We start from the raw sequence: 144,179 nt of genomic DNA on the forward strand, positions 1-144,179 counted from the left end.
CAACACTATTGGTATCACCTTCTTTTACCCTAATCTCTCATGCCAGTTATATTTTTAATTATTAAAGTTTAAAATATCTGATATTTTTGAAATTACACTTCTTTTTTGTTGCTCATGAGTGTGTGTGTGTGTGTGTGTGTGTGTGTGTGTGTGTGTGTGTGTGTGTGTGTGTGTGTGTGTGTGTGTGTGTGTGTGAAAGCCACAAACCCACTATAGATACCAGAGGATAATTTTCACAAGTTGGTTCTCTTTTTACCATATGGGTCAGGGATGTAACCCAGTTTATCAGAATTGGCACCATGAGCCTTTACCCAATGAGTATATCTCCATCTCAATTTCTTATAGACAGTGTAAAGCTATAGTTCTTAACAGTACTTTAAACAAACATTTTGAGACATCCTAAGAAAATGCATCAGCCCAAGATCATCAAAACAGCTTTTTTTCTTAAATATTATTTTGACATATGGCTTTTTGAACCTTGGTGTTCAAATAGGTCTAATGATGAGTTTCAATAATAAAGAACCACATAGTATCTACATCTATTCAATTCCTTGATTTCAGCAGATTTCAGAAATAAATTCACCCAAAACTACATTTATAGTTCCTCTTGCCAGAGTTCTACGTAGTTCTTAACCTTGTCTAACATTTGTGTTGGACAGCAATATCTTTCATAAAATAGAATTCTTTAACCATTATTTAAAAGATGAATCAATTTGTAAAGTAGAAAGTAAATTATTAAAAGTATGAAAATATCTAGAGATCATCCTAATTTCTCATGATTTTGAGGTAAATACATTGAATTCAATGTCAAAATTGAGAGGAAATCCCTTAGGGCTTCTGATGGACTTCATGGTATCGTTGATCACTTCAGGATGTTCTGTAAGGTAAATCAAAACCACAGCCAAGAAGTGGTACATTAAATATAAATCACTTTAACTTGAAACCAAAGGCATTTGTACCTGGAAAAATGAGCTTCTTCTCCTATATCAATCCTCGTGTTGGATATCAGGCATTTTTTTCTTACATGAATTAAGTGCTTATTCAATGAAATAAATTTACATTATTAAGCAACTAAATCAGCTAATCAGCTAATGTGTGAGCAGAAAATTTTACATGTGAACAAATGAGTGGATCAGTGAGAAGAAGAACAAAAGAGAGTTTATCAACAAGACTGCATCGTTCAAGCCCAGTACTGTAAAGCCGCTCCCATGGGTATGGACAACATGGGCTCCAAGGAAAGAACTACTATTGATGATTTGCTAAATGGCCGCATTGTCAGATTTCCTCCTAAATATATCTGTTTATATGGACTATTCTCAGCCTTGATTGGAGAAGCTTCTCTTCTTTTGCAGCAGGTTAGTGGTTAATAAAGAAACTCATAAGTGGTTGAAGTGCTGAGAATAAGTGACTGTGAATGTTTATTCATAGATGGGGCATGTATGTAAACATCTCCACAATGCCAAATGCCAGAGAACATTGTGGAAGTTGGAACATGAAGACAATAATAATCAGAGGATGGGAAGTTCTGGGAAATACTGTCTTATGGGCATAACGTGGACATCATACATATGGACATAAGGCATTTGTGGTTGTCTATGTAAAATCAAGCTAGTCAAGATCATACTTGTGACAGGGGCTCCTGAGCCTCCATCTCCAGTTCATCAGGTACTGATGGATGCTTTCTATTGACAATCTATCAGTAGGTGGTCCCAGACCCAGGGTAGCATTAACTGGATTCAGAAAATATTAAATGATAAAGTAGAGGGAAAATATGAAGTAGTGTGGCAAAAAGATTTGGTAGGTTTTAGGCAATTGAGTATGATGAAATTCGTTGTATTTGTGTATGATTATTCCAAAGAACCTTATAAAATACTATTTTTAAAATAATTATGAAATTTGTGACAAAATGCTGAAGTAGGTATTATTAAGCTGAGGGAAGTAACTTGGGCCAAGAAGATAAATTTCACATGTTCTCTTATATGTAGATGCTGGTTTTCTAGATATTTATATATTTTTGAATTAGCAAGATCTTTTATAATTGTATGAAAATGATATTTAGTTCCTTGTATATTTGTTTTTATTCTTGATTGTGACAATTGCAGTTCTCCATGGTACTGGGGAGTATGTCATTTAGCAAACAATTGGAGCTGTATTGAAGTTAAAGTCATCTGATGAACTAAATTTTGGGTAGAAAGAAAGCTTAGGGGATCAGGAGATCCCAGCTGAATGAAGAACAGAAAGGGAGAATGAGGAATAACAGACCATGATAAATGAAGACCACATGAGAACAGGAATAGGCAGAGTGCTGGAGAGGTCCCCAGAAATCCACAATGATACATCCTCTGTAGACTGCTGGCAATGGTCCAGAGAAAGCCTGATCTGACCTAGTCTGGTGATCAGATGGCCAAACACCCTAACAGTCGTGCTGGAACTCAAACCCAATAACTGATGGAAGTGGATGCAGAGATCCTCAGCCAGGCCCCAGGTGGAGCTCCAGGTATCCAATTGTCGAGATAGAGGAGGGACTGAAAGAGCGTGAATTGTTGAGATCAAAATTGGAGAGGCACAGGGACAAATAGCCAAACGAATGGAAGCACATGCATTATGAACCAACGGCTGTGGAGCCCCCAGATGGAGCAGGCTCTCTGGATAAGTGAGACAATTGAGTAGCTTGAACTGCTGGGGAGGCATTCAGGCTGTGGGACCTGGATCTGTCCTTAGTGTATGAGCTGGCTGTTTGGAACCTTGGGCTTACACAGGGACACTTTGCTCAGCCTGGAAGGAGGGGACTGGACCTGCCTGTACTGAATCCATCAGGTTTCAATGAATCCACAGAGGAGTCTTGGCCCTGGAGGAGATGGGAATGGAGGGGAGGGGATGTGGAGAAGGTGGGGGTAGGTGCGGGAGTGGGGAGGACAGGGAAACCCATGGCTGATGTGTAAAATTAAAACACAAATATAATAATAATAATAAAAAGAAAAAAGATGTTATATTGTTTTGCTTATGTGTCTATAATAAAATATAAAGAGATAGAAATTGTGTGAAGTCATGAATTGTAACAGAAGATAATGATTTGGAAGACTCCCTGAATGACTCTAAAAGAAGTAAAAAACTGAGGCTGTGGTTCAGCAAACGTTGGGAGAGAGTAGCAAGAACAAACACGTCAGGTGCTATTAATCAGGACAATGACCCTGCAGATACTGCAAAGATGTCAAGGATCTTCTTCCTATCAAAGGTCCAGGTACTTAGATCTTGAGATTACAGCAGTGGCCAGAGAGGAGCATAAGGCAAACCCTCAGTCTCTGCTTCTCTCTCCTGTTTCAATCCTTTCCCTCCTCAGCTGTGCTGTGCGGAGTGCTCAAGCAGGAATCTTCAGACCTGCCGGAAACAATGTTGATTCTAAACCACATGGTTCATGTTCTTTCTTTCTAGCAACATGAACGAGTTGTGTGATGACTGTCTGCTTACTTGCCTTTGAGTTTTCTGAACATTTCTCGAAATATTTGTTTTGTGGTCCCATCAAGATGTTTGGATATTCATTTCTTTATAGTGGTATTACCTAACATTTGATATTATCTTTCATTTTTATTTTGGCTACCCTATGTAGGTGATGTGCCATGTGATTATGCTTTTAGTTTGCATGTACCTAGTGCTTAAAGATATTGGCATTGGCCAGGCGGTGGTGGCACACACCTGTAATCCCAGCACTCAGGAGGCAGAGGCAGATGGATCTCTGTGAGTTCGAGGCCAGCCTGGTCTACACAGCGAGTTCCAGGACAGCCTCCAAAGCTGTCTGCCTCCAAAGAAACCCTGTCTCAAAAAGCCAAAAAAAAAAAAAAAAAGATATTGGCATTGCTTGATGTGCTTTATGTACATACGTATATGTGTCCTTTGGAGAAAGGTCTTCTTAGGTCTTTAGACATTTATGAACCATACTTTCATTACTATATCATTGATTTTTATCTACTATAAGATTTTCAGTGAGATAAAATCTATGACCTTGCCCAATACTTGGTATAAGTGCAAAACCCTTTAGTCTGAATCTTAACTATACACTAATATTGTTTATTTTAAAATATGCTGTTCCCACTGTTTTGATAAATGGGTTTCTTTATTCTGACCTTCTATTCTCCTTTGTCATTATAAGCATTATGCAAACAAATTTAGACACTTTCCTCTGTTGTGCTCACCAAAGTCAGGTTGAAGTCCAATGTGGGATCACAAACCCTTAGAGATCACCACCTACCTGGTACCCCTTCCCTTGAGACATAGGCAAAGCTTCCACCTCTGCCTTGATGTTTGCAAGGACACAAGCCCAGGTTCCATTCTGTATCAGCTCTTCACAGATAGGGGAGTATAGATTTCTATACTCAAGTCTATTTCACTCTGGAGAGATAGCAATTCTCAGAAGGTGACACCACATTCATAAATTTCTTCTATTTAGAACGTTGTTCAGGAGTAGAAGTGTAATGATGATAACACTCTTTGTAATTTCAGAGACCATAGATTATGGGATTATGTAACTTTCCTTAGGACCATCAATAGTTAGGCATTAGTATTGTCAAACGAACACAATGCAGTATCCAAGAATATATTAGATACATTATGTGAAGTAATATCTCCCATTACTTGCATACTTTTAAAACTATAGTGTCTTTTATGACTTGCAAAAAATTTACATATTATTTGTTATATACATGCAGATACAATAAGCAAATAAAAGGAATAGTAATTCTCATTTAGAATGCCCTTAAGGTAAAGCTACATCTTTTCTTACCTTAATATGTAAAAGTAAAGGAGTAAAACTTAAGACTCTAGATAAAGTATTTTTGGGCTTAAAAGGATACTTCATACTATAACCTATAAGTCATAGGCAGGTGTTACCTGATGCAACAAGAAGTGAAAACAACCAAACACATTAGGAAATACAGCTTGCTTGAGGGCACAGAATCCACAAGGAGAAGAAAATCTTCTTTATTCTCCTCCCAAAACAAATAATGCAGACTTCTGTGATGACAAAAGATGGAAAATCCCAGCCTACTTCAAAAAAATGAAGATATGGGAGGAAACCAAGTAAAATTCTCTTTAAGTTTTTGACATGCTTAAATACATCCTGATATCATTACATACAGGCTTCATAGATCAAGTAGAAAACAAAATGGCCCAAATTTTAAACTGAAGCATTCACTTAATAATGAGGCTTCATAATGATGAAGAAAGGCTGTATAGTCCTAGAGAAGCATTACAAGATACTAAACTATGTATAACTTGGTACAGATGTCAGAGACAGGAAATTCATTTTAGGGTTCTTTTCACCATGATTTTTCAAAGCATACACTTTATTTTCTCCTGAATAAATTTTGGTGCATAAAGAACCAAAGTGTGCATTGTGTTTGTATGAGTTTAGAAATGTAAATAAAAACATTGAGTTGAATTACTATAATAAATAATATCATATACCAGACAATTTGAAATGAGCCCTAAATATAAAGTTTCAAGGTCCATTTATACTACTCCCACATTAATAATCTCATACTACCTGCCCTAATAAGAATTTTATGCAGGATTTTTATAAAGAAATGATGCTATATCACAACCTTGATCATATTTCAAATTTTAGTATATTATCTAATCCTAGGAGCAAGTCATGATCATTCCCTGAGTTTGCTGGAGAATATTTCAAGGGAGAATGAATTTATTCATGTGAGATTAAGAGACACCCCAGTGCCTTATGTTTTCATCCCCCATCCCCTACCCTCCATTGCCCATCCCTCATCCCCAGTTTACTCATGGAGATCTCTTCTATTTCCCTTTGCCAGGGCTATCCATATGTCCCTCTTTTGATTTTTCTTGTTAGCTAGCTTCTTTGGGGTTGTGGGTTGTTGTCTGGTTATCCTTTGCTTTACATCTAGTATCCACTTATGAGTGGGTACATACCATTTTTGTCCCTCTGAGTCTGGGTTACCTCACTCAAGATGATATTTTCTAGGTCCATCCATTTGCCTGCAAATTTCATGATAATTTCAGGCTAATCAGACAATTATATATAATAGGGATTAGCTAGCTAACAAGGAAGACCCAAAGAGTGATGCATCCTGGTAAAAGGAAATAGATGAGATCTCCATTAGTAAACTGAGGATGGGGGTGGACAATGGAAGGTAGGGGATAGGGGATGAGAACATAAGGGAATGGGATGTTAGAGCTGGAACAGGGATGGACTGGGAAAGCAATGAATAAGATACCATGATAGAGGGAGATATGGGGATAGAAACCTGGAGCTAGGGAAGTTGCAAGGAATCCCCAAGGATGACCCCAGTTTGGACTACTTGAAATAGTGGAGAGGGTGCCTTAACTGAACTGGGTTACCCCAGTGACAAACTGGTGAATACTCTGTCATAACAGAGCTTTTCTCCAATGACTGGTGGAAGCAAATGTAGAGATCCACGTCCAATCACCAGACAGAACACCAGAATTCCAGTCAAAGAGAGAGAAGAGGGATTCTATGAGCAAGTGTTAATATGATATATAAATCCACCTTGTAACTTTGTTTACTAGGATATAACTCTTTAATGTTTAATCTTTTAACAAATCACATTTTAGGGTAGCACTGGAAAAAAGGAGGAAGTGTGTGTGTGTGTGTGTGTGTGTGTGTGTGTGTGTGTGTGTTAGCATAAAGTTGATTTTTAGAGATAAGACTTGTAAAAATACATGCACACACAAATATTTTAATATGACTCTTCTTTAAGAAACTCTCACTTCTCTTATCTAGATTCTGAACCCAAGGTTCATAGAGCACCTTCCATTCTGGTTTTAAAAGCTCTAACTGTGCCTCATATTTTCTCTTTAAAACATATTTCTCCATTAAACACAAATCCAATTTATCTTGGGTACAGATCTCTGGAAAATAATTAACTATTCAGGCAGATTCCAGTGTGTTAAGGAGCTGTGTCTTAAGGCTAGTGAAAGCTCCACCACAGGACTTGAGATCAGAAACACAATCAGTTCCTTAATTTTTCAATGAAATAACTCATTCATGCATTTTAGTTATGAAATATTTTACTGTATTATTTAAGTAAGTCAAAGGTGGGTTTAGATTGGAAGAACATTAAACTTCTCAAATTTAAAAAATATGGCTGTATAAGATGAGGACTATGCAAATTAAACTTACATAATGATGATTTAATCATGTATGTCTATATCATGTTATTTTATTGTACACTATATTTATATTAATATGTATTGGTATTATGTATTAAATTAAATTATGTATAAAGCAAATTAAATATATTCATTATGTATTATAAAATAAAATAAATGTGAAAAATTAAACCAAACTATATCTTTGGAGATAAAAATGAATATTCTCTTTACAAAATAAGTTAGAAGTAAAAGTTTATGTTGAGGTCATACCAAGACTTTTGTGACAAGCTATATATTAGAGAAGGGGAAAATATCATCAAATATATTTGAACTTGAAAACTGTTTTAAATAATGATAGATATAATAATGAATGCAAACAAAATTTCTATGATGTGTGCAAAGACTTCAATGAAGGTTTTTGTTATTTTTCTGCCTAACTTGGCTGTAGTCTGGCAGACCTGATAACTACAAGTTTTAGTCCCTGAACTTCTATTCCCTAACACCCAATACTCCCAGAAAAAATGCTAACAGTCCTCTGAAGTGTCTGTTTGAATAATAGGCCTCTACAGATATGAACTCTCATGGCACTGCTCCTCTAGATGTTTGCAAAGCATGCCACCTGTAATTTGCAATTTTTAAGCACAAGCCCAGATTCCCTTCCAAAGTAAAGTTTCAGATGTGAAAAAAGAATACACAAGAAGATGATTTCCTGAATGTGGACATTGGGTCAATGCTGTAGATGTGAAAGTTTTACCATATCCCATCTTTGCAGCCCTTCTTCTACTACTTGCCTGTTCCTAGGACTACAGTAAATATTTTAAAGGCACACATCCTAAACAAGACACTCATATAATCCTTTCTGTGGCTCAGGAAATATTTTAGAGGAAGTGGCAGAAAATACGCTGGAGCAGAAAGATGTGTTAAAGTAATACAAAATACCATACTGTAGACTCTATATAAAACTATTAAAATTGGTAACTCCCAAGAATTGTAGTTTTCTGCACTGGGACCAGAAAAAAACTACCAAAACTAAATCAATGAAGGGGAAGTTTTTCACAGGACACAAAACCTTACCTCTGAAATACTGGTTATTGATAGACCCTGGAAGAGGAGGGATGACTCTCTTTAGTTGTGTACATATCACTAGTCCACCAAACTTCAGATAACTACTAATCCACATTTGTACAAACATTACAATTTATCACAGTGGGTCATGAAACAAAATGAGGAGACATGAACATGAGAAAGAAATTTGTGTGTGGGGGGGGATGTAGGAAGGGTTCTGAGAATGAATGATACTCATGAAATTTGTGTGCAAAAGCCTCTAAAAATAAGTTTAAATAATAGAAAATCCCAAGTAATTATTCAAGGCACATTAGACTGGTAGTCAGGGACATAATTCCCAACCATTGAAAAATCACTAATGATAAAAACATGAAAAATAAAGTCCAGACATTTAAGCCCTTATAGAACAGACCACCATTTCTAGAAGTCTCCTCACTCTGGGTTCATTTTTCATTTCATTCAATATCACTACAGTACAAAATTCTCTAAGTTCAGATAATCAGGATACCTTTAGAAAAGGCTAAGATGATAGTTATGTTCAAAGGAAGATGAGGCAGCAGAACCTGCTTTGAGTAAGAAGGATGCTTAGCGCAGAGAATGAAGTAAGACTAACATCCCATAGTCAAATCTGTCTTCAGATTACAAAGGCTCTTTTCTACTGAAGTTACTGTAGTACAGCCATTTGTCACCTTATCCACTGTGGAGATGAATATAGCTAGATGTGCTATGAAATATGGCTTGGTTGTGAGCAGTAAAAATACAGGGAAGAGTAAGAGAAAATTTTCCATTTTATTGTTTTCATTCTTTAAAAACAAATCAAGTAAATAAAATGATGCTGTCTGGAAAAAGAAACATTATTCTGTAGGAACGGAAAAATTATATGAAGAGAAAGCAACAAATCTTGCTTCTGTCCTTTGGAAAATTCCTCCTTTATTTATTTGTTTTTAATTTGTCTCTGGGGATTGAACTCAGGATATTGTGCAAGTTGGCAAGCTCTCTACCACTTAGATCTCATTTGTTTGTTTTTACTTTTAATATATTTATTTGAGTGGTATTATTTTTTATTTTTAAAATATTTATTTGAGTGTGTATTGTGGTGCACAAACATGTCATAATGTATATTAAGAATCAGAGAACAATGCAAAAATCAATTCTTTCCTTTTACCAGGTGGTCCCAATTCCATATACTTACTATGCCATCCCATTGACCCTGTAAATTTACTTTGACATGTTTGAATATATCAATACTTAACTAAGACTTTATTCTATAGAATATACAGTTTCCTCAAGTTGCCAATATTTAAAGGAAATTATTCAACAAAGTCCTCATTAATTAAGGGAAAATTAATTAGATCCAACTGTCCCTAAAGAAAGATCACAGATCATTGGATATATTTAAGATGGTGAAGGTTATATTGGAGAGAGGAAATACATTTTCAAATTTGTCATACCGTAGCAAGTCTTGATGATCTGTTCTTCACAGTGTTTGCTGCTGGATAGATTTTCAATGTTTATCTTAAACAAGAATGTTTGTAGCTCTTAGAAATAGTTATAATGGATATTACACAGTTTAGTTTAGAACAGACTGTACTGTTCTAAACCCAGGCAAATGGAATTGAGCCCTTCATTTATGATATGGAACACCTATGTGGTGATTTATTGTGACCCCAGTATACTGTGTCCTCCAGTAAATCTTGCCTGGAGGTCAGAGGAAAAAGCCAGCCACTACATAGTAGTGGGGCAATGGTAGCACACACCCTTAACCCTACCATTTGGGAGGCAGGGATCTGTCTGGATCTCTGTGAGTTCAATGCCATATTGGGAACAGAGCCAGGCAGGGTGATACACACCTTTAATCCCTGCACTAACCATAGAGGTCTGGAGTCCTGTACAGAGAGACAAGAAGTGACAGACCTTGACCGGAAGAAGTGATGTAGCTGGGCTGAGAGAGCAAATGAGGGAGCAGAACAGAAAAGTATATAAGTGTGGGTATACAGGAAGTAGCTCTTTGGAAGCTGCAGAGTTGGTGAGGTGAAGTTAGCTTATGGCTCTTCCTATTTCCTTGATCTCTCAGGTATTCACCCCTATATCTGGCACAGTGTTTTTTATTTAATAAGACTATTTAACAATTCATCTACAATTGGTGCTCCAACAATTGTGGCAAGAATTCAATAAAAAGCCACTTGTGGCTTTACAGGCCCACCAGCTCAGGCAGGAGCTGCATGGCTCAGGCTGGAACTGCACATAGCCAGATATCTTTGGCTTTTTTTCTCCTGGTGGGTGGTGGGCTCTCTCTGGATCTCCATCTCAGACTGCTACCACACTAGGTAGCTGCATTGAAGTTCCCTCAAACTTCTACTGTTCTATGCAGTTGACAGACTTGGTATGTCATTTAAGATATACTAAAGGGAGGAATTCATTAGAAAATAATTTTTTCATACATTAAAAAAATGAGAAACATTTTTACAATGGAAAGAATTTGGTCTCTGTTTGATAACATATTAGGTGGTCTGAAAGTGTAACAATTAAATGAGAGGTTAATTAATCTTGGTAGGATGTATATAACATCATTTACAAATATTATTTGTTTGATCATTTTTATTTTAACATTAAAAATTGGTCAATTTGAATGCCAAGAAATTTTTTTTTTAGAAAAACCTGTTAAAATGAATTATAAAGAAATTCAGACCCAGACAAAATAATTTAAAGACAAACCTATCTCAGGATTGAATTATATGGTTACAGAGAAACAGCCTCAGGTTATCAGAAAGCAAACTCTAATCTACCTGGTAACTTTAGGAGAATTGCCAAATTGTCAAGGGTGTGTACAATCTAGCTGGACTCCAGTAGAAATGTTAGATTTAAGAAGATTTAAAGAAGCTACAGTATCATATGGCATGCATTCTCCATTTGTAAAGCAGATGGTAACTTGTGGTAAACTTGTAATAGAATTATCCCTCAGGACTGAAAAGAATTAGTTACAGTGGTGCTAGAGGTTGGACCACAATTACAGTAGAGAAAAAGGTGGAAAGAGGAGGCTAAAACAATAGAACAGGTAAGGATTAAACAGAATTTGCTATGAGGGTCTGCAAGAGGCCCCTCAGGGAATGTCTCGATGGCAAAGGCATAGGATTACCTTGTCTGTCCCTTACTGATCTATGTTCATTAGTCCAGTGTTCATCTTTACCACACCTTCTACATAATCCAGAAGGGAGGGACTTTCTGTTGCCATTGTTCCTTGAAGAAACATTGTTTCTAGGAATGCCCTATTTACATTCTCTTTCGAGGTGACTGTGTTTACTGCAATTAAAGCATCTGTCATTATTATTTTTCTTCAAACCTCTGGGCATCACCTTTCCTATCCAAGTATCATCATGATCATGAGAATTCAATATTAATTATATCTTAGATTCATTCCTCCAAGGGTGCTGATCTTGCCTTTAACAGCATAATTTTCCTTCTGCATTGTGCATTATAATTTTCAAAAGCCAGAGATTCCATAATTGTATGTCTAGCTTCTCAATTTGGTATCATTCTATTTACTGCCAAAGACAGCCTTTTTAAGAAATACATGAAGGTTTCTTTTGAGCCCTGTGTAACTTTTGTAAATGACTCAATTTTCTTTCCTACTTCTTCAATTCTGTACCAATTATTCAAGGTTGCTATGAGGCACAGAACTTGCTTGTTGTTATCATGTAAAGATTGTCTTTGTATATCAACATAATCACCTCCTCCAAGAAGTTGATCTTGGAAAATTTCCATACCCCTAGCCCTACATCATTGTTCTATAAGTTTTAGCTTCCTCTTTTCACCAGGTTAACAATTGTAGCTGTGGACCAGCCTCTAGAACAGCTGTAATCAAGTCATTCCAGTTTTGAGTGATACTTCTATTACAAGTTGACCACAAGTTTAACATCTGCTTTACAAAAGGATAATGCATACCATATGATACTTTAACCTCTTTGAATCTCCTCAAATCTAACATTTGCACAGGAGTCCAATCAACTCATGCACGGCCTTGAGAATTTGGCAGTTCTTGTAAGGTTGCCAGACAGATTAAGTTGTGATGTTTGAGAACCTTAGGCTATTTCTCTGTAACCATTTAATTCAGTGCTGAGATAGGTTCACTTTTAAATTCTTCTGTCTGGGTCTGAATATCTCTATGATCTGTTTTAACAAGTTTTTCTTAAACTTTTATCTTGACACTCAAATTAACCAATCTTCTAATTAAAAAACAAAAGTGACCAAACAAGTACTATTCATAATTGATGTTATGTAAATCCCCTAAATATTAATTATACTCTCATTTAATTGTTCCATTTTCAGACTGCCTAATGTATTATCAAACAGAGACAAAATTTCCTCAATTGTAAAAATGTTTCCCATTTTTTAATGTTGGAAAATATTTCTCTTTTAACTAATTTCTCCCTTTAAGATATCTTAATTTACTCGCCAAGTCTTCTGGCTGTGTAAAACAGTAGAAGTCTAAGGGAGTTTCAAGGCAGCTACCTAGTGTGGTTGCAGTCCAAGATAGAGATCCAGAGAGAGCCCACAACCCATCAGGAGAGAAGTAAAAGATCCATTCATCTGGATCCAGCTGATTAGGGACTCTGGCCCACACTGGGTGGAGACTCTGGCCACATACAGCTCAGACTTAAAGCCAGGGCCTGTAAGGACATAGGCAAGTGGCTTTTTTGTGAACTCATGCCACAAATTTTGGGGCACCAGATGTAAGACAAACTGCTAAATGTATATACATAGGTATATGTATATATGTATGTATGTATATATTCCAGAGCCAGAGGTTGGGGTGAAAGCTGAAAGATCAGAGAAGCAGAAAGAAGTCAGCCACATTCTTACTGCTAGGATATTCTCAGCCCAAGAGAGAGAGCTACTTCCTGTATACTCATTCCTATATACCTTTCTGTGTCCTGCCATCTGATTTCCTCTCTCTGCCCAGCTACATTACTTGCTCTTTCCACTTCCTGTCTGTCTGTACAGACCTCCCAGACCTCTGTGCTTAACCAGCATAGGTATGTGCCACCACACCTGGCTCTGTTATCAGTGTGGTCTTGAGCTCACAGAGATCTGGATGAATCTCTGCCTCCTGAATGCTAGGATTAAATGTGTGTGCAACCACTGCTTGGCCTCTATGTTTAATATAGTCATTGGCTTTTCCCTCTGATCGCCATGCAAGCTTTATTTATTGGGACACAAATAAAATATCTTAACATCTATTTTTAGATTGAAATCTATTCTAGAGTTAGATTGTCTTCTTTATTTAGATCAACCTTCTGTTTTTGCTTTTATTACTCAGGTAATTGTTCTCCTTAAGTTCTTTCTTCTTAACTTCATTTACCTGTTTCTCTGCATCTTCCTTAAACATCTTGAATTCTTGATGTTTCATATTATTGGTATATTGGCAATGATATATGGACATGTGGATTTATTTATTTAGCTCTAAGTCTGATATGGTAAGAACATAAATGAGCAGAATGTAGGATTTATGAGCAGTTTGAGCCTAGAAATTGGAAATATCTTGGGTAGAATGAGTTCATGTGGACAGAGGGGATTGAGATTGTCTTCAATATTTTCCTTATTGTCCTAACCTGGAGTATGAGGGTAGGTATGGTTTGGTGGAAGTTGGGCATGATGAAGGAAGTTCTTGTGGGCTATGGGATATCTAGAGTCCTGGTGAAAGACTTGAGATCTTTTATGATGCAGGCAAGCAGGCCAAACTATGCTAAACACAATGTGGGTAGAACTCAGGCTTGATCTGATGTTCTTTTGAAAAATGTGTGACTAGGTAGGTCAGGGAAAGTCACTTGGCTATCTCTGTTTAAGGAATTGAGAAGTTTGGTATGCAGAATTTACCTATGAGATGTTGCAGATAGGGTGGTTTCTGGTCCTGGTAGAAGTCTAGAGTTTAGCTGCAGTGCAGGTTTGTTGGCCAGAATAGACAGGGGCATTGGATGTGGAACCAAGGCTAGATATGTAGAGTTACAATGATAATCTCAACAGAGATGTTAGAGAGAATCTCATGATTAGACCCTGGAGGATACTATTGGATGCTTCAAATTTTTAAATGAAGAAGAAAAGCATATACCTAAGTGATGTAAAATTTACCAAGAAAAATAAAACTCTTCTTTACTACAAAGCTTAAAATGAAAGAATGTCCTTGGGCCATCTCTTAACTTTTGAGAAAATGTATCAGAACACTTTTATAAGTTTGTAAAGTTGCCTAAGTAGAAAATTTAATGAGGCTTTCAAGGCTTTTTTTGTTTGCTTGCTTGCTTTTGGTCAACCTGGTTATAGAAAAGTTGTAATTGATATCTGAAGGTTCTTCTATTCCTTCTACACCTCTATTCCCTAGTATCTTCAAAAGTGATATTAGTAAAAATGCAAACACTGACCTCTGTTGTCACTAGCAAGATCATGACAAAGAAAATGTGGGTTCATAAGTCTCAAGAGAAATCTGTTCACATGTACTGTTGCCCCTGAGATACATATACAGCTTGCTGTTTCTGCTGTGATATTGGCAATACTATAAGACCAGATTCCATTCCACAGCAGAGATCCACCTGTGGAAACAGAGAACAGCAAGATGCTTTTCAGGATATGGATGTTAGGTCAACCCTCTGGACATGACATATTTCACATCCATCATTTTTACTCTTGTTGTTCTGTTCCTAGCCTGAAGTAAGTATTAAAAATATTTTAGTATACTTATACTGAATTGTAAATGGTGATAAAATATCTAGTCCTTTTTTTTTTAGTTGCATAAATTAAAACAAAAAGGTGAAATTAATGTCTAGAAAAAAGAAGCCCCTGGGACACAGACTTACATTTTTATCAATGACGTTCTCACTCTTGAAACACCGCTCTTTTCACTACTATCCTACTCAAGAGCAGCCAGTCTTCCACTCTCAGGATCTTTGGATCTGGGAGTGATGGTTTCACTCCAGAGGTAGAACATGTTGTGATTTTCTAATATTTATAATGTTCTACAGGATTAGAAGTCCACCAATTATAGCTCATTTTTAATTTCAGAAGGTTGTATGACTTTCAACATCAATTTTAAAAATATCACTTGCTGGGTCCCTTTTCATGGAAGTATCAACCTCTAGACATTAATATCATGAACTGAACTGAACATTCTGAAGAAACCAAGAAAAGATGAGCAAGGGCATGGAAGGTAATGGTTATGATTTACACGATTTAACAATGTTAATTTCTTTTATAACTTGGAAGAATTTACACAATCCTTATAATGTAAGTGCAGATATATCCTGTGAAGATGGATGATTTTCACCTTGGTCATTAATAGGATAAGACTATTAGATCTGGTGCCTTGAATATAAAATGATATGCCCAAAATTCCAAAGTTAGAAGCCACTCTCAAGTTAAGAGGCAGGCTTATATGTAACCATAGTTGCATAATCAAGTGTCATCTGATCCACTATGCAAATGGTACAAGATACACCATGAAATATATCATGTTTGAGGTTACAAATTATGTAGTGAGAGCAAAAGTAACTCTTCTTTGGCATTTACCCTGTTCTTCCCCAAAACACAAATATAACAGACTTCTGTGATGGTAATAGAAAACACCATCCTCTGTGAAAACTAAGGCCTATTACATTTAAATAAAGAAATTAAAGTTGTTTCTTTATGAATTATGTCCTTGTAAAATTATTTCCTTAGATTTCCATGCACTGCAATATTTCTAAATATCACAAAGAAAAATGTCCCATACATCAAGCAGTGATGAAATGCTCCAGAGTTCAAAGGAAAAAATCTAAAGAAAGATCTTATCAAGTTAGATGTAAAACTGAGTATCCATGGAGAAGTACCCCAAATCAGTGCATAGACACAGCTAGGGCGTTGGACTTGGTACAAGTATCAACATGAGAAATGAATTAGATATGCTTTGTTGCTAACATAAACTAATTGCATTTTCCTACATTGTTAATGCTTCAAAGCAAGACTTTGATATTCCTTTTGGACAGGTATGTTTGTAAATTATGCAAATAAGAAGTCCTTTGTTGGTTACTCAAATAAGTATTATCATTTACATGAAAACTGAAATAAGACATAAACTTATAATAGAGAGTCCTATTGCGAGCAAAGAAATGGCAATTTCCATTTGCTATATTCCCAGATGATTCCAGATAAAAACTTTCCACCCATAATTCAGTATAGGCTCCTTCACACTGAACAGGATGATGACATGTGAGTAAGACAACTGATTATTCTTAAAACCTTATGTTGAGGTACAAATATAATGATCTTTCATTTCCTCTTTTCATATTAGGAGCCTGTCATAATTCCCAAATAACACTGATGCAGAATATTTCAGAAGTGGCTGAATTTATTCTAGTGGGATTAACAGAGGCCCCAGAGCTGCAAGTCCCTTTATTTGTCATCTTCACTTTCATTTATTTGATCACACTGGTTGGGAACCTTGGAATGCTGGTGTTGATTCTGCTGGACTCACGACTCCACACTCCCATGTACTTTTTCCTCAGTAACCTCTCCTTTGTGGACTGTGTTTATGCTTCAGCTGTCACTCCCAAGGTAATAGAAGGGTTTCTCACAGGAGATAAGATCATATCGTTCAATGCATGTGCTGCGCAGATGTTCTTCTTTGCAGCCTTTGCTACCATTGAAAGTTTCATCCTGGCCTCAATGGCCTTTGACCGTCATGCAGCAGTGTGCAAACCCTTGCATTACTATACCACTATGAGAACTACAATATGTGCCCTGCTTGTTGCTGGTTCTTACATTAATGGAATCTTGCAATCTTCCATCCATGTGTCCTTTACTTTTCACCTCTCCTTCTGTCATTCCAATGTGGTGAATCACTTTTTCTGTGATATTCCCCCACTACTCACTCTTTCCTGTTCTGATATCTATACAAATGAAATTGTGCTTTTCATGTTGGCAGCATTTAATGTTGCTTTTACTCTATTGGTTATCGTTACCTCTTACCTACTTATTTTTATTGCAATCCTGAGGATGCATTCTAAAGAGGGCCGAAAGAAGGCCATTTCTACCTGTGCATCCCACCTCACCACTGTTTCCATCTTCTATGGCACAATTATCTTCATGTACTTAAAACCTAGCTCCAGTCATTCCATGGACACTGACAAAATGGCATCTGTGTTCTACACCATGGTCATCCCCATGCTGAACCCTCTTGTTTATAGCCTTAGGAACAAAGAAGTCAAGAATGCATTCAAGAAAGTAGCTGGAAAAGCATTATCTTCACTGAGATTAGTCAATTTACTGTAAAGTGTTTGAAAATGATCTGTAACTTCAAGTTACTTTGTCTATAAATACTTTAAATGTAATTATTTATTGACTTTAATTTTTCTGAATATATATTTCATAGATCAGGCCTCTTCTATTCATTATTTTTGGATTCTAACTATAGACAGCAAATTTTGCATATTTTATTATAGAAATTAGGCACTTCAATTTTGATATTCAATACTTAATACTATACCACATCTGAACTACTGTTGTATAATTATTTCTTCTTAATTTAGACATTGGCTTCTTGAGAGAGGAAGGAGCTTATAAGTCTCAGGAAATAAATAAAAATTACAAAGCTCAGATGTCTCCTAAAATTTAAAGGATTCAGGATGTCTATGGAACATACCAGGCTCCAGAGCTCAGAAAGTTACAAGACTCCCAAGGGCTGGTCCACAGAACTCTAACAGTAAACTATTGATATCCAGATGAGACTGTCAAATTACACTTCTTGAAAGTTGTTTGTTGGGTTCTAGTAATTCATTTTTCCCCTGAGTGATCAGCCATGCTGGGTAGAGTTCATAATGATGCCTCTAGGTTAGATGCACACATGTTCCTTTAGGCAGCTCCTCACCCACACTCATGTAAGTCATCACTAGGCCTAAACTAATTGGTTCAGAAAGATAGACTTACAATGAATTGTTTATTTAATCTGCCATTTGGGAGCGTCTATGGGTTTTGTAGACATTTGTGTATATTTCAGAATAGTAACACAGGAACTTCTTTGATGACAAATCATGAATAGATATATAAATAAATCAAACACTAGCAGAGTTATAGTTTCAAACATATTTTACTAGTTTTTTGAGACATCAATACAATGTATTTTCATATTTATGCCTTCTCTCTCAACTTTTCCCCCTTCTCTACCCATCTGTCTTTATACACAGTGTTTTCTCTATTTAAGACCAAATTTTTCAACTAGTCTTTGATGTGTGGCCTTTCAGAGAAGTATGGCTACACTGTTAGAGAAAACAGTTTCTCTCTTCCAGCAGCTATCAATTGGCAATACCTTCATGGCTAGTGGCAGGATTATATGCCCAAGTCTCCTCTGTGGTTTCCAGTTTGGTTATTGAGTTTTTCAATTCCACCTTCACTTTACCTTCAGTTCTCTTTGACAGTCCTAATCCTTTATTGATATCAGTTCTCAAATCCTCATGTTATCTGACATTTTATTCTGCTGTATGATTGTGTTTTTTTCTTGGCTATCTCTCAGGTAGCTATTGTTATTCATGTTAACTTCACTAAGCTGCCTGTTAATGTCTTCTCCAATCACCTTGAGTCCTTTGATAAGTTTAGGATTATTCTTTTATTTTCTGTGTTGTTGATGTTTATACAGATCATTTTCCCTTGGAGACAATTCTTTAGGATATTGCATTTTAGGGAAGATATACAGCTTTGGCCTTACATATTGTATTTTTACAATGATTTCTAAGCATGTCAATTTCTTTTGTTGGCTATGTCTCTAATATGAGATTCTAGGCTGCCTTGGGCTTTGTGGCCTGGATAAGACTTGAGAGTTGGTGATAGCATAAAGCAGGTTCCAGAGACTCATCAAGATTTGTAGCCATACAGATGTGTAGCCAGGGCTAGGCATGGAGTTTGGATATAATGCAGGGGATCTGGGCCAAGGAGACTCATCAGCAGCCTGCAGAACACAAATAGAATTTGTCCAAGGCTTGGAGATTGAATGTTGCTTAAACAACTAAAATGGAAGAAGAAGAGAGAGGAACAGAAGCACATGTGCAGCTAAAGTTTCTCTGAAAGGAAATGGTGCTGGGATTAAGTGAGTTTCAAAGGCATGGAAAAGACTGAAGAAGGGGGGCACTCCCTGGCAAGCAGGCCCCAGATTAGGAGGGCTGGAGTGTAATTGAATGAAGGGAGAGTAATGTAGCCTACCTGGGTATGCCCCATTTCTTCCTTTTCTCAAATGTCTGGTTTGCTTTTTTTTTTTTTTTAAATATGAGTACATTTCACTTTTCATTATTTCTTTGAGAATTTCATGCATCAGTACTACCCTTTTACGCCTTTAATACCAACACTCGGAAGGCAGAGGCAGGCGTATCTCTGTGAGTTCGAGGCCAGACTCGGCTACCAAGCAAGTTCCAAGAAAGGCGCAAAGCTACACAGAGAAGTCCTGTCTCGAATAAAAAAGAAAAATACTGCCTTTTTATCATTTCTATCCCTCCATCTTTTCCTTTAACTTCTTCCTTGAACCCAATCCTTCAAAAATTCATAACTTCCTCTTCTTTAATTTAATTCAAATATGTATATAATATATATGTGTATGTATGTATAAACTATTGAGTTCATTTATTAGTGCATATATGTATACATATACAAATATATGTATATATATGTGTGTGTACAAATACATGTATATATATATATTTACATATATATATATATATATATTTAAGGCTAACCCAGATTGCATAAATATAGATTATGTATAATATAGTGTATCCATATAAATATAAACCTTTTACATGTAAATATAAATATATGAACATCTAGGACTGACCACTTGGCATTGGTGTAGCCAGATTTCTTGTATCCTGCTTCACCCTTGCTCAGGACAAATTTCTCACCTAAAATCTCACAGCCTTTTATAAAATAATCACTCAGAAGTTTATATTAATTACGACTGCTGGCCATTAGCTGAGGCTTACTATTAAATAGCTCTTACACTTAAACTCAGCCCATTTCTGTTCATCTGTATGTTGTCACATGTTCCATGGCTTTATCTGTGTGCCAGTACATGCTGCTCCCTGGATGGCGGAATGGCATCTCCTGACTCAGCCTTCCTCTTCCCAGAATTCTCCTTGTCTGTTTATCCCACCTATACTTCCTGCCTGGCTACAGGCCAGTTAGTGTTTTTTTGAACCAGTGTTCAAAAGCATTATAACAAAGCAGATTAGATAATCTATTTGGGGATTTGTCACAGAAGAAAACTGATTCTTCTCTCAGCAGCAATTTCCATTTCTTATTTGTAATTTATATAATAATTGCTACTGCAAATTTAATCTGACTAATAAGTAATAATACAAGTTTACCTTTCTGAAATAAGATACAGAAGTACAGAAAAAAGAAACCCAGACGCTTCATCTTTCAGAGAGCAGTCTGAGAAGCTTGAATTTCCATCATCATCTTGTTGTATCATGATTCTTGGTATTATTGAACCCAAATTGTATATATCATGGATGTGTTACAATTTTCCTGTTTTTTTTATTTCAGACATTTTTGTACTATACAATTTGTATGTCCTTCATTTTTTCAGTTAAGTTTATTCAATGTGTTTTATTGTTTTTATGTTATTTACTTCATTTCCTATGTGAATTATAATTTGTTAATAAAGAGAAAAACAGTTGAGCTTGTGTTCATTATTTTATCTTGCACATTTTCAGACTGTATTAGTTATAATGAATTATGTCAGTAGAGTTCTAGTACTTAATGTTTTAAGATAGTGCTAGAATGGCATGGAAATATTTATTATTGCCTTTTTGGCAATAGAAAATGCACACATGTATCAGAATATCACATTGTAACCTACAAATTGGTGCAAACACTATGTGCAGATATTTTTTAATGACATGAGAGAGGAAGTGTAGAGATGGCCCAGGAATTAATAGCACCTGCTACCAGGGTTTGTGATCTATCACCTACATGACAGCTCACCACTCTTTATAAATCTGGTTCAAAGGAATTCAGCATATTATTATGTCTGCAAGGGTACAAAACACAAAAGTAATGCCAGATATATGTGTAGGCAAACACTCAAAAGCAGAAAATAAAATAAATATTTTAAAATATATTTTAAAAGAAAGAGTAAGGCGGGAAATTATACTAAGGATGCTGTGGTGAGGTAAATAGTTTTGTTATTAATAGTAGTAAACAATGCCCTGAGATCATCTCACATCCTTTTGGACAAAGGAATCATTGTGTGAGGACTTAAGTTAAGTTGCCTTAACTTGAGGTATTAGCGGTATTTCTTTTTCTTTTCCTTTCTTTATTTTTTCTTTCCCGCATGACCCAGTAGTATTACTGAAGTTTTAATAATCAGAGGTTCTCTCATCTAAGTTTTTTTCTCTCAGGTCCTCATAAGCAGTCTCAAAAGTTTGGGATAAGGGACCAATATGGGATCACAAGAAAAAAAATAAACACATTTGTCATTATGTCAATGTGTCCCCTGAAATATGTGATAACCTTGCTCATCCTTGGTCCACTGCTACCTCTGCTCTGTGGGTAGCTTGACAGCCTCCATGTTCCATGTTTATTACCATTAGGTCCTGGAGTGAATGTTGTTAAAAGAGACAGGTGTTTTGAATGTTTTATAGAATTAGAAATGTGAAAATTATTGTTCCATCTTCGAATTTTAACCTTGGCTTTTGTTTAAGAGAAGGGGTATATCATCTCTCATATTGAATGTGAATTTAGAGTAGTACAGAGATATGAGCAGTTGTCAAGATTCTAGAACATAGCAATTTCTCTATCCATTTGATATGTTAACTGTTAGACTTTCTTCATGAATAGTTTAAAGTAAAGCCACAAATTTAATTTTAGTCAGTAGCCATGAAGATATGAGATATTATCTAGACAGAAATGGATCCAATGGACTTATTTATAAATATTAGCATTTTCTATAGTTTTGACCATATGTATATAGTCTATTAAGGGAGGAATAATTTTAACCTTGCTATTGTTTAAGAGAAGGATTACATCATCTCTTACACTGAATAGGAAGGGAGCCTATTTCAGAAAACTTAAAAATTCTCAAGATTCTATACTCAAGATTCTAAAATGTGAAGTTCTCTAAGGTTGAAAGATCCTATTCCTAATGCATCCTGAGCAACATTGTGAGAGGTCATCCTAGCCAGCATATAGGTGAGTATAAGAATATACAGTTATCACAGCCTGGCTGATGGTACAAAAACTGAGGAAAGTAAAAATGTAACTATTCTTTCTTCCCCTGTTCTCACAACTCCCATACATAAAATAGTAGCCAAAGTAAAGATTTCATGAAGTAAAAAGAGCTGAATCTTTACTACAACTCTTTGAAAATTCCCCTTTTAGTGTTTGAGGTAAACAAGGTATCATTAGTAAGAGTCTGATAAAGAGATTCTACATTCCAGCTCAACATTATTGAAAGGGAAGATTCTAGTGAACAGACTTCATTGAGAAAAAAGTGGGTCTCTAGGGAACAGACCAATCATTGTCAAGGTACAGGCAGTAAGGAAAAGAAAAGCTGGTGCTGTAGCTCAGTGGTACAGCATTTGTTTAATATGAGCACTTCCTGAGTTTGACCCTCAGCAACAGAAACATCAAAAAGGGGAAGAAAACACAAAACATATGCTTAGAGTGATTATTACATATGGAAAATGAACTGAACAGGTTTTGCCTGCACTATATACTGAAGTGTGACTGCATGTACCTACACTTAAGATTCTGCTGATTAAGCATTCAGTGGATGTTTTAAGAAGGAGTTTACCAGCTATTTCAAGTAGAATATAATAGTAATAATCAGATTACTATAATAAAGAATATCACAAACAAAGAAAGCTGAAATGAGTCCCAGAGTTGTAACTTTCTCAGACTTTTCCAGCTGTATTCAGCAATGAAGTTCTGATGTTCATCTATGTCTTCCTCACCATTCTCCTATGCTGAATTCAGGTGATGTTCTTTCTCAATAAACAAGGCACTGACAAATGATTAAGAGACTCTATCCATGGTTCAGAACTCATGGAAGTGTTCAGCCAGCATAACTTCTCATTTTCTAATCTCTTAGGTACCTGTCATGATCCCCAAGTGACATTGATGGAGAATATTTCAGAGGGAACTGAGTTTTTCTTGTGGGATTAACAGATGTCCCAGAACTGCAGATCCCTTTATTTATCATTTTCATTCTCATTTATTTGGTCATATTGGTTGGAAATTTGGGGATGGTCATGCTGATTCTGCTGGACTCTGAACTCCACACTCCCCTGTACTTTTTCCTCAGTAACCTCTCCCTAGTGGACTGTGTTTATGCCTCAGCAGTCACTCCCAAGGTAATGGAAGTGTTTCTCACAAGAAATAAGATCATATTCTGCAATGCATGTGCTGCCCAGATGTTCTTTTTTGTAGCCTTTTCTGTCACTGAAAATTTCATCCTGGTCTCAGTGACCCATGACTGTCATGCACGAGTATGTAAACCACTGTATTACATTACCACCATGACAAGTATCACATATGTCCAAATTGTATCTGTTTCCTAAATTTTTGCACTCCTGCAATCATCCATCCACATTGCCTTCACTTTCCACCTCTCCTCTTGTCATTCAAATGTAATTAATTCCACCATTGCTGGCTATTTCTTGTCCTGATAAGTATAAAAATAAGATAGTTCTCTTTACATTAGTATCATTTGATGTTGTTTCCAGTATCTTAGTTATCTTGAACACTTACCTACTTATTTCAATGGCAATCCTGAGGATGCACTTGACTGAGAGCATAAAGAAGGCCTTCTCTGCTTGTGCATCCCACCTCACCACTGTTTCCATTTTCTTTGGGACAGTCATCTTCATGTACTTACATCACAGCTCCAGTCATTCTATGGACACTGATAAGGTGGCATCTGTGTTCTACACTGTGATCATCCCCATGCTAAATCCTCTTGTCTATAGCCTGAGAAATAAAGAGGTCAAGGCTGTATTGAATAAGGTTTTGGGCAAAGCAAAGTCTTCACAGGTCTTGGACATATAATTATAAAGTCTTTGCATACTCCCTAAAATATGCATTCAAAACTCTCCCCTTTATGATATTTTCACTGTAATTATTTTGTCTTTAATATCTCAGAGCATATATTTCATCCATAAGACATCTCCTCATGCTTTTGGGATATGACGAAGTTAGAAGAATTTTTGGAGGTTTTGCATTAAGTTTGAGATCAAAATACTGATGGTAAATATTATAGGCTATCACACTGAAATTTGCTGGTGCCAGAGTTGTTTCTTTCAATGCTTAGAATTCAAAATAACTCCACGATTCTTTTATTAATTTAAAGAAACCATTCTCAGACATCAGTGTTCTTAAGTATCACCCTAAAGATTATCTAAACACAGAACCTAATTTAAGATAATCATACTCTCTATATTTATGACAGCATATAATAATCTATGGTATGGTTCATTGTAATCCATATTTTCTTAGCTCTTGGCTTTAAAATTTCTAAAACTGAGTCTGATAAAGAGTAGCATGTAATCAAAGTTTCCTTTGCCCTTGAATTGTAGAAATGTTACATATAGTTAGGGAAATAAGAATTCACCAAAAATTTGATCCATAGCTACTCCTTACTATATCTTAGACATATGATTAATAATGCCAACATCAATGTTCACAGATGCAGATCTTATCAAATATATTTTTTATTTTTAAATAAATATTACTAATGAATTCATAAGACTAGAAAATATTTCTGTATTACTTCTGGAAATAGAAATAATAGAGTTGAAAATGAACTCAAATTCTCCCTAATCTAATAACTTTAAATTTGATTTTTAAAAGTCTCTGAATACAAAATAAACAGTAAGCAGAGAGCCTATCAAAAATTCTTCATGGGAATGATATAATATTGTTGGCTAACCAGATTAAATTAATAAAGCATAATCAAAACCATAGCCAAGTTGGAGTTTTTAATAAGGTAAAATATTCTATGGCACTGCAATGTTATATTTGAATTCTTGTTCCATTTTCTATATCAGTACTGTTACCCACTACCAGGCTTAGTTTTTCATCAAAATCATCAAATGGTTATCCAATGAAATAAATTAAAATTATTAAATAACTTAGTAAATACATAAGAACTACATGAGTGGATCACTGCATAAGAAAATAAATAAATGAGTATTGTGTATGAGGAAATAAAAACATGCTTGCATGTTTAATCATCAGACTGGATCTCTAGTGGATGACCAGAAGAGTAAAAGGCTGGATAATGTATGTGCTTAGAAAAGTAGTATCTCTAAGTATACTCCATGGTGATTTCTATTCTCTTATTACACTGAAGTATAAACAGTGCACTTGTTCACTAACTACACCCACAACTCATTTCCCTGTCCATAGTTCACTTGATATTCTGTAGCTATCTGTGCTATTCTGAAATCTAAAAAATTTGAACTGAACAGATTAATATTTTAAAAATAATGATTCCCATCCTAAGGAAGGACATCTACCAGGAAATAGAGAAGAAAATGTCCACTGGCCACTCTCCACTGCCTGATGAGCTGAAAAGTAATTAGGGAGAATATAAATTGGTATCCATCTCAGATGCTCATCTGAATCAGGCACAGTTTTATTCCTTAAAAAAATCTCATATAGGGCTGGAGAGGTGGCTTAGAGGTTAAGAGCACTGGCTGTTCTTTCAGAGGTCTGGAGCTCAATCCCCAGCAACCATGTGGTGGCTCAAAACCATCTATAATAAGATCTGGTGCCCTCTTCTGGCATGTAGACAGAACACTGTATGTGTAATAAATAAATCTTTAAAAAAAATCTCATATATAAAATTATTGGTATTTGTCAATTCAAGACTTTCCTCATCCTTGGAATAGAGTTATCAATAACAAAATAAAGACCCACAAAATGAATAACAATAGCATTAAAATAAAAGAAAGATTTTTTTAAAAATTAATTTTAGACTCTGAAGACAAGTTTCTCTGAACTGTACAAATGCAAGAATCAATAAAATAGTTTCTAGCTTTAGAGAGTACAAATTCCAATTATCCACATTGATGTGTGCCTCCATTTTATGCTTCCAGAATGTGCATATGGATATCTACTTGATATAGTTTAGGTGGCATTTAATGAGATAATATGTTTGAGGTATTTAGTACAATATTTGGTCTGCTATAATGAGGTAAACATAAAATTATGAATATTATATCTTTAGGAGAAATAACAAATTGGACTATACCTTCTCTTTTGGGCTACTACATATTTTATTATTATTACTATATTTGTGTTTTAATTTTACACATCAGCCATGGGTTCCTCTGACCTCCCCCTTCCCAGGGCTGCCCCACCTTCCCCACACCCATCCACTCCATTCCCATCTCCTCCAGGGCCAAGACTCCTCTGGGGATTCATTGAAACCTGGTGGATTCAGTACAGGCAGGTCCAGTCCCTCCTTCCAGGCTGAGCAAAGTGTCCCTGTGTAAGCCCAAGTTTACAAACAGCCAGCTCATGCACTAAGGATAGGTCCTGGTCCCACAGCCACAATGCTTCCCAAACAGGTCAAGCTATTCAATTGTCTCACTTATATAGAGGGCCTTATCCAGTTGGGGGCTCTGCAGCCTTCGGTTCATAATTCATGTGTTTCCATTCATTTGGCTATTTGTCCCTGTGCTTTTTCCAGTCTTGGTCTTAACAATTCACACTCTTACAGTCCCTCTTCTTTCTCGACAATTGGACACCTGAAGCTGAGGATCTCTGCATCCACTTCCATCAGTTATGGGATGAGAGTTCCAGCTCGACTGTTAGGGTATTTGGCCATCGGATCACCAGACTAGGTCAGATCAGGCTTTTTCTAGACCATTTCAAGCAGTCTACAGAGGATGTATCATTGTGGATTTCTGGGGACCTCTCCAGCACTCTGCCTATTCCTGTTCTCATGTGGTCTTCATTTATCATGGTCTGTTATTCCTTGTTCTCCCATTCTGTTCTTGATCCAGCTGGGATCTCCTGCTCCCCTAAGCTCTCTTTCCCTTGAATCTTGCCCTTCATTACTCCCACTGTCTTCTAGGTTGTTCATGTATATCTCATCCATTTCTCTGTCATTGGGTGATCCCTGTGTCTTTCCTAGGGTTCCGTTTTCTAGGTAGCCTCCCTGGAGTTGTGTAGCAGTCTAGTCATCTTTGTTTTACATCTAGTATCCTCCTACAAGTGAATACATACCATGTTTGTCCTCTGGGTCTTGGTTAACACTCTCAGGATGATTTTTTTCTAGATCTATCCATTTGCCTGAAAACTTCATGATGTCATTGTTTTTCTCTGCAGAGTAGTACTCCATTGTGTATATGTACCATATTTTCTTTATCCATTCTTCAGTTGAAGAGCATCTAGGTTGTTTCCAGGTTCTGGCTATTACAAACAATGCTGATATGAACATAGCTGAGCAAATGCCCTTGTGGTATGATTGAGCATTCCTTGGGTATATGCCCAAAAGTGCTACAGCTGGGTCTTGGGGGAGATGGATTCCCAATTTTCTAAGAAAGTGCCATATTGATTTTCAAAGTGACTGTACAAGTTTCCACTCCCACCAATAGTGGAGGAGTGTTCCCCTTGTTCCATATCCTCTCCAACATAAGCTGTTTTCAGTGTTTTTGATCTTAGCTATTCTGATGGGTGTAAGATCATAGTTGTTTTGATTTACATTTCCTTGTTGACTAAGGATGTTGAACAATTCCTTAAATGTCTTTCAGTCATTTGAGATTCTTCTGCTGAGTATTTTTTGTTTAGCTCTGCAACTCACAACTCCAGGGAGGCTACCCAGTAAAGAGGACCCTAAGAATGACACAGGGATCATCCAGCAACAGAGAAATGGATGAGATCTCTATGAGCAAACTTGTGATGAGGGGGGTAAACAGAGGGTGAGGCATGGGTGAAAGCGAGCTTAGGGGAATGGAAGGTTCCATCTGGATCAGGAACAGAGAGGGAGAACATGGAAAGAGATACCATGATAAATGAAGACCCCATGGGAATAGGAAGAAGCAGAGTGCTAAAGAGGTCCCTGGGAATTCATAAAGATACCTCTACTGTAGACTACTGGCAATGGTCAAGAGAGTACCTGAGCTGACCTACTCTGGTGATTGGATGGTCGAACACCCTATCTGTCATGATAGAAATCTCATCCAGTGACTGGTGGAAGCAGATGCAGAGATCCATGCCCAAATCCCAGGTGGAGCTCCAGGAGTCCATTTGGTGAGACAGAGGAGGGATTATATGAGCAAGAGATATAGAGACCATGATTGGAAAAAGCTGAGGGACAAATAGCCAAACTAGTGGAAATACATGAACTATGAACCAATAGTTGAGGAGCCCCGATGAAACTGGACCAGGCCCTCTGGATAAATGAGACAATTGATTAGCTTGAACTATTAAGGAGGCCCCAAGGCAGTGGGCTGGGACCTGTCCTTGGTGCATGAGCTGGCTTTTTGGAACCTAGGACCTATGCTGAGACACTTTGCTCAGCCTTGGTGCAGGGAGGAGGGGGCTGAACCTGCCTCAACTGAATCTACCAGGCTGGGCTGAATCCCCAGGGGAGACCTTGCCTTGGAGGATGTGGGAATGGGGGGTCATTGGGGAGAGTGCTGGGAGGTGGGATGTGGGAAGACAGGGGATTTATTTTTCTTTTTTTGAAAATAGATTGTTTTTCTTTCAATATGTTTACAGTTTTCCCTCCCCTACTTCATCTGAAATCCTCTCCACTTCCTTGCCCATCTGAATCCACCCCTCTCTGTCTCCCCATTGATAAAAAATATGCATCTAAAGAATAATGATGAAATAAAAAACAAGCAAATAATAATACAAAACAACAATAACAACAAAATTTAAATAAGAAAGAAGAAAAATAGCCCCAAAAGCTACAAGAACCATCTATATAGGCATAAACACACAAATATCCACAGACAGGAATATTATAAAGCCACAAAACCAGTATCCATAATATCTTAACAGAGGACCTGTAATGAAAATAACAACAAACAAATAAACAAATGAACAAATGAAATAAAATAAATAAAGATACTCTTAGTAAACATTATCAGACAAGGAACCTTCAAAGATGCATTTTTTTTTTTAAAATTGGTTAGCTACCGCTGGGCATGGCACCTGCCCTTAAGAATGATTTGTATTACCAATTAAACTATATTAGTGAAAACTAATTTTTCATTTGTGAGTGGTTATCAACTGGAATAACCTTTGGGGTAGAGGTAAGGGCTTTGTCCACTTGTCCTTTTAGCATTGGGACCCCCATTTGGCACAGACTCAAGCAAGCCCTATTTATATTGCCTAAGTCTCTGTATGTTTCCATGGGTGATGGTCCTGCTGGGTGAAGGATTTGTTTCCTTGGTGTTCTCCACACATCTGGATTTTATACCCTTTCTGCCTTCTCTTCCACAGGGTTCCCTTAGCACTGCAGCGAAGGATTCAATGGAGACATACAATTTAGAACAGCCATCCAAGGCTTCTCACTCTGCACATTTTCTGGCTGTTTCTGTATTTGTTCCCATTTACTGTCAGAGGAAGCTTCTCTGATGATAGTTGAGCAAGGCATTGTCCTATGAGTATAGCAGAATGCCTTTGGGAGTCATTTTATTGTTAATCACTACAGTAATATTTGATTTTTCTCCTATGCCCCTGGCCTATCTAGTCTCAGGTTTATGGCCACCCAAACAGTGTGGGGATGGGTTCTATCTCATGGAGTGGGCCTTAAATCATATTGGATATTGGGTAGTTACTCCCATAAACCTTGCATAATTGAGGGTGGATCATCATTGTACACCTAAGTGTTTGTAGATGAGTTGCTGTTTACCATTCTCCTATAGTAGTTTGCAGAGTACCTTATAGTTCCATGAACACTACTTGGTAAGTGTAGACTGTAGTTAGACATCAGCTCAACTTCTCCATGTTCAATGAGTTGTATTGGTGTCATTGTCAGCAGCAGAGCAATACCCTCAGTTTTTTGTAAGCAACTAAGCATCTTGGCAAGGTGTTGGTTTAGGTGTTATTATGGAACCTCTTTGGCCAACATCTTGATTACATGTAACCCATTCATAGTTCTGGAGGCTTTATTTGAAGAGGAGAGACATCTAATTGGGGCTATATCTACCCTGTTATTTTGATATTTCATTTAGATTGATTTAACATGCATGTATTTTAGGAAGCTTCTACTATATTAGGTTTCCGTATGACTCCTCAAAAGGTCTTTAGTTTTAGGTGTTTCTTCCTGTTTTTCCACTCTGACCCTTCCATTTCCCACCCCCTCACCATTTGATTGTCCTACTGTAGTCTCTCCATCTGTAGTATCTGTTCTGGTTTCCCTTCTTAGGGAGATCCATCACTTACCTGTGGGCCCTTACTTTATACTTAACCCCTGTAGTTCTATGAATCTTAGCTTGCTTATTTCAGACTAAATAGCTAACATTGACATGTAAGTAAATATATATCATATTTGTCTTTGTTGGTCTGGCTTACCTCACAGGACATAAATTTTTCCTAGCTTCATCCATTTATTTTCATTACTGTTTTGAGTGGCTGAATAATATCCCATTGTGTAAATTTCCTACATTTTCTTTATTCATTTTTCTGTTGATGCACCTCTAGGCTGGTTCCTGTCTCTGGATATTATGATTATAGCAGCAATGAACATGGTAGAGCAAGTGTCTCTGGGGTATAATGAAGCATTCTTTGTATATATGCTTGAGTGGAATATTTATATCTTGAAATATATCTACTCCCAAATTTCTGAGGAACTGCCACACAGATTTCCAAAGTGGCTGTACAAGTTTGCACACCCACCAAAAATGAGTGGGTATTCCTCTCACTCCACAACCTAGCTAGCATGAGTTTTAAAGCATAGTATTCTGGAAGTACAGACTAATTGGTAAATGCTTATACTGTATGCTGGAGGACCAAAGTTAATCCCTAGAAAAGTGAACAAACAAATATACAATATACAAATATAAACAACACATTGAAGCTCTCTTGAAACTGTCCACTAGTCTATATGCACACTTATACATCCAACTGTGAATAGAATGTTATGGATACTTGTGTTAAACCTTGGATGTGTAATCAACTGGTAACATTTGCTATGAATGTACACTTAAATTGAGTTCTAATCTACTATTTTATTACTAGTAAGCATATTGACAAAAATAGATATAGAACAAAAATTTGGATGTTTATTTGTTTTAACAAAGAAAATAACATTTCAATATAGTCAACCAGAATGACTACAACAGATTCTGAGCAACAATCCATAAAAAATGTGCATTCTGCTGAGATAATTTTCTGTTATATCCATAATCTTTGTTATCTGAAAACTGCAACTATACAAAAATACTATTTTTGAAACAATAAGTTCATAGAAATTTCTTGTATTCAAGCTTAAAAAACATTTATCTTACATAGAGCATAAAAATCAGTTCAAATAGATTAACTATTACTTGTAAGATCTAAAATTGTAAAAATCTAGACTAAAGAATAAAGGAAAAGTTTATGATTTTGTCTTGACAAATATTTTTTTTGTATGAGACTAAAAAACCCACAAGCAACAGATGCAAAAATAGAGAGCTGCCCAAAACTAGAAATTCTCTACAAAATACAGGAAATAACAGACTAAAGAGTCAATATATGTAATGAGAATAAATATCTGCAAACCATCTTTCTATTAGGAGGCCCATACTCCAAATGGCTTACACAGTAACAGTCCAATCAATGATAAGTAAAAAGAATGAGGAGTGGTCCATGGGTGGTGGTGGGGGTGTTACCATTTGCTTATGAACTGTTGAGTATTGATAGATTCTGGGTGACATGAACACTCTTGTCTTTAGTTGTAACATTTACTACTGAGCCAACCAGGTTCCAAAAGATAGCTCCAAACTCATGTTCACACAAATAGTCCTTATTAAAATCAATGAGCCACATTCTGTAGGCTGTCGCTTTGTCTTGTTGACCGTGTCCTTTACTCTACAAAAGCTTCTCAGTTTCAACAGGTCCCATTGATTGTTTCTCTCAGTGTCTGTGCTACTGGTGTTATATTTAGAAAGTGATCTCTGGTGCCAATGCTTTCAAGACTACTTCCTACTTTCTCTTCTATCAAGTTCAGAGTAACTGGATTTATGTTGAGGTCTTTGATCCACTTGGACTTAAGTTTTGTGCACGGTGAAAGATATGGATCTATTTGTGGCCTTCTACATATTGACATCCAGTTATGCCAGCATCATTTATTGAAGATGCTTTCTTTTTCCATTGTACATTTTTGGCTTCTTTGTCAAAACTTACATGTTCATAGGTGTGTGGGTTAATTAATCCACATGTCAGTTGTTATGCCAGTACCAAGCTACTTTTATTACTATAGCTCTATAGTAGAGCTTGAGGTCACAGATCTTGATGCGTCCAGAGATTGTTTGATTGTATGGGATTCTTTTGGGTATCCTGGGTTTTTTGTTCTTCCATATGAAGTTGAGTATTATTCTTTCCAGGTCTCTGAAGAACTGTGTTGGTAATTTGATGTGGATTCCGTTGAATCTGTACATTGCTTTAGCTAAGATTGCCATTTTTACTATGTTAATCCTGCATATCCATGAGCATGGGAGATCTTTCCATTTTCTGACATCTTCTTCAATTTCTTTTTCCAAAGATTAGAGTTCTTGTCATATAAGTCCTTCACATGCTTAGTTAGAGTAACCGCAAGGTATTTTATATCATTTGTGGCTATTGTAAAGGGTGATGTATCTCTGATTTCCTTCTCAGCCTTTTTATCTATTGTATATAGGAGGGCTATTGATTTTTTTGAGTTGGTCTTGTATCCTGCTATGTTGCTGAAGGTGTTTATAAGCTGTATCAGTTCCTTGGTTGAATATTTGGGGTCACTCATATATACTATCATGTCATCTGCAAATAGGGAAAGCTTGACTTCTTCCTTTCCAATTTGTATGCACTTAATCTCCTTATAGCTCTGGCTAGAACTTCAAGTACTATATTAAGTATGGGGAGACGGGACAGCCTTGCCTTGTTCCTGATTTTAGTGGTATTGCTTTTAGTTTCTCTCCATTTAATTTGATGTTTGCTGTTGGCTTGCTGTAGATTGCCTTTATTACATTTAGGTATGTTTCCTTTATTCCTGATCGCTCCAAGACCTTTATCTTGAAGGGGCGTTGGATTTGGTTAAATGCCCTTTCTCCGTCTAGTGAGATGATCATGTGTTTTTTTTTTCTTTGTGTTTGCTTATATGATGTATTACATTGATGGACTTTCATATATTGAACCACCCTTGTGTCCCTGGGATGAAGCCTACCTGATCATGGTGGATAATTGTTTTGATGTGTTCTTGGAATCTGTTTGCCAGTATTTTATTGAGTATTTTTGCATCAATGTTCTTGAGGGAAATTGGTCTGTAGTACTCTTTCTTTGTTGCATCTTTGTTTGGTTTAGGAATCAGGGTAATTGTACCTCATAGAAGGAGATTGGTAATATACCTTCAGCCTCTAATGTGTGGAACAATTTAAACAGTATTGGTATTAAGTCTTCTTTGAAGATCTGGTAGAATTCTCCACTGAAACCATCTGGTCCTGGTTTTTTTTCCCTTGGGATACTTTTAATGACTGATTGTATTTCCTTAATGTTTATTGGACCATTTAGATGGTTTTTCTGGTCTTGATTTAACTTAGGTATGTGGTACCTATCCAGAAAACTATCCATTTCTTTTAGATTTTCCAGTTTTGTGGAGTAGAGGTTTTTGAAGTATGACCTGATGATTCTCTGGATTTCCTCATTGTCTTTTGTTATGTTCCCCTTTTCATTTCTGATTTTGTTCATTTGGATGCTCTCTTTCCGTCTTTTGGTTAGTTTGGATAAGAGCTTGTCTATATTGTTGATCTTCTCAAAAAACCAGCTCTTTGTTTCATTAATACTTTGTATTGTTCTCTTTATTTCTATTTTATTGATTTCAGCTCTCAATTTGATAATTTCCTGGCATCTGTTCCTCCTGTGAGACTTTGCTTCTTCCTGTTCAAGAACCTTCAGGTCTGCTGTCAAGTCACTAGTGTGGGATTTCTCCAGCTTCTTTATGTTGGCATTTAGTGCTATGAATTTCCCTCTTAGCACTGCTTTCATAGTGTCTCATAAGTTTGGTATGTGGTGTATTCATTTTCATTGATCTCTAGGAAGTCTTTAATTTCTTTCTTTATTTCTTCCTTAACCCATTGGTGATTCAGTTGAGACTTATTCAGTTTCCATGAGATTAGGGTTTCTGTAGTTTTTTTTTTTTTTTTTTTGTTGTTGTTGTTGAAATCTAGCTTTCAACCATGATGATCTGATAGAACACAGGTGGTTATTCCAATTGTTTTTTATCTGTTGAGATTTACTTTGTGGCCAAGTATGTGGTCACTTTTAGAAAAGTTTCCATGGGGTCCTGAGAAGGTATATTCTTTTTTGTTCAGGTGGAATGTTCTGTAGACATGGATTAAGTCCATTTTATTCATAACATCAGTTAAGTCCATTATTTTTCTGTTAAGTTTCAATTTGTCAGATCTGTCCAGAGGTGAAAGTGGGGTGTTCAAGCCTCCCACTATTAATGTGTGGGGTTTTATATGTGATTTAAGCTTTAGTAATGTTTCTTTTACATATGTTGGTGTCCTTGTGTTTGGGGCATAAATGTTCAGAATTGATACTTCATCTTGGTGGATCTTTCTTGCGATGAGTATGTAATGTCCTTCATCATCTCTTTTGATTGACTTTAGTTTGATTTTGCTGGATATTAGGATGGCTACACCAGCTTGCTTCTTAAGACCATTTGATTGGAAAGTCTTTTCCCAGCCTTTTATTCTTAGGATGTATCTATCTTTGAATTTGAGGTGTGTTTCTTGTATGCAGCAGAAAGATGGGTCCTGTTTTCATATCCATTCTGTTAGTCTGTGTCTTTTTATAGATGGATTAAGTCCATTGATTTTAAGGGATATTAATGACCAGTGATGGTTTGTTCCTGTTATTATTTTTATTTTTTGGTGGTAGTGTGTGTGTACTTCTCTTCTTTGGGGTTTACTGCTGTGGTGTTATCTATTGCCAGTGTCTTCATGGGTGTGTTTGCCTTCCTTAGGTTGGAATTTTCATTCCAGTGATTTCTGTAAGGCTGGGTTTGTGGATAAGTATTGTTTATATCTGGTTTTGTCTTGGAAGGGCTTGTTCACTCCATCTATGATGATTGAAAGTTTTACTGGGTGTATTAGTGAAGGTTGGCATCCATGGTCTCTTAGTGTCTGCACTATATCTGTCCAGGTCCTTCTGGCTTTCAAAGTCTTCATTGAGAAATCAGGTGTTATTCTGATGGGTTTACCTTTATAAGTCACTTGGCCTTTTTCCTTTGATGCCCTTAATATTCTTTCTTTATTCTGTATGTTTAGTTGTGTAATTATTATGTGGTGAGGGGACATTTTGGCGGGGGGATCTAGTCTGTTTGGTATTCTATATGCTTCTTGTATCTTCATAGGCATTTCCTACGTTTAGTTGGGAAAGTTTTCTTCTATGATCTTCTTAAATATATTTTTGTGCCTTTGAGTTGGTATTCTCCTTCCTCTATCCATATTATTTGTAGGTTTGGTCTTTTCATGGTGTCCCAAATTTCTTGGACATTTTGGCTGTTTTCTTTGACTAATGAATCTATTTCTTCTAAAGTTTCTTTAACACCAGTAATCCTCTCTTCCATCTCTTGCATTCTATACTTGCATCTGAAGTTCCTGTTTGTTTACTCAGATTTTCTATTTCCAGCATTCCTTCTGCTAGTGTCTTCTCCATTTTTTCTATTTCCCTCTTCAGGTCTTGGACTGTTTCCCTCATCTGTTTTGTTGCTTTTTCATGATTTTCTTCCAGTGACTTATTGTTTTCTTCTGCTTTTTTGTCATTTCCTCTAGTTTTTTATAGCATTCTTCCCACTTTTTGTTTGTCTGTTCCTCCACTTTATTTTTGATTTCTTCTATATAAGGCTCTAGCCTTACTTATAAGATTGTTTTCTTCTTTTTCTTCCATTCTGTGATGTTCAGGTCTAGCTGTTGGAGAAGGGCTAGGTTATGGTGATGCTGTATTGCTCTTTATTTTGTTGTATGTACTTCTTCCTTGAAGTCTGCCCATCTCCTTGTGGATTCATTCATGATTTTATCAGTGTACTTTGTTCAGACAGAGCTGACAGATTTACGGAGCCTCTCTCTGGTCCAAATGGGATCTCTGGGCCAGATGAGATTGCTGGCTGGACAGGAGCTAGGGTCTGGACTCTGAGTCTCAGGAAGTCCCTGGTGTCTCCTTATCTTGTCCAGATGGGAGCTCCTTTTGTCCAGATGGGAGTTCTGGGGCAGGATGGAAGCTCTGGTTCAGATGGGAGTTCAGGGGCAGATGGTAGTTGGGGGCTCTCTGGTCCAGATGGGAGTTCCAGGCAGTATGGAATGCTTCAGGCTATTTTCCAAGTCTCTGGAAGTGGCTGGGGTCTCGGGCAGATTGGTGTGTGGGAGAGGCATTGAGGTTGTAGTGTCCACCAAAGTGTCTCTGGTTCAGTTGGGAGATCCAGGTTAGATGGGAGCTGTGGGCTTGTCTCTGAGTCTCAGGAAGTGGCTAGGTTCTCGGGCAAATGTGTGTATGGGCAGGGTGTGGAGATTGCAGGGTCTGCCTGCAGTCTTGGAAAAGGGGATCCTTCCGGCAGGGCCCGTCTAATGGCCAGAAACTGGGGCCAAGTTGGGCAGGTCCTCTTGGGATAGCTGGTGCACTGGTGTGGGACCCAGAGCCAGGTGCCTCTCTGAGTATAACCCCAGACACTCACCTCTGGTCCAGCTGGGAGTTTAGGGCCAGGTGGTAGCTGGGATTAGGGTTCCTAAAAATGAATTTAATCAAGGAAATAAACAAAATGTACAAGTACATGTGGGAAACAAGAGCTATTTATATAGTAAAGGAAAACAAAATATGAATTTATAAATGTACATTGGTGTGGAGAGCATTTGTTGTAGAAAAGATATGTTTCAATGTTTTCCACCTATTTCAGGCTGACAGTCTCACCCTGTTCCTTTAATGTCTGACTTTTCTCTGTATAATGGTTATGGTTGTTAACTGTATGTATGGCCTGGGAATACCAGTTTACACTGATTTACTTCTTGCCTGCCTTGTCATCTGGAAATGCAGTGTCTGATCTTCTTGAAAATTTCAGTGACTCTTTCCATGATCCTTGTTGAAATGTTTATATTTTGTTACAGCCATCACTCTGCTGGCACAGCACTGAGCCACTGCCAGTCAACATCTCCAAGAATGATGTCTACTTTATAGAAGAGATGACAGCTCAAGAAGAATGTCCTAGAAGGGTGACTTCTATTTAGGGCATGATGAACACTTTGGACATGCAGTTCTTTGTGGGCATTGTCTGCATATTTTTCTGTTTTGATCCGGGGTGATCTTTTGAGATTATAATATAATTATATTAAATTATTTTCTCTCTTCCCTATGCTAAATCCAAATAATCCCCTATATCCCTTTCTTCCTCTCTTTCAATCCCGGACTTCTTCTTCTTTTTTTTTTTCATTGTTAATATATATATAAAACCTAATCAGTCTGTATAATGTTACTTGTATGTATGTTTTTCAGGACTTACTATTTGGTTTCAGAAACCCAATTATTATGTTCTTTCCTAGGGAAAAAGATTACTTTTCCTACTCTCAGTATTCCTTACTTGCCTGCAGTCCTTTGTGCAAGGTTAAGACCTTCCACTTTGGCATGTCTATTGATGTCATCCTGGTTTAGCTCATTCTTATGTCTTCTAATTGATATGAACTCATTTGATGTACACTTACCATTTAAAGATTCTGTGTATATCTACATGCAGCTTGTTTGATCATTGTCTTCTCCCTACCTACACTCTATGCAATAGATTCCCTTTCCATATGCTCTGCTATTCTACTAAGTTCAAAGAATCCACCATAAAACCTGCAATATCTCATGATTTTCAAACCTATGGGAATTTTTAAACTACTTAATGATTTCATACTAGTTTGTTAGTTCATTGTAACATTAAGAAAAATATATTAAATCTTTTATCTAAAAACTTATTCAAATCAAAGTGATGTGTATTCTCTATTCAGGGTGTTTGCCCCTTGTTTCTGCTGTGCTTGATGGTATTATGTGATTACTGTATTTGGCATGGTTTGGTTACTATGTGAAAGAATCCCACTGTAGCTAGTATACTGGGATTGTTACATGGTAAAATCCCAGTCCTCACTGTGCAATTTACTTGCAGAACATAATGAAGACAATTTATACAGAATAATGGCACTTAGTTGGATCAATGATTTAAAGATGCAGATGGGTAGGACAGTTAGTAAAGATGATTAGGAAAATGGTTTAGGTAATTCTGTCAACTACTCCAATAAGAGATATAAGAAAGATAACAAATAAAGCTAGAAGTCACTTTCTCTTTTGCTATATTTGAGACTTACCGAGGATGGAAAATGAAAAAAAAAAAAGTAGTTACATGTATTATAGACCCATGAACTCTGGCTGTGGAATAGCAGGATGATGATCAAAGAAAGCAATTAAATCCCTACACCCAAGGTTAGAGCTGAATTCCTTAGTCATGTAGCTTACAAAATTAATCAAAGGTTTTGGTATGCACCTTGAAACAACAAAGTTATGAAAAGAAATTAAAAGACCTATTATGTGTAAAGAAAACAATATAGAACATTAGCTAGACCACTTGCTTAAGGTTTTGTAGAATAGAAATAGGATAGGAATCTGCTACACCATAGCCACAAACAGCTGCCCACCAGTACAAAGGAGCTGGCTGAAATGTACTTGGCTTGCTTAAAACATGGTTAAACAACTAAAAAAACATTGCTTTGGGTGAAGATGTTATGGTGGAAAAATTAATAAAAAGAAAAATGTTTAACTATTTGTGAGTTTCTGTTAAAAACATATCATTTGTGATCATAATGTGATTTCTTCCTGTGTAAAGGTTTTAATTAGTTTCTGGAAAATATGTAATTTGTAGTTGTAAGATGATTTCCTTCTTGCATAGAAATTTTTCAATTTGGTGGTATAAAAGGGATAAAAGAAAAATAAAGAGACAGAAAAAAATTAACTAAAAAGAAAATGAAATTTTGCAGATAAGTCTCCTGTTTGTGTGTTTAGTCAACTCCACATCTACTCTCTATTTTCTCTGACCTGCTGAAGCTGGACTTTGGAAAAGCCCATAGAATGAGAGAGAATCTTTGCTAACTATACACATGACAAAGGATTAATATTCAGACTATACAAAGAACTCACAAACCAATGGGTTTAAAAATAAAACTCATTTGAAAAATAGACCTAAGTCTTTGTCTTAGGGTTTCTGTGGCTGTGAAGAGACACCATGGCATGGCTACTCTTATAATGAAAAAAAATTAAAGGAAAAAAGTTGGTGTTCAATTAGTCTATTGTCATCATGGCTAGAAGCATGGCAACACACAGGTAGACATGGTTTTGTAGAGGTAGCTGAAAATTCTACATCAGGATTTTCAGGCAGCAAGAGGAGAAAGATACTGGGCCTGAGTTGAGCTTCCAAAATCTCAAAGCCCACACCCAGTGATTTGCTTCCTCCATCAAAGCCATACCTACTCTAGTAAGGCCACACCTTCTAATGTCATTCCCTAAGCATTCAAATAAAAGAGTCTTTGGGGTCAATTCTTATTCAAACAATCACAGTTGCAAATAGAGTTTTCAAGGAAGAAAACTGGCTAAAAAATTGGCTAATAAGTCTTTCAATGAATTGTTCACCATCTCTAGAAATCACACAAATGCATATCAAAACAACTTTGAGATATCACCTTACTCCAGTCAGTATGTCAAAAATAAGCAAAATAACTCACAATGAATGCTGAAAGAGATAAAGGAGAAGAGCCTTATTTATTGTTGGTGGGATTTCAAACTCATGCAGCTACTACAGAAATCAATGTGGAGAATCCTCAAAAAGCTGAATAAAATCTGACCCAGCTATATAATGTCCTGGCACAATCTCAAAGGATTCCATATCCTGCTCCAAAAATACTTGTGCAGCCATGTTTACTATTGTTGTAATCATAATAGCTCAGATATGGAAACAATTTAAATGTCTTTCAATAGATAATGGATAGAGGAAATGTGGTACATGTAAACTATGGAATACTATTCAGCAACAGATAAAAATAAGTAAATCTGTGAAACTAAGAAAAATCATTCCCCAGGGGATTCTTGGCCCTGGAGGAGATGGGAATGGAGTGGAGGGGCTGGGGGAAGTTGGGGGTGGGGCAGGAGGGGGGAGAACAAGGGAACCCATGGCTGATGTGTAGAGTTAAAACACAAATATAATAAACAAACAAACAAACAAATTAATTAATTAATTAAAGAAAAAAATAATGAATAACAAAGACGAATAAAGACAAAGTCTCATATTCTCTTTCACTAACATTTCCTTTCTCCAAATCTTCAGATCTGGGTACTTAGTCTGCAGAAAGTACAGAAAACAGGAAAGTAAAATGGGACCATTGCCAGGATAGGAGGTTTGGCAAACAATAGAGAAGGAAATAAGGAAGTGTAAGTGATGTGATCAGAAAAATGGGAAATGAAAGGCTATTTAGAGTAGGAAAGGCAGGTAAAGACAGAAGAAGGTGGAAAGAGGGTATTTGGGAAATGAGGCTACTTAATGAGCCCGTAGAGAAGAAAACCTGGAAAGAAGAAGGAAGGTAAAATAAGGATGGTCTGACAAAGTCATAATTAATCATACTATTAACTATTCATCTGAAGAAAAAATCTATAATGCTTATACTCATGTGTGTATATATATTTATATAGTTTTAATGAACTTTTTCTCATCTGAGCTGATAGTGCTTTTGCATCCATGAATTTTGATGGCAGGTTCCTGTAATTGAAGTGGAAATTCTTTCTTAAGATGGCAATAAATGAAAGGGGAAAAAAATTCATGGATGCAACAAAAGTATTACCTTGCATTTGCAAACAGTATCATGAGTCATATTTACTAAAAGGTTTTAATACACAAAAATGGAACTTTGTACTCAAAAACTGTCACACTGCCCTTGATAATCTGGCAGAGGAAATGGATGTGAATTTCCTAAGAACCTAACAGTGGATATGTGTTGTGCTTTTGTCTTCTCCCTCATCTATAATTTCACCAATCTCCACAGTAACCAAGCATCTACCACACTTCATATTAACAGGATTTCTGATTTTGCCTGGTATGTAGTGTACTGTCTTGCATATTCATCACATGAAATGAACATGATACACAAAATATGGCTGCTGGAAAAAGTGTACTTTTCTCTTTTACTCTTACAAAATAATCTGTAAAAAAAAGTATGGAATCACCTGGAACTTCATGGACACACAAAGCTGTTCTAGTCTTTCAGCCTGTGACAGTCCATTTGGGATACAGTTCTGAAATGGCTGAAAACTACTTATGTCAATTCATTTTCTGTCCAATGTTGCCATCTAGAGTAGAAACGTGAAATTAAGTGTGTTTTGTAGGTATTAATGCCTTTTCAAACTAAAGAACAAATGCTACTGTCTAATAAAGCATCCATTCATCCAAATATTTTCTCCAATCAGACAGAATAGAATGGTATCCTCATTTGCAGGTATCCACAGTTCAGAGGCTATAACAATGTGGCGGCTAACAGATACTTCCTACTGGAATGTAAGGACATTTTTCACTGCTGGGAATTTCCATATTCTCCTTATATATGGCATCAGTTCAGGTGCCTGTGATGGTCCTTGTTGTACATGCCTATAGCCCCTGTACTGCTGACCTTGAGCCTGGAGAGAATTAGGGTAGCTGTAGGAGGACAGTGGTCATGCTAGTTACATGGGTAGCTCTGCAGCAGAATGTTGTTACTGGAGCTGGTACACTTACTGCACAAGTGGTGCCTTGATAAGCATCTTGCTATTGGCCATAATGTGAATTTCTATCAGGGTAGCTTTGCTGGTTGATGCCTTCAGAAGTCCTTTCCTACCTAGATTTTTTTCTTATCCCCATAATAGTTAGTCTCTCTGCTGTGCTGGGCCCTGTTGTAGTAGTCTATCTATAAGGAAGCATCTATCTCTGCTCCATGGAGTTAACCTGACTCATTATCTTCATGGAGTTCTGCTGTCCTTGATAACACTGCCCATTCCAGGTAGCATATTTTATGGCTGAAGAGGCAACTGGTGTATAGTAAGACCATGATTTGTTTGCATATTCATGTATGGTCTGGGACAATATTTTCCCATTGGTTACCATTGACTCATCATCATCTGGTTCTGCATAGGCATGCTCTAGGAAATGGCACAGAATGATTGTAACCTTCAGTGGAACTGTGGATACCTGAAGGCATTCATGGAAATGTTTGTTATGCTGAACTGATTGGGTCTAGGTCTCTGCATTATCATACAGCTAGGCCTAGACTTCTGGTTCCGCATGTGTAATTCAGGAGGACCATCACCCAACATTCCATCTGAAGGCTTGTTGTGGGAGCAGTAAAAGGGTAAAGGGCCGCACTGATGCATCTCTCTAGGACCCATAGGCATATTCTGTGTAAGTGGTGCTGGTAAGAGATATTGCATATTTTGATTAGGATCTGTTATTGTAGCAAGGTGTTTTAAGTTTGTTTACAACATACTGATATTGAGCCACCCCCTATTGTCATTTATTTTCATAAGTTATTATATACAAATAAGATGGTTATCTTTTTAAGATGGTTATTTTCATCTAACATATTCTGGATGGTAGCAGATGTGATTTCACCCTGGGGCAATGTGTTGTGGCTGCAAATGCTATAGACAAATTGCCATTGATCTTGCTATTGATGAGTCTGGGCTTCCAAAGTCAGTTTTCTTCATGAAACTGTGGGCTCAGTTTTTTCAACCAAATTCCTTTTGGGATTAATTAAATTCAGCCCTGGCAAGTCAGATAGAAAAATAACAATATTGCACCAAATGACATTTTCTCTGAAATATTTGGTCCATATGCACAGTATTTCTGAATAATTGATTTAAGAATTCTGAGTCACAGGAAAAACATTCTTGGTTAATTATATACTGTAGTTCCCTTCATTTACTTCTCCAAATTGTTTACTTCCTTAAATGTGATAACAAGAAATGTTGGCATTCTTGAGTCTTGGAGCAAGGACTAGAATAATGTATTCTGCTAACCAGAATGGAAAACATCCCAAGGCCTTCATCTATTCCATTTCATTGCTGTCTGGTATTTGGCATGCACATGTATATATAAGTACGTATGATATGATTGTGTATCATGAAAGGAAGAAGTACATTTACACACACACACACACATATGCTACAACATCTAATTCATGTAATACATTTGAATAAATGCATATTTTAAGGTCTACACTATGATTAATAACAAATATAAGTGATCAAGTCCACAGTGTCACAAAGTGTGAATGTTTTGAGATATATCATTTAAAGAGATATTTAATATAGAATCAAGACCAACCTTCAATGAAGTTTCACTAAGCAACACAAATGAAAAGCATTGGGTTACTGCAAAAAGTAATAAAGATATGGAAGTCAAAGTGGGACTCGTTGGGATGGGGAAGGAAATGGTGGAGAGGAGGAGAATGGAGAGCAATAGGAATGGACTATGGTCAAAATACATTGCATAAACGTGAAAGTATCTAAATTAAACTCATCACTGTGAAATTAAAAAAAGTATTGGAAAACAAAAACCAGAAAAAAGGGATAATGCTTAAGAAAAAAAGATGAAATGAGGTCAGTTTTTGGACTTTAACCAAATGTGGTTAATTGTTGTCTTAAGAGAAGGGGCTACTCAAACGAAGATAGTCACAGAGGGATGACTATGGAGATAGAATTGTGTGCCAAAGAGACAGTCCTGAAAATAGCAATATTTTCAACACTTTGATCTCAAATTTCTTCCCTTCAGAGCCATGATACACTAAACTTTTGTGATTTATGTCCGTCCAGACTAGGATGCATTTCAGTGGTCCTAACAAATTGCTTACCCTATCCACCAAACAAAATCTTGTACCACCACACTCTCATTGTCATAGAAATAAATATTTTCATAATACAGTTTATGATGTTATGAAATAAATTTTTCATGCATACATGAAGTTACAGAATTTTCTTTATTTCTTCTCATGAGTGACATTTAAAATTATGTTATACCATTTCATAGTCTACATTAAATTACCTAAACTCTTTCCTTAATCAGGAATCAGTACACTAAAACTAGCCCTCATTATTGCTGTATAATCTGTAATTTACTAATAGATATCAAATCATAGTAAGAAAATATTTGACAAAATAAAGGTATACTTTAAAAATTATTTTAGATTTTATTTTTATGCAAGTGAGTGTTTGTCTGCCGTATGTGGGTGTACTACATATATGCATGATTCCCACAAAGATCAGGAGATGCCAGCAGATACTCTGCCACTTTATACTGATAACTGAATTTTTCTTTAAGACAAACAAGTATTGTTGCATACTGCATAAACATGTATCCATATGGTTATCTACCTCTAACTCTCTATTGTCTATCTACCATCTCTCTACGTATCTCTCTTCCTATCTATCTTCTATCTATTATCTATCATCAATTCATGTAACAATATTCTATAAATCATCTATATCTATGTATATATCAACTATTTCTCTATAGTTTTCTTAATCTATTCACAGCTATAAATCTGTGGTCCTAGACATTTAACTCCTACTTTTTATCTTGTTTCATAGCATGAACTATAAAACATTTCACCTGTTTGCTGATTACTGTAAGCAAGAACATACAAAGTCAATTTTCTCAGAAGAGAATTATCATACAAAACAGAATGTAATCTATATTCTCAAAAACAGAAATCTTAGTAGGGAGAACTATTGATGTTTATTAGAACCAAAAGCATGAAGAGATAAAGATGTTTTAGGAAGTACAATAAGCTGGAAAACCAAAGGACATCTTCATCCTGTGAAGAATCTGGACCTGTAACAGGAATTTTTAAATGGTCTTATTAATAAAAAAAAAAAAAAACAAAAACAAACAAAAAAAAAACCCTCCAAATATTGGGGTGTATACTGAATGATCAGAGAAACAGAACAAGCCATATCCAACCTTACCTCACCAACTCCTCAGCCAATCCTGTTTCTACAAATCTTCAGCCTCTCAGTCCTCATGCAAATGGATCTCAGAGCAACTGCTCAAAAGCCTAAAAGCTTAAAAAAGCCTAGTTCCTGGTCCTCATGCCTTTATATACCTTTCTACTTCCCGCTATCACTGTCTGGGATTAAAGGCATGTGTCTTTCCCAAGCAAGACTTGAGATCTCCAATCCTGGGATTAAAGGTATGTGCCACTACTGTCTGACCTCTATGTCTAATCTAGTGGCTGTTCTGTTCTCTGACCCCAGATACATTTTATTGGGGTACACAATATATTGGGGGGCACAATATATCACCACAAGGACCAGTATGGATCTTGTTGGGCTGTTAATGCAACTGGAGCCTTAGAAAGACAGGTGTTTCATAGACATTTAAACCAAAAGAAAACTTTGTGGACTATTTTCAGGCTCCAGGCAATCAGGACTACAGTGGGGACATGATGGATTAAACTGTTCAGTATTTTAAGGGCAATAGATGCCTGGACTCAGAATGAAGCAATAGATGCAACCTATAAGTGCAGATCTGAGGATGTTATGGCTAATGACAGCATATCTGGACATCCTTTAGCAGGATAAGGCCCTTGTTATGGTCATGGGGACATAAAGACACATTGCTGCTCCTTTTTTTGAAATCATTTTTTATTGGGGCTTAGTAAAATAATATTTCATATTGGGAAAAATATGTATTCGAGCAGACATTCTCCAGATGTAAGCAAGAAAAATACAATGACCATGATGTTTCCCTTGGTGCTGTAAACACTGAAGAACACCAGCAGGCTGAAGGTCAGAAATTTATTTTCATTGAAGGTGTCTAGTAATATTCCATCAAAGAAAGCCACTGTGAAATGTCCTAAGGCCAGAGAGCCCAGGTATCCAGGACACAGTAAGAGGAAGTGATTGAGACCTTGTTTCACAGAATGATGATGTGGACACACTGAGAATGTACATCTGTGTCAACAAAAGATGTTCCTAACAGATTCCAGACATAGTAAGTTGCACCACCATACAGTTTAGAATGATGAATATAGGTTCTCCTGACATTTGTACACTTCTCATCTTTTCTGAAGCAGTGATCTTGAAAGCTAGAAGCACAGGGATGGTTCGGCCAATACAGTGGAAAGAATCAGAAGATACATAAATCCAAATGAAATATCCTGTAGGATAGAGGTGAATATGTTGAGATGTCCAGCATAAAGAAGGAGGAGAAAAAATAAAATGTGACATAGTTGAGCAGAATGTGATTACAAGTCATTTTATTAACCTTCACAATTTGAGTCTCTTTGTTCTTCACAAAAATACCAAGAATGAGTTCTAAACTGTACAGAAGATGAGGATAATGTAGGCTAGAACCATCCTCATGGTATAGACATAAGCAAGACATGTCACAACTTTTTCAGGCAGTGATTTGTCTCTAACTTGGTCTCCTGATTCTCTGGATTCACACAATCATCTGTATCTGATAAAAAGAGAAAAGAAATTATTAGAATTTCGAAGGTATCAATTTTAACAGTAGACTAAAGAGACCTATTTGCGATATTATTAGAACATTTTACTTCTTACAGCAATAAATAAGTATTTAAATTAAATTATTGTGTTGTAATGCTAAGAATTTATGCTGTCTACCATCATTATGGTTAAGGAAATATCAGTTGTTTTTATTTTCTTGCACATTCCTGATAATCTAACTATCTGGAAAGAATAATAAAATAATACATTTTAAAACTTTAAAAATACACTTAAAATAACAGAGATCTGCCTAAAGAACCTTTAAATCTCTATATACCTATTCTTATTATTTTCATCCTCTTTTCTTTTTTAAATAAAATATATTCTTCTATCATACAATATATCCAAACCACAGTTGCCTCTCACTATACCCCTTTCAGCTCTCCTGACCATCCCTTTCCCCCAGATACACTCCCCCTCTATTTCCCTTCACAAAAGAACAGGCCTCCAAAAGACAACAACCAGACAGGATTGAACAAGATATTATAAAACAAGGCAAATCCTCTAATATCAAAGCTGGACAAGGAAACCCAATAGAATGAAAAGAGTTCCAAGAGCAAGCAAAGGGGTCAGAGACACACCCATCCCCACTTTTAGGAGTCCTAAAAAAACAAAGCTAAAAGTCATAACATCCCATGTTTGCTTCTATTAGTGATAGATATGAATCTTTCCAGCTCTATAAGCCAGTCATTCACCATGAACCAGAATACAGGAGCAAGGACCTTAATGGTGGTTTTCTGGTGGTTGTGGTATCCTTGACTGCACTGGCTCCTAAAGTTCTTCCTCTCTTCCACAAGATTTCCTGAGCTCCATCTAATGTTTGGCTGTGGGTCTTTGAATCTGATACCATCAGTTGCTGGATGAAGCCTCTCTGATGACAATTGGACTATGGTGCCCTCTCTTGGATGAAAAGATGTTCATTCATGTCTCTCTAGGAAAAAAAATAGTAGACCATGAGTCTACTTTTATTCAGTTCAAAATATTTTCCTCTTTATTACTTCTTATTAACTTTATGTTGTTGACCTAAGAAGAAAATCAAATTGAAAATAAGAATCCTTTCACACTGATAGTGGTAATATAAATTAGTATATACACTATAGAACTCAATATGGAGATTTTCTAAGTAACATTGAGTGTAGAACTATCTTATGATCTTGATACACTACTGCTGGGTTTAAATTTCTCCACAACAAAGCCAGCATGCCATAAAAATATTTTCATAACCATGTTTATTGGTGTTTGTTCAAAACAACTGAGTTTTGTAATTGGATGAAGTATAGGTTAATAAATTAATAAAATGTGATAGATGATGATGACTAATGATAAGTAGATAGATGACGGATGTATAGATGATAAGATAGATAGATAGATAGATAGATAGATAGATAGATAGATAGATAGATAGTGTATTTTTCAACCTTTAAGCAAGAGTAATTCACATCATTTCTAACTTAAAATAATCAATTGTGTAAGTGAAATAAACCATTCTCACCAATGTATTTCTCTCATATGTGATATTTAGGAGGTAAAAATACATAAAAAATTAAAGGTGGAACATTATATATAAACAATGCATAAAGTAGCTAATAATAAAAAAATAGTAGAAGTAAATAGGATGAAAATACATTTAAAGCATATACAGAAATGTCGTAATTATATCCAGCATTATGTATAATTAGTAGACATTAATGAAAATTGCTAAAGAAAAAGATTTCCCCATATATTATAATTTACTTCTTCTATACTTCTTTAATTGATTTAAATAATACTTAGTATACTGGATATTACTATGACATTTCCATTCAAGAATGTATTTTGCTCTAGTTGTGTCCACTTTTCTTACACCTATAAGTCCCCCTGTGCTAGTCCTTGCCTCACCAAATAACCTTCTTAGTAAATAACCTACTACTTCAATTATTTTTGTTATTGATTTTATACTAACTTAACCAAATCAAAGAAGGCATGTGATAATTCTTTCTGAATTTGCCTTATTTCTCTTAACCTGCTCATTTATAGTGCCATGCTTTCTACTTATAATGTCATAACATCTTTCTTATTTGGGGCTGACTAGATGTCTGCTGTGCATATTGTGATGTTTTCTTCACCCATCCATCTGTTGTAGGATACCTAGACTGAGTCTATAGATTGGCTTCTGAGAACAGTGCAGCAAAAGAATAAACTGGGTGTGCAGGTGTTGCTTATATATGCTCAACATCCTAATAAAAACAACGTACACATTCTGTAAGACTTTTCTGTCTTTAAAAAGACAGTTATGAGGATGTGGTGCAACTGGTGAAGGGCATTTTTAACATACAGAAAGCTCTGGGTTCTAGCTCCAGCATCACATAAAACCAGGCTTGGTGGCTCCCACCTGCAATCAGCATTGGAGATAGGCAGAGGTAGGAGGATAAGGAATTCAAGATTAATGTTAGTTATATGGTGAATTTGAGGCTAATCTGGACTACAGAAGACCATGTCTAAAAAAGATGATTTAAAAAAACTTAGGAAGAGAAATTTAGGGCTGAGTTTGTCTGAGTGTCAATGGAGAAGCAAGTTCAAAGGTGTTTGGTGAAGTGTCAGTCCTTCTGGACAGGGAGGGAAGGAAGTAGCAAGACACATATACACTGTCAGACTTCCAGTAATTCAGCTCTGTAACTTTCTGTTGTTAACAAGCACCAAATAATCACTACCAAGAGTCAGCACAGTCCTTGCTCTTAAATACAAATGCTCATCAACAAAAGGAGGCAATCTTTTAGCAAAATTAGAGAAAGCAAAAATAATATTTACATGAAAGGTTTAAATTTTGAATCAATATTTTTTCAAAAACATCATTCAACTATTTTCTTTTTTAAATTTAGATTAATTTTATTTTTTGTCTTATTTTGTGGATTAGGGGCTGAGCCTAGGGCCTTGCATATATATGTTAAGATAGGCAAATGCTCTAAAATTAAATAGCATCCCAGTGGTTTAGTTTACCTGTTTTTCTTATTAAGAAATTTTCTGTTCATTTTACATACCAACCACAGATGCCCCTCTCCTCCCTCCTCCTGCCACCCAGAATCTTACCTCAGTACCCCCTATCATTCTCACCTCCTCCAATGCAAATACTCCCATGGGGAGTCAGCACATCCTGGTACATTCAGTTGAGGTAAGTCCAAGCTCCTTCCCCTAAATCAAGGCTGTGTAAGGTGTCCCACCATAGGTACTGGTCTCCAAAAGGCCCACTCAAGCACCAGGGATGTTTCCTGATTCTACTGCCAAGGGCCCCTTAAACATGTCAATCTAAACAACTGCTTTGCCTGTGTAGAGGGCCTAGTCCAGACCCATGGAGACTCCATTTTTATTGGTCCACAATTCATGCGTTCCCACTAGTTTGGTTTGGTTGTCTCTGTAGGTTTCCCCATCATGATCTTGAATGTACCTTGCTCCTATAATCCTTCTTTCTCTTTGACTGGACTCCTGGAGCTCTGCCTGGTGATTGGCTATGGATCTCTGCCTCTTCTTCAATAAAATGTATGATCTAAAATTTGAAAAATTGGGAACTGAGTAAAGTCTTCATTTCCTCAACAACTTTCCTGAAAGCATTATGAACTAAGCTATAGACAATTGGGTTCAACATGGGAACTACTATGGTGTAGAACACAGATGCTATTTGGTCATTGTCCATGGAATGACTAGAACTGAGCTGTAGGTACATGAAGATTAAGGTTCCATAGTATATGGTCACAGCAGTGAGGTGGGATTACAAGTAGAGAAGGCTTACTTCTGTCCTTCTGCTAAACACATCCTTAGGATAACAATGAATGTGAATACATAGGAGGTCAAGATAACTATCAGAGCAAAAAAGACATTGAATGAGGATAAGATAAAGAACACAATCTCATTCATGTATCTATCAGAGCAAGAAAGAGACAGGTTTGGAGGGATATCACAGAAAAAGTGATGGACCACGTTAGAATGGCTGAAGGAGAGAGAAAAGGTGAATCCAGTATGTATAGCTGACTCATACAAGCCCCAGGCATAGCAGCCAATCACCATATGAGAATATACACTATCAGTCATTGTGGTGGTATAATGTAAGGGCTTGCAAACTGCAGCATGTCTGTCAAATGCCATGACAGCAAGTTAGTGCTTTTGTACACTGCTTTAATAAAATGCAGATTGGCCAGTAGCCAGGTAGGATGTATAGGTCGGATAAGCAGGCTAGGAGAATTCTAGGAAGAGGAAGGCTGGTGCAAAAGACACTGGCCTGCGTCCAGGGAGCAACATGTAATGGCACACAGGTAAAGCCACAGAACACGTGGCAACATATAGATTACCAGAAATGGGCTGAGTTTAAGTGTAAGAGCTAATCAGTAGTAAGCCTGAGCTAATGGCTAAGCAGTTTTAATTAATATAAGCCTTTGTGTGTTTACTTGGGTCTCAGAGGCTGTGGATTGGGTGGGACACAGAAAAACTTTCAGCTACAATTAGGAAACAGTCAAATTTGGCAAAAGCCACAAAAAAAGAACATTTGTGTAATATGTCACCCATAGGAGATAACCTTATCCCTTGTGAGAAGCTCAGCCATCACCTTTGGAGTAACAGCTGAGTAGTAAACACAGTCTGCCAGAAAGAGATTACTGAGGAAAAGATACATGGGAGTGTGGAGATGGGAGTCCAGCCAGATCAATACAATCATGCTCAAGTTCCCAGTCAATCCCAAAATTGTACACTTACTCACCTTAGTGCTATTCTCCATGTATGACATTTTAGAATTGTGTATCACCTGTCCAAACAAAGGAAAGTAAATATATTGGTGCCAGAGAACTGTCATTCAAATGACATTATCCACATGATCTCACTACTACTGGAGGATTCCCAGTAATTATAAGAGTGCTATAATCTTACCATTTCCTTACAATGTAATCACTAGAGCCTTGTATATAGTATCTGTTAGTTCCCAATAGCACTTGGATATTCTAATTGACCACGCAAGTGTCTCCCACTCACAAATTCTAATTTGAGGTGAAAGTTTGTTTCAACAATAAATCTCCATGACTTTCATGTCTGTCATTTCAGAGTCAGAAACAAAATAACCAAGCACCATGTGCTATGTGACTAGAAAATAATGGATATTAATATGTTTAATCTTCCTGTCTTATTGTATTATTGCCTGAGAATAGTGGTGCATCACTACCTTTCTGGATATACTGTGGTGAGATATGAGATATTCATACATACAGCTGAAATCCATTTGAGATATAAAGAAATGTATTCATCCTTTGACTCTTCAAAGAAAACAGTCCTCTTTAAAAGACATTCCCTCAAAGTGTATAAAACTTAACACTTATTTACCATTCAAACAAATACTACACTGAGCAACCTACACCTACTTTACCTCCTTGAGGGAAACAACAAAGAATAAGTGAGGTGCTCATTCTTAATTATCCCTTTCAATAAACATGAACATCCCAATAACTTAATTAATTAATTTGAGAAATGATCATTATGTTTCCTACTTCCTAGGTTGCATAATTCTTGTGAGTATGTTTTAAAGTACATTGAACTACATGGTCTTTTTTTTTTTTTTTGCCAGAGCTGAGTATCGAACCCAGGGCCTTGTGCTTGCTAGGCAAGCGCTCTACCGCTGAGCTAAATCCCCAACCCCCTTAAAGTGCTTTGAAATCATACAAGCACTCTTAGAGATAGCATTCTGTGATTGTACAAGACATAGTCCCTAGCACTGACCTGTGTGCACTTTATTCCTGATTTATCCACCTACATATCAGGAAACATTGGGAAGTAGTCATTTTTCTGTGTCTCAGTTTCAAATAATAATGGAAACTGTCTTTTGCCAGGATGTTCCAGGATGTTAGAAAAATGTATTAGGTTGATATGTTTAAAGAATTCTGCCTCATTGCTAGGACACAATAGATCATAAATATACTCTCATTAAACAAATGATACTGTTAGTGAAGTAATAATAATATATACAGTATCATGGAAGAAAAAACAAAATATCAAAAGGAAGAAAAAACAAAATATCAATAGAAACTCAACACAAATATTTTAACCATATTTTTGAAAAAGCATCATGTGAGTAATTTTTAACTTAAATTCAAGCTTTTTAGGCATATATATGATTTGACAAATATAAACAATATGAAATTTTACCCTGAGACACAAATTATGAGGCAATATCCTTTTAATGCATGGCCATCTTTTGACTTGTCACCATGTTCATGATTGTGTTCCTCCAGCCTCCTTATCATAGTCTATCTATGCCAACTGGTACCTCCTCAATTTTCAAAATATCCATTGGATATCTAGCCAAACTAAATAAACTTTAAAAATAATAGGATATAAAGATTATTCTATTTGGACTCTTTCCCTGTCGGTCCAATCCATGAATACATGCTGTTAATCCTATCTATAAAATACCCCCAAAATTCATTTCTTAGTCGCCACCATTCCCCAATGGTGAGCCACACTCCACTACAATTGACATTAAGGGGATAACTAGAAAGAAATGATCCCAATTCAGATAGTAGGAAATTACAACATAGAAACCTGAGGTAATGTACAAATATGGAGACCTGGAGACAGAAGGCCTAAGGACTAGATCTTGAAAACAGTAGAATTTTGCCTTTTCAAATGCAAAGAGATGCATGCGAAGACTGCTTTTTTTTCTCTAAAGATAATATGCACCATACTCCTCCATGCCAGATGCTCTGATGTCCTCAGTCTTTTAAATAAGGTGGTAGTATAAATTACTCTGCTTTAAATTTTGTTTCACTATAATACAATGCATGTAGCATATAAATAATCATAGAAAGGGCAATAATTAGACAGAATAATGGCATAATTTCATAAATGTAAGTCAGTTTGACTTGTAAAACCTGCCTGAATGAATTTTAGAACCAGTAACTTGTGTTTGGAAATTTGCATTTTCACGTAGTAAGTTGAACATGATTTATAAATAATTTTCAAATGGAAACAATTGCTGCTTGGTAGTTATTGCAAAATCCAGAGTCTACTCCTATGTTTGATTGTCTGATAAAGACACTTGATGAAGCCTGCTGATTTTTGTTTCTGTCTACATGTCTGCAGCACTCAGGACCTATCATACAATCTAGAAGTGTTTGTTTTATGAATAAGCTTGTGAAGAAAGTGATATTGTTCAGCAAAATCAGCTTTTGAAAACTTTTATTCTTCTCTTATACATTACATCTCTACCAAAGTTTCCCTCCCCTCCACTCCTCCTACACAGTCCCTTCTTCTTCCTTTTCCAGTTCTTAAAGAACAATCCCTATTGAGCAATCAAACAACATCACCAGTAATAAATGCTCTGAGATACTAGAGAAGTGAAGACGCCTAGATGAACAAAATTATTCATATGCATTTAACTGATATTTTTATGAAACTATATTCCTCATTAATATGATTTATTCAATAGATTTGATATCACTTTCAATATATTATTAAAAATATGATTTAAACTATTAAAATATAAGTGATATTGATATATATTTACTGGAATTTAATGAAAATTATTTTCATGAAACATAATTTAAACATTGATAAACTATACTGTACATATGTTATCAATATAAATTTTTATATTCTTCAAATCTTCAGCATCAAACCCCTCTATAAGTTTGCTATAGGTGAGATTTTGGAAATTAAATTTACCACAGATCATTACAACAGAATGTGTTATTCCTAAAGATCATGATCTAGTAACACGGTGAAATTAAATTGTAGATCAAACTATAATTTTATTGAATAAGTTCCATATAATTATTCTAGTAATAACTTCCAACATGTCACAGGTATCAGGTACAACTGATTTTTCTATGCCTTTGCATATATAAGTTATTGGAGATAGAAAAGAAAGACAACAAAAGTCAAGTTCAAATAAAGAAAATGCAAGGCTCCATGAGATATATTTTTTTTTGCTGTGCCATGAATGTGAAGTGATGTGTGTGTATGTGTGTGTGTGTGTGTGTATACATGGCCATTCTAGTTCACCATTCAAAAATAGTTTGTCTAGGTATGGATTCTTTATTCCAAAATGTTAATACCTTTTAAAGAAAAGCCTATAAAATAGTGGTTCTCAACCTGTGGATTGTGAGCCCTTTGTTGGTTGCATATCAGATATCCTGAATATCAGCTATTTACATTTTGATTTATATCCATAGCAAAATTACAGTTATGAAGTAGCAACAAAATTGTTCTATTGTTGGGATCACTCAAGATGAGGAAGTAGATTAAAGGGTTGCAGCATTATAAAACTTGAGGACCATTGCTCTTAACAGTCTCATAAAATTAATCATGAAATTTGGCTTTAGACAGGTAGGACCGTTGTATTAGCTACTTTTCTGTCACTGTGATTGAATACCATGACCAAAAATGACTTACTGGAGGCAAGATTTATTAGACTGTATGCTTCCATGCAGGCACATTGGCTGGAGCAGGAAGCTGAGAGATTGAATCATCAATGACAAACATGAAGCAGAGAGAAAAAACTGGAAATAGAGAAAGGCAATATAATCTCAAAACATGGCCTTAGTGGCATACTTCATCCAGAATTGTTGCAGTTCCTAAACCTTCCCAACATAACACCACCAATTGGGAACCAAGTATTCAAATGCCTGAGCCTATGTGAGGCGTTTCTCATTCAAATCACCACAACCACAAAATGCTCAGTAAATGGGATCATTGTCCATTTACTGCCTCCATTTATTCACTGATTTGTTCATTGTCTCAACAAGCATTTACTGAGAGCCAGCCTACTAATTCCTTTTCTCCCTTTTGTCACAACTAATTATACAATTATAAGATTTCACTGTGAAATTTCTAAATTTATTAATTTTGTTCACATCCACCCATGTATGTCCTCGTTCTCCCTTTCTGTTCTTGATCCAGCTGGGATCTCCTGCTTCCCTAAGCTTTCTTTCACTCAAATCTTGCCATTCATTACTCCCACTGTTGCCCAGGTTGTTCATGTAGATCTTATCCATTTATCTGTCATTGTGTGATCCCTGGGTCTTTCCTAGGGTCCCGTTTTCTAGGTAGCCTCCCTGGAGTTGTGTAGGAGTCTAGTCATTTTTGTTTTACATCTAGTATCCTCCTATGAGTGAGTACATACAATGTTTGTCCTTGTGACTCTGGGTTACCTCACTCAGGATGATTTTTTCTAGATCCATCCATTTGCCTGCAAACCTCAAGATGTCATTGTTTTTCTCTGCTGAGTAGTACCCCATTGTGTATATGTACCATATTTTCTTTATCCATTCTTCAGTTGAAGGGAATCTAGGTTGTTTCCAGGTTCTGGCTATTACAAACAAAGCTGATATGAACATAGCTGATCAAATGCCCTTGAGGTATGATTGAGCATTCCTTGGGTATATGCCCAAGAGTGCTACAGCTGGGTCTTGGGGGAGATGGATTCCCAGTTTGCTAAGGAAGTGCCATATTGATTTCCAAAGTGGCTGTACAAGCTTGCATTGCCACCATCAGTGGAGGAGAGTTCCCCTTGCTCCCCATCCTCTCCAGCATAAGCTGTCTTCTGTGCTTTTGATCTTAGCCTTTCTGACAGGTGTAAGGTGGTATCTGAGAGTCGTTTTGATTTGCATTTCCTGGATAATTAGGGATGTTGAGCAATTCCTTAAATGTCTTTCAGCCATTTGAACTTCCTCTGTGGAGAATTCTCTGTTTAGTCCTATAGCCCATTTCTTAATTGGACTGTTGGGCATTTTGAGGTCTAATTTCTTGAGTTCTTTATCTATTCTGGATATCAGCCCTCTGTCATATGTGGGGTTGGTGAAGATCTTTTCCCATTCTGTAGGCTGTCGCTTTGTCTTGTTGATGGTGTCCTTTGCTCCTCAAAAGCTTCTCAGTTTTAATAGGTCCCATTGATTGATTGTTTCTCTCAGTGTCTGTGCTACTGGTGTTATATTTAGAAAGTGCTCTCTGTTGCCAATGCATTCAAGATACTTCCTACTTTCTCTTCTATCAGGTTCATAGTAGCTAGATTTATTTTGAGGTCTTTGATCCACTTGGACTTAAGTTTTGTGCATTTGACAGACATGGATCTATTTGCAGCCTTCTGAACATTGACATCCAGTTATGCCAGCACCATTCGTTGAAGATGCTTTCTTTCTTCCATTTTACATTTTTGCTTCTTTGTCAAAAATTATATGTTCATAGGTGTGCGGGTTAATGTCAGGGTCTTCAATTTGATTCCATTGGTCCACATGTTGGTTTTTATGCCAGCACCAAGCTGTTTTCATTGTGGTAGCTCTGCAGTAGTGCTTGAGGTCGGGGATTGTGATGCCTCAGATGTTGTTTAATTTTACAGAATTCTTTTGGCTATCCTGGGTTTTTTGTTTTTCCATATGAAGTTGAGTATTATTCTTTCCAGATCTGTAAAGAATTGTGTTGGTAATTTGATGGGAATTGTGTTGAATCTGTAGATTGCTTTTGGTAAGATTGCCATTTTTACTATGTTATTCCTGCCTATCCATGAGCATGGGAGATCTTTCCATTTTCTGACATCTTCAATTTCTTTTTTCAGGGACTTAAAGTTCTTGACATATAGGTCCTTCACATGTAGTTAGTATAACCCCAAGGTATTTTATATCATTTGTGGCTATTGTAATGGGTGATGTATCTATGCTTTCCTTCTCAGCCTGTCTGTCTATTGTATATAGGAGGGCTACTGATTTTTTGAGTAGATCTTGTATTCTGTAATGTTGCTGAAGTTTTTATTAGTTGTATTAGTTCCTTGGTTGAATTTTTGGGGTCACTCATGTATACTATCATGTCATCTGCAAATAGGGAGAGCTTGACTTCTTCCTTTCCAATTTTTGTCCTCTTAATCTCTTTGTGTTGTCTTATAGCTTAACTTCAAGTACTATATTGAATAAGTATGGGGAGAGGGACAGCCTTGCCTTGTTTCTGATTTTAGTGGTATTGCTTTGAGTTTCTCTCCATTTAATATGATGCTGTCTGTTAGCTTGCTGCAGATTACCTTTATTATGTTTAGGTATGTTCCCTGTATTCCTGATCACTCCAAGACCTTCATCTTGAAGGGGTGTTGGATTTTGTCAAATGCCTTTTCTGCATCTAGTGAGATGATCATGTGTTTTTTTTTTCTTTGAGTTTATTTATATGCTGTATTACATTCACGGACTTTCATATGTTGAACCACCCTTGCATCCCTGGGATGAAGCCTAATTGATCATGGGGGATAATTGTTTTGGTGTGTTCTTGGAGTCTGTTTGCCAGCATTTTATTGAGTATTTTTGTATCAATGTTCATGAGAGAGATCGGTCTGTAGTTCTCTTTCTTTATTGCATCTTTCTTGGGTTTAGAAATCAGGGTAATTGTAGCCTCATAGAAGGAGTTTGGTAATATACCTTCTGCTTCTATTGTGTGGAGCAATTTAAAGAGTATTGGTATTAAGTCTTCTTTGAAGATCTGATAGATTTCTGCAGTGAAACCATCAGGTCCAGGGCTTTTTTTGGTTGGGAGACTTTTAATAACTGATTCAATTACTTAGGGGTTATTGGACTATTTGAATGGTTTATCTGGTCTTGATTTAACTTAGGTATGTGGTACCTATCCAGAAAATTATCCATTTCTTTTAGATTTTCCAGTTTTGTAGAGCAGAGGTTTTTGTAGTATGACCTGATGATTCTCTGGATTTCCTCATTGTCTGTTGTTATGTCCCCCTTTTCATTTCTGATTTTGTTAATTTGGATGCTCTCTTTCTGTCTTTTGGTTAGTTTGTATAAGAGCTTGTCTATATTGTTGATCTTCTCAAAGAACGAACTCTTTGTTTCATTAATCCTTTGTATTGTTCTCTTTATTTCTATTTTATTGATTTCAGCTATCAATTTGAAAATTTCCTGGCATCTGTTCCTCCTGGGAGACTTTGATTCTTCCTGTTCAAGAGCTTTCAGGTGTGCTTGTCAAGTCACTAGCATGAGATTTCTCCAGCTTCTTTATGTGGGCATTTAGTGCAATGAATTTCCCTCTCAGCACTGCTTTCATAGTGTCCTATAAGTTTGGGTATGTGGTGTATTCATTTTCATTGATCTCTAGGAAGTCTTTAATTTCATTCTATATTTCTTCCTTAATGCGTTGGTGATTCAGTTGAGCATTATTCAATATCCATGAGATTTTAGGATTTCTGTAGTTTTTGTTGTTGTTGAAATCTAACTTTAAACCATGGTGGTCTGATAGAACACAGAAGGTTATTCCAATTGTTTTGTATCTGTTGAGATTTGCTGTGTGGCCAAGTATGTGGTCGATTTTAGAGAAGGTTCCATGGGGTGCTGAGAAGAAGGTATATTCTTTTTTGTTTGGGTGGAATGTTCTGTAGATATTGATTAAGTCCATTTGAGCCATAACATCAGTTAAGTCCATTATGTCTTTGTTAAGTTTCAATTTGGCAGATCTGTCCACAGGTAAAAGTGGGGTGTTCAAGTATACCAGTATTAATGTGTGGGGTTTTATATGTGATTTAAGCTTTAGCAATGTTTCTTTTACATATGTGGATGCCCTTGTGTTTGTGGCATAAATGTTTGGAATTGAGACTTCATCTTGGTGTATCTTCCCTGTGATGAGTATGTCATGTCCTTCATCATCTCTTTGGATTGATTTTAGTTTGAAGTCTATTTTGCTGGTTATTCAGATGGCTACACCAGCTTGCTTCTTAAGACCATTTGATTGGAAAATATTTTCCCAGCCCTTTCTTCTTAGGAGGTGTCTGTCTTTGAATTTGAGGTGTGTTTCTTGTATGTAGCAGAAAGATGGATCCTGATTTTGTATCCATTCTGTTAGTCTGTGTCTTTTTATAGCTGAATTAAGTCCATTGATATTAAGGGATATTAATGACAAGTGATTGTTTGTTCCTGTTGTTTTTTTTTTTTTTTGTGGTAGTGTGTGTGTACTTCTCTTCTTTGGGCTTTACTGTTGTAGTGTTATCTATTGCCTGTGTTTTCATGGGTGTATCTGCCTTCCTTAGGTTGGGATTTTCCTTCAGGTTCTTTCTGTAGGGCTGCAATTGTGGACAAGTATTGTTTAAATCTGGTTATGTCTTGGAAGGTCTTGTTCACTCCATCTATGTTGATTGAAAGTTTTCCTGGGCTAGGCTGGCATCCATTGTCTCTTAGTATCTGCATTATATCTGTCCAGGTCCTTCTGGCTTTCAAAGTCTACATCGAGAAATCGGGTGTTATTCTCATGGGTTTGCCTTTATATGTCACTTGGCTTTTTTCCTTTGCTTCCCTTAATATTCTTTCTTTATTCTGTATGTTTAGTCATTTAATCATTATGTGGTGAGGGGAATTTTTTGGGGGGTCTAGTGTGTTTGGTGTTCTATAGGCTTCTTGTATCTACATAGGCATTTCCGTCTTTAAGTTGGGAAAGTTTTCTTCTATGAACTTGTTAAATATATTTTCTGTGCCTTTGACTTGGTATTCTTCTCCTTCCTCTATCCCTATTATTCAAAGGTTTGGTCTTTTCATGCTGTCCCAAATTTCTTGGACATTTTGGGTCATGACTTTGATGGTTTTAGTTTTTTCTTTGTCTGAGGAATCTATTTCTTCTAAAGTATCTTCAACACCAGAGATCCTCTCTTCCATCTCTTGCATTCTGTTGGTTATACTTGCCTCTGAAGTTCTTGTTTGTTTACTCAGATTTTCTATTTCCAACATTCCTTCTGCTAGTGTCTTCATTTTTTCTATTTCCCTCTTCAGGTCTTGGACTGTGTCCCTTGCTTTTTCATGATTTTCTTTCAAGGATTTATTGTTTTCTTCTGCTTTAATTGTCCTTTCCTCTAGTTTTTTTTTATAGCATTCTTTCCATTTTTTTGTTTGTCTCTTCCTCTACTTTAGTTTTGATTTCTACTATTAAGGCTCTAGCCTCTTCATGATGTTACTTATAAGGTTGTTTACTCCGTCTTCTTCTTCCATTGTGTGATGTTCAGGTCTAGCTGTTGGAGAAGGGCTAGGTTCTGGTGATGCTGTATTGCTCTTTATTTTGTTGAGTGTACTTCTGCCTTGGTGTCTGCCCATCTCCTCTTGGTTTCGTTCTTGGTCTTATCAGTGCACTTGGTCCAGACAAAGCTGACAGATTTAGTGAGCCTGTCTCTGGTCCAGATGGAAGCTCTTGGCCAGATGGGAGCACTGGTCCAGATTGAGAGTGCTGGCCAGACAGGAGCTAGGGGGCTGGACTCTGAGTCTCAGAAAATCCCTAGGGTCTCCTTATTTTGTCTAGATGGGAGCTCCTCTGGTCCAGTTGGGAGTTCCAGGGCAGAATGGAAGGTTGGGGATGGTCTCTGATTCTCAGGAAGTGGCTGGTTTCTCTGGCAGATGGGTGTGGGGGCAGGGTGTGGAGACTGCAGGGTCTGTCTGCAGTTTTGGAAAAGGGGAGCCTTCCCATAGGGCCTGCCAATTGGCTGGAAACTGGGGCCAAGTTGGTCAGGTCCTCCCAGGATGGCCTGTGTCCATGGGTGGGACCCAGGGGCAGTTGCCTCTCTGACTATAACCCCAGGCACTCACCTCTGGTCTAGATGGGAGTTCTGGAGGGGACGGGAGCTGGAGGATGGTCTCTGAGTCTCAGCAAGTGGCTGGGGTCTCGGGCAAATGGGTGTGGGGGCAGGTTTGGAGACTTCAGGGTCTGCCTGCAGTCTTGGAAAAGGGGAGCCTTCCCACAGGGCCCGCCGATTGGCCTGAAACTGGGGCCAAGTTGGTCAGGTCCACCCAGGATGGCCTGTGTCCAGCGGTGGGACCCAGGCACAGTTCCCTCTCTTATCATGAAGTCTTCCTTACGTATTTTCATTGCAATCTTGAGGATGTGTTCAGTAGAGGGCCAAAAGGCGCTTTCAACCTGTATATCACATGCCACCACTGTTTCTCTCTTCTATGGGACAATCATCTTCATGTACTTACAGCCCAACTTCAGTCACTCTATGGACAGAGACAAAATGGCATGTATGTTCTACACCATGATTATTCCTGTGTTGAACCCTCTAGTCTACAGCCTGAGAAATAAAGAAGTCAAGAATGCATTCAAGAAGGTTGCTGGAAAAATGCTGTCTTCATGGGGCTTAGCCAACTAACTAAAGCTTTTTCAATGCATGAAAAACTTCATTGGGACTGTATAGTCTAACAATATTTTCAATTGTAATTATTTCTTATCTGTGATTTTTGTATTAAACTTCATTGTTCATTTTCTTTTGGGAATATAATTTAGAGTAAACTGTGATCATCTTGCCAGAAACAAGATTTAATTCAGTTCAAAACCAAAATTATAATGCCAGGTATACTCAACATCACATACTACTTCATATAGTTGGTATAAAGTGTGTCTTAAAAGTATGAATGTATTTTATTATGCTCTCTTCTTTATCTATTCTATGCTGACTCTCTAAGACACTGTTTCCTATTTACCAGATCAGGTCTCATATAAAATGCCATCCCTCTTCCTGTTACTTCTCAACTCTCTTATACCAAAATGGTATTGTAGGAAAAAGGGCTGGCTAAAGAAACCCACCCTGACCCTGGTGTAAATTAGAAATTAGCACAGAATTAGGAAAGGATGCCTCAGATAAGGCTGTGAGAGAAACACAGTCTATCTCAAATCAGAGCCATCTCTTCACCCTGTCCAACTGACTTGTGAAACCAACCAATCACAGAGCAGAATAGTAGAACACTGGGTCCAGGTTGACTCTACCCCCTAGACTTCTTGTGAAAAAGTGCCCTGCCAAGTCAGTTAGAAAGGAAGCCTGGTAGAGGAAGCTACTCTCCTGGACTCCTCCTTCACAAATAAACCTCTTCCTCAAAAGGGATTTTTGGGTGTGAAGATCTTCATTCACTGGCATAGAGAAGATCTAAGGATGTCCCCCAGCAGAGAAAATGACAGAGGGGAGAGAGAGAGAGAGAGAGAGAGAGAGAGAGAGAGAGAGAGAGAGAGAGAAGAAAGTGAGAGAGATGAAAGAGTAGGGCAAGGAGGAGCTGAACAGATCTTTTCTAAGATGTCCCTTAGTGGACTGAGCAAGGGGGAGCTGAACAGAAGAACCTTGCTAAGACATCCCTTAGGGGACACAGAGAACTGTAAGTAACACTTTTCTTTGGAGCCGCAGGAGATTGCTATGTTTCTGCAGGGGTTTCCCCTTTCTCAGAGTGAAGCAAAAGAAGCAACATCTTAGGTCAGAGAAGCAGAGCTCTGCTAAGAAGCCCCCTTAAGTAGGGGCTGAGCAAAGCTCAGCTTTAGAGACTCTCCAGGAGATGAGCAGGTTTGCTATATCCTGCAGGGAAACCATCCCCCATCACATCAGGTATACCTCGACTTTCCCAAAGAGTCAAGATATCCTTTTGCTGAAGCAGTTCCAGGCCTGACTCTCCCGAGAAGTCAGAAAAATTTCTTCTCAGGGTTGAACTGTCTCCAGTTCACCCATCAGAGCTGTGCTCTACAGCTCCAGGTGTCTGGGACACCTTCAGGGTAGAGCTCTTGTTCTAAGCAGCTTGAGGCGTCCAGGATACCTCACCCTCCATGGCTGAACTGTCTCTAGTTCAGCCATCACAGCTGTGCTCAACAGCTTCAGGTGTCCGGGACACTTTCAGGGCAGAGCTCTTGTTCTCAGTAGCTAGAGGTGTCTGGTATACCTCGCCCTCTAGGGCTGAACTGTCTCCTTGAAGTTTTAGCCTTCAAATTACTAACATTTTTGGTGCTGAAACCTGGGACACCAAACCCAGAGTTTTTGCAGTTTACTTATAGGTATCATTTTACTGTCATGATTTTTTATTTTCTAAGGATATGTGCTAACATCTGAAGATTTCAAGATTCTCCATTGATAGAGAATATTTGATATTTGTCTTTCTGGATTTGGGTCAACTAATTCAACATCTATTTTCATTATATCCATTTACCTGCAAAGTTCAAGTTTTCCTATTTATTTACAGTTGAATACTATTCCATAGAGTATATCTACAATATTTACATTACCCATTCATTATTGGAAAGGATTTTAGATAGTTTCCATTTCCTAACTATTGTGAATAGAGCATCAATGAACACAGCTCTGAAAATGTCTGTGGAATAGAATGTTGAGTCTTTGGGCATATTCCCAGGAATAATATATCTTGATAATACCATTTTTTAGCATTCTTAGAATTCTCCACATTGATTTCCATAGTGGCTACACATCTTTAAAAACTCACCAACAGTATATGAATGGTTCCTTTTCCTTGCACTCCTTTTAGTATTTGTTATTTTTAACTCATTGGCACAGGAAAGATCATTGAATAGGATACTAATAACACAGACTAAAGACTTACAATAAATGGCATCTCATGAAACTGAATGCTTCTCTATGTGAAAGTACACCATCATTGAAAAAACAGACAGCATATATGATCATAAAAGATCTTTTCAAATTATACTACTCATAGAGGCTATCTAATGTATATATTTTTAAAAAAACTTCTTAAAGGATGAAAATCAAGAAACAAAAAACCCGACTGCAAGTGAATTTTAATGCTACACAGAATTCTCAAAAGATTATATGCAAATGGCCAAGAAACACTTAAAGAAGTCTTCACCATTCTTAGTCATCAGGAAAATCCAAATTAAACCTATCTTGAGATTTCATCTTACAAGAGCCTGAATGGCCAAGAACAATAAAACAAACAAGGACAGCAAATATTGAGGGAGCATGTGCCGAAAAAAAATTGGAACACTTATTCATGGCTGCTGAGGATACAAGCTTATACAGCTCTTTTGGAAATCAGTGTGGTGCTACCTCAGGAAGCTGAGGATAGGACTACCTCAAGACACAACTATATCATGTTTGGGCATTTATTTAAATGGTTATATATCCTACTTCAGAGATACTTGCTTATCCATGTTCACTACTTCTCTGGCTACAGCCTAAATGTCCATGAACTAATGAATGTATAATGAAAATGCAATACATTTACTCAAAAGACTACAATTCTGCTGTTATGAGAAATAATATTCTGAAATTTACATGTAAATCATCCTGAGTACATTAAACCAGAACATAAAAGGATTCTGATATATGTGAACCTTAGCTTTCAAGAGTTCAGTATGGAAGCCATAAACATCGCAAGATATCTACAAGGCTCCTGGTTATTCTTCACAAACTTTTCTGATGACAGCATTTGCATAAATTGGAGATCTCCATCTAGTCAATCCCCAACAAGATCAGGGAGTAGCAAGGAAGAGGGGTAGGAAAGACTGTAGGATTCAGAGCATATGGAGAGTGTGGTCTACTGAATCAATTAATCAGGGCTCATATGGGTTCACAGAAACTGAAGTGGCAAGCACGGGACTTGCAGGAGTCTGCACATGGTTGCTAAGTAGATGTTATGTATGTTTAGGGCTCTTATCATCGTGTTTTTGTAAGACTCCTAACAGAGAGAACAGGGTTCCCAGGGGTATCTCCAAATAACCCAGCATTTAGCATTCTTTCTTTGATCTGTGTACTTAGTGTTTTGATTATGTGCTAAGAGGACTTTCTTTTCTGTTCCAATCTATTTGGTGTTTTGTATGCTTTTTGTTCTTTTATAGGCAACTTCCTTAGGCTAGGGAAAATTTATTCCATGGTTTTGTTGAAAATATTTTCTGGGCCATGGAGCTGAGATTCTTCTCCTTCTTCTCCCTACTGTTCTTATGTTTGCTCTTTTCATAGTGTACCAACTTTCCTGAATGTTTTGCATCAGGAGTTTTTTAGATCTATCATTTTCATTGACCAATGTATCCATTTAATTTTTTTTATCACATCTTCAATGCATGAGATTCACTTGTCTATTTCTGCTATGCTATTGGTGATGCTTGCCTTTGTAGTTCCATGATTGAATTTATAATTTGTTTCTTTCTGGAAAATTCTTTCAGTTTGTGTTCTCTTTATCAATTTTATTTCCTTTTCAGGTCTTAAACAGTTTTATTGGTTTCTTCCACTGTTTGTGTTTTCTGACATTTCTTTAAAGGTTTATTTACTTCCTCTTTAAATACCTCTATCATCTTCATTTAGTTGGCCTTAAGATCTTTTTATTGTGCTTCAGCTATGTTGGGAATATTCAGGGCCTGCTATGGTAGGTTAGCTTGACTGTAGTGGAGACATACTTCCCTGGCTGTTATTGATTGTGTTCTTATGCTGGCTTCTACGCAACTGGGTTTGATATGACTATAGGTCTTCGTGCTTATTTGTGGATTCATATTTGTTGGTTGGTTGTTTATTCCTTGGTTTCTCTTTCCTCTCTATATTTTCAGGGTATGATGGCTGTGTTTTGCCTGTTTTCCTGGCCTGCTCAGCTGATGTTTTCACAGTAATATGAATGCAAGGGCATTATGAGAATATCTAGACTCCCCTAAATTTTTAATGATGATTTATTCATTATCTGATAATTTCCTATACCGATACACTATGTCTTGAGCATATCCATCTATTGTTACCTCTCTTCAAACCCTCCAAGTGTCCCTCACCTTGTCTCCCAAGCTCATGACCTCCTTATTCCACTGTCATTAATAATCCCCTGAATTCAGTTAGTAGAATTTCCCATAGGCAAATGGGTGCCCACAGCTTTAATTACTTCTTTCCTAGAAAGAAGAATAGGAGCTACAGATACTACCATGAATAAAATCTCCAGAGTTGTCTAAGTCAAAATAGTTTTTCTTGGTCTTCATGTTTTAGCTTCTTAAATAACAACATTCGAGTTTATCCATGTAGTTGAATGACAGTCACTGTTACCTCTTTCATGGCCACCACTTGACTGAGGATTTTCTGTCAGTCTTCATGCATGGTTAAAAAAAACTTTCAAAGGAACAGCTATATTGACAGAATTTAAGTTGGTATGATGTCCTGTAGACCCTTCTTCTTTTTCTTAAGTCACAAGCAATAGATTATATGAGATATAAAATATTCTGATTTTTGTTTTGTAAGTAAGGCAAGTATGTAGCCTTCCTTGAAAGAGCAAGAATTAATAGAGACTCAGAAGTGGATGTTTATTACTACTCTTTCTACATTTTTCCATGTCTCAGAGAACATGAATGTGTTCTATAACTACCCAAAAAGAACTGTGTAACCAGCATTCTATGGCTGACTTAATTAAGTCACATTCACACTGTGGGATTTACTGTCCTTTCTTCCAAACAACTGGAAGCCTTATATATTGCATAAACATTGACAGTGAGGGGTGTAGATCGTGGAAAAGTAGTTGGGCAGAAAAATCTACTGTGAATTATGTTAAAGGGGAAAGGGATGATGGAAAAAGTTTCTTAAAACAAAAACTAGAGTGAGTTTAATGGTATGAATGCATAAAGTTCCACTTTAGGAAATTCAGGTCTCTCTTAACACATCATGTATATGACCAAGACCTAAGACATTCTGAATAGCTGTGATTTTTGGCAATTTCCCATTTTTATTCCTATTATGGCAGATAAAGAAGCAAAAAATTAAACTGATCTTAAAATTTTAAAAAAGCTGTATAATTAAATACAATCCTATATAGATTTTAACAGGTTCCCTACAATTTCATTGAAGTTATCATTACATTTGCATAGTTTGGAAATGATGAGGCTTGATGCAGTCATGAATCTTAAAATACTTTGGGTATTTTTCAAAGTGAATAAATAACTTTAGAAGATCAGGTAACTTATTAATGCTTTTTCTTAAATGGTAATACATTAAAATAATAGTAATAATACACATTCATGTATAACTCCCCCTTTAATTGGTCTTGGTGACTTTGATATGGTGTGACAAGATGATTGAAAGGATAAGTTGATGGAAAACAGACTTTTTTTCAAATGATATTCCTTTAATGTAAGAATCTGAGGAAAACTGGGTGAAAAGGAATTTCAGGAGTGGCATTCAGTGTGTTCAGAACCAAGAACACACTGGAGAGGATAGGCACTCAGTGGTATAATTGAAGGAAAAAGGCAACATGAGGAGAGAAGAGACAGAATGACCTGCAGCTGAGGCACTCCCACAAAGCCTCCACCTAAATCAAATCTGCACAAAAGCCAGGCCACTCTTCTATCCAAACATACATGAAAGGTGACACTCTCTGGACAGGTTCAAAGCCAATATTTTACTGTCTTTTATAAGATCATGTTATTATATATTATATTATATTATTGGAATATATCTAGGGATAGACAATTATTGGATTACATATGTGTGTGTGTGTGTGTGTGTGTGTGTGTGTGTGTGTGTGTGTAATAGGATCACAATAATACCTCAAGTTGAATTAATTATACTGTTTACTTTTCAATGTTCAGGGAAGGTGGGCCAGGACAAATGAATCACAAGTAGTGAATAGACCAAAATGCTGGGTGCACTATGATTGATGATTATCTGCCTGTAACTTTCAGAAATGCATCAAGCTGAAGTTGCTGCCATCACCTGAGTTATCGCACATCTACTACACATAGAGAATGCTTCATCTCTTACCTAGGTATCCTGCATTTGCTGTTCAGCTCATAGTGTCATTAGTAAAATACTTTAGAAATAAATCCACAGGAGTGGGAGAGATGGCTCAGCGGTTAAGAGCACTGACTGCTCTTCCAGATGTCCTGAGTTCAATTCCCAGCAAGAGCCTCCTGTACTGAGATCTGGTGCCCTCTTCTGTCCTGCAAGGACACATGCAGGCAGAATACTGTATATATAATAAATAAATAAATCTTTGAAAAAAGAAATAAAAGAAGTAAATCCACAAGAAAGATTCAGGATCATTTTAATAGAGTTTGATAGGAAAAACAAGAATACAGGCAACTTGCAAATCTAGTAGCTTCTTATAGGAGGAAGATGGACAGAATGAAGAGAGAAAAATCATACTGTTTTGAGTTATGTACATGAAATCTGTTATGTTCTGCAATGGTGTTCCTTAGGCAGCTACATTGAGGGAGAAGAGGAGGGTTTCAGAGAAAGGGTGAAAAATTCCAGAGTTTCTGATAATGTATGCTTAGGGTAGTATCCAAAATATAGATAAAGAAAAAGGGAAAGTATGGTCAGTATCAAGCCACTGTACTTATTTCAGAGGGAACCCTATTCCTGGTCCTTGTGTCCCAGGACAAAGAACTACACCTGGGACATATGCTTAGAAACATATACAGAACTCTGAAACTCAAATAATGCTGAGTTCTTGCCAGTTTGGGCATGTAATTATATTTTATTGTATGTTGAATTTAATTATAATTATAGCATTTGGGAGGCAGAGCCAGGTGGATATCTATGAGTTTGAGGCCAGCATGGTCTACAGAGTGTGATCCAGGACAGGCGCCAAAACTACACAGAGAAACCTTGTCTCAACAAACCAAAAAAAATATAACAATAATAATTCTGATTGGACTCTGATACTTGGGAATCATCATGGGTTAAATAAAGCCATTGACTCAATGCAAATAATGGCTTTTAATACATGAGTAATATGAATAAGTTACTCAATTTTTATGCTCTATAATTTACATGAAACATTAATCAACAAATTCTAATATTGTTGAAAAGATACATAGAATGGATATCTATAGGATTGTCTAGAGCAGTCCTTGGAAAGGGAGCAACAGAGAAAGTGAGCTTTTAATAAACTCAGGAGTGAATTGGGGGATCATCCACACATCAATTTTAATAAAGTTATTAAAAAGTATATATCTCTGTTTACAGAATATAAAATCTAAGGTTGGGTAATTGATCCCTTAATAATCTTTAAATTCTAGCCACATGTAACATTCTGTATAATTACAACATCAAATTTGATTTGGGGCAAAGATATATTTCCTATACAATCTCAAAGTACACATTGTTGCTCAACAAAGGAATGTGCCCATACTTATGCATTTTAATTTTAATTCTTGTTTATCATCATGTTCTTCTTTTACCATAGATGGACTATTTCATGTTTGAAAGCAGACAGACATTAATGGAGAATAGGACACAAGTGACACAGTTCCTCCTTCTGGGAATCACGATGACCCAGGCCTACAGCTTTCCCTCTTCATCACTTTCCTCTTTATCTACTCCATCACACTTTTGGGGAAACTACTGCTGGTTCTCTTGGATTGTAGACTCTATGCTCCTATGTACTATTTCCTATGTAATCTTCCCTTGGTTAATTTTTGTTACTCCTCAGCTGTCACCCCCACATTAATGACTGGGCTTCTTGTAGGAGACAAAGTCATTTCCTACAATGACTGTGCTGCTCAGATGTTCCTTTTTATAACCTTTCCTACTATGGAAAGTTACCTGCTGGCCTCAAAGGCCTGTAATAGCTATAGGCAGCCATATGTAAGCCCTACACTATGCTACCACAGTGACTCAAGTGTGTGTGTGTGTCTTTCTGTCTTTCTATAGGTTTCTGTTTCTGTGATTTCCTGAATGTCTCCATCCACAATCAGAACACTTTAAGTCTTTCCTTCTGTGGGTCCCATGTGATCCATCACTTTTTTCTGTGTTATTCCAGAATTTATTATTCTCTCTTGCTCTGACAGATATGTCAGTGATCTGGTTCTTGTTTATGTAGTGAGCTTCAGTGTCATTTTTGCTGTCTTAATTATCTATATCCTACATATTCATTTTTACCACAATCTTAAGAATGCAGTCCAGTGTAGAATATTGAAAGGCTATATCCCTCTGTGCTTCACACTGCACTGCAGACTCAATTTTCCTTTCTTTTTTCTCTTTTTTGTTTTTGCTCTTTTTTCTTTTTTTATTAAATTTTTTATTCATTTTACAAACTAATCACAGATACCCCTCTTTCCTCCTCTCAAGCCTTCAGCCTTCCCCCACCCCACCCCATTCCCTCCTACAAAAACGTAAGGCCTCCCATGGGGAGCCAGGAGAGCCTGCTATATTCCATAGGGCAGGACCAAGCCCCTGTCCCTGCCTCAAGGCTATGTGAGGTGTCCCATCATAGGTAGTTGGATCCAAAAAGCCTGCTCATGCACCAGGGATATATCCTAATCTTACTGCCAGGGGGCCGTTAAGGAGCTCAAGATGCAAAACTGTCTCACTTAAGCAAAGGTCCTAGTGCAGTCCTGTGGAGTCTCCACAGGTGTTGGTCTAAATTTCATATAGATCTATTGCTGTTGCCATGCACAAAGCTCAAGTCCAAGTGGATCAAAGACCTCAACAAAAAATCAGTTACACTGAACCTGATAGAAGAGAAAATAGGAAGTATTCTTGAACACATTGGCACAGGAGACTACTTCCTAAATATAACACCAGTAGCACAGACACAGAGAGCAACAATTAATATATGGGACCTCCTGAAACTGAGAAGCTTCTGTAAGGCAAAGGACATGGTAAATAAGACAAAACAACAGCCCACAGGCTTTTGGAAAAAGATCTTCACCAACCCCACATCTGACAGAGGGCTGGTCTCAAAAATATAGAAATAATTCAAGAAATTAGACATCCAAATATCTAATAATCCAATTAAACAATGGGTTAAAGAGCTAAATAGAATTCTCAACAGAAAATCTCAAATGGTCAAAAGACATTTAAGGAATTGCTCAATATCCTTATAGTCATCAGGGAAATGCAAATCAAAAGAACTCTGAGATACCATCTTACACCTGTCAGATGGTTAAGATAAAAAACACTGAAGACAGCTTATGTTTGAGTGGATTTGGAGCAAGGGAAACACTCCTACACTGTTGGTGGGAGTGGAAATTTGTACAGCCACTTTGGAAATCAGTATGGCCGAATCTCAGAAAATTGGAAATCAATCTTCCTCAAGACCCAGCTATAACACTCTTGAGCATATACCCAAGGAATGCTCAATCATACTGCAGAGACACATGCTCAATTATATTCGTAGCAGCATTATTCATAATAGCCAGAAGCTGTAAACAACCTAGATGCCCCTCAACTGAAGAATGGATTAAGAAAATGAGGTTTGTATATACAATGGAGTACTACTTAGCAGAGAAAATCAATGACATCATGAAATTTGCAGTCAAATAGATGGAACTAAAAAATATCACCTTGAGTGAGGTAACTCAGACTCAGGACAAACATGGTATGTACCCACTCATAAGTGGGTACTAGAAGTAAAGCTAAGAATAACCAGACAACAACCCACAATGCCTGAGAAGCTAGCTAACAAGGGAGATCCAAAGAGGGACACATGGATTGCCCTGGGAAGTAGAAATAGATGAGATCTCCATGAGTGAACTGGGCATGAGGGGTGGGCAATGGAGGGTAGGACATAGGGGATGGGGTGGGGGATGGGGGATGAGACCATAAGGGAATGGGATGGTCGAGATGGAATAGGGATAGAGGGGGGAAACAATGAGAGAGATACTATGATGGACAGAGTTAACATGGTGATAGAGAAAAAAAATCAGTGATAGGGAGGTTGCCAGGAATCCCAAAGTTTGACCCCCAAGGACTACTAGAAGTAATGGAGAGGATGCCTGACCTGAACTGGCTTACCCCAGTGATCAGATTTGTGAATACCCTAACTGTCATCACAGTTTTTATTTTTATAAGATCATATTAGTCTGTACTTCTATAAGAAACCCCTGTCCATATAGAAGCCTATCACATTCATCTTTGTTTCTGATGGTAATATCTTTTATGACAAGAAAGTCTACTTATAATTTTATCTGCTCTGATCCTGTATTCTAGATTAGTTGTAAATGGAGAATTAACTAAGTTTTATGTATGTGACAGGAGGTCCCGGGGAGTGCATGTAAGGTACTTAACAACAGCAACTATATCTAAAGAAATCAGAATCAAAATCTTCATTATTTGGGGTATTGATGCTCTATAGTGGGTAGTTAAGAACTGGAACATCTCCCCAGAGACATTAGTTATTAAGTATCTTTTGTAGGATCAGAGGTTGAACAGGTTTTTGATGATAATTAATACAATGGAAAAAAAAACACTTTTTTTTGAAATTTATTTGCTTTCATCTCTGGCACATAGACTCAACTTCTCTGACTTCATGTAGTATCTTGTATTCATTTAACTGTATTCTAGTTAATAAGTTATGATTGAAAGTCATATATGCTACTCATAAATCTATGTGATGGAGTCTCCCATGTGATTCTCTGCTTGTTCTCTGTTCTTATCACCAGTGAAACAGAGAGGATGTATAACAGAAACCACTAGGCAGATGTTAAAAATTACCAAGTGGAGACACAGAAAAGATGTAAGACAGAAACCACTACAGGAATATTGAAATGATTTTGTGGAAAGCACACATGTTACTGAATTTTGCATGAGTTCTCATAAAACAAATAATTGAACATACAAGAAAGGAAAAAAACTGTATTTGTAGCTTGATCACATAGTAGATAGCATTGCTTATTCTCATTATCACACAAAGCTATTGTGAGACAACTAGATATTGTAGGAAGAAGAGATTTGGTGGAATGTAAGTGAAACAATGTTTTAGCTTTCCAAAATCATTTAGCACCAGATTTATTTGTGAAGCCTCACACAACCCCAAAGTCAGAATTCAGCTAATTGTTCAAATTCAAATAAAATATTTTTAACTATGATATAAAGCTTAATTTGAAGTTCATTCCTGTGGTGGTTAATATTGATGTTAACTTAATATTGATATAAAGTTAAGCAGTAATTTACAAGCTGTTCTATTTAAGAATTTGAATTCATTTTCAGTTCATATTCAAACATTACAAAGGTTGGTATACAGAGTTTAATGCTTGGCTTGAAGTTAATCTACAGAGTAATTCACAAATATTCACAAAGCACATAATCTAAAAAAAAAAATGTGTCATTATGAGCCAGTTCAATTGTTGTGGTCTATCTCCTTCTTGTCTCTCTACATGTGATTTGCTAAGTCTGGATCTTAAATTAGCTGTTTGCATGTTGCCCATCTAGTAAGATAAGCAACAGATTTTATTTATACTTTAGCATTCTTTTTTAGTGACTAGTGGCTAATGTATTTCCACTATGCCCAGTTTCATCTTAACTTTAATCACTGTGAACGGTTCTTTCTACCACATAAAGCAATGTAATTGCAGCTTTCTGGGATTTTAATGGGAACTCTGTGGTCCATCTTACTAACAGCCGACATGCATGTATGAATATAATATAGATAATTACCTTTATAGTTGTTGGAGCTGAGTTGTCTACAGGGAAGCTAGCTTTCTTTAAATTTGTGTATATGATTCAAAAGAAAATAATGAACTATTAATATGACAAAATCACACACATAATTCTCTGCTGAGTAGTACTCCATTGTGTATGTGTACCACATTTTCTTTATCCATTCTTCAATTGAAGGGCATCTAGGTTGTTTCCAGGTTCTGGCTATTACAAATATTGCTGCTATAAACATAGTTGAGCATGTGTCCTTGTGGTATGATTGAAATTTCCTTGGGTATATGCCCAAGAGTGGTATAGCTGGGTCTTGAGGAAGGTTGATTCACAATTTTCTAATAAAGCACCATTTTGCTTTCCAAAGTGGATGTACCAGTTTGCATTCCCACCAACAGTGTAGGAGTGTTCCCATTCCTCCACATCCTTTCCAACATAAGCTCTCTTCAGTGTTTTTGAGCCATTCTGATGGGTGTAAGATGGTATATCAGAGTCCTTTTGATTTGCATTTCCCCGATGATTAAGGATGTTGAGTAATTCCTTATATCTTGTGGCCATTTGAGATTCTTCTGTTGAGAATTCTCTGTTTAGCTCTATAGCGTATTTTTTAAATTGTACTATTAGGTATTTTGATTTTTAATTTCTTGAGTTCTTTATATATTCCAGATATCAGCCCTCTGTCAGATGTTGGGTTGGTGAAGATCTTTTCCCATTCTGTAGGCTGTCTTTTTGTCTTGTTGACCATATCCTTTGCCCTACAAAAGCTTCTCAGTTTCAAGAGGTCCCATTTATTAATTGTTTCTCTCAGTGTCTGTGCTACTGGTGTTATATTTAGGAAGTAATCTCCAGTGCCAATGTGTTCAAGACTACTTCCTACTTTCTCTTGTATCAGGTTCAGAATAACTGGATTTATGTTGAGGTCTTTGATCCACTTGGACTTAAGTTTTGTGCACAGTGACAGATATGGATATATTTGCAATCTTCTACATGTTGACATCCATTTATGCCAGCACCATTTGTTGAAGATGCTTTCTTTTTTCCATTGTACAGTAGGCTTCTTTGTCGAAAATCATATGTTCATAGGTGTGTGATAATGACAGGGTCTTGAGTTTGGTTCCATTGGTCCACATGTCTGCTTTTATGCCAGTACCAAGCTGGCTTTTTTTTCTTTTACCCTAGTTGTATAGTAGAGTTTGAAGTCAGGGATTGTAATGCCTCCAGAGGTTGTTTTATTGTACAGGATTCTTTCGGCTATCCTGTTTTTTTTTTTTTTTTTTAATTCTAGCCAGAGAAATAAGACAACATAAGGAGACACAGGGTATACAAATTGGAAAGGAAGAAGTCAAGCTTTCCCTATTTGCAGATGACATGATAGACATAAGACCTCAAAAATTTGACCAAGGAACTCATACAGCTTATATACACCTTCAGTGATGTAGCAGGATACAAGATTGACTCAAAAAAAAAAAAAATCGGTAGCCCTCCTATATGCAAATAACAAACAGGCTGAGAAGGAAATCAGAGAAACATCACCCTTTACAATAGCCACAAATGATATAAAATACCTTGGGGTTATGCTAACTAAGAAAGCTAAGGACCTGTATGACAAGAACAAGTTCCTGAAAAAAGAAATTCAAGATATCAGAAAATGGAAAGGTCACCCATGCTCATGGATAGGTAGGATTAACATGGTAAAAATGGCAACCTTACCAAAATGATATGATCTGTGTTTCAGAACATCATGATTGTATCCCTGCTTATTAAATTGTGTATAAGTAAAGAAACACTCTGGCATTCACACCACCACCATGATCTACCTGGCTTACCTCCATCTTCCGCCAACTCTTCACAACTTCTGCTGGGACCTGTTTGCTACCAAGTATGGCTCCAGGTAATGTTTGTTTTATGTTTAGCAAAACAAACAAACAAGCCAGAGAATTGGTTCATGACTTATCTTTGCCTATCAACTGCAAGATACCATAGTATTTTATCTGCATTTTTATGTTGCTGAACTTTGCAGTTAGGTTTTTCAGATAGGTCCATGTTGTTCACCTAAGGATATCTTTCTGTGGCTCAAGGATATTTCTCTGTCTAGCTTTGTTAACCAAAACAATTAATGTGTTTTTAACATTGAAGCCTTATTACATATAGGATCATCTCATTTTTGTCTAGGTGGGATATTCAAGATGTGTGAAGATGAAAGGCTGTTGTTCTCCTGAGAATTAGTAAATACAAGCACAAAGTTTACAGAAAAGTCTTGATCCACTAGTCTAAGCATATAAGATTCCATCCATGTATATTTTTCTAAAAAAAACTTCATATTTGGGCTAAAAAATACATTCACAAGAATCTGTAGTTCAGAGAATATAAAAATCCACAATTATTAGCACTAATCTCGTGATGCACTAAATTTTGTGAATAGTACAGACATTTGAACTCTGACATCCCTAGGAAAACAAGGGGAAAAATATGTTCAGGAAGAACAGGTATAGGTTTATGTGATTCTAGTCCACAATAAAGGCTAACTGAAGTGTCTGAATGCTTGTGTAGCTTTTTTTCTATGAGTCCCTGGGCCAGTAGCATTATAGAGCAACTAAGGAAAAATAACAAGACAGAAATCTCTGGAAAAAATTATGTCACATCAATATAATATCCTATAAATATTTGGAGTTTTAGTCATTAAAAAATACATAATGACTGTAAATCCACATTCAGAGCATTTCTTTTTTCTTCTAATTTTCATTTACTTTTATTATTATTATATTTGTGTTTTAATTTTACACATCAGCCATGGGTTACACTGTCCTCCCCCCTCCCACCACCACCTCACCTTCCCCCCATCTGCTCCCTTCCATTCCCATCTCCTTCAGGGCCAGACTCCCCTGGGGATTTATTTAAACATGGTGGATTCAGTACAGGCAGGTCCAATACCCTCCTTCCAGGCTGAGCAAAGTGTCCCTGTGTAAGCCCAAGGTTCCAAACAGCCAGCTCATGCACTAAGGACAGGTCCTGGTCCCACTGCCTGGATGCCTCCCAAACAGTTCAAGCTATTCAGTTGTCTCACTTATCCAGAAGGCCTGATCCAGCTGTGGGCTCCACAGCCTTTGGTTCATAATTCATATGCTTCCATTCGTTTGGCTATTTGTTCCTGTTCTTTTTCCAATATTGGTCTCAACAATTCACACTTTTGAGGCCCCTCTACTTTCTCATAATTGGATACCTGGAGCTCCACCTGGGGCCGGGCTGAGGATCTCTGCATCCACTACCATCAGTTATTGGATGAGAGTTCCAGCATAACTGTTAGGGTGTTTGGCCATCTGATCACCAGACTAGGTCAGATCAGGCTTTCTCTTGACCATTTCAAGCAATCTACAGAGGATGTATCATTGTGGATTTCTGGGGACCTCTCCAGCACTCTGCCTATTCCTGTTCTCATGTGATCTTCATTTATCATGGTCTGTTATTCCTCATTCTCCCTGTCTGTTCTTGATCCAGCTGGGATCTCCTGCTCCCCTAAGCTTTCTTTCCCTCAAATCTTGCCCTTCATTACTCCCACTGTCGTCTAGGTTGTTCATGTAGATCTCATCCATTTCTCTGTCATTGGGCGATCCCTGTGTCTTTCTTAGGGGCCTGTTTTCTAGGTAGCCTCCATGGAGTTGTGTTGCAGTCTAGTCCTCTTTGTTTTACATCTAGTATCCTACTATGAGTGAGTACATACCATGTTTGTCCTTCTGAGTCTGGGTTACCTCACTCAGGATGATTTCTTTCTAGATCCATCCATTTGCCTGCAAACCTCAAGATGTCATTGAATTTCTCTGCTGAGTAGTACTCCATTGTGTATATGTACCATATTTTCTTTATCCATTCTTCAGTTGAAGGGCATCTAGGTTGTTTCCAGATTCTGGCTATTACAAACAATGCTGATGTGAACATAGCTGAGCAAATGCCCTTGTGGTATGATTGAGCATTCCTTGGGTATATGCCCAAGAGTGCTACAGCTGGGTCTTGGGGGAGATGGATTCCCAATTTTCTAAGGAAGCACCATATTGATTTCCAAAGTGGCTGAACAAGCTTGCATTGCCATCAGCAGTGGAGGAGAGTTCCCCTTGCTCCACATCCTCTCCAGCATAAGCTGTCTTCTGTGTTTTTGATCTTAGCCATTCTGACAGGTGTAAGTTGGTATTGCAGAGTCGTTGTGATTTGCATTTCTCGGATAATTTGGGATGTTGAGCAATTCCTTAAATGTCTTTCAGCCATTTGAACTTCCTCTGTTGAGAATTCTCTGTTTATTTCTATAGCCCATTTCTTAATTGGACTGTTGGACATTTTGATGTCTAATTTCTTGAGATCTTTCTATATTGTGGATATCATCCCTATGTAATGTGGAGTTGGTGAAGACCTTTTCCCATTCTGAAGGCTGTCACTTTGTCTTGTTGACTATATCCTTTGCTCTACAAAAGCTTCTCAGTTTCAACATGTCCCATTGATTGATTGTTTCTCTCAGTGTCTGTGCTACTGGTGTTATATTTAGAAAGTGATCTCCAGTGCCAATGCATTCAAGAGTACTTCCTACTTTCTCTTCTGTCAGGGTTAGAGTAACTGGATTTATGTTGAAGTCTTTGATCCACTTGGATTTAAGTTTTGTGCATGGTGAAAGATATGGATCTATTTGCAGCCTTCTACACATTGACATCCAGTGTTGCCAACACCATTTGTTGAAGATGCTTTCTTTTTTCCATTGTACATTTTTGGCTTCTTTGTCAAAAATTATATGTTCATAGGTGTGTGTGTTAATGTCAGGGTCTTCAATTTGATTATATTTGTCCACATGTTGGTTTTAATGCCAGTACCAAGCTGTTTTTATTATGGTAGCTCTATAATAGAGCTTCAGGTCGGGGATCATGATGTCTCCAGAAGTTGTTTTATTGTACAGAATTCTTTTGGCTCTCCTGGGTTTTTTGTTTTTCCATATGAAGTTGAGCATTATTCTTTCCAGATCTGTGAAGAATTGTGTTGGTAATTTGATGGCAATTGCGTTGAATCTGTAGATTGCTTTTGGTAAGATTGCCATTTTTACTATGTTAAACCTGCCTATCCATGAGCATGGGAGATCTTTCCATTTTCTGACATCTTCTTCAATTCCTTTTTTCAGGGACTTAAAGTTCTTGTCATATAGGTCCTTCACATGCTTAGAGTAATTCCAAGGTATTTTATGTCATTTTTGGCTATTGTAAAGGGTGATGTATCTGATTTCCTTCTCAGCCTGTTTGTCTATTTTATATAGGAGAAGTATGTAGATGTAACCGGCTTGTTAAAAAAGAAACACAGAACCAATTGCAGAGTTAAAAACCATGAGGTTAGAGCAAGAGCAGAAAACCTTACCTTTCTCTGCTTCTGCTGTTCTTCCTCTCCAGAAGAGACCTACTTCTGTATGTCCTGTCTATTTATAGACTTTCTGTTCTGTTTTCTCATTGGTTGTAAACCCAGCCACACAACTTCCTCATCACTGCCTGTTTGTACAGACCTCCAGGTCTTCCATGGTTGGCATTGGGATTAACAGTGTGTGTCTGCCAGGCTGGCTGTGTCCTTGAACACACAGAGATCTACCTAGCTCTGCCTCCCATGTGCTGGGATTAAAGGCATGCACCAGTACTGCCCAGCTTCTGCTCTGGCTTGCTTTGATCTCAACGCAACTTTGTTAACATACAAATAAAATCACATTTCAATACAAATAAAATATCACTATATTTCCCCTTTTCTATTTTAATCAAATGAAAAAAGGAAAAAATTATAACTAATATAAGAAAAACTATATACAAATTACAATAACTATATACACCTTATATACAAACAATAAATACCTAAACAATGTCTAGTCCATTTGTATTTGACAAATTCAGAGAAAATAATTCTATTATCTATCCTTTTTTGGTCAGTCCAGAATGTACCTGATTCACTTTTTATCCTAACATATATTGCCAACGGAACAGTCCTATAACGTCTTTCAAATTTATACACTTACACCTCTTAGGGAGTTTTTCTGAATTCCTTAACAAAGATAATTATAACTATAACTAACTGATCTTCAACTCCCTCACAGACCCAAGAAGGAAATAATACTACCTAAAAAAATAAAAATAAAAGCAGGAAGTGCATGCAAGCAGCTTCCAAAAAAATGTGAGTTGACAGAAACAACCAGCTGCCTGGACAGTCACCTGAGGTTTCTCCACAGTGATGGGGCATCATCTTCAGCCTATAGGCTTAGCGTATCTGACAGACTCTTTTGTGAACTAGGATGTATACAAGGTCAACAGTTTGACCTCACATTTGGTGAGAGCAGTCCATGTACCAGAAACACCTGAATTCCATTAGTGTCGTGTCATGATTCAGGATTTTAAATTCTGGAAATTATTGATTTTTTTTCTTCAATTCAGCTGTCCATTTTTTCTTGGCTGTGTATATGTGGCTTCATCTCAGCATCCCGTTCTTCTCCGCATCCCTCTATTAAATGCCAGTCTACTTTTGGGAGGGTTGAGCTTAGTTATTCTTCAAGAATAATTGTTTCCTCTGCTGTTCCATTGCCCATCAGTAGCCATTGGCCCACTCCCTGTTCAGCTGCCTTCAAAGAAAAGGGCATGGTACCTTTTACAGATTGCAAAGGCCACTCACTTCAGGGATGGTGCCATATTTCCTGAGTTTAGAAGATGCCTTTTGTTAAAGCCACAATCACACTTGTTTTGGCAAGAATTGGTAGTCCTTGGTTTCATGTCCTGTCTGTCCTGTTTGTCAGCAGTTGATTCGAGGGTACTTTGTTGTCCAGTGGCTATCTTTTGCCACAATGAAAGTTAACTCCATATGCAGTTTCTTCAATGCCCATATTTTCTCTGAAGTAGATTGGTACTGCCAGGAGCCATCATGTCTCATACTCATAGCAAAAAAGAAAAATTCCTAAGTTATTAAAACATTTTAAATGCCATATTTTGTAGATCTCTGAAGGGTTTGAAGATGACCTGTCTATCTAAAATATATCTGTTTGATCTTGAAAACACACCTAATATGACTACAAGTTCAATTGTAATGTTTAACCACTAATTTTCAAATAGTTGGAAATACTAACATTCAAGGATCAGCAAATTGCATTACATTGGTAAATGAATGGTATAAATACAACATTTTGAGCAAGATTAGAAATATGTATATGGCATATTCTAACAATATATAATAATAATAATAATAATGAATAATAATAATTCAATAATAATAATAATTTATATACAATATAAAACAATCCAATCCAATATAAAGTATTTAAAACTAGTAATTGACTTTTCTTTTTTTTTAAACAAGGATCTTTTGCCTAGTGCTTTTCCTAACCCTTAACAACAACTTGTAACCAACCCTCCTAAACAATGAAAACTATCCCAGACCCAATACCTATAAAAAGACCAAAAAACCACCCACCCCACACCACCCCTTTGGGAATGGGGGCATTCTATTCTTAAAATTGCTTCCTGCTGGGAATGGGCGAAGTTGTCTTTATTCTGAAAAGAAAAAATTTGTGTTAATTGTTAAATTTAGGAAAGGTAACTATATTCTTTGTTATACATGATGCCAAAGTTCAGGGTTTATCTCAAGTCCTTATTCAAGTAGTCTTTGAAACTGGATCATCTCAGCTAGCCATCTCAGAATTGCTCTAAGCACTTTGTAGTCCAAAGCTGATCTGTAGATGATGTTTGTCAGCTTAGTGATATTATTTTCCACGTGGAATTGTCATTGTGGGGCCCCATCTTCTTTCTGGAGATTTCAGTTGACGTTAGGCCTGGACGTGATTTCCTGCAGAAAACTGAAAACAGACTCCAACACAAAGACATGTATAGGCAGCTAATTGAAGCCTTTTCTCTAGAATTAATTAGTACTCTATATCACCATTATTATCTTAACAAAGTTTAATATAAATATAAATTGTAAATTTTGATATAAAATTCATACTTTAAGAAAAGTTTAAAGAATCAGAATAGAATAAAAGAATTGAGATTAGTAATAGAATAGTCCCTTAATTAATTTGGTTTTTCTCCTGTCCCATGTCAGAAGATGGCTTTTTCTTCTGGTATGATACAGGGAGTTTTCATTTTCCTTTTAACAACATGCTTGAGTTTAAAGGAGGAGAGAGCCATTCTCCAACTCCAAAGTCAGCTTTAAACTTTAATTGAACTGGGACTACAAGAAGACCAATAGTATTAATTTTTTAGAAAAGAACAGAAACAAACATTTAGGAAGATTTGTGAAATTTTGTAGATGATATACCAATAGGCCATTTCACTCTTTTTCCTGGGACAGAAGATTTGTCCTTTTTCTTCAGTTGTCTCATTTGTCCAGTGTTCTTCATATTCCTTAGCCTTCATTCTCCTAAAAGACAAAAACAAAAACCCTTCCCCAAGACTAATTTTGAGGAGGTTCCCTTTTGGCAAGTTACATCTGATTAAATGAAAAGGCCTGTATTAATGGTATAAGTGAGTTTAAATTGGATGGTCATGTTGGTTGATGAACTATCACCTCCTCTAATTAAGAGGTCTCTCTTGTTCAAATCGAACCTTTATCAATTTTGATGGTACCCACAGGGCTACTGATTTTTTGGAGTTTATCTTGTATCCTGCTATGTTGCTGAAGGTTTTTATTAGCTGAATCAGTTCCTTGGTTGAATTTTTGGGGTCACTCATGTATACTATCGTGTCATCTGCAAATAGGAAAAGATTGACTTCTTCCTTTCCAATTTGTATGCCCTTAATCTCCTTATAGCTCTGGCTAGAACTTCAAGTACTATATTGAATAAGTATGCGGAGAGGGGACAGCCTTGCCTTGTTTCTGATTTTAGTGGTATTGCTTTGAGTTTCTCTCCATTTAATTTTATGTTGGCTGTTGGCTTGCTGTAGATTGCCTTTATTATGTTTAGGTATGTTCACTGTGTTCCTGATTGCTCCAAGACCTTTATCATGAAGGGGTGTTGGATTTTGTCAAATGCCTTTTCTGCATCTAGTGAGATGATCATGTGGTTTTTTTCTTTGAGTTTGTTTATATGCTGTATTACATTGATGGACTTTCCTGTGTGGAACCACCCTTGCATCCCTGGGATGAAGCCTACTTGATCATGGTGGATAATTGTTTTGATGTGTTCTTGGAGTCTGTCTGCCAGTATTTTATTGAGTATTTTTGCATCAATGTTTGTGAGGGAGATTGGTCTGTAGTTCTCTTTCATTGTTGCATCTTTGTTTGGTTTAGGATCAGGGTAATTGTTGCCTCATAGAAGGAGTTTGATAATATACCTTCTGCTTCTATTATTTGCAACAACTTAAAGAGTATTGGTATTAAGTCTTCTTTGAAGATCTGGTAGAATTCTTCAGTGAAACCATCTGGTCCTGGGCATTTTTTTTTTTTTTTTGGTTGGGAGAATTTTAATGACTGATGCTATTTCCTTAGGGGTTATTGGACTATTTAAATGGTTTATCTGGTCTTGATTTAACTTAGTTATGTGGTACCTATCCAGAAAATTATTCATTTCTTTTAGATTTTCCAGTTTTGTGGAGTAGAGTTTTTTGAAGTATGACCTGATGATTCTCTGGATTTCCTCATTGTCTGTTGTTATGTCCCCCTTTTCATTTCTGATTTTGTTAATTTGGATGCTCTCTCTCTGTCTTTTGGTTAATTAGGATAATGGCTTGTGTCGATGTATTCAGCTTGTTAAATAAGAAACACAGAACAGATTGCAGAGTTAAAAACCATGAGGTCAGAGCAAGAGCAGAAAACCTTACCCTTCATTGCTTCTGTGGTTCTTCCTCTCTGCAAGAGACCTACTTCTCTGCATCCTGTCTATTTAAAAACTTTCTGTTCTCCTCTCTCATTGGTTGTAAACCCAGCCACATGACCTCCTCGTCACTGCCTGTTTGTACAGACCTCCAGGTATTCTATGGTTGGTATTGAGATTAAAGGCATGTGTCTGCCATGCTGGCTGTGTCCTTGAACACACAGAGATCCACCTAGCTCTGACTCCCAAGTGCTGGGATTAAAGGCGTGCCCCACTACTGCTCAGCTTCTGCTCTGGCTTGCTCTGACCTAAAGGCAACTTTATTGACATACAAATAAAATCACATTTCAATACAAATAAAATATCACTATAGGCTTGTCTATCTTATGGATCTTTTCAAAGAACCAATTCTTTGTTTCATTCATCCTTTGTATTGTTCTATTTATTTCTATTTTATTGATTTCAGCTCTCAATTTGATAATTTCCTGGCATCTGTTCCTCCTGGGAGTCCTTGCTTCTTCCCGTTTAAGGGCTTTCAGGTGAGCTGTCAGGTCACTAGCGTGAGATTTCTCCAGCTTCTTTATGTGGACATTCAGTGCTATAAATTTCCCTCTTAGCACTGCTTTCATAGTATCCCATAAGTTTGGGTATGTGGTGTATTCATTTTCATTGATCTCTAGGAAGTCTTTAATCTCTTTCATTATTTCTTCTTTAACCCATTGGTCATTCAGTTGAGCTTTGTTCAGTTTCCATGAGATTGTAGGATTTCTGTAGTTTTTTTTCTGTTGTTGAAATCTAACTTTAATCCATGGTGTTCCAATAGAACACAGGAGGTTATTCCAATTGTTTTGTATCTGTTGAGATTTGCTTTGTGTCCAAGTATGTGGTCGATTTTAGAGAAGGTTCCATGTGGTGCTTTGAAGAAGGCATGTTCTTTTTTGTTCGGGTGGAATGTTCTGTAGATACCGATTAAGTCCACTTGATCCATAATATCAGTTAAGAACATTATGTCTCTGTTAAGTTTCAATTTGTCAGATCTGTCCAGAGGTGAAAGTGGGACGTGGAAGTCTCCCACTATTAATGTGTGGGGTTTTATATGTGATTTAACCTTTAGTAATGTTTCTTTTACTTATGTGGGTGCCCTTGTGTTTGGGGCATAAATGTTCAGACTTGAGTCTTCATCTTGGTGGATCTTTCCTGCAATGAGTATGTAATGTCCTCCATCATCTCTTTTGATTGATTTTAGTTTGAAGTCTATTTTGCTGGATATTAGGATGGCTACACCAGCTTGCTTCTAAAGCCCATTTGATTGGAAAGTCTTTTCCCAGCATTTTACTCTTAGGAGGGGTCTGTCTTTGACTTTGTGGTGTTTCTTGTATGCAGCAGAACGATGGGTCCTGTTTTCATATCCATTCTGTTAGTCTGTGTCTTTTTATAGGTGAATTAAGTCCATTGATATTCAGGGATACTAATGACCAGTGATTGTTCATTCCTGTTATTATTTTTAATTTTTGGTGGTAGTATGTGTGTACTTCTCTTCTTTGGGGTTCACTGCTGTGATGTTATCTATTGCCTGGGTTTTCATGGGTATATCTGCCTTCCTTATGTTGGAAATTTCCTTCTAGTGCTTTCTGTAGGGTTGTGTTTGTGGATAAGTATTGTTTAAATCTGGCTTTTTCTTGGAAGGTCTTGTTCACTCCATCTAAGATGATTGAAAGTTTTGCTGGGTATATTAGTCTAGGCTGGCATCCATGGTCTCTTAGTGTCTGCATTATATCTATCCAGGTCCTTTTGGCTTCCAAAGTCTCCATTGAGAAATTGGGTGTTATTCTGATGGGTTTGCCTTTATAAGTCACTTGGCCTTTTTCCTTTCCTCCCCTTAATATTCTGTCTTAATTCTGTACATTTAGTCATTTACTTATTATGTGGTGAGGGGAATTTTGGGGGGTTCCAGTCTGTTTGGTATTCTATAGGCTTCTTGTATCTACATAGGAATTTCCTTCTTTAAGTTGGGAAAGTTTTCTTCTATGAACTTGTTAAATATATTTTCTGTGCCTTTGACTTGGTATTCTTCTCCTTCCTCTATCCCTGTTATTCATAGGTTTGGTTATTTCATGGTGTCCCAAATTTCTTGGACATTTTGGGTCATGACTTTGTTGGTTTTATTGTTTTCTTTGACTGATGAATCTATTTCTTCTAATGTATCTTCAGCACCAGAGATCCTCTCTTCCATCTCTTGCATTCTGTTGGTTATACTTGCATCTGATGTTCCTGTTCATTTACTCATATTTTCTATTTCCAGCATTCCTTCTGCTAGTGTCTTCTTCATTTTTTCTATTTCCCTCTTCAGGTCTTGGACTGTGTCTCTTGCTTTTTCATGATTTTCTTTCAAGGATTTATTGTTTTCTTCTGCTTTAATTGTCCTTTCCTCTAGTTTTTTTATAGCGTTCTTCCCATTTTTTTGTTTGTCTGTTCTTCCACTTTATTTTTCATTTCTTCTATATAAGGCTCAAGCCTTATTTGCAAGGTTGTTTTCTTCTTCTTCTTCCATTCTGTGATGTTCAGGCCTAGCTGTTGGAGAAGGGCTAGGTTCTGGTGATGCTGTATTGCTCTTTATTTTGTTGTATGTACTTCTGCCTTGGCATCTGCCCATCTCCTCTTGGGTTCGTTCTTGGTCTTATTAGTGTAGTTGGTCCAGACAAAGCTGACAGATTTAGTGAGCCTCTCTCTAGTCCAGATGGGAGCTCTGGTCCAGATGACAGTGCTGGCCAGATAGGAGCTGGGGGCTGGACTCTGAGTCTCAGGAAGTCTCTGGGGTCTCCTTATCTTGTCCAGATGGGAGCTCCTCTTGTCCTGATGGGAGCTCCTCTTGTCCAGAAGGGAGTTCCGGGGCGGATGGCAGCTGTGTGCTGGTCTCTGAGTCTCAGGAAGTGGCTGCTGTCTTGGGCAAATGGGTGTGGGGGCAGGGTGTGGAGACTGCAGGGTGTGCCTGCAGTCTTGGAAAAGGGGAGCCTTCTCACAGGGCCTTAGGAATGGCCATAAACTGGGGCCAAGCTGGGCAGGTCCTCCCGGGATGGCTGGTTCCCAGGGGTGGAACCCAATGGTGGTTGCCTCTCTGCTTACAACCATAGGCACTCACCTCTGGTCCAGTTGGGAGTTCAGGGGCAGGATAGAAGCTGGGGGCTGGTTTCTAAGTCTCAGGAAGTGGCTGGGGTCTCCGGCAGATGGGTGTGGGGGCAGTGCATGGAAGTTGTACGGTTCACCAGAGGTCTTGGAGAGGGGGAACCTTCCTGGTGGGGATGGGGGGTCCTGCCCTATGGCCAGAACCTGGGGCCCAGTTGGGCAGGTCTTCACTGGAGTAGCCTGTGCCCTGGGCTGTGACCCAGGTAAGGGCCTCTCTGTGTGTGACCCTAGGCACTCACCTCTGTACCTGGTGGGAGTTCCAGGGCAGGATGGAAGCAGGGGGCTAGTCTCTGATTCTCAGTAAATTGCCGGGGTCTAGGGCAAACGGGTGTGGGGGCAGGATGTGGAGACTGCAGGGTCTGCCTGCAGTCTTGGAATGGGGAGCCTTCCCACAGGACCTGTGGAATGGCCTGAAACTGGGGCCAAGTTGGGCAGGTCCTCCAGGAATGACTGGCACCCAGAGGTGGGATTCATGGGCAGTTCCCTCTCTGACTGTAACCCCAGGTACTCACCTCTGGTCCAGATGGGACTTTCTGGCTCAGATCATTTCTGAGCTAAGACTATCATCTCAGTTTATCTGTTGAGGTCAACCAGGAAACCCTAGAATATACCTTGATTTTTACAAAAATGAAAAAGTGGAAGGGGTTTCTTCAGCATTTCAGTCTACCAGTAACAGTATACTAACCTGCAAAGTGTTCTTTCATTGTCAACATAGAATGAACTGCTTGAGGTCAACTTGGGCTTTAAATTGCATTAGCACTTACATGCCTACTAATCCAAGTTGTTGACCTCATTACTTTAAAAAGTAACTCTAAAAACAGCTGGCTAACTAAGATAGATTTTACAGTTCTCCATGTATCCCATAGGCTCCCCTTTGGTTACTGAACGCTTAAAACTGGTATTGTAACATTACCACAATGTTTTGTGCCAATTTTATAAACTTTACAGTGCTGTGGTATGTTCTGTATGTCAAAAGTGTTGCTTTGATTGGCTAAAATAAATAAAATACTGATTGGCCAGTAGCCGGGATGAAAGGATAAGGTAGATGGGACAAGGAAGAAGAGAAGACTGGGAACAGGAAGGCTGAGGGGATAGACTCCCAGCCACAGCCATGACAAGATGTAAGGTGCTGGTAAGCCACGAGCCACGTGGCAAAGTATAGATTAATAGAAATGGGCTAAATATAAGAGTAAAAGCTAGAAAATGGTACGCCCAGTGTGGCGGGAATGAGGAATCTACAAGTAGCACTTCACTCTGCTACCTGGTGGATTTAGCCTTTGCTAGTTACAAAAAAAGGTTTCTGGGCTATGCACTACTTCGATAGAACTACTTCTAATAGTTGATGGTACACATGGCTCCAGACCCAGAGTTGGCGGTGAACTGTACCACCGCCACTTTGGGAAGCTAAGGTGGGTGGAGCCAGCAGCCACAGTGGTTTTTCAGTCTTACAAAGATGGATATTATTCAGAGAATCTGCTTTGTCTTATCTTTGGGATATTAAACTGTACAAAAAGATTTGATCATAAAAGCTGTTGAGTTAAACAAATATGTAAATTTTAAAGTTACCTTGACTTCAAAATTTGGATATAAGGATATGTTGCTTTGGAAGAGAGTTTCTGCTTTTGTTTCCACAGAAAGTCAGAGGCTATGGATTTGTTCCAGATTAAGATACATCAGGTTTGATCAGCCAAGACCACCTGAAAGGTCTCAAGTGACACCATGGCCCAGATGATCCAACATCCAGAATGCTTTCAAGGCAACTGGCTCAGAGGTTTACTCTCACAGACTACTCCATAATCCCAAAATTTCTTTGTGTCCCCATAAGATACAATGCACCCCTCCAATAGGAAGTAGTAAAACAAACTACGCTCAAATTCCCAGCTGGCTTTGGAGATGGAATTGAATCACTCCTTCTCTAAACCCAGGCATATTGTTAAAATAAAAGGTTAAGATATTCTTATGTCCCAAATCAGAAGAGCCCTCTGGTATGGGACAGAGAAAAACCAATATTTTTATTTAAAACAGGTTAATTATAAATGCGATCTCTTTCTAAAGAAGAAAAGGGGATATGATATAGATATAATAATATTAAAGGGTAGATTACTTCTAAAGAACAACAACTTATTTATAATGTTTTACATGGGTATAGACTTTAGTCTATTGATACAAACTTAAAGTTAATTTTGTTATACTGTGTATATTTCTACTCTTGTTTAAGGTATTATGTTTGTATAGTTCGGTCAAAATTGTAATGGATAATTAAAAATAGATTAATCATTAGTCATCTATGATAATCATACTCATAGCCATGTTAGTTAAGTCTTTTAGGGATACACAGAGATATTTCAGAGAGATAGGTAATCTTCAAATACTTCAAAGACCTACAGAATATAGCATTTAAAATATTTTTAAAATTTAGACTTTCTGGACAGTGAGACATGTCTGTTCCTTGCAACACCGATTTACTTCAGAGAGGAAGATGGGCATTAAAGACACTTCATATCTTATCTTTACCTTGGCAAAAATAGCCATTGGGCAAGAAACTGTCCTTGCCTGGACTGCTTGATCGACTGGACATGCAAGACCCATAGAAAGGTGACCACTAAACTTTACTTAACAAAATGGTCCTTCAGGTTCCTGCTTTGCAGAAGAAACTGTCAGACATTCCACAGGACACTGAGAGAAGTGACCGAGAGACTCTAGCCCCGTGGGCTGAAGACAAATGCCCCAACTTTACAAAGGAACATTAGGTGACTGTCCAGGCTGCCAGCTATCTCTGTCTAACCTGCAATGTGGTAGGTATTGTGTTGCCTGAAATACTGTGTGTACCCTGAAATAAACTTATCTGGGGTCAGAGAGCAGACAGCCACTAGAACAAAGCCAAAATGGTGGCTAGAAAATGGGTCAGAGCAAGCCATAACAGAATTTGGGTGGTGGTAGTGCACTCCTTTGATCCCAGCACTGTACTTGGGAGGCAGAGCTAGCCTGATCTCTGAGTTCAAGGCCACTTTAGAAACAGCTAAGTGTGGTGACCCACACCTTTAATCCCAGGAACCCTGTCTTTAATCCCAGGGAATAATGCAGAAAGTAGAAAGATATATAAGATGTGAAAACCAGGCATCAGAGTGAGTAAAAGCATGTAGTTAGTTAAGCATTTGGTTGGTTAAGCGTTCAGGCTTTGGAACAACACAGTTCAGCTGAGATTTATGTGGAGGAGGACTCAGAAGCTTCCAGCCTGAGGAATCAGGATCACCTGAGGAACTAGCAAGGTGAGATAGCTGTGGCTTGTTCTGTGTCTCCAGCATTCACCCCAATAACTGGCTTCAGGTTTGGTTTCATTAATAAGACCTTTTAAGATTCCTACTACAGTGCAAGACTCCTGAAAGTTGCTTGCATCCTTCTCCTGGTTCGCAGGTAATATTATAACCTTCTGAGGTCTTTGATATGGTTGAAGATTAGATAGTTATAATTTCCTGTTATGATAAAAGATAAGTTAGATATAAAACCTTAGACTCATAAATATAGAATTGATAGGATATCTTCTTATATATTTGGTTGTGAGCCTAGCCTTTAACGGCTGAGCCATCTCTCCAGCCCAGGATATCTTCTTTAATATTGTAACTGTAATTCTATCTTGATAATTGTTTTATTTTCTGAAATTTTACTATATAAAAGTTAAAACCTTGCTTTAACAAAAAAAGAAAAGGGGAAGTGCTATGGGATGTTCTGTATGTCAAATGTGTTGCTCTGATTGGTTAAAATAAATAAAGCACTGATTGGCCAGTAGCCAGGCAGGAAGGATAAGGTAGATGGGAAAAGGAAGAGGAGAAAACTGGGAACAGGAAGGCTGAGGGGATAGACTGCCATCCGCAGCCATGACAAGATGTAAGGTACTGGTAAGCCATGAGCTACGTGGCAAAGTATAGATTAATAAAAATGGGCTCAATATAAGAGTAAGAGGTAGACAATGGTAGGCCTGAGCTAATGGCCAAGCAGTTTAAATAATATAAGTGTGTGTGTGTGATTATTTTATACGTCGGTTATGGGACCACGGGGGCTTGGTGGCACCTGGAGAAGCTCTCCAACTACATTACAGTGCAATATGTTTTCTTTTCTTAGGCAAACCAAAGGTGTATTTTTCAAGGCTCTGCTGCTGTCAGCAGCATTGATGGAGGGTCTTTTATACATTTGTAATAGATAGAAATAAACCAGATTGCAGTTTTTGTTTTGGTTTTGTTTTTTTTTTTTTTTTTTTTTTTTTGAAATTTAAACCATGTACCAAGTTTCTGGTCAAGATTGTATAGGATAATTTAACATAATTGCATTCTATTAACCAATATGAGTGTATTTCTTATGTACATAGTTACATTGAAATAAAGTTCTAAAAAACAAAAAAAAATACATAATGAGTTGCTAGATATTATTTGTCTAAAAAGTATCAAACACAATACATCAATATGTGCTGAATTTTCCTGAAATAGAGGTGAATGTTCCTTATGAAATAATCACCATAAAACACAATAAAGAAAAGTCTTCCTCAAGACCCAGTTATACCACTCTTGGGCATATACCCAAGGAATGCTCAATCATACCATAAGGGCATTTGCTAAGCTCTGTTCATATCAGCATTATTAGTAATAGCAAGAACCTGGAAAAAAACCTAGATTTCCCTCAACTGAAGAATTGATAAAGAAAATATGGCACATGTACACAATGGAATTCTACTCAGCAGTAAAAAAAACAATGATATCAACAAATTTGCAGGCAAATGGATGGATCTAGAAAATATTATCATGATTGAGGTAACCAAGACTCAGAAAGACAAACACAGTATGTACTCACTCATAAGTGGATACTAAATGGGAGGGAAGGGATGGCCAGACTGCAATCCACAACTCCAGAGAGGCTAGCTAACAGGAAAATACCCTAGGAGGGACACATGGATGATCCTGTGAAGGAGAAGTGGATGAGATCTACAGGGGTGTACTGGGGGTGGTGGTGACAGATAGCAAGGAGTGGGGGATGAGAATATATGGAAATGGGAGGGTCAAGCTGGAACAGGGACAGAGTGGGAGGGCAGGGAGGAAGATACTATGATATATGAGGACCTCATGAGAGTAGGAAGAGGCAGGGTGCTGGGGAGGTTCTCAGGAATCCACAAGGTTGAACCCAATTTTTCTGCTGGCAGTGGTCCAGAGGGTGCTTGGACCAGTCTACTCTGGTGATCAAATAACCTAACTGTCATCATAGAGCTTTTGTCCAGTGCCAGATGGAGGCAGATACAGAGATCCACGGCCAGGCACCAGGCTGAGCTCCAGGAATCCAATTGATGAGAGAGAGGAGAGATACCTTAGGCAAGGTACGTCGAGGTCATGATGGGAGGACATGCAGAGATGATTGGCCATACTAATGGAGGCTCATGAACTGAAGATGGTCGTCTGGCTCAAACTGTTTGGGGGGCACCCAGGCAGGGGGATAGGGATCTGTCCCTGGTCTATGGGCAGACTTCTGGAATGTGGTGCCTGTGGTGTGACACCTTGTGCAGCCTTGGTGCAGTGGGAAGGGCCTTGGACCTGACTAGGCTCAGTGTGCTGGGCTCTGCTGACTCCCCATGGGAGACCTCAATTTGGGGTATATGAGAAAGCAGTGTAGCTTGGGAAGGAGGGCTGGAGGTGGAGGAGGGAGGAGGGGTCTGTGGATAGCATTTGGAGTGAGTAGAAAATTTCTTTTTTTCCCTTTATTTATTATATATTTGTGTTTTAATTTTACATATCAGCCATGGGATCCCCTGTCTTCTCCCCTCCTGCCCCTGCCTCCACCTTCCCCCTTCTCTGCTGTAGTACTCCATTGTGTATATGTACCATATTTTCTTTATTCATTCTTCAGTTGAAGGGCATCTAGGTTGTTTCCAGGTTCTGCGTATTACAAACAATGCTGATATGAACATAGCTGAGCAAATGCCTTGTGGTATGATTGAGTATTCCTTGGGTATATACCCAAGAGTGCTACAGCTGGGTCTTGGGGGAGATGGATTCCCAATTTTCTAAGGAAGCACCATATTGATTTCCAAAGTGGCTGTACAAGCTTGCATTCCTACAGCTTGCTCCACATCCTCTCCAGCATAAGCTGTGTTCTGTGTTTTTGAACTTAGCCACTCTGACAGGTGTAAGGTGGTATCTCTGAGTCGTTTTGATTTGCATTTCCTGGATAATTATGGATTTTGAGCAATTCATTAAATGTCTTTCAGCCATTTGAGCTTCATCTGTTGAGAATTCTCTGTTTAGTTCTTTAGCCCATTTCTTAATTGGACTGTTGGGCATTTTGATGTCTAATTTCTTGAGATCTTTATATATTCTGGATATCAGCCCTCTGTCAGATGTGGGGTTGGTGAAGACCTTTTCCCATTCTGTAGGCTGTCACTTTGTCTTGTTGACCGTGTCCTTTGCTCTACAAAAACTTCTCAGTTTCAACAGGTCACATTGGTTTATTTTTTCTCTCAGTTTCTGTGCTACTGGTGTTGTATTTAGAAAGTGCTCTCTGTTCCCAATGCGTTCAAGAATACTTCCTACTTTCTCTTCTATCAGGTTCAGGGTAACTGGATTTATGTTGAGGTCTTTGATCCACTTGGACTTAAGTTTTGTGCATAGTGACAGATATGAATCTGTTTCAGCCTTCTACATGTTGACATCCAGCTATGCCAGCACCATTTGTTGAAGATGCTTTCTTTTTTCCATTGTACATTTTTGGCTTCTTTGACAAAAATTATATGTTCATAGGTGTGCGGGTTATTGCCAGTGTCTTTAATCCGATTCCATTGGTCCACATGTCGGTTTTTATGCCAGTACCAAACTGTTTTTATTATGGTAGCTTGTAGTTTGAATTTTCCTGTCTGGCCCAGTCAGGACAAATCTCTCTTACCCGACAGTCCCACAGTCGCTCAGACCCAACCAAGAAAGCACACAAAGACTTACATTGTTTATAAACTGTATGGCCGTGGCAGGCTGTTTGTTATCTACTTCTTCTCTCTTAAATTAACCCATTTCTGCTTATTTATACTTTGCCACATGGCTTGTGGCTTACCAGTGTCTTTACATGTTGCTTCTCATGGCGGTGGCTGGCAGTGTCTCTCTCCAGTCTTCTATAGCTCTACAGTAGAGCTTGAGGTTGGGGATTGTGACACCTCCAGACGTTGTTTTATTGTATAGGATTCTTTTGGCTATCCTGGGTTTTTTTGTTTTTCCATATGAAGTTGAGTATTATTCTTTCCAGGATTGTGAAGAATTGTGTTGGTAATTTGATGTGGATTGCGTTGAATCTGTAGATTGCTTTAGGTAAGACTGCCATTTTTACTATGTTAATGCTGCCTATCCATGAGCATGGGAGATCTTTCCATTTTCTGACATCTTCTTCAATTTCTTCTTTCAAAGACTTAGAGTTCTTTTCATGTAAGTCCTTCACATGATTACTTAGAATAACCTCAATGTATTTTATATCATTTGTGGCTGTTGTAAAATGTGGTGTATCTCTGATTTCTTTCTCAGCCTGTTTGTCTATTGTATATAGGAGGGCTACTGATTTTTTTGAGTTGGTCTTGTATCCTGCAATGTTGCTGAAGGTTTTTGATTAGCTGTATCAGTTCCTTGGTTGAATTTTTGGGGTCACTCATGTACACTATCATGTCATCTGCAAATAGGGAGAGCTTTACTTCTTCCTTTCCAATTTGCATCCCACTAATCTCCTTATGTTGTCTTATAGCTCTGGCTAGAACTTCAAGTACTATATTGAATAAGTATGGGGAAAGGGGCCAGCCTTGCCCTATTCCTGATTTTAGTGGTATTGCTTTGAGTTTCTCTCCATTTAATTTGATGTTGGCTGTTGGCTTGCTGTAGATTGCCTTTATTATGTTTATGTATGTTCCCTGTATTCCTGATTTCTCCAAGACCTTTATCATGAAGGGGTGTTGGATTTTGTCAAATGCCCTTTCTGCACTGCATATTTCTACCAGATCTTCAAAGAAGACTTAATACCAATACTCTTTAAATTGTTCCAAACAATAGAAGCAGAAGGTATATTACCAAACTCCTTCTATGAGGCTACAATTACCCTGATCCTAAACCAAACAAAGATGCAACAAAGAAAGAGAACTACAGACCAATCTCCCTCATGAACTTTGATGCAAAAGTACTCAATAAAATGCTGGCAAACAGAGTCCAAGAACACATCAAAACAATTATCCCCCATGATCAATTAGGCTTCATCCCAGGGATGCAAGGATGGTTTAACATACGAAAGTCTGTCAATGTAATACACCATATAAACAAACTCAAAGAAAAAAAAAAAACCATGATCATTTCACTAGATGCAGAAAAGGCATTTGAGAAAATCAAATTTTTAAATAACCTTATAAGACCTCTTTAGGAAAGACTTCAGTTTTTGTGGGAAATAATTTTATGATAAGTACTTAATCTTTGTTTGAGCTGAGATAATTTAGTTTTAAAGTAATGAAATCATTAATAGCTATAGGAATGGGATGGTTAAACAGGAAGGAATCCAATACAGTCCTACATTATACAATAATTTGTATCTGTACTGAATCTGTTGCTTAATCTGGCAAGGTATATAGGAAACTAGATGGTATAGTCAAACAATTGCCTGAGTAATGTCATTTGAATAATGTATGACTCCTCAATGTTGCTTCTCAGCTTGAAAAACCTCTGCAATCTATACCATGACTTGACATTTATTTATGGAAACTCTTCATCAATTTATGCTGAGAAATTCAGTTCTGGCTAACTCATGGGATGAGTATCCTTTTGCACTCAAAGGGAACTTTTTTTGCAAAGATTTCAGACTCTTAATAATAATGAATAGTATGCATAAGGACAGTGAGTGCTGAGATGTGAGGGAATGATTACTAAGGCTTACTTACACCTTTGTTTCAGAGTGGTTAAATGGTATTTAATATGGGTCCAAGGATCATGATTAGTGTTTATATCACAACAACCTTCTGAAGGTCCTGCTGAACTGTTTGTAAAGCCTGTCATAATCTGGGCAATGTTATTTTTACCTTGTGTGTTTCTGTCTCTCTAGCACCTAATAAGTCTTCCCTTTTTCTTATTAACCTGCTTTCATGATGACAATAGCCAACAAGGAGTTTTAAAATGTCTTCTCTTTGAATTTTGTGTAGATCTTCAAACACAGGATTTGTGAATTTATTTGTTTGGGAAATTATCAAATAATTTATTTCGTAAGTGTTGTAAACTTTCATCATAGATTTTGTTCACTTCCTTGGCTACATTAATTCCAGATTTTTTTTTTAATTTTAAAGAATGTTTTTCTTGGTATCTTTTGCAGCTTGTTCATTACATATAAAAGTTACTTTGTGTAGATTATTTATACCATTACATGATTAAGGTCTTTATAAGTTCTAAGACCTTTCCAACAGTTGTGGGGAATCTTTTAATCTATCTGATTATAGGAAAGGCTTTCAATTTAGACTGCACAAAAGCTGAGAGTGCAGACAATATTGTTTCATGCCTTGTCTTGTTGGATATATTTTCATTTTTTTAATGTTTAGTAAAGCATTGACCATAGGTTGATATAAATAACAACTCTATATACCTAAAATTCTGTTTCTTTGGGATTTTTATTATACAATATGTCTTTGAATATCTAAGCCCTCATATTATTCCTATTCTTTATGTAATTCATGAAATAATATAGGATTTTCTTAAACATCACTTCTATCTTTAAAACATGTTTGAAGAGAAAGAATTTATTCTTTAATGACAGAGAAAGCACTTAATTTTCATAATGTGATTTGGGTCTTCTTTTTCAGTATTAGTAATATATCTCAGTGCTTGACATACTATCCAAATTCTTTTATATTAGGCCAATCTCAGGCTCATTTCTTAGAGTTTTTAAGTTCACAGTATGTCATGGCTTACAACAAAGCCTTTATACAGAAATCCTAGTAACAGAAAGCTGACATACATACCTAGAGATTTTAGTTAAGAACAAAAATTAATTTTTGTTGCCTAACTAGTCTGTCACTCAAAGACAGGGTCTATTTTTCAAACTTCTATCCACCCATGCTCCCATAAACACTTTTTATCCAAATGCAGACAATGTACCTTTCTCTGTCTCCATCAAGGTCAGATTAACAGGCCAATATGAAATCATCAGACTCTAGAGGTATTCAGTGACATGTACTGCCTCCCTTGAGATGTGTGCAAAGTTTACATCACTAACTTGATATTAGCAAGAACACAAGCCCAGACTCTGGTCCACAGCAAAGCTCCACAAATTGGAAAGAAGAGTCACTACAGGTGGGAAAAGAGAATTGTCTGAACCAATGATATGGATGTGAGTGTTTTTCCATACCTAGTATTTGGTAGCCTTATTTCCTAGGGCACAATTTAATTGATTAGCTAGTTAAAATATGTATAGACAGTTAGAAGAAAGCATAGCATTTCTAACCATTTTTATCTTACAAATAAAAACTAAAAACAAACAAAAAAGAGGGTGTGGGTGACTAATGTCTAGAATGATTAAACATCCTTAATAAGGCTATACTTTTCTATGTGTTTCCACCTTTTGGTTCTCTGTTATTCCAACCCTACTATGGTGCCCTACAGAACTAAAATTTCTTCTCTCTGGATCATCAGGTATGTTTTAGAAATAATTATGGTGGAGGTTATACTCAAGAAAACATAGGGAGATCATAAATATAGAAACAAATTAATTTTACTTTGGCTATTCTTAATGACAAGTCTGAATCACTTCCTACATTAAATATGAAGTGGTTTAGAGGAATGGGTACAATCAACATTCCAGCATCAGAGGTTTCTTTAGGTGGAGACATCCTTTTGTACTCTAAGAACAGTAGTAAGACTCTTTGTCACCTGAGCCACTGTGCAGTTGAATACAACTAGATTTATTATATAATATGATTTGGTCAGGACAGCAGGTATATAGGCAAAGATGAGAATAATTCTTACATCTTCTCTATTTTTCTCCCCTCTTCCATCTTTCCTTATTTTCTCCCCAAACACAAATAAAGCAAAGCTGTGTTGATGGTAGGAAATAAAAAGCATTCAGTTTACAGGAAAAATGAATATCAGGATGATAAGATAAAACAGTAAAACTGTTAGTTCTAATATTTAAATACTGATTCTTTGCTTTTTCATTTGATGAAATATAGTAAGATTTCATCAAGAATATAACCCATCGAACACTCAATCTCTTGAATGTTCCAATATTTAAAAACAAACATCCAACTAAGAATGCTTTCATGATATAGAGAAATAGCTTCTTATCCCTAGAACAGAGTCCTTGGTCTTGGATACCTTACAGATGGTGAGATATTTATTAGAGATGGAAAATGCACTGCCAGTTTGTCATGGAAAAATAAGGCATGACAACATGCCTCCACTTTGTGCTTTCTGCTGATTTAACTTTCATTGTACATTCTAGACAAGAATGCTAGCAGACGTTACTGTAGTAACAATGAACACTGTATTAAGAGTAGTATAGAATATATACCAGTAAATGAAAGTAAACCTCACAGAAACATTGTGAACCACCTGTGGCAGTTTCTGTGAACAAAGAAATTTCAGTTCTCATCTGCAGTACTAGATCTGAACACACTGCCTGTCTCTACCCAGTACTCAGGTCATCTTTCATACAGCTCCACACTAGACAGAAAGATGAAGCTAGGCACAAGAAATGGCTCATACTTCAGATATCAGGGTCAAGTTCAACGACTATAATGTTTACTCATCTTGTTGTAGGTACATGTCATGGCAAGATCCAAAGGACTTTAATGGAGAACATTTCAGAGGCAACTGAATTTATTCTTTTGGGGTTAACAGATGCCCCAGAGCTGCAGATCCCTTTATTTATCATTTTCACGATCATTTATTTGATCACATTAGTTGGGAACCTTGGAATGATTGTGTTAATTCTGCTGGATTCCCGACTCCATACTCCCATGTATTTTTTCCTCAGTAACCTCTCCCTGGTGGACTGTGTTTATGCCTCAGCAGTCACTCCTAAGGTAATGGAAGGGTTTCTCACAGGAGGTAAGATCATATCCTACAATGCATGTGCTGCCCAGTTGTTCTTCTTTGCAGCCTTTGCTATTACAGAATGCTTCATGCTGGCCTCAATGGCCTTTGATCGTCATGCAGCAGTATGCAAACCACTGCATTACTCAACCATCATGACAAGTCCCATGTGTGTTCTAATGGTAACTGTCTCCTATATGAGTGGACTTCTACAATCCTCCATCCATGTTGCCTTCACCTTCCACCTCTCCTTCTGTCATTCTAATGTGATTAACCACTTCTTCTGTGACATACCTCCACTGCTGGCTCTTTCTTGTTCTGATATCCATGCAAATGAGATTGTAACTTTTACATTGGCTTTATTTGATGTTGTTTTCACTCTGTTCATTATCTTGAATTCTTACCTGCTTATTTTCATCACTATTCTGAGGATGCGTTCTGCTGAGGGCCGAAAGAAGGCCATTTCCACCTGTGCATCACATCTCACCACTGTGTCCTTCTTTTTTGGAACAATCATCTTCATGTACTTACAGCCTAACTCCAGTCACTCCATGGAAACTGACAAAATCGCCTCTGTGTTTTACACCATGGTTATCCCCATGCTGAACCCACTTGTCTACAGCCTGAGGAACAAAGAGGTCAAGAGTGCATTCAAGAAGGTTGTGGGAAATTCAGTCATAATTTGGCTAAGTCAATTAATTACAAATTGATTTTAAATTATGGAAACTTCCATTAGATATCTATTGTCTTGTAGTAATTTTTCTTAAATTGTTTTATCTATATTCCTTTTGATATTCCTTTACACATGGTATCTCTATTTTTATTTTTCAGGCATGAGTAGTTTAGAGTAAATTGTTGATGTATTACATAAATAATAAGCAATTCAATTTTAAAATCAAGATTATAATGCTATTTACTGCCAGGATTATAGTGTTCAACACTATTGGTATCACCTTCTTTGACCATAATCTTTCATGCCAGTTATATTTTTAATTATTAAAGTTTAAAATATTTGGTGCTCATGACTGTGTGTGTGTGTGTGTGTGTGTGTGTGTGTGTGTGTGTGTGTGAAAGCCACAAACCCACTATAGATACCAGAGGATAATTTTCACAAGTTGGTTCTCTTTTTACCATATGGGTCAGGGATGTAACCCAGTTTATCAGAATTGGCACCATGAGCCTTTACCTAATGAGTATATCTCCATCTCAATTTCTTATAGACAGTGTAAAGCTATAGTTCTTAACAGTACTTTAAACACACATTTTGAGACATCCTAAGAAAATGCATCAGCCCAAGATCATCAAAACAGCTTTTTTTCTTAAATATTATTTTGACATATGGCTTTTTGAATCTTGGTGTTCAAATAGGTCTAATGATGAGTTTCAATAATAAAGAACCACATAGTATCTACATCTATTCAATTCCTTGATTTCAGCAGATTTCAGAAATGAATTCACCCAAAACTACATTTATAGTTCCTCTTGCCAGAGTTCTACGTAGTTCTTAACCTTGTCTAACATTTGTGTTGGACAGCAATATCTTTCATAAAATAGAATTCTTTAACCATTATTTAAAAGTTGAATCAATTTGTAAAGTAGAAAGTAAAGCATTAAAACTATGAAAATATCTAGAGATGATCCTAATTTCTCATGATTTTGAGGTAAATACATTGAATTCAATGTCAAAATTGAGAGGAAATCCCTTAGGGCTTCTGATGGACTTCATGGTATTGTTGATCACTTCAGGATGTTCTGTAAGGTAAATCAAAACCACAGCCAAGAAGTGGTCCATTAAATGTAAATCACTTTAACTTGAAATCAAAGGCATTTGAACCTGGAAAAATGAGCTTCTTCTCCTATATCAATCCTCGTGTTGGATATCAGGCATTTTTTTCTTACATGAATTAAGTGCTTATTCAATGAAATAAATTTAAATTATTAAGCAACTAAATCAGCTAATCAGCTAATGTGTGAGCAGAAAATTTTACATGTGAACAAATGAGTGGATCAGTGAGAAGAAGAACAAAAGAGAGTTTATCAACAAGACTGCATCGTTCATGCCCAGTACTGGAAAGCCGCTCCCATGGGTATGGACAACATGGGCTCCAAGGAAAGAACTACTATTGATGATTTGCTAAATGGCCGCACTGTCAGATTTCCTCCTAAATATATCTGTTTATATGGACTATTCTCAGCCTTGATTGGAGAAGCTTCTCTTCTTTTGCAGCAGGTTAGTGGTTAATAAAGAAACTCATAAGTGGTTGAAGTGCTGAGAATAAGTGACTGTGAGTGTTTATTCATAGATGGGGCATGTATGTAAACATCTCCACAATGCCAAATGCCAGAGAACATTGTGGAAGTTGGAACATGAAGACAATAATAATCAGAGGATGGGAAGTTCTGGGAAATACTGTCTTATGGGCATAACATGGACATCATACATATGGACATAAGGCATTTGTGGTTGTCTATGTAAAATCAACCTAGTCAAGATCATACTTGTGACAGGAGCTTCTGAGCCTCCATCTCCAGTTCATCAGGTTCTGATGGATGCTTTCTATTGACAATCTATCAGTAGGTGTTCCCAGACCCAGGGTAGCATTAACTGGATTCAGAAAATATTAAATGATAAAGTAGAGGGAAATTATGAAGTAGTGTGGCAAAAAGATTTGGGAGGTTTTAGGCAATTGAGTGTGATGAAATTGATTGTATTTGTGTATGATTATTCCAAAGAACCTTATAAAATACTATTTTTAAAATAATTATGAAATTTGTGACAAAATGCTGAAGTAGGTATTGTTAAGCTGAGGGAAGTAACTTGGGCCAAGAAGATAAATTTCACATGTTCTCTTATATGTAGATGCTGGTTTTCTAGATATTTATATATTTTTCAATTAGCAAGATTTTTTTTTATAATTGTATGAAAAGGATATTTAGTTCCTTGTATATTTGTTTTTATTCTTGATTGTGACAATTGCAGTTCTCCATGGTATTGAGGAATATGTCATTTAGCAAACAATTGGAGCTGTAAAGAAGTTAAAGTCATCTGATGAACTAAATTTTGGGTAGAAAGAAAGCTTAGGGGATCAGGAGATCCCAGCAGGATGAAGAACAGAAAGGGAGAATGAGGAATAACAGACCATGATAAATGAAGACCACATGAGAACAGGAATAGGCAGAGTGCTGGAGAGGTCCCCAGAAATCCACAATGATACATCCTCTCTAGACTGCTGGCAGTGGTCGAGAGAAAGCCTGATCTGACCTAGTCTGGTGATCAGATGGCCAAACACCCTAACAGTTGTGCTGGAACTCTCATCCAATAACTGATGGAAGTGGATGCAGAGATCCTCAGCCAGGCCCCAGGTGGAGCTCCAGGTATCCAATTGTCGAGAAAGAGGAGGGACTGAAATAGTGTGAATTGTTGAGATCAAGATTGGAGAGGCACAGGGACAAATAGCCAAACGAATGGAAGCACATGCATTATGAACCAACGACTGTGGAGCCCCCAGATGGAGCAGGCTCTCTGGATAAGTGAGACAATTGAGTAGCTTGAACTGTTGGGGAGGCATCCAGGCTGTGGGACCTGGACCTGTCCTTAGTGCATGAGCTGGCTCTATGGAACCTTGGGCTTACACAGGGACACTTTGCTCAGCCTGGAAGGAGGGGACTAGACATTCCTGTACTGAATCCACCAGGTTTCAATGAATCCCCAGAGGAGTCTTGTCCCTGGAGGGGATGGGAATGGAGGGGAGTGGATGGAGAGAGGGTGGGGTTGGGTGCGGGAGTGGGGAGGACAGGGAAACCCATGGCTGATGTGTAAAATTAAAACACAAATATAATAATAATAATAATAAAAAGAAAAAAAGATGTTATATTGTTTTTCTTAAGTGTCTATAATAAAATATAAAGAGATAGAAATTGTGTGAAGTCATGAATTGTAACAGAAGATAATGATTTGGAAGACTCTCTGAATGACTCTAAAAGAATTAAAATACTGAGGCTGTGGTCCAGCAAACGTTGGGAGAGAGTAGCAAGAACAAACACGTCAGGTGCTATTAATCAGGACAATGACCCTGCAGATACTGCAAAGATGTCAAGGATCTTCTTCCTATCAAAGGTCCAGGTACTCAGATCTTGAGATTACAGCAGTGGCCAGAGAGGAGCATAAGGCAAAACCTCAGTCTCCACTTCTCTCTCCTGTTTCAATCCTTTCCCTCCTCAGCTGTGCTGTGTGGAGTGCTCAAGCAGGAATCTTCAGACCTGCTGGAAACAATGTTGATTCTAAACCACATGGTCCATGTTCTTTCTTTCTAGCAACATGAACGAGTTGTGTGATGACTGTCTGCTTACTTGCCTTTGAGTTTTCTGAACATTTCTCGAAATATTTGTTTTGTGGGCCCATCAAGGTGTTTGGATACTCATTTCTTTATAGTGGTATTATCTAACATTTGATATTATCTTTCATTTTTATTTTGGCTATCCTGTGTAGGTGATGTGCCATGTGATTATGCTTTTAGTTTGCATGTACCTAGTGCTTAAGATATTGGCATTGGCCAGGCAGTGGTGGCACACGCCTGTAATCCCAGCACTCTGGAGGCAGAGGCAGATGGATCTCTGTGAGTTCGAGGCCAGCCTGGTCTACACAGCGAGTTCCAGGACAGCCTCCAAAGCTGTCTGCCTCCAAAGAAACCCTGTCTCAATGAGCCAAAAAAAAAAAAAAAAGATATTGGCATTGCTTGATGTGCTTTATGTACATACTTATATGTGTCCTTTGGAGAAAGGTCTTCTTAGGTCTTTAGACATTTATGAACCATACTTTCATTACTATATCATTGATTTTTATCTACTATAAGATTTTCAGTGAGATTCATTCTATGACCTTGCCCAATACTTGGTATAAGTGCAAAACCCTTTAGTCTGAATCTCAACTATATACTAATATTGTTTATTTTAAAATATGCTGTTCCCACTGTTTTGATAAATGGGTTTCTTTATTCTGACCTTCTATTCTCCTTTGTCATTATAAGCATTATGCAAACAAATTTAGACACTTTCCTCTGTGTGCTCACCAAGATCAGGTTGAAGTCCAATGTGGGATCACAAACCCTTAGATATGACCACCTACATGGTACCCCTTCCCTTGAGACATAGACAAAGCTTCCACCTCTGCCTTGATGTTTGCAAGGGCACAAGCCCAGGTTCCATTCTGTATCAGCACTTCACAGATAGGGAAGTATAGATTTCTATCCTCAAGTCTATTTCACTCTGGAGAGATAGCAATTCTCAGAAGGTGACATCACATTCATAAATTTCTTCTATTTAGAACGCTGTTCAGGAGTAGAAGTGTAATGATGATAACACTCTTTGTAATTTCAGAGACCATAGATTATGGGATTATGTAACTTTCCTTAGGACCATCAATAGTTGGGCATTAGTATTGTGAAACGAACACAATGCAGTATCCAAGAAGATATTAGATACATTATGTGAAGTAATATCTCCCATTACTTGCATACTTTTAAAACTATAGTGTCTTTTATGACTTGCAAAAAATTTACATATTATTTGTTATATACGTGCAGATACAATAAGCAAATAAAAGGAATAGTAATTCTCATTTAGAATGCCCTTAAGGTAAAGCTACATCTTTTCTTACCTTAATATGTAAAAGTAAAGGAGTAAAACTTAAGACTCTAGATAAAGTATTTTTGGGCCTAAAAGGATACTTCATACTATAACCTATAAGTCATAGGCAGGTGTTACCTGAGGCATCAAGGAAGTGAGAACAACCAAACACATTAGGAAATACAGCTTGGTTGAGGGCACGGAATCCACAAGGAGAAGAAAATCTTCCTTATTCTCCTCCCTAAACAAATAATGCAGACTTCTGTGATGACAAAAGATGGAAAATCCCAGCCTACTTCAAAAAAATGAAGATATGGGAGGAAACCAAGTAAAACTCTCTTTAATTTTTGACATGCTTAAATACATCCTGATATCATTACATACAGGCTTCATAGATCAAGTAGAAAACAAAATGGCCCAAATTTTAAACTGAAGCATTTACTTAATAGTGAGGCTTCATAATGATGAAGAAAGGCTGTATAGTCCTAGAGAAGCATTACAAGATACTAAACTATGTATAACTTGGTACAGATGTCAGAGACAGGAAATTCATTTTAGGGTTCTTGTCACCATGATTTTTCAAAGCATACACTTAATTTTTTCCTGAATATATTTTGGTTCTTACTTAAAGAATCAAAGTGTGCATTGTGTTTGTATGAATTTAGAAATATAAATAAAAACATTGAGTTGAATTACTATAATAAATAATATCATATACCAGACAATTTGAAATGAGCCCTAAATATAAAGTTTCAAGGTCCATTTATACTACTCCCACATTAATAATCTCATACTACCTGCCCAAATAAGAATTTTATGCAGGATTTTTACAAAGAAATGATGCTATATCACGACTTTGATCATATTTCAAATTTTATTATATCATCTAATCCTAGAGGCAAGTCATGATCATTCCCTGAGTTTGCTGGAGAATATTTCAAGGGAGAATGAATTTATTCATGTGAGATTAAGAGACACCCCAGTGCCTTATGTTTTCATCCCCCATCCCCTACCCTCCATTGCCCACCCCTCATCCCTAGTTTACTCATGGAGATCTCATCTATTTCCCTTTCCCAGGGTTATCCATATGTCCCTCTTTTGATTTTTCTTGTTAGCTCGCTTCTTTGGAGTTATGGGTTGTTGTCTGGTTATCCTTTGATTTACATCTAGTATCCACTTATGAGTGGGTACATACCATTTTTGCCCTTCTGAGTCTGGGTTACCTCACTCAAGATGATATTTTCTAGTTCCATCCATTTGCCTGCAAATTTTATGATAAATTTCAGGCTAATCAGATAATTATATATAATAGGGATTAGCTAGCTAACAAGGAAGACCCAAAGAGGGATGCCTGGATCACCCTGGTAAAGGGAAATAGATGAGATCTCCATTAGTAAACTGAGGATGGGGCTGGACAATGGAAGGTAGGGGATAGGGGATGAGAACATAAGGGAATGGGATGTTAGAGCTGGAACAGGGATGGATTGGGAAAGCAATGAATAAGATACCATGATAGAGGGAGATATCATGGGGATAGAGAAAAACCTGGAGCTAGGGAAGTTGCAAGGAATCCCCAAGGATGACCCCAGCTTGGACTACTTGAAAGAGTGGAGAGGGTGCTTAACTGAACTGGGTTACCCCAGTGACAAACTGGTGAATACTCTGCCATAACAGAGCTTTTCTCCAATGACTGGTGGAAGCAAATGTAGAGATCCACATCCAATCACCATACAGAACACCAGAAGTCCAGTCAAAGAGAAAGAAGAGGGATTCTATGAGCAAGTGTTAACATGATATATAAATCCACCTTACAACTTTGTTTACTAGGATATAACTCTTTTATGTTTAATCTTTTAACAAATCACATTTTAGGGTAGCATTGGAAAAAAAGAGGAAGTGTGTGTGTGTGTGTGTGTGTGTGTGTGTGTGTGTGTGTGTGTGTGTGTGTGTGTGTGTGTGTGTATGTGTGTGTTAGCATAAAATTGATCTTTAGAGATAAGACTTGTAATAACATGCACACACACAAATATTTTAATATGACTCTTCTTTAAGAAACTCTCACTTCTCTTATCTAGATTCTGAACCCAAGATTCATAGAGCATTTTCCATTCTGGTTTTAAAAGCTTTAACTGTGCCTCATATTTTCTCTTCTTAAAACATATTTCTCCATTAAACACAAATCCAATTTATCTTGGGTACAGATCTCTGGAAAATAATTAACTATTCAGGCAGATTCCAGTGTGTTAAGGAGCTGTGTCCTAAGGCTAGTGAAAGCTCCACCACAGGACTTGAGATCAGAAACACAATCAGTTCCTTAATTTTTCAATGAAATAACTCATTCATGCATTTTAGTTATGAAATATTTTACTGTATTATTTAAGTAAGTCAAAGGTGGGTTAAGATTGGAAGAACATTAAATAATAGAAAATCCCAAGTAATTATCCAATGCACATTAGACTGGTAGTCAGGGACATAATTCCCAACCATTGAAAAATCACTAATGATAAAAACATGAAAAATAAAGTCCAGACATTTAAGCCCTTATAGAACAGACCACCATTTCTAGCAGTCTCCTTACTCTGGGTTCATTTTTCATTTCATTCAATATCACTACAGTACAAAATTCTCTAAGTTCAGATAATCAGGATACCTCTAGAAAAGGCTAAGATGATAGTTATGTTCAAAGGAAGATGAGGCAGCAGAACCTGCTTTGAGTAAGATGGATGCTTAGTGCAGAGAATAAAGTAAGACTAACATCCCATAGTCAAATCTGTCTTCAGATTACAAAGGCTCTCTACTAGCACCACTGTAACTAATTCTTTTCAGTCCTGAGGGATAATTCTATTACAAGTTTACCACATGTTACCATCTGCTTTACAAATGGAGAATGCATGCCATATGATACTGTAGCTTCTTTAAATCTTCTTAAATCTAACATTTCTACTCGAGTCCAGCTAGATTGTATACACCCTTGACAACTTGGCAGTTCTCCTAAAGTTACCAGGTAGATTAAAGTTTGCTTTCTGATAACCTGAGGCTGTTTCTCTGTAACCATATAATTCAATCCTGAGATAGGTTTGCCTTTAAATTATTTTGTCTGGGTCTGAATTTCTTTATAATTCATTTTAACAGGTTTTTCTAAAAAAATTTTCTTGGCATTCAAATTGACCAAACTTTTTAATGTTAAAATAAAAAAATGATCAAACAAATAATATTTGTAAATGATGTTATATACATCCTACCAAGATTAATTAACCTCTCATTTAATTGTTACACTTTCAGACCACCTAATAAGTTATCAAACAGAGACCAAATTCTTTCCATTGTAACATTAAACTTCTGAAATTTAAAAAATATGCCTGTATAAGATGAGGACTATGCAAATTAAACTTACATAATGATGATTTAATCATGTATGTCTATATCATGTTGTTTTGTTGTACACTATATTTATATTCATATGTATTGGTATTATGTATTAAATTAAATTATGTATAAAGCAAATTAAATATATTCATTATGTATTATAAAATAAATGTGAAAAATTAAACCAAACTATATCTTTGGAGATAAAAATGAATATTATCTTTACAAAATAAGTTAAAAGTAAAAGTTTATGTTGAGGTCATACCAAGACTTTTGTGACAAAGCTATATATTAGAGAAGGGAAAATATCATCAAATATATTTGAACTTGAAAACTGTTTTAAATAATGAAAGATTTAATAATGAATGCAAACAAAATTTCTATGATGTGTGTAAAGACTTCAATGAGGGTTTTTGTTATTTTTCTGCCTAACATGGCTGTAGTCTGGCAGAACTGATAACTACAAGTTTTAGTCCCTGAACTTCTATTCCCTAACACCCAATACTCCCAGAAAAAATGCTAACAGTCCTCTCTGCCCAGCTACTTTACTTGCTCTTTCCACTTCCTGTCTGTCTGTACAGACCTACCAGACCTCTATGCTTAACCAGCATAGGTATGTGCCACAACACCTGGCTCTGTTCTCAGTGTGGTCTTGAGCTCATAGAGATCTGGATGAATCTCTGCCTCCTGAATGCTAGGATTAAAGGTGTGTGCAACCGCTGCTTGGCCTCTATGTTTAATATAGTCACTGGCTTTTCCTCTGATCTCCATGCAAGCTTTATTTATTAGGGCACAAATAAAATATCTTAACATCTATTTTCAGATTGAATTCTATTCTAGAGTTGAATTGTCTTCCTTATTTAGGTCAACCTTCTGTTTTTGCTTTTATTACTCAGGTAATTGTTCTCCTTAAGTTCTTTCTTCTTAACTTCATTTACCTGTTTCTCTGCATCTTCCTTAAACATCTTGAATTCTTGATGTTTCATATTATTGGTATATTTGCAATGATATATGGACATGTGGATTTATTTATTTAGCTCTAAGTCTGATATGGTAAGAACATACATGAGCAGAATGTAGGATTCATGAGCAGTTTGAGCCTAGAAACTGGAAATATCTTGGGTAGAATGAGTTCATGTGGACAGAGGGGATTGAGATTGTCTTCAATATTTTCCTTATTGTCCAAACCTGGAGTATGAGGGTAGGTATGGTTTGGTGGAAGTTGGGCATGATGAAGGAAGTTCTTGTGGGCTATGGGATATCTAGAGTCCTGGTGAAAGACTTGAGATCTTTTATGATGAAGGCCAAACTATGCTAGACACTATGTGGGTAGAACTCAGGCTTGATCTGATGTTCTTTTGAAAAATGTGTGACTAGGTAGGTCAGGGAAAGTCACTTGGCTATCTCTGTTTAAGGAATTGAGAAGTTTGGTATGCAGAATTTACCTATGAGATGTTGCAGATAGGGTGGTTTCTGGTCCTGGTAGAAGTCTAGAGTTTAGCTGCAGTGCAGGTTTGTTGGCCAGAATAGACAGGGGCATTGGATGTGGAACCAAGGCTAGATATGTAGAGTTACAATGATAATCTCAACAGAGATGTCAGTGAGAATCTCATGGTTAGATCCTGGAGGATACTATTGGATGCTTCAAATTTTTAAATGAAGAAGAAAAGTATATACCTCAGTGATGTATAAATTTATCAAGAAAAATAAATCTCTTCTTTACTACAAAGCTTAAAATGAAAGAATGTCCTTGGGCCATCTCTTAACTTTTGAGAAAATGTATCAGAACACTTTTATAAGTTTGTAAAGTTGCCTAAGTAGAAAATTTAATGAGGCTTTCAAGGCTTTTGTTTGTTTGCTTGCTTGCTTATGGTCAACCTGGTTATAGAAAAGTTGTAATTGATATCTGAAGGTTCTTCGATTCCTTCTACACCTCTATTCCCTAGTATCTTCAAAAGTGATATTAGTAAAAATGCAAACACTGACCTCTGTTGTCACTAGCAAGATCATGCCAAAAAATGTGGGTTCATCAGTCTCAGGAGACATCTGTTCACATGTACTGTTGCACCTGAGATACATGTACAGCTTGCTGTTCCTGCTGTGATTTTGGCAATACTATAAGACCACATTCCATTCCACAGCAGAGATCCACCTGTGGAAACAGAGAACAGCAAGATGCTTTTCAGGATATGGATGTTAGGTCAACCCTCTGGACATGACATATTTCACATCCATCATTTTTACTCTTGTTGTTCTGTTCCTAGCCTGAAGTAAGTATTAAAAATATTTTAGTATACTTATACTGAATTGTAAATGGTGATAAAATATCTAGTCATTTTTTGGTTGCATAATTTAAAACAAAAAGGTGAAATTAATGTCTAGAAAAAAGAAGGCCCTGGGACACAGACTTACATTATTATCAATGACGTTCTCACTCTTGAAACACCGCTCTTTTCACTACTATCCTACTCAAGAGCAGCCAGTCTTCCACTCTCAGGATCTTTGGATCTGGGAGTGATGGTTTCACTCCAGAGGTAGAACATGTTGTGATTTTCTAATATTTATAATGTTCTACAGGATTCGAAGTCCGCCAATTATAGCTCATTTTTAATTTCAGGTTGTATGACTTTCAACATCAATTTTAAAAATATCACTTGCTGGGTCCCTTTTCCTGGAAGTATCAACCTCTAGACATTAATATCATGAACTGAACTGAACATTCTGAAGAAACCAAGAAAAGATGAGCAAGGGCATGGAAGGTAATGGTTATGATTTACATGACTTAACCATGTTAATTTCTTTTATAACTTGGAAGAATTTACACAATCCTTATAATGTAAGTGCAGATATATCCTGTGAAGATGGATGATTTTCACCTTGGTCATTAATAGGATAAGACTATTAGATCTGGTGCCTTGAATATAAAATGATATGCCAAAAATTCCAAAGTTAGAAGCCACTCTCAAGTTAAGAGGCAGGCTTATATGTAACCATAGTTGCATAATCAAGTGTCATCTGATCCACTATGCAAATGGTACAAGATACACCATGAAATATATCATGTTTGAGGTTACAAATTATGTAGTGAGAGCAAAAGTAACTCTTCTTTGGCATTTACCCTGTTCTTACCCAAAACACAAATATAACAGACTTCTGTGATGGTAATAGAAAACACCATCCTCTGTGAAAACTAAGGCCTATTACATTTAAATAAAGAAATTAAAGTTGTTTCTTTTTGAATTATGTCCTTGTAAAATTATTTCCTTAGATTTCCATGCACTGCAATATTTCTAAATATCACAAAGAAAAATGTCCCATACATCAAGCAGTGATCAAATGCTCCAGAGTTCAAAGGAAAAAATCTAAAGAAAGATCTTATCAAATTAGATATAAACTGAGTATCCATGGAGAAGTACCCAAAATCAGTGCATAGACACAGCTAGGGCGTTGGACTTGGTACAAGTATCCAACATGAGAAATGAAATAGATATGCTTTGTTGCTAACATAAACTAATTGCGTTTTCCTACATTGTTAATGCTTCAAAGCAAGACTTTGATATTCCTTTTGGACAGGTATGTTTGTAAATTATGCAAATAAGAAGTCCTTTGTTGGTTACTCAAATAAGTATTATCATTTACATGAAAACTGAAATAAGACATAAACTTATAATAGAGAGTCCTATTGAGAGCAAAGAAATGGCAATTTCCATTTGCTATATTCCCAGATGATTCCAGATAAAAACTTTCCACCCATAATTCAGTATAGGCTCCTTCACACTGAACAGGATGATGACATGTGAGTAAGACAACTTGATTATTCTTAAAACCTTATGTTGAGGTCCAAATATAATGATCTTTCATTTCCTCTTTTCATATTAGGAGCCTGTCATAATTCCCAAATAACACTGATGCAGAATATTTCAGAAGTGGCTGAATTTATTCTAGTGGGATTAACAGAGGCCCCAGAGCTGCAAGTCCCTTTATTTGTCATCTTCATTTTCATTTATTTGATCACACTGGTTGGGAACCTTGGAATGCTGGTGTTGATTCTGCTGGACTCCTGACTCCACACTCCTATGTACTTTTTCCTCAGTAACCTCTCCTTTGTGGACTGTGTTTATGCTTCAGCTGTCACTCCCAGGGAAATAGAAGGGTTTCTCACAGGAGATAAGATCATATCGTTCAATGCATGTGCTGCGCAGATGTTCTTCTTTGCAGCCTTTGCTACCATTGAAAGTTTCATCCTGGCCTCAATGGCCTTTGACCGTCATGCAGCAGTGTGCAAACCCTTGCATTACTATACCACTATGAGAACTACAATATGTGCCCTGCTTGTTGCTGGTTCTTACATTAATGGAATCTTGCGATCTTCCATCCATGTGTCCTTTACTTTTCACCTCTCCTTCTGTCATTCCAATGTGGTGAATCATTTTTTCTGTGATATTCCCCCACTACTCACTCTTTCCTGTTCTGATATCTATACAAATGAAATTGTGCTTTTCATGTTGGCAGCATTTAATGTTGCTTTTACTCTATTGGTTATCGTTACCTCTTACCTACTTATTTTTATTGCAGTCCTGAGGATGCATTCTGCAGAGGGCTGAAAGAAGACCATTTCCACCTGTGCATCCCACCTCACCACTGTTTCCATCTTCTATGGCACAATTATCTTCATGTACTTAAAACCTAGCTCCAGTCATTCCATGGACACTGACAAAATGGCATCTGTGTTCTACACCATGGTCATCCCCATGCTGAACCCTCTTGTTTACAGCCTTAGGAACAAAGAAGTCAAGAATACATTCAAGAAAGTAGCTGGAAAAGCATTATCTTCACTGGGATTAGTCAATTTACTGTAAAGTGTTTGAAAATGATATGTAACTTCAAGTTACTTTGTCTATAAATACTTTAAATGTAATTATTTATTGACTTTAATTTTTCTGAATATATATTTCATAGATCAGGCCTCTTCTATTCATTATTTTTGGATTCTAACTATAGACAGCAAATTTTGCATATTTTATTATAGAAATTAGGCACTTCAATTTTGATATTCAATACTTAATACTATACCACATCTGAACTACTGTTGTATAATTATTTCTTCTTAATTTAGACATTGGCTTCTTGAGAGAGGAAGGAGCTTACAAGTCTCAGGAAATAAATAAAAATTACAAAGCTCAGATGTCTCCTAAAATTTAAAAGATTCAGGATGTCAATGAAACTTACCAGGCTCCAGAGCTCAGATAGTTACAAGACTCCCAAGGGCTGGTCCACAGAACTCTAACAGGAAACTATTGATATCTAGAGGAGACTCTCAAACTACACTTCTTGAAAGTTGTTTATTGGGTTCTAGTAATTCATTTTTCCCCTGAGTGGTCAGCCATGCTGGGTAGAGTTTATAATGATGCCTGTTGGTTAGAGGCACACATGTTCCTTTAGGCAGCTCTTCAGCCACACTCATGTAAGTCATCACTAGGCCTAAACTAATTGGTTCAGAAAGATAGACTTACATTGAATTGTTTATTTAATCTGCCATTTGGGAGCGTCTATGGGTTTTGTAGACATTTGTGTATATTTCAGAATAGTAACACAGGAACTTCTTTGATGACAAATCATGAATAGATATATAAATAAATCAAACACTAGCAGAGTTATAGTTTCAAACATATTTTACTAGTTTTTTGAGAGATCAATACAATGTATTTTCATATTTATGCCTTCTTTCTCAACTTTTCCCCCTTCTCTACCCATCTGTCTTTATACACAGTGTTTTCTCCATTTAAGACCAAATTTTTCAAGTAGTCTTTGATGTGTGGCCTTCCAGAGAAGTATGGCTACACTGTTAGAGAAAACAGTTTCTCTCTTCCAGCAGCTATCAATTGGCAATACCTTCATGGCTAGTGGCAGGATTATATGCCCAAGTCTCCTCTGTGGTTTCCAGTTTGGTTATTGAGTTTTTCAATTCCACCTTCACTTTACCTTCAGTTCCCTTCGACAGTCCTAATCCTATATTGATATCAGTTCTCAAATCCCCATGTTGTCTGACATTTTATTCAGCTGTATGATTGTGTTTTTTTTTCTTGGCTATCTCTCAGGTAGCTATTGCTTGTTGCAACCGCCTCGACCAGCAAGGATGATGCAACACTGGAGCTCTTCTTTAAGCAATTTATACAGGACCTTGTTAGTAGTGATGTCTCTCCCTGGGCAAGCCTCTCCCAGCCCTTAAGTAGGTCTGGGCTACCAACCCCAGACAGCCACGTGGGCACTATCCATAGGTCCACGCATATGCAAGCAGCACATGAATCCAGCCATAGCCAAATAAGGAGCTGTTTACCACAAAGTGTACTTGCTGTCGGGAAGGCAGAGGGTGGAAGCCAGCGCCATCTTCAAGGTGCGGCTACACGCAGCTCTCTACAGTTCCCCCTTTTTGTTTTGCAGAGCAACAGGCAAGAGTAGAGGTCCGATCTCTGCTAAAATGGAACATGTACTAATGTTTGTCCAGGCGTCGTCCACCCAGAGAACACTAGACCCGTCCGATACCCTTTTCACAGAGGTGGGAGTTAGGGTACCAACCCACATGCAATCAGACTTGCTCTTCTTGAGGTCAGTGTATCTTAGCCTCAAGTGCAGTGTGCAGGCCTCGCATCCTGTGCCTAAATATCTTTTAAAGTAGCCAGCCAGGCTTGGGGGGACTGTCCTGCTTCAACGGCCATAAAGGCTTGGATAATCATGGCCGCATGGGGACGCTGTGAGATCCTAATGCGACAAATGCACCACAAGCATACTAGGTAGGCGAGCACCAGTAAGCCTACTAGGGCTCCTATTCCTGCCCACTCCTTCAGGTGATACATGGCTATAGCAATCCAGGAAGATAATCCCTCCGCCAGTCCGGTATCCATTCGGGTCGAATTCACCATGACAATAGCCACCCTCAGCTGGTCCATCAGGTTATCAAACTCTCTGGTCCAATTGCCTAAAAGATAACTAGACAACCTTTTAGATAAATCTGCAGCATGGGTAAAATTATTATATTGGACACTAGTCACACACAACCCTTCATACTTCCATTGGCAGCTGAGTTGGGCAATCTGCCAGAGGGTATCAATTTGCTCTTGAACCAGGTCAATTCTCCGGTTGACCACCATCAATCCTCCTTGTATTTGAGCATTGATGCCCTTTTGCACATCCAGAGCATGTGCCACATTGGCAGAAAGATTATTCAAGGTCTATGCCGTCTGTACAGTATGACTCATGGCAATGGTGGCTGTAGCGGCTCCAACAGCCGCCAAGGAAATAGCTGTAACAATGGTGGCAGTAATGTCAAAATCTCTTTTTTGTCTAAATAGGGTCATAGCATTAGGAGCATCAACTGGCATAGGCACCCAGCAAGGCATACGGGTAATTATGGCATAATCATATTTAGAAGCATTCCAGCATTGAGTGTAAAAATAGGTATTATTATGGCAAGATACAGGCCTCTCTTTGCTCACTATAAACAAGAATGGAGGATACACACAAACTGAAGTAGCATTATAAGTAATACTAGCCAGTGGCTCATCTCCATCATACGCACAGCCTGCATCAGTTCTGGCAGTGATGTCTGTGGATAACGGGCCAGGCACAGAATCCCAGGAGCCCCAAGGCTTGGAGCTACTCCATGAAAACTGACTAATCCCATGCACTCCCCCAGCAATCATAACTGGGGGCTCTAAATTCATGCAACTTCCATTAATGCCACACAGTAGCCAATTATCAAAAGGATTAGAAATATACAACTGAGAGGGATTTTGCTGACTATAATTACTACCTGCAAAAGTCTGATTAAAGTCTGTGCTTATTCCAGGAGAAAAAGTGAAACTCTTCCCTTGATTGGCCCAGATCACAGTACGAGACTGACAACCTGTCCAGGGCCAGACGTTCCCTCTATCTTGACCCCAACAAAAGGGGGCCCATTTTGGTTGACCAGGTGTATCATTTCCCAACACTTTAGCAGGCCACCATCCAGACACCCAAGAGGCATTGGCTGAAAAACAAGGGCCTGGTCCAGGCAAATCAAACCATCCAGCCATCTGGTTATATATCAAGACACATGGGGAAACATTTGATCTGTTTCTGACAATTTGGAAACAAAGAGTTCCGTTTAAATCAAAAGACCTATTTTCTCCTATAGGAGCTTCCTCTGGGTCCATAGGGAGGTATGGAACATCCATACTTTTATTACTACTGAATAGCCGTGGGAATAATATTGCATCATGACCGACTGGCATTGTTCTCGGGAACACTGACAGTATCCCCCATCTTAGGTCCGTCTTTCCCAGCTGAATCATCATTAGCGCGAACAGGGAGATCACTGTCCACACAGACTTGTTCTTCTTGGCAATGGACTCTTCTCACAAGGTGCTCAGGAACCCACACCGGGTCTTGCTGATCCTGTGGGAAAACACAAACAGAACCTCGTGCCCATGTCAGCACGGGATCGGGTCCATGCCAAACACCTGTCAAGGCATCTTTACATTTCACCATTCCTTTAGAAGGACTGTGCTGACAATGATGTCTGTCTGCAGCAGAACAATTGGAAGCATCCAAACTCAAAAAATTCAGGGTAAATAATGCAAGAGAGAGTCTGTCCTTAGGGGTACGGCCATAGCCTATTCCCCCTTTTTGTTTTTGAAACAATTCCTTCAAGGAGCAGTGAGCACGCTCCACAATGCCTTGACCCTATGGATTATATGGTAGGCCATGTACAAGTTGCACATTCATCTGTTGACAGAAGGAAGCGAACTTCTGTCCAGTATATGCAGGACCATTGTCTGTTTTTAACTGTTGAGGCTTACCCCATGCTGCCCAAGGTTCTAAGCAATGAGCAATAACATGAGAGGCTTTCTCTCCTGCCATTGGGGTGGCGTGAATGATTCCAGAGCAGGTATCAATAGATACATGCACGTATTTGACACGTCCAAATTCAGAGATGTGTGTAACATCCATTTGCCATATTTTTAGGGGGAGCAGACCACGAGGGTTAACTCCTAATCCAGAAGGATGATGAAAAATGACACATTGGGGACAATCTAGTACCACCTTTTGTGCATCCGCACCTGAGATAGAAAACTTTTGTTGCAATGTCCTTGCATTAACATGAAATTCTTTATGGAAAGCATGTGCTCGTTGTATGGCAGAAGCCACAAACATCCATTCCTGTCTAGTACACTGGTCCACTATATCATTGCCTTTAGCCAATGGACCTGGCAGACTGGTATGTGTGTGGATGTGTTGCACAAAAAAGGGATTCTTACGTTGCCAGATCAGTTTCTGTAATTGGCCAAACAATGAGCTAACAGGGCTAGAAGGTTTGATGGGCCCTGCACATTCAAGGCTTTTCAAGGCATTAACAACATAACTAGAATCTGACACTAAATTAAATGCAAACGGACAAGCCTTAAAAACTTCAAGAACTATTGAAAGCTCCACCCATTGGGGTGCACCTGGCAAGAATTGATGCTTTACTGCTTCAGTAGAATCTACCATATAAACACCACAGCCTATCTTAGACCCATCTGTAAATATAACACTGGCTCCTAGAATGGGCTGGGAAGCAGTTACCTTAGGGAAAACTACAGGATGTTCTTTAAAGAAAGTTAATAGTGGATGTTTAGGATAATGGCAATCTATGTGTCCTGGATAGGTACAACGCAGTATTGCCCAATCATCTATGGCAGCACATAATATCTTGACTTGAGTAAAATCATAAGGAACAACTAGCGTTTGTGGTGATGTTCCAAAATATTGTAAACACTGCTGAATACTCTGCTGTGCAAGTAATGCTACAGCAGTAGGATAATACTCAATTGATTTTGCAGGTGAGATTTTAGCATAAATCCATAATAAGGGTCCTTTTTGCCATAAAATCCCCGTAGGTTGTAACTGGGTAGGCAGAATGCACAGGGTAATATCATCATTATTTTGCACTCTTTGAAGAAAAGCCCTTTGTAACCTATCCTCTAATTTTGTTAATGCTTCTCAGGCTTCATTGGTTAGTTGCCTCGGTGAATCCAAGGCTGTATCTCCAATTAGAATATCATATAATGGTTTTAATTCGTAATTGGCCATTCCTAAACTTCCTTTTATCCAATTTATATCTCCTAATAATTTCTGAAAATCATTCAATGTGCAAAGATGATCCTTCCTTAATTCTACCTTTTGTGGCATGATATGATAATTAGTTATTTTAGAGCCAAGATAATTGACAACTTTGCTCTGTTGCACCTTCTCAGGGGCGATACAGAGTCCCTTTTGCTTTAGCAGTTCCACAAGTGAGCGATATGCTGCTTGAAGAATGCTCTCCTCCTTAGCTGCTAACAGTATGTCATCCATATAATGGAGGCATCTCAAGCCAGGAAAACATGCTCTCAAGGGTTCTAAAGCAGTTGCTACAAACAGTTGACACATAGTAGGACTATTGGCCATGCCTTGTGGCAATAAAACCCATTGATATCTTTTATCAGGTTCCTCATGATTAATGGACGGCAAAGTGAAAGCGAATCTCTCACTGTCTTTGCTATTCAGTGGAATGGAAAAGAAGCAGTCCTTAATATCTACCACAATAATAGGCCAATTTTCAGGCAAGGCTGACAGCAATGGAAGACCACGTTGTACGGGTCCCATAATTCTCATTTGCTCATTTATAGCTCTAAGATCATGTAACAATCTCCATTTTCCTGATTTCTTCTTGATGACAAATATGGGTGTATTCCAGGGAGAAAGGGAGGGTTTAATGTGCCCTTCCTCCAATTGCTCTTTCACTAATTGATATGCAGCATGTAATTTCTCAGAGGAGAGTGGCCACTGAGGAACCCACACTGGCTCCTCCGTTATCCAGGATATGGGAATACCCTCCTCAGCGGCCCCTAGGAAAAACCCAATCCTTGTTTGGGTTTCCTAGGTACTGCTTGTATCGGCTCCTTTCTGCCTTGTAAAAATTTTCCCAAGCCAAAATTAGGATGACACTCCATATTTTTCATGATATTTTTAGATTCTTTGGAATATTCGTTACTCAATTGAAAGCCCATGGATTTCATAAGATCCCTCCCCCAAAGGGACACTGGAAGTTCAAGAACATAGGGTTGCATAATGCCAGAGTGACCTTCTGAATCTTGCCAATTCAACAAATTTGCACTAATATTAGGAGCACTGGCATAACCCAATCCCTGCAATGTTTGTGAGGAAGCCTGTATAGGCCAACCTCGAGGCCAATCTTTGCTAGCTATGATAACTGCGATCTGCCCCAGTATCCAAAAGTCCCATTATCTTGGTGCCATTAATGGTTAATTGTAATGTGGGTCTCTGATCTAAGTCTAAAGATAAAAATGTTAAATCTGTGCCTGAGGAGCCGAATCCATTACTTCCTCTTTCTTTGTCATAGGCTGGGTGAGAATCATGTAAACTGGGTAACAAAATAAGTTGTGCAATTCTGTCTCCCGGGGAAATGGCAATGATTCCTTTTGGTGATTCAACCATGATTTTAACTATACCTGTATAATCTGAGTCAATTATCCCAGGATGGATTTGCAATCCCCTTAATGTAGTAGATGATCTCCCTATTAATAATCCCACTGTCCCAGGGTCAAGGGGGCCTTGAAAATCGGACTCCACTACTTGCACCCCCATTTGTGGGGTTAATATGAGTCTGGTGGTGGCACGGAGGTCCAATCCTGCTGAACCTGCAGTGGCTCGCCGCGGTGTTTGGGATGTCTGAGGGTCGGCCACTGCTCTTGATTCCCTTTCTGTCTCTGATCCTCCATTGCCCCATTTATTTGTGGGCCCTGAGGCCAGGGGCCCCGCTGTCCATTTTTTGGAGGAGTATTATTCCTCAGAGGCTGTCCATTAATGTCCTTGATTGACCTGCATTCACTCGCCCAATGTTTTCCTTTCTTACACTTAGGACACAGACCCGGGACAGGGCGTTGGTCCTCCCTGGTCTCTGGTTACTTCCCCCTTGATTACTTCCTCCTTGGGGGCAGCTGCATCTCATATGCCCCATTTTACCACATTGGAAGCAAGTCCCAGTGCCGTCTGCCCTCTTCTAATTTGTAAAACTGCAGCAGCCAGCCCAGCATTGGTTAGTGGTCTCCCTAATTCCCTGCACACTTTCATCCAAACCTCCAATCCTTTAGTTTTGTAAGGTGTAATGGCAGCTCTACATTCCTTAGTGCACTGCTCATAAACCAACTGCTTAATTAATGGCATGGCTGTATCAGGATCACCAAATATCTTTCCAGCTGCATCCACTAGGTGAGCTACGAAGTCTGAGAAGGGTTCCATGGGTCCTTGGACAATTTTGGTGAGATTACCACTAACTTCTCCTCTATTGGGCAATGCCTTCCAAGCCCTGGTAGCAATGTTGTTAATTTGCTCATAAACCTGGATAGGATACCCATTTTGCTGATTTGCAAATCTACCTTGCCCAAGCAACATATCCATATCCCAAGCAGCTTGGCCTCCACCAGCAGCCCTGTTAGCTGCAGCCTGTTCACTAGCGAACTTTATTAGAAAGGCTTTCCAATCTAAATACTGACCAGAACTTAAACAGGCTCGTGCAAGGTTCATCCAGTCTGACGGAGTCATAGCAAATCTATGCAGAGCTTCCAACTGAGCTACTGTAAAGGAAGCTGTAATACCATATGTCCGGACAGACTCTGCTAATGATTTAATAATCTTGAAATCTAGAGGTTCATGATATCTCTGATTCTGAGGATTCTGAAATACTAGGAATGCAACTTGCATTTCCGTTCTAACTTCTCTCCATACTCTAGGATTAAAAGACACACCACCCTCTGCCCCCATTGCTCCAGCATACGGAGGGGGAGCAGAAGGGACCACGCTCTCATGGCCCTTTTCTAACTGTTTGGATCCTCTTCTCTCTTTTCTTTTCTTTCTAACCTTCACTCGTTGCAATGACTCACAAACGGATTCAACATCTTCATCATCCAAGACAGAGTCGGAGAGATCGGAAGCACATGAGTCTTCCAACTCAGAAAGGCTAGGATATAATCTTGTATATTTTTTCTCACCTTTTGTTTCTTTATCCTTTATTTGCCCTGTCTTTTCAGGTACTGCTTTCTCTGAGGTTGCCTTTTCAGGTACTGCTTTCTCTGAGGTTGCCTTTTCTGATCTTTCTTCCTGCAGTATTTCCAGAGCAGTTTGGCCATTCTCAACCATCTCACTGCATCTCTGATCTTCTAAACATCCTCTTATTAGTTTCCAGACTGGTCTAACCCCATGCTTAAGTGTGCCCTGCTCTGCAGCGAAGTCTAGGTCTCTTCCCAATTTCTCCCAGGAAGACACTGTAAGACTTCCTGAAATTGCAAACCAAGGAGCAACAACATCACACTCTTCCAGAAATCTTTCTAGGGTGCTTTTCCTTATCTTCAATTTCTTAGAGAGAAGCAGCTCATTAAGAACCAGAAAAATTGGGTGCAAGGAGGAAGCGCCCATCTTGGCATATCCTTTCTTCCTCAATTTGAGAGGTTTCTCGGAGCCTTTACCGAACAGCCCCAGCCTTCCAGTTTCACTTGCTTATTTTGTTTTTCTGATTACCGGTCCACTATGGTCGTGGCTCTACTGTTCCGCTCCCCCTTTACCTACAGGTGAGAGCAAAAAACCCACTTTTGTCGTGGATCCCCAATTTACCTGAGGACTTACCGGTATACCCCCTGACTGCAGAAAGTTCTGAGCCCCACTGAGAGACGTGGTAGTTCCCCCTACAGGCCACCACTTGTTGCAACCGCCTCAACCAGCAAGGATGACGCAACACCAGAGCTCTTCTTTATGCAGTTTATTCAGGACCTTGTTAGTAGTGATGTCTCCCCCGGGCAAGCCTCTCCCAGCCCTTAAGTAGGTCTGGGCTACCAACCCCAGACAGCCACGTGGGCTCTATCCATAGGTCCACACATATGCAAGCAGCCCACAAATGCAGCCCTAGCCAAATAAGGAGCTGTTTACCACAAAGAGTACTTGCTGTCAGGAAGGCAGAGGGTGGAAGCCAGCGCCATCTTTAAGGTGCGGCTACATGCAGCTCTCTACAATTGCTATTCATGTTAACTTCATCAAGCTGCCTGTTAATGTCTTCTCCAATCACCTTGAGTCCTTTGATAAGTTTAGGATTATTCTTTTATTTTCTGTGTTGTTGATGTTTATACAGATCATTTTCCCTGGAAGACAATTCTTTAGGATATTGCATTTTAGGGAAGATATACAGCTTTGGCCTTACATATTGTGTTTTTATAATGATTTCTAAGCATGTCAATTTCTTTTGTTGGCTATGTCTCTAATATGAGATTCTAGGCTGCCTTGGGCTTTGTGGCCTTGATAAGACTTGAGAGTTGGTGATAGCATAAACCAGGTTCCAGGGACTCATCAAGATTTGTAGCCTTACAGATGTGTAGCCAGGGCTAGGCATGGAGTTTGGATATAATGCAGGTGATCTGGGCCAAGGAGACTCATCAGCAGCCTGCAGAACACATATAAAATTTGTCCAAGGCTTGGAGATTGAATGTTGCTTAAACAACTAAAATGGAAGAAGAAGAGAGAGGAACAGAAACACATGTGCAGCTGAAGTTTCTCTGAAAGGAAATGGTGCTGGGATTAAGTGAGTTTCAAAGGCATGGAAAAGACTGAATAAAGGGGGCACTCCCTGGCAAGCAGGCCCCAGATTAGGAGGGCTGGAGTGTAAGTGAATGAAGGGAGAGCAATGTAGCCTACCTGGGTATGCCCCATTTCTTCCTTTTCTCAAATGTCTGGTTTGCTTTCTTTTTTTTAAATATGAGTAAATTTCACTTTTCATTATTTCTTTGAGAATTTCATGCATCAGTACTACCCTTTTACGCCTTTAATACCAACACTCGGAAGGCAGAGGCAGGCAGATCTCTGAGTTTGAGGCCAGCCTGGGCTACCAAGCAAGTTCCAAGAAAGGCACAAAGCTACACAGAGAAACCCTGTCTCGAAAAAAAAGAAAAATTCTGCCTTTTTATCATTTCTATCCCTCCATCTTTTCCTTTAACTTTTTCCTTGCCCCCAAAATCCTTCAAAAATTCATAATTTCCTCTTCTTTAATTTAATTCAAATATGTATATAATATATATGTAAATGTATGTATAAACCATTGAGTTCATTTATTAGTGCATGTATGTATACATATAAAATATATGTATATATATGTGTGTGTACAAATATATGTATACATATGTATATATACACCCCCCCATATATATATATTTAAGCCTGACCCAGATTACATAAATATAGATTATGTATAATATAGTGTAACCTATATATATATATATAAACATTTATATGTAAATATAAATATATGAACATCTAGGCCTGACCACTTGGCATTGGTGTAGCCAGATTTCTTGTATCCTGCTTCACCCTTGTTCAGGACAAATTTCTCACCTAAAATCTCACAGCCTTTTATAAAATAATTATTCAGAAGTTTATATTAATTACTATTGCTGGCCATTAGCTGAGGCTTACTATTAAATAGCTCTTGCACTTAAACTCAGCTCATTTCAGTTCATCTGTATGTTGTCACATATTCCATGGCTTTATCTGTGTGCCATTACATGCTGCTCCCTGGATGGCAGAATGGCATCTCCTGACTCAGCCTTCCTCTTCCCAGAATTTTCCTTGTCTGTTTATCCCACCTATACTTCCTGCCTGGCTACAGGCCAGTTAGTGTTTTTTTGAACCAGTGTTCAAAAGCATTATCCCACAGCAGATTAGATAATCTATTAGGGGACTTGTCACAGAAGAAAACTGATTCTTCTCTCAGCAGCAATTTCCATTTCTTATTTGTAATTTATATAATAATTGCTATTGCAAATTTTAGCTGACTAATAAGTAATAATTCAACTTTACCTTTCTGAAATAAGATACAGAAGTAGAAAAAAAGAAACCCAGACTCTTCATCTTTCAGATAGCAGTCTGAGAAGCTTGAGTTTCCATCATCATCTTGTTGTATCATGATTCTCGATATTATTGAACCCATATTGTATATATCATGGATGTGTTACAATTTTCCTGTTTTTTAATTTAAGCCATTTTTGTACTATACAATTTGTATGTCCTTCATTTCTTCAGTTAAGTTTATTCAATGTGTTTTATTGTTTTTATGTTATTTACTTAATTTCCTATGTGAATTATAATTTTTTAATAAAGAGAAAAACAGTTGAGCTTGTGTTCATTATTTTATCTTGCACATTTTCAGAATTTGTTAGTTATAATGAATTATGTCAGTAGAGTTCTAGTATTTAATGTTTTAAGATAGTGCTAGAATGGCATGGAAAACTTTATTATTGCCTTTTTGGCAATAGAAAATGCACACATGTATCAGAATATCACATTGTAACCTACAAATTGGTGCAAACACTATGTGCAAATATTTTTTCATGACATGAGAGAGGAAGTGTAGAAATGGCCCAGGGATTAATAGCACCGGCTACCAGAGTTTGGGATCTAGCACCTACATGACAGCTCACCACTCTTTATAACTCTGGTTCAATGGAATTCAGCATATTACTATGGCTGCAAGGGTACAAAACACAAAAGTAATGCCAGATATATGTGTAGGCAAACACTCAAATGCAGAAAATAAAATAAATATTTTAAAATATATTTTAAAAGAAAGAGTAAAATAAGATAGTTCTCTTTACATTAGTATCATTTGATGTTGTTTCCAGTATCTTAGTTATCTTGAACACTTACCTACTTATTTCATTGGTAATCCTGAGGATGCACTTGACTGAGAGCATAAAGAAGGCCTTCTCTGCTTGTGCATCCCACCTCACCACTGTTTCCATTTTCTTTGGAACAGTCATCTTCATGTACTTACATCACAGCTCCAGTCATTCTATGGACACTGATAAGGTGGCATCTGTGTTCTACACTGTGATAATCCCCATGCTAAATCCTCTTGTCTATAGCCTGAGAAATAAAGAGGTCAAGGCTGTATTGAATAAGGTTTTGGGCAAAGCAAAGTCTTCACAGGTCTTGGACATATAATTATAAACTCTTTGCATACTCCCTAAAATGTGCATTCAAAACTCTCCCCTTTAGGATATTTTCATTGTAATTATTTTGTCTTTAATATCTCAGAGCATATATTTCATCCATAAGACATCTCCTCATGCTTTTGGGATATGACTAAGTTAGAAGAATTTTTGGAGGTTTTGCATTAAGTTTGAGATCAAAATACTAATGGTCAATATTATAGGCTATCACACTGAAATTTGCTGGTGCCAGAGTTGTTTCTGTCAATGCTTAGAATTCAAAATAAATCCACGATTCTTTTATTAATTTAAAGAAACCATTCTCAGACATCAGTGTTCTTAAGTATCACCCTAAAGATTATCTAAACACAGAACCTAATTCAAGATAATCATACTCTCTATATTTATGACAGCATATAATAATCTATGGTATGCTTCATTATAATCCATATTTTCTTAGCTCTTGGCTTTAAAATTTCTAAAACTGAGTCTGATAAAGAGTAGCATGTAATCAAAGTTTCCTATGCCCTTGAATTGTAGAAATGTAACATATAGTTAGGGAAATAAGAATTCACCAAAAATTTGATCCATAGCTACTCCTTACTATATCTTAGACATATGATTAATAATGCCAACATCAATGTTCACAGATGCAGATCTTATCAAATATATTTTTTATTTTTAAATAAATATTACTAATGATTTTATAAGACTAGAAAATATTTCTGTATTACTTCTGGAAATAGAAATAATAGAGTTGAAAATGAACTCAAATTCTCCCCAATCTACTAATTTTAAATTTGATTTTTAAAAGTCTCTGAATACAAAATAAACAGTAAGCAGAGAGCCTATCAAAAATTCTTCATGGGATTGATATAATATTGTTGGCTAACCAGATTAATTTAATAAAGCATAATCAAAACCATAGCCAAGATGGAGTTTTTAATAAGGTAAAATATTCTATGGCACTGTAATGTTATATTTGAATTCTTGTTCCATTTTCTATATCAGTACTGTTACCCACTACCAGGCTTAGTTTTTCATCAAAATCATCAAATGGTTATCCAATGAAATAAATTAAAATTATTAAGTAACTTAGTAAATACATAAGAACTACATGAGTGGATCACTGCATAAGAAAATAAATAAATGAGTATTGTGTATGAGGAAATAAAAACATGCTTGCATGTTTAATCATCAGACTGGATCTCTAGTGGATGACCAGAAGAGTAAAAAAAGGCTGGATAATGTACGTGCTTAGAAAAGTAGTATCTCTAAGTATACTCCATGGTGATTTCTATTCTCTTATTACACTGAAGTATAAACAGTGCACTTGTTCACTAACTACACCCACAACTCATTTCCCTGTCCATAGTTCACTTGATATTCTGTAGCTATCTGTGATATTCTGAAATCTAAAAAAATCGAACTGAACAGACTAATATTTTAAAGATAATGATTCCCATCCTAAGAAAGGACATTTACCAGGAAATAGAGAAGAAAATGTCCACTGGCCACTCTCCACTGCCTGATGAGCAGAAAAGTAATTAGGGAGAATATAAATTGGTATCCATCTCAGATGCTCATCTGAATCAGGCACAGTTTTATTCCTTAAAAAAAAATCTCATATAGGGCTGTAGAGTTGGCTTAGAGGTTAAGAGCACTGGCTGTTCTTTCAGAGGTCTGGAGCTCAATCCCCAGCAACCATGTGGTGGCTCAAAACCATCTATAATAAGATCTGGTGCCCTCTTCTGGCATGTAGACAGAACACTGTATGTGTAATAAATAAATAAATCTTTAAAAAAAATCTCATATATAAAATTATTTGTATTTGTCAATTCAAGACTTTCCTCATAATTGGAATAGAGTTATCACTAACAAAATAGAGACCCACAAAATGAACACCAATAGCATTAAAATAAAAGGAAGAGTTTTTTTTAAATTAATTTTAGACTCTGAAGACAAGTTTCTCTGAACTGTACAAATGCAAGAATCAATAAAATAGTTTCTAGCTTTAGAGAGTACAAATTCCAATTATCCACATTGATGTGAGCCTCCATTTTATGCTTCCAGAATGTGCATATGCATATCTACTTGATAAAGTTTAGGTGGCATTTAATGAGATAATATGTTTGAGGTATTTAGTACAATATTTGGTCTGCTGTAATGAGGTAAACATAAAATTATGAATATTATATCTTCAGGAGAAATAACAAATTGGACTATATCTTCTCTTTTGGGCTACTACATATTTTATTATTATTATTATATTTGTGTTTTAATTTTACACATCAGCCATGGGTTACCCTGTCCTTCCCCCTTCTGCCACCACCCCTATATTCCCCCAGCCCCTCCCCTCCATTCCCATCTCCTCCAGGGCCAAGACTCCTCTGGGGATTCATTGAAACCTGGTGGACTCAGTACAGGAAGGTCCAGTCCCCTCCTTCCAGGCTGAGCAAAGTGTCCCTGTGTAAGCCCAAGGTTCCAAACAGCCAATTCATGCAATAAGGACAGGTCCCGGTCCCACAGCCAGGATGCCTCCCAAACAGTTCAGGCTATTGAATTGTCTCATTATCCAGAGAGCCTGATCCAGTTGGGGGCTCCATAGCCTTTGGTTCATAATTCATGTGTTTCCATTCATTTGGCTATTTGTCCCTGTGTTTTTGCCAATCTTGGTCTCAACAATTCACGCTCTTACAGTCCCTCCTCTTTCTCGACAATTGGACACCTGGAGCTGAGGATCTCTGCATCCACTTCCATCAGTTATGGGATGAGAGTTCCAGCATGACTATTAGGGTATTTGGCCATCTGATCACCAGCCTAGGTTAGATCAGGCTTTCTCTCAACCATTGCCAGCAGTCTAGAGAGGATGTATCTCTGTGGATTTCCGGGGACCTCTCCAGCACTCTGCCTATTCCTGGTCTTCATTTATCATGGTCTGTTATTCCTTGCTCTCCCTTTCTGTTCTTGATCCAGCTGGGATCTCCTGCTCCCCTAAGCTTTCTTTCCCTTAAACCTTGCCCTTCATTACTCCCACTGTTGTCTAGGTTGTCATGTAGATCTCATCCATTTCTCTGTCATTGGGTGAACCCTGTGTCTTTCCTAGGGTTCCATTTTCTAGGTAGCATCCCTGGAGTTGTGTAACAGTCTAGTCATCTTTGTTTTACATCTAGTATCCTCCTATGAGTGAATTCATACCATGTTTGTCCTTCTGAGTCTTGGTTAACACTCTCAGGATGATTTTTTTTCTAGATCTATCCATTTGCCTGCAAACTTCATGATGTCATTGTTTTTCTCTGCTGAGTAGTACTCCATTGTGTATATGTACCATATTTTCTTTATCCATTCTTCAGTTGAAGAGCATCTAGGTTGTTTCCAGGTTTGGGCTATTACAAACAATGCTGATATGAACATAGCTGAGCAAATGCCCTTGTGGTATGATTGAGCATTCCTTGCGTATATGCCCAAGAGTGCTACAGCTGGGTCTTGAGGGAGATAGATTCCCAATTTTCTAAGTAAGCACCATATTGATTTCCAAAGAAGCTTTACAAGCTTGCATTCATATTTTTGTCCATTTCATTTCTTTGATGTTTGTTTCTTGAGAAAGAACTATAGCTGTGCAGGGTGGCACATGATTTAATTTCAGCACTTGGGAGATATGGTGGGCAGATCTCTGTGAATTTGGGTCATCCTGGTCTACAAAGTGATTTCCATAATATCCAGGGAAGAATAGAAACCCTGTTGTAAAAAAAAAAAAAAACAAGTGTCTTTCTTATAGTCCTTTTCACTAGGTAGCCTTCCTGGAGTTCTGAGTTGCAGTCTGGTTATCCTTTGCTTTACATCTAGTATCCACTTATGAGTGAGTGCATACCATGTTTGTCTTTCTGAGTCTGTTTTACCTCACTCAGGATGATATTTTCTAGTTCCATCCATTTGCCTCCTTACCTCATAATATCATTGTTTTTCTCTGCTGAGTAGTACTCCATTGTGTATATATTCCACATTTTATTCATACAATCTTCAGTGGAAGGGCATCTATGTTGTTTCTAAGTTCTGGCTATTATAAATCATGCTGCTATGGACACAGGTGAGCATGTGACCTTGTGGTATAATTGAGTATTTCTTGGGTATATGGACAAGAGTGGTATATATGGGTCTTGAGGGAGGTTGATTCCCAATTTTCTAAGAAAGTGCCATATTGATTTTCAAAGTGACTGTACAAGTTTCCACTCCCACCAGTAGTGGAGTAGTGTTCCCCTTGTTCCATATCCTCTCCAACATAAGCTAACTTCATTGTTTTGGTCTTAGCTATTCTGATGGGTGTAAGATCATAGTTGTTTTGATTTACATTTCCTTGTTGACTAAGGATGTTGAACAATTCCTTAAATGTCTTTCAGTCATTTGAGATTCTTCTGCTGAGTATTTTGTGTTTAGCTCTGCAACTCACAACTCCAGGGAGGCTTCCCAGTAAAGAGGTCCCTAAGAATGACACAGGGATCACCCAGTGACAGAGAAATAGATGAGATCTATATGAGCAACCTTGTGATGGGGGGGGGGTAACAGAGGGTGAGGCTTAGGTGAAAGCCAGCTTAGGGGAGTGGAAGGTTCCATCTGGATCAGGAACAGAGAGGGAGAACATGGAAAGAGATACCATGATAAAGAGATACCATGAAGACCCCATGGGAATAGGAAGAAGCAGAGTGCTAGAGAGGTCCCCAGGAATTCACAAAGATACCTCTACTGTAGACTACTGGCAATGGTCAAGAGAGTGCCTGAGCTGACCTACTCTAGTGATTGGACGGTCAAACACCCTGTCATGATAGAAATCTCATCCAGTGACTGGTGGAAGCAGATGCAGAGATCCATGCCCAAATCCCAGGTGGAGCTCCAGGAGTCCATTTGGTGAGACAGAGGAGGGATTATATGAGCAAGAGATATAGAGACCATGATTGGAAAAAGCTGAGGGACAAATAGCCAAACTAGTGGAAATACATGAACTATGAACCAACAGGTGAGGAGCCCCCATGGAACTGGACCAGGACCTCCGGATAAATGAGACAGTTGATTAGCTTGAACTCTTTAGGAGGTCCCCAGGCAGTGGGCTGGGACCTGTCCTTGGTGCATGAGCTGGCTTTTTGGAACCTAGGGCCTATGCTGAGACACTTTGCTCAGACTTGGTGCAGGGAGGAGGGGACTGAACCTGCCTCAACTGAATCTACCAGGCTGGGCTGAATCCCCAGGGGAGACCTTGCCTTGGAGGATGAGGGAATGGGGGGTCATTGGGGAGAGTGCTGGGAGGTGGGATGTGGGAGGACAGGGGAGTTATTTTTCTTTCATTGAAAATAGATTGTTTTTCTTACAATATGTTTACAGTTTTCCCTCCCCTACTTCATCTGAGATCCTCTCCACTTCCTTGCCCATCTGAATCCACCTTTTTCTGTCTCCCCATTGATAAAAAATATGCATCTAAAGAACAATGATGAAATAAAAAACAAGCAAATAATAATACAAAAGAACAACAATACTACCACTACCAACAACAACAATTAAATAAGAAAGAAGAAAAATAGCCTCAAAATGTACAAGAACCATCTATATAGGCATAAACACACAAATATCCACAGACAGGAATATTATAAAGCCACAAAACCAGTATCCATAATATCTTCACAGAGGACCTGTAATGAAAATAACAAACAAACAAATAAACAAATGAACAAATGAAATAAAATAAATAAAGATACTCTTAGTAAACATTATCAGACAAGGAACCTTCAAAGATGCATTTTTTTTAATTGGCTATCTACCGCTGGGCATGGGGCCTGCCCTTAAGAATGATTTGTATTACCAATTAAACTATATTAGTGAAAACTAATTTTTCATTTGTGAGGGGTTATCAACTGGAATAACTTTTGGGGTAGAGGTAAGGGCTTTGTCCACTTGTCCTTTTATCATTGGGACCCCCATCTGGCACAGACTCAAACAAGCCCTATTTATGTTTCTTAAGTCTCTGTATGTTTTCATGGGTGATGGTCCTACTGGGTGAAGGATTAGTTTCCTTGGTGTTCTCCACACATCTGCATTTTACACCCTTTCTGCCTTCTCTTCCACAGGGTTCCCTGAGCACTGCAGCGAAGGATTCAATGGAGACATACAATTTAGAATAGCCATCCAAGGCTTCTCACTCTGCACATTTTCTGGCTGTTTCTGTATTTGTTCCCATTTACTGTCAGAGGAAGCTTCTCTGATGATAGTTGAGAAAGCCATTGTACTATGAGTGTAGCAGAATGCCCTTGGGAGTCATTTTATTGTTAAGCACCACAGTAATATTTGATTTTTCTACTATGCACCTGGCCTATCTAGTCTCAGGTTTATGGCCACCCAAACAGTGTGGGGATGGGTTCTATCTCATGGAGTGGGCCTTAAATCATATTGGATATTGGGTAGTTACTCCCATAAACCTTGCATAATTGCAGGTGGATCATCATTGTACACCTAAGAGTTTGTAGCTGAGTTGCTGTTTACCTTTCTCCTATAGTAGTTTGCAGAGTACCTTATAGTTCCATGAACACTACTTGGTAAGTGTAGACTGTATTTAGACATCAACTCAACTTTTCCATGTTCAATGAGTTGTATTGGTGTCATTGTCAGCAGCAGAGCAGTACCCTCATGTTTTTGTAAGCAACTAAGCGTCTTGGCAAGGTGTTGGTTTAGGTGTTATTATGGAACCTCTTTGGCCAACATCTTGATTACATGTAACCCATTCATAGTTCTGGAGGCTTTATTTGAAGAGGAGAGATATCTAATTGGGGCTATATCTACCCTGTTATTTTGAGATTTCATTTAGAATGATTTAACATGCATGTATTTTAGGAAGCTTCTACTATATTAGGTTTCCATATGACTCCTCAAATGGTCTTTAGTTTTAGGTATTTCTTCCTGTTTTCCACCCTGACAATTCCATTTCCCACCCCCTCACCATTTGATTGTCCCACTGTAGTCTCTCCACCTGTAGTATCTGTTCTGGTTTCCCTTCTTAGGGAGATCCATCACTTACCTGTGGGCCCTTACTTTACACTTAACCCCTATAGTTCTATGAATCTTAGCTTGCTTATTTCAGACTAAATAGCTAACATTGACATGTAAGTAAATACATATCATATTTGTCTTTTGTTGGTCTGGCTTACCTCACAGGACATAAATTTTTCCTAGCTTCATCCATTTATTTTCATTACTGTTTTGAGTGGCTGAATAATATCCCATTGTGTAAATTTCCTACATTTTCTTTATTCATTTTTCTGTTGATGAACCTCTAGGCTGGTTCCTGTCTCTGGATATTATGATTATAGCAGCAATTAACATGGTAGAGCAAGTGTCTCTGGGGTATAATGAAGCATTCTTTGTATATATGCTTGAGTGGAATATTTATATCTTGAAGTATATCTACTCCCAAATTTCTGAGGAACTGCCACACAGATTTCCAAAGTGGCTGTACAAGTTTGCACACCCACCAAAAATGAGTGGGTATTCCTGTCACTCCACAACCTAGCTAGCATGAGTTTTAAAGCATAGTATTCTGGAAGTACAGACTAATTGGTAAATGCTTATACTGTATGCTGGAGGACCAAAGTTAGTCCCTAGAAAAGTGAACAAACAAATATACAATATACAAATATAAACAACACATTGAAGTTCTCCTGAAACTGTCCACTAGTCTATACGCACACTTATACATCCAACTGTGAATAGAATGTTATGGATACTTGTGTTAAACCTTGGATGTGTAATCAACTGGTAACATTTGCTATGAATGTACACTTAAATTGAGTTCTAATTTACTGTTTTATTACTAGTAAGAATATTGACAAAAATAGATATAGAACAGAAATTTGGATGTTTATTTGTTTTAACAAAGAAAATAACATTTCAATATAGTCAACCAGAATGACTACAACAGATTCTGAGCAACAATCCATAAAAAATTGTGCATTCTGCTGAGATAACTTTCTGTTATATCCATAATCTTTGTTATCTGAAAAATGCAACTTTACAAAAATACTATTTTTGAAACAATAAGTTCATAGAAATTTCTTGTATTTAAGTGTAAAAAACATTTATCTTACACAGAGCATAAAAATCAGTTCAAATAGATTAACTATTACTTGTGAGATCTAAAATTGTAAAAATCTAGACTAAAGAATAAAGGAAAAGTTTATGATTTTGTCTTGACAAATATTTTTTGTATGAGACTAAAAAACCCACAGGCAACAGATGCAAAAATAGAGAACTGCCCAAAACTAGAAATTCTCTACAAAATACAGGAAATAACAGACTAAAGAGTCAATATATGTAATGAGAATAAATATCTGCAAACCATCTTTCTATTAGGAGGCCCATACTCCAAATGTAAGAGGGGATTTTATAATTCAATAGCAAAAATTTACTACTCAAATAAAATGTACTAAATATTTCAATGGTATTTGGCTAAATAAAAAATTAAAACAAACAGATGCATGGAAACATGTTCAACAGTATTGCTCATTGGAAAAGTGCAAATCAGAACCATAGTGATATGTTACCTGATACACTAAGGATTACTAATGCAAATCATTTTATAAAGGATAGATGCAGCAAAATAAAGCCTTTACACAGTGTGAAGGAAAATAAAAACTGACCATGACAGAACACAGTTGTGAGGTCTCTCAAAATTAGAAATAGAATTATCACATGATTGGCCAATCTTCTACATATCTAAAAATAATGAAATCAAGATCTCAAAAGATATAAACATTCTCAGATACAATTCTGCTATATTTATGATGACTCATCTGTAGATTCAACCTAAGTAATCATTAATACTTTTATGGATTAATAAAAGGTGGTAGAAATAGTACTTAGCCATAAGAAATGAGGAAATTGCTTTTTTATATGATCACATGGGTAAACTTTGAGAACAATATGCTAAATTAAATTGGCTGTTTTCAAAAAGACAAATACTGTATGATGTTTTATCTGAACTTTTCAAAATAAATGACCATGTTCATTGATGAAGAAAATGTCAGTTATCAGAACCATGGAGAAGGAAAATTGTGACTAATCCATGGTAGAAGTTCAGTTACTATGAATAAATAATTTCCAAACATCTATTATCTAACATTATGCCTTGTTGCTGAGATACTGCATATGATTCCTTAAAAAATCTATTAAAAGAGTAGAATTGTTTTTGGTTACTTACAGTCTTTTCAGCCATCTGGAAAATGCAAATCAAAACTACATTGTGACTCAATATCTTCCAATTCAATATGGCTATCAATAAAAGCACAACACATTTTGTTTATTAGCATATATGAGGCATTACATTAATAGGCTACTATATAACTTTTTGTTTTTGTTGTTGTTTTATTTCTTCATTTTCCTCTGTTCATGGTGTTCATATGATATTGCTTATTTAATGTCTTTTCCTTTAAGCTTTAAAATTTCAACCATCATTCTCTAGTACTGATATAACTATTGTAATAATTACCTCCCAACAACTGTAGTTACCTCCACTTGGCTTACACAGTAACAGTCCAATCAACGATAAGTAAAAAGAATGAGGAGAGGTCCATTGAGGGTGGTGGGGGTGTTACCATTTGCTTATGAACTGTTGAGTATTGATAGATTCTGGGTGACATGAACACTCTTGTCTTTAGTTGTAACATTTACTACTGAGCCAACCAGGTTCCAAAAGATAGCTCCAAACTCATGGTCACACAAATAGTCCTTATTAAAATCAATGAGCCACATTCTGTAGGCTGTCGCTTTGTCTTGTTGACCGTGTCCTTTGCTCTACAAAAGCTTCTCAGTTTCAACAGGTACCATTGATTGTTGCTCTCAGTGTCTGTACTACTGGTGTTATATTTAGAAAGTGATCTCTGGTGCCAATGCTTTCAATACTACTTCCTACTTTCTCTTCTATCAGGTTCAGAGTAACTGGATTTATGTTGAGGTCTTCGATCCACTTGGACTTAAGTTTTGTGCATGGTAAAAGATATGGATCTATTTGTAACCTTCTACATATTGACATCCAGTTATGCCAGCACCATTTGTTGAAGATGCTTTCTTTTTTCCATTGTACACTTTTGGCTTCTTTGTCAAAACTTATATGTTCATAGGTGTGCGGGTTAATTAATCCACATGTCAGTTTTTATGCCAGTACCAAGCTGTTTTTATTACTACAGCTCTATAGTAGAGCTTGAGGTCACGGAAAGTGATGCGTCCAGAGGTTGTTTTATTGTACAGAATTCTTTTGGCTCTCCTGAGTTTTTTGTTTATCCATATGAAGTTGAGTATTATTCTTTCCAGATCTGTGAAGAATTGTGTTGGTAATTTGATGGCAATTGCATTGAATCTGTAGATTGCTTTTGGTAAGATTGCCATTTTTACTATGTTAATGCTGCCTATCCATGAGCATGGGAGATCTTTCCATTTTCTGACATCTTCTTCAATTTCTTTTTCCAAAGATTAGAATTTTTGTCATATAAGTCCTTCACATGCTTAGTTAGAGTAACCTCAAGTTATTTTATATCATTTGTGGCTATTGTAAAGGGTGATGTATCTCTGATTTCCTTCTCAGCCTTTTTGTCTATTGTATATAGGAGGGCTATTGATTTTTTTGAATTGGTCTTGTATCCTGCTATGTTGCTGAAGGTGTTTATAAGCTCTATCAGTTCCTTGGTTGTATTTTTGGGGTCACTCATGTATACTATCATGTCATCTGCAAATAGGGAAAGCTTGACTTCTTCCTTTCCAATTTGTATGCACTTAATCTCTTTATGTTGTCTTATAACTCTGGTTAGAACTTCAAGTACTAGATTGAATAAGTATAGGGATAGGGGAAAGCCTTGCCTTGTTCCTGATTTTAGTGGTATTGCTTTTAGTTTCTCTCCATTTAATTTGATGTTGGCTGTTGGCTTGCTGTAGATTGCCTTTATTACATTTAGGTATGTTTCCTGTATTCCTGATCACTCCATGACCTTTATCATGAAGGGGTGTTGGATTTGGTTAAATGCCCTTTCTGTGTCTAATGAGATGATCATGTTTTTTTTTTCTTTGAGTTTGTTTATGTGGTGTATTACATTGATGGACTTTCATATGTTGAACCACACTTGTATCCCTGGGATGAAGCCTACCTGATCATGGTGGATAATTGTTTTGATGTGTTCTTGGAATCTGTTTGCCAGTATTTTATTGAGTATTTTTCCATCAATGTTCATGAGGGAGATTGGTCTGTAGTACTCTTTCTTTGTTGCATCTTTGTTTGGTTTAGGAATCAGGGTAATTGTTCCTCATAGAAGGAGATTTGTAGTATACCTTCTGCCTTTAATGTGTGGAACAATTTAAAGAGTATTGGTATTAAGTCTTCTTTGAAGATCTGGTAGAATTCTGCACTGAAACCATCTGATCATGGGCTTTTTTTCCTTGGGATACTTTTAATGACTGATTCTATTTCCTTAATGTTTATTGCACCATTTAGATGGTTTATCTGGTCTTGATTTAACTTAGGTATGTGGTACCTATCCAGAAAATTATCCAATTCTTTTAGACTTTCCAGTTTTGAGGAGTATATGTTTTTGAAGTATGACCTGATGGTTCTCTGGATTTCCTCATTGTCTTTTGTTATGTCCCCCTTTTCATTTCTGATTTTGTTCATTTGGATGCTCTCTTTCCATCTTTTGGTTAGTTTGGATAAGAGCTTGTCTATATTGTTGATCTTCTCAAAGAACTTACTCTTTGTTTCATTAATAATTTGTATTGTTCTCTTTATTTCTATTTTATTGATTTCAGCTCTCAAAATGATAATTTCCTGGCATCTGTTCCTCTTGTGAGACTTTGCTTCTTCCTGTTCAAGAACTTTCAGGTCTACTGTCAAGTCACTAGTGTGGGATTTCTCCAGCTTCTTTATTTTGGCATTTAGTGCTATGAATTTCCCTCTTAGCACTGCTTTCATAGTGTCTCATAAGTTTGGGTATGTGGTGTATTCATTTTCATTGATCTCTAGGAAGTCTTTAATTTCTTTCTTTATTTCTTGCTTAACCCATTGGTGATTCAGTTGAGCCTTATTCAGTTTCCATGAGATTATAGTGTTTCTGTAGTTTTTTTTTTTTTTGTTGCTGTTGTTGAAATCTAGCTTTAAACCATGATGGTATGATAGAACCCAGGTGGTTATTCCAATTGTTTTGTTTCTATTGAGATTTGCTTTGTGGCCAAGTATGTGGTCACTCTTAGAAAAGTTTCCATGGGGTCCTGAGAAGGTATATTCTTTTTTGTTCAGGTGGAATGTTCTGTAGACATGGACTAAGTCCATTTGAGTCATAACATCAGTTAAGTACATTATTTTTCTGTTAAGTTTCAATTTGTAAGATCTGTCCAGAGTTGAAAGTGGGTTGTTCAAGTCTCCTACTATTAATGTGTGGGGTTTTATATTTGATTTAAGCTTTAGTAATGTTTCTTTTACATATGTGGGTGTCCTTGTGTTTGTGGCATAAATATTCAGAATTGATACTTCATCTTGGTGGATCTTTCTTGCGATGAGTATGTAATGTCCTTCATCATCTCTTTTGATTGACCTTAGTTTGAAGTCGATTTTACTTGATATTAGGATGGCTACACCAGCTTGCTTCTTAAGACCATTTGATTGGATAGTCTTTTCCCAGCCTTTTATTCTTAGGAGGTATCTATCTTTGAATTTGAGGTATGTTTCTTGTATGCAGCAGAAAGATGGGTCCTGTTTTCATATCCATTCTGTTAGTCTGTGTCTTTTTATAGATGGATTGATTTGATCATTGTCTTCTCCCTACCTACACTCTATGCAATAGATTCCCTTTGCATATGCTCTGCTATTCTACTAAGTTCAAAGAATCCACCCTAAAACCTGCAGTGTCTCATGATTTTCAAACCTATGGGAATTTTTAAACTACTTAATGATTTCATACTAGTTTGTTAGTTCATTGTAACGTTAAGAAAAATATATTAAATCTTTTGTCTAAAAACTTATTCAAATCAAAGTGATGTGTATTCTCTACTCAGGGTGTTTGCCTCTAGCTTCTGCTGTGTTTGCTGGTATTATGTGATTACTGTATTTGGCATGGTATGGTTACTATGTGAAAGATTCCCACTGTAGCTAGTATACTGTGATTGTTACATGGTAAAATACCACTCCTCACTGTGCAATTTACTTGCAGAACATAATGAAGATAATTTATACAGAGTAATGGCACTTAGTTGGATCAGTGATTTAAAGATGCAGATGGGTAGGACAGTTAGTAAAGATGATTAGGAAAATGGTTTAGGTAATTCTGTCAACTACTCCAATAAGAGATATAAGAAAGATAAAAAATAAAGCTAGAAGTTACTTTCTCTTTTGCTATATTTGAGACTTACCGAGGATGGAAAATGAAAAAAAAAAAGTAGTTATATGTATTATAGACCCATGCACTCTGGCTGTGGAATAGCAGGATGATGATCAAAGAAAGCAATTAAATCCCTACACCCAAGGTTAGAGCTGAATTCCTTAGTCATGTAGCTTACAAAATTGATCAAAGGTTTTGGTATGCACCTTGAAACAACAAAGTTATGAAAAGAAATTAAAATACCTATTATGTGTAAAGAAAACAATATAGAACGTTAGCTAGACCACTTGCTTAAGTTTTTGTAGAATAGAAATAGGATAGGAATCTGCTACATCATAGCCACAAACAGCTGCCCACCAGTACAAAGGAGCTGGCTGAAATGAACTTGGCTTGCTTAAAACATGGTTAAACAACTAAAAAAAAAACATTGCTTTGGGTGAAGATGTTATGGTGGAAAAATTAATAAAAAGAAAAATGTTTAACTACATGTGAGTTTCTGTTAAAAACATATCATTTGTGATCATAATGTGATTTCTTTCTGTGTACAGGTTTTAATTAGTTTCTGGAAAATATGTAATTTGTAGTTGTAAGATGATTTCTTTCTTGCATAGAAATTTTTCTATTAGGTGGTATAAAAGGGATAAAAGAAAAATAAAGAGACAGAAGAAAAAAATAACTAAAAAGAGATTGAAATTTTGCAGATAAGTCTCCTGTTTGTGTGTTTAGTACTGTCAACTCCACATCTCTTCTCTATTTTCTCTGACCTGCTGAAGCTGGACTTTGGAGAAACTCATAGGATGTGAGAGAATCTTTGCTAACTATACACATGACAAAGGATTAATATTCAGAATATACAAAGAACTCACAAACCAATGGGTTTAAAAATAAAACTCATTTGAAAAATAGACCTAAGTCTTTGTCTTAGGGTTTCTATGACTGTGAAGAGACACCATGGCATGGTTACTCTTATAAAGAAAAAAAATTAAAGGAAAAAAGTTGGTGTTCAATTAGTCTATTGTCATCATGGCTAGAAGCATGGCAACACACAGGTAGATATGGTTTTGTAGAGGTAGCTGAAAATTCTACATCAGGATTTTCAGGCAGCAAGAGGACAAAGATACTGGGCCTGAGTTGAGCATCCAAAATCTCAAAGCCCACACCCAGTGATATGCTTCCTCCATCAAACCCATACCTACTCTAGTAAGGCCACACCTTCTAATGTCATTACCTAAGCATTCAAATAAAAGAGTCTTTGGGGTCCATTCTTATTCAAACAATCACAGTTGCAAATAGAGTTTTCAAAGAAGAAAACTGGCTAAAAAAATGGCTAATAAGTCTTTCAATGAATTGTTCACCATCTCTAGAAATCACACAAATGCATATCAAAACAACTTTGAGATATCACCTTACTCCAGTCAGAATGTCAAAGATAAGCAAAATAACTCACAATGAATGCTGAAAGAGATAAAGGAGAAGAGTCTTTTTTATTGTTGGTGGGATTTCAAACTCATGCAGCTACTACAGAAATCAATGTGGAGAATCCTCAAAAAGCTGAATTAAATCTGACCCAGCTATATAATGTACTGGCACAATCTCAAAGGATTCCATATCCTACTCCAAAAAATACTTGTTCAGCCATGTTTACTATTGTCGTAATCATAATTGCTCAGATATGGAAACAATTTAAATGTCTTTCAATAGATAATGGATAGAGGAAATGTGGTACATGTAAACTATGGAATACTATTCAGCAACAGTTAAAAATAAGTAAATCTGTGAAACTAAGAAAAATCATTCCCCAGGGGATTCTTTGCCCTGGAGGAGATGGGAATGGAGTGGAGGGGCTGGGGAAAGTTGGGGGGGGGGCAGGAGGGGAGAGGACAAGGGAACCCATGGCTGATGGGTAGAGTTAAAACACAAATATAGTAAATAAAAATAAATAAATAATTAATTAATTAATTAAAGAAAAATAATAATGAATAACAAAGACCCATAAAGACAAATCTCATATTCTCTTTTACTAACAGTTCCTTTCTCCAAATCTTCAGATCTGAGTACTTAGTCTACAGGAAGTACTGAAAACAGGAAAGTAAAATGGGACCATTGCCAGGATAGGAGGTTTGGGAAACAATAGAGAAGGAAATAAGGAAGTGTAAGTGATGTGATCAGAAAAATGGGAAATGAAGGGCTATTTAGAGTAGGAAAGGCAGGTAAAGACAGAAGAAGGTGGAAAGAGGGTACATGGGAAATGAGGCTACTTAATGAGCCTTTAGAGAAGAAAACACAGAAAGAAGAAGGAGGGTAAAATAAGGATGGTCTGACAAAGTCATAATTAATCATACTATTAACTATTCATCTGAAGAAAAAAATCTGAAATGCTTATACTCACGTGTGTATATATATTTATATAGTTTTAATGAACTTTTTCTCATCTGAGCTGATAGTGCTTTTGCATCCATGAATTTTGATGGCAGGTTCCTGTAATTGAAGTGGAAATTCTTTCTTAAGATGGCAATAAATGAAAGGGGAAAAAAAATCGTGGATGCAACAAAAGTATTACCTTGCATTTGCAAACAGTATCATGAGTCATATTTACTAAAAGGTTTTAATACACAAAAATGGAACTTTGTACTCAAAATCTGTGTCACACTGCCCTTGATAATCTGGCAGAGGAAATGGATGTGAATTTCCTAAGAACCTAACAGTGGATATGTGTTGTGCTTTTGTCTTCTCCCTCATCTATAATTTCACCAATCTCCACAGTAACCAAGCATCTACCACACTTCATATTAACAGGATTTCTGATTCTGCCTGGTATGTAGTGTACTGTCTTGCATATTCATCACATGAAATAAACATGATACACAAAATATGGCTACTGGAAAAAGTGTACTTTTCTCTTTTACTCTTACAAAATAATCTGTAAAAAAGAGTATGGAATCACCTGAAACTTCATGGACACACAAAGCTGTTCCAGTCTTTCAGCCTGTGACAGTCCATTTGGGATACAGTTCTGAAATGGCTGAAAACTACTTATGTCAATTCATTTTCTGTCCAATGTTGCCATCTAGAGTAGAAACGTGAAATTAAGTGTGTTTTGTAGGTATTAATGCCTTTTCAAACTAAAGAACAAATGCTACTGTCTAATAAAGCATCCATTCATCCAAATATTTTCTCCAATCAGACAGAATAGAATGGTATCCTCATTTGCAGGTATCCACAGTTCAGAGGCTATAACAATGTGGCGGCTAACAGATACTTCCTACTGGAATGTAAGGACATTTTTCACTGCTGGGAATTTCCATATTCTCCTTATATATGGCGTCAGTTCAGGTGCCTGTGATGGTCCTTGTTGTACATGCCTATAGCCCCTGTACTGCTGACCTTGAGCCTGGAGAGAATTAGGGTAACTGTAGGAGGACAGTGGTCATGCTAGTTACATGGGTAGCTCTGCAGCAGAATGTTGTTACTGGAGCTAGTACACTTACTGCACAAGTGGTGCCTTGATAAGCATCTTGCTATTGGCCATAATGTGAATTTCTATCAAGGTAGCTTTGCTGGTTGATACCTTCAGAAGTCCTTTCCTACCTAGATTTTTTCTAATCCCCATAATAGTCTCTCTGCTGTGATGGGCCCTGTTGTAGTAGTCTATCTATAAGGAAGCATCTATCTCTGCTCCATGGAGTTAACTTGACCCATTATCTTCATGGAGTTCTGCTGTGCTTTATAATACTGCCCATTCCGGGTAGCATATTTTATGGCTGAAGAGGCAACTGGTGTATAGTAAGACCATGATTTGTTTGCATATTCATGTATGGTCTGGGACAATATTTTCCCATTGGTTACCATTGACTCATCATCATCTGGTTCTGCATAGGCATGCTCTAGGAAATGGCACAGAATGATTGTAACCTTCAGTGGAACTGTGGATACCTGAAGGCATTCATGGAAATGTTTGTTATGCTGAACTGATTGGGTCTAGGTCTCTGCATTACCATACAGCTAGGCCTAGGCTTCTGGTTCCGCATGTGTAATTCAGGAGGACCATCACCCCACATTCCATCTGAAGGCATGTTGTGGGAGCAGTAAAAGGGTAAAGGGCCACATTGATGCATCTCTCTAGGACCCATAGGCATATTCTGTGTAGGTGGTGCTGGTAAGAGATATTGTATATTTTGATTAGGATCTGTTATTGTAGCAAGGTGTTTTAAGTTTGTTTATGACATACTGATATTGAGCCAGCCCCTATTGTCATTTATTTTCATAAGTTATTATATACAAATAAGATGGTTATCTTTTTAAGATGGTTATTTTCATCTAACATATTTTGGATGGTAGCAGATGGGATTTCACCCTGGCCAATGTGTTGTGGCTGCAAATGCTATAGACAAATTGCCATTGATCTTGCTATTGATGAGTCTGGGCTTCCAAAGTCAGTTTTCTTCATGAAACTGTGGGCTCAGTTTTTTCAACCAAATTCCTTTTGGGATTAATTAAATTCAGCCCTGGCAAGTCAGATAGAAAAATAACAATATTGCACCAAATGACATTTTCTCTGAAATATTTGGTCCATATGCACAGTATTTCTGAATAATTGATTTAAGAATTTGGAGTCACAGGAAAAACATTCTTGGTTAATTATATACTGTAGTTCCCTTCATTTACTTCTCCAAATTGTTTACTTCCTTAAATGTGATAACAAGAAATGTTGGCATTCTTGAGTCTTGGAGCAAGGACTAGAATAATGTATTCTGCTAACCAGAATGGAAAACATCCCAAGGCCTTCATATTTTCCATTTCATTGCTGTCTGGTATTTGGCATGCACATGTATATATAAGTACGTATGATATGATTGTGTATCATGAAAGGAAGAAGTACATTTACACACACACACACACATATGGTACAACATCTAATTCATGTAATACATTTGAATAAATGCATATTTTAAGGTCTACACTATGATTAATAACAAATATAAGTGATCAAGTCCACAGTGTCACAAAGTGTGAATGTTTTGAGATAGATCATTTAAAGAGATATTTAATATATAATCAAGACCAACCTTCAATGAAGTTTCACTAAGCAACACAAATGAAAAGCATTGGGTTACTGCAAAAAGTAATAAAGATATGGAAGTCGAAGTGGGACTCGTTGGGATGGGGAAGGAAATGGTGGAGAGGAGGAGAATGGAGAGCAATAGGAATGGACTATGGTCAAAATACATTGCATAAACGTGAAAGTATCTAAATTAAACTCATCACTGTGAAATTAAAAAAGTATTGGAAAACAAAAACCAGAAAAAAGGGATAATGCTTAAGAAAAAAAGATGAAATGAGGTCAATTTTTGGACTTTAACCAAATGTGGTTAATTGTTGTCTTAAGAGAAGGGGCTACTCAAACGAAGATAGTCACAGAGGGATGAGTATGGAGATAGAATTGTGTGCCAAAGAGACAGTCCTGAAAATAGCAATATTTTCAACACTTTGATCTCAAATTTCTTCCCTTCAGAGACATGATACACTAAACTTTTGTGATTTATGTCCATCCAGACTAGGATGCATTTCAGTGGTCCTAACAAATTGCTTACCCTATCCACCAAACAAAATCTTGTACCACCACACTCTCATTGTCATAGAAATAAATATTTTCATAAT

General features: G+C 37.3%; 2 protein-coding genes and 4 pseudogenes across 2 annotated transcripts; 4 read left to right on the forward strand and 2 right to left on the reverse strand.

The window, feature by feature from the left end:
- The first annotated feature begins 16,545 nt into the window (after positions 1-16,545).
- Positions 16,546-17,499, forward strand: LOC118577844 (olfactory receptor 5B12-like). Its single transcript, XM_036178532.1, has one exon. It carries the CDS (start codon positions 16,549-16,551, stop codon positions 17,497-17,499), a length of 951 nt encoding a protein of 316 aa, XP_036034425.1. The 5' UTR covers positions 16,546-16,548.
- A 5,832-nt stretch (positions 17,500-23,331) lies between these two features.
- On the forward strand, positions 23,332-62,068 carry LOC118597418 (annotated as a pseudogene).
- LOC118587319 lies at positions 50,474-54,668 on the reverse strand (annotated as a pseudogene).
- A 36,779-nt stretch (positions 62,069-98,847) lies between the features above and the next one.
- Positions 98,848-99,801, forward strand: LOC118577854 (olfactory receptor 5B12-like). The gene has a single exon (XM_036178534.1). It carries the CDS (start codon positions 98,848-98,850, stop codon positions 99,799-99,801), a length of 954 nt encoding a protein of 317 aa, XP_036034427.1.
- Positions 99,802-111,987: 12,186 nt separating this feature from the next.
- Positions 111,988-112,941, forward strand: LOC118577865 (annotated as a pseudogene).
- Positions 112,942-142,276: 29,335 nt separating this feature from the next.
- LOC118577877 overlaps positions 142,277-144,179 on the reverse strand; it is a 7,530-nt pseudogene continuing 5,627 nt past the window's right edge.

Source organism: Onychomys torridus, chromosome 1 (genome assembly GCF_903995425.1).
Source record: "Onychomys torridus chromosome 1, mOncTor1.1, whole genome shotgun sequence".
Classification (NCBI taxonomy): domain Eukaryota; kingdom Metazoa; phylum Chordata; class Mammalia; order Rodentia; family Cricetidae; genus Onychomys; species Onychomys torridus.

Coding starts and splice junctions, on each gene's coding strand:
- LOC118577854 (XM_036178534.1), top strand. CDS start 98,848: ATGGAGAACATTTCAGAGGCAACTGAATTTATTCTTTTGGGGTTAACA.
- LOC118577844 (XM_036178532.1), top strand. CDS start 16,549: ATGCAGAATATTTCAGAAGTGGCTGAATTTATTCTAGTGGGATTAACA.